The 142,807-nt window shown below is 45.9% G+C and overlaps 3 protein-coding genes across 5 annotated transcripts; 2 read left to right on the plus strand and 1 right to left on the minus strand.

The window, feature by feature from the left end:
• The first annotated feature begins 13,973 nt into the window (after positions 1 to 13,973).
• DNAJC28 (DnaJ heat shock protein family (Hsp40) member C28) lies at positions 13,974 to 17,110 on the plus strand. The gene is made up of 2 exons (XM_044250997.1): positions 13,974 to 14,152; positions 15,261 to 17,110. Exon 2 carries the CDS (start codon positions 15,279 to 15,281, stop codon positions 16,437 to 16,439), a length of 1,161 nt encoding a protein of 386 aa, XP_044106932.1. The 5' UTR covers positions 13,974 to 14,152; positions 15,261 to 15,278; the 3' UTR covers positions 16,440 to 17,110.
• A 16,835-nt stretch (positions 17,111 to 33,945) lies between these two features.
• TMEM50B (transmembrane protein 50B) lies at positions 33,946 to 72,682 on the plus strand. Of its 2 annotated transcripts, none has more exons than XM_044250999.1 (7): positions 33,946 to 34,072; positions 57,598 to 57,743; positions 60,005 to 60,117; positions 61,680 to 61,747; positions 62,337 to 62,429; positions 67,420 to 67,477; positions 71,178 to 72,682. In XM_044250999.1, the coding sequence occupies exons 2-7, from the start codon at positions 57,645 to 57,647 to the stop codon at positions 71,221 to 71,223; spliced, it is 477 nt and encodes a 158-aa protein (XP_044106934.1). In that variant the 5' UTR covers positions 33,946 to 34,072; positions 57,598 to 57,644; the 3' UTR covers positions 71,224 to 72,682. The 2 variants fall into 2 exon arrangements, with proteins under 2 accessions (XP_044106934.1, XP_044106935.1); XM_044251000.1 differs by lacking the exon at positions 33,946 to 34,072 and adding an exon at positions 34,565 to 34,656.
• An 8,123-nt stretch (positions 72,683 to 80,805) lies between these two features.
• On the minus strand, positions 80,806 to 109,296 carry IFNGR2 (interferon gamma receptor 2). 2 transcript variants are annotated; one of them, XM_044251001.1, is made up of 7 exons: positions 109,185 to 109,296; positions 98,425 to 98,557; positions 92,765 to 92,967; positions 89,020 to 89,165; positions 84,692 to 84,851; positions 84,152 to 84,309; positions 80,806 to 81,486 (listed from the first exon to the last, which is right to left on the minus strand). In XM_044251001.1, the coding sequence occupies exons 1-7, from the start codon at positions 109,279 to 109,281 to the stop codon at positions 81,325 to 81,327; spliced, it is 1,059 nt and encodes a 352-aa protein (XP_044106936.1). In that variant the 5' UTR covers positions 109,282 to 109,296; the 3' UTR covers positions 80,806 to 81,324. The 2 variants fall into 2 exon arrangements, with proteins under 2 accessions (XP_044106936.1, XP_044106937.1); XM_044251002.1 differs by lacking the exon at positions 109,185 to 109,296 and having other exon boundaries at positions 98,439 to 98,551.
• Positions 109,297 to 142,807: the final 33,511 nt, after the last annotated feature.

Below are 142,807 nucleotides of genomic sequence, written 5' to 3' on the forward strand. Positions count from 1 at the left end.
GTTTCTGGCTCCTTTCTCCTCTTCGAGGCCAAGGTAGAAATAGCTCCCGCCAGCCCATCACGCACCTTTCAGCAAGCCAGAAAAGCCCACATCTGACATCCCATCCCCTTGCGCGGGAGGCTCCGGGGCCCCAGGCAGGCTCGCCGGAACGCCAGCATCCGTGATAGCCCTGGAGGAGGGGAGGAGGAGGCAGCGTCCGCCAGAAGCCAGATCTACACGACAGGCGGTGCGTCCAGCCAGAGGAAACTGAGGACAGTAAAGCCTCCCCTTCCTTTTCAAGTTTTCCATCTGGCCGGCCACAGTTTGGAGAACACAAATTCCTCGAGTCCACTGAACAAACGTGTGAGGATCACACAACCCGGATATTTGTCTGCTCGGACTCCTGAACAGAAGACCACAGACAGGGGCTTACCCAGAAATTCTTCTCTCACCGTTCTGGAGGTTGGACGTTCAAGATCAAGGTTTCTGAGGTCACCTCCTCACTGCGTTCTCACCTAGCCTTTCCGTTGCGCACAGGCATTCCCCGGTGCCCCTGTGTGTGTCCAGACTTCCTCCTCTCCTAAGGACACCAGTTAGATTGGATTAGGGGGCACCCCAATAGCCTTATGCTAACTTAATTGCTCCTTTAATTATTTCCTACATACTGAGGTACTGGGGGGTTAGAAGTTCAACATTCAAATTTGGGGAGGGGAAAAACAATGCAGCCCTTGACATCTATTACCTCCTCCCCAAACTAGTGCCAGTTTTCAGGTGGCCCTTCTGGGACAGAGAGCCACGACTGCAGCGGCATCTTCTGGCCACTAGAAGAGCCAGCCTGACTGCCATCCAGGCTTGACTGTTGCCAGAGATCATGCTGAATAAGGGAGCGTAAACCCTGTGGGAGTCCTCTAAATACTATTTTCTTCAAAAGAATGTTGGGATTTTTCTAGATCAATATATACTGTTAAGTGAGAAGGGTAAAGGAAGGTATGTAGGTATACTATGCTTCCATTTGTATATTAAAGGGAAATGGGAGTAAAATGCACTCTTTTTGTTTTTGAGTTGTTTTTGTTGTTGTTGTTGGTTTTGTTTTTTGTTTTTTGAAAGAGAAGCAGGGAGAGTTAGAGAGAGGGAGGGAGGGGATGAGACAGGGGCAGAGGTAGACTCTCGGGCAGTGTCTCCACTGAGCACAGAGTCCCACGTGGGGCTTGATATCACAACCCCGAGATCTCGACCTGAGCCCAAATCAAGAGTCAGATGCTTGGGGCGCCTGGGTGGCTCAGTGGATTAAAGGCTCTGCCTTCGGCTCGGGTCATGAGCTCGGGGTCATGAGCTCGGGGTCCTGGGATGGAGCCCCACATGGGGCTCTCTGCTCAGCGGGGAGCCTGCTTCCCTTCCTCTCTCCCTCTTCCTGCCTCTCTGCCTTCTTGTGATCTCTGTCAAATAAATAAAATCTTTAAAAAAAAAAAATCAGATGCTTAACCAAATGCACCACCCAGGCGTCCCAAGGGCATTCCCTTTTTTTCTTTTTTTAAAGATTTTATTCATTTATTTGACAGCGTGAGTGAGCACGAGTTAGCGAAGGGGGCATAGGGAGAGGGAGAAGCAGACTCTGCACTGAGCAAGAACCCTAACATGGGGCTCGATCCCAGGACCCTGGGATCATGACCCGAGCCCCGAAGACAGACCCCTAACCGACTGAGGTGCCCTCCGAAGGGCATTCTCCTGCGTTATCTCCACAAGGGTGCACAGCAGCTGCTACCCCTGCCTTAGCAAAGGAGGGGGGCAGGGATGAGAGGAGAGAATTTTCAGGCATTTTTGCTTTTTAAAACTACTATTCAGTTTGTTAAAGTTACACATTCAAAACTCAGCTTACAGATCTTGTTTTTTTCAAAGACTTTATTTATTTATTTATTTGACAGAGAGACATAGCGAGAGAGGGAACAGAGTGGGGGAGTAGGAGAGGGAGAAGCAGGCTTCCCGCCAAGCAGGGAGCCTGATGCAGGGCTTGATCCCAGGACCCTGGTATCATAACCTGAGCCGAAGACAGACGCTTAATGACTGACTGAGCCACCCAGGCACCCCTATTTTTTATTTATTTATTTATTTATTTATTTAAAAGTAATCTCTGGGGGCCCCTGGGTGGCTCAGTGGGTTAAGCCGCTGCCTTCGGCTCAGGTCATGATCTCAGAGTCCTGGGATCGAGTCCCACATCGGGCTCTCTGCTCAGCAGGGAGCCTGCTTCCCTCTCTCTCTCTCTGCCTGCCTCTCTGCCTACTTGTGATTTCTCTCTGTCAAATAAATAAATAAAATCTTTAAAAAAAAAAAAAAGTAATCTCTGAGCCCAACATGGGGCTCGAACTCACGACCCCAAGAGCAAGAGCCGCCTGCTCCACCCCACTGACTGAGCCCGCCAGGCAACCCTATTTCTTAGTAAACATTAACCATTGCTGTTAAGGGGACTTTGGTTAATAGTTGACTCCACTGACACATGAACACACTTGAGGCTGAATTTTAAGTTTGCAATGCTTGCTTTGCCTTCGCAATACTTTTATTATCTGACTGAAGAATTCTGAGAATTTTTTTCAAATAATTTTTTTTAAGATTTAATTTATTTATTTGACAGACGGAGATCAAAAGTAGGCAGAGAGGCAGGCGGAGAGAGAGGTGGGGAAAGCAGGCTCCCCGCTGAGCAGGGAGCCTGATGCAGGACTTGATCCCAGGACCCTGAGATCAGGACCTGAGTCGAAAGCAGAGGCTTAACCCACTGAGCCACCCAGGCGCCCCCAAGAATTACTTTTATACCTTCAAATCTTTTAAGTTGATGGCTAAAATTCTATCAGATGTGTTGATAATGTATATAAATTGAGGAAGATTTCAATTTTTAAAAATATTTTATTTATTTTTTTGAGAGAGAGTGCGCATTCGCGTGAGAGAAAGGGAGCACGAGTCGGGTGAGGGGCAGAGAGAGAAGCAGGCCCTCCGCTGGGCAGGGAGCCCATGGGGGAGCTCCATCCCCCAACTCAGGACCTGAGCCGAAGGTAAATGCTTAACCCACTGGGCCACCCAGTCACCCCAGGAAGATTTCAATTTTAAATCAAAGTCTAAATCACTCGGGTACACATTTTCAATGATAACTTATGACTGCCATAAGATTTTATTAGGTATGAATTTCTAAACATTAAACTTTATTAAATATTAAATATAAACAAAATGCCAACTGTACTGCCACTTCCTGAAGGCGCCCAGGAGAATGAGGCACAAACAAGTCACCTGCAAGAGAGTGGAAGCAGGGGACAACAGTAGAAAAGATTGTCGCAGGGCGCCTGGGTGGCTCAGAGGGTTAAAGCCTCTGCCCTCGGCTCAGGTCATGATCTCAGGGTCCTGGGATTGAGCCCCACATCGGGCTCCCTGCTCAGTGGGGAGCCTGCTTCCCCTCTCTCCCTCTGCTTGCCTCTCTACCTACTTGTGATCTCTGTCAAATAAATAAATAAAAATCTTAAAAAAAAAAAAAAGGAAAAAGTAAAGACTGTCACCCCAAACAACTCCTCAGTCCCGTATTTATTAGATATAGACAGTAACCAACAAGTATAGCCGAAGAAGGCTATACATTAATCATGTCTTGTAGATAAGCAAGAAGGAAAGCAAAATATATCTGGTCAAGCAGCATCAAGTTTATAGTTAATCAAACACATTCAAAGGGCTCGTCTAATTAGCCACGGGTGCTCTCCAGGGAAGGCGAGATAACGGGAAAAAGCAGCAGGCGGCGTTCCGTCCTGAGCGAGCCCGGCATCCCCAGCTACAAGGACGCATATCGTCCTCTCCCCCAGAGGCCTGTTGCCAGTGTATGTTTTTCTTCTGGCTGTATCTAAACATGCTTGGTAACTAGTAGAATTTCTCATGGGTTATATTTTAAGTAATACATTGTTCTGGGCGCCTGGGTGGCTCAGTGGGTTAAGCCGCTGCCTTCGGCTCAGGTCATGATCTCAGGGTCCTGGGATCGAGGCCCACATCGGGCTCTCTGCTCAGCGGGGAGCCTGCTTCCTCCTCTCTCTCTCTGCCTGCCTCTCTGCCTGCTTGTGATCTCTCTCTGTCAAATACATAAATAAAATCTTTAAAAAAAAAAAAAGTAATACATTGTTCTGAGAGACAGTTACATTGTACTCCCAATTTCTTAACATAAAAATACAAACACTTTGATTTTCCATTGAGATAGAATTCATACTATAAAATTCAACTGTTGAAATACAATTCAGTGATTTCTACAATAGTGACAAGGTTGTGCAACAATAACCACTACCTACTTCCAGAACATTTTCATTACTCCCAAAGGAGACCCTGGTCTACTAGCACTCACTCATCGTTACCATCTGGCTTCTTCACGTAGCATGTTTCCAGGGTCAGTACTGTGTTGTAATGTGTCTCAGCACTTTATACTTTTTCATGATGTTGTAATAATCTGTTGTGTGCATATGGCAGAAATCACAACATTCTTCAGTTGATGGGCACATGGGTTGTATCTGCTTTTTGGCCATCATAAATAATGCTGCTATGAATAGTTCAATACATGTGGAAATAGATTTCCAGTTCCTTTCAGCAGACACCAAGGAGGGGGAACTGCTGAGTCACGTGACAACTCCATGTTTTAACTTTTGGGCACTCGCAAACTGTTTTTTTCTTTCCTTTCATATTTTATTCATTTATTTATTTGACAGAGAGAGATCACAAGTAGGCAGAGAGGCAGGCAGAGAGAGAGGGGGGAGCAGCCTCCCCGCTGAGCAGAGAGCCCCATGCGGGGCTTGATCCCAGGAACCTGAGATCTTGACCTGAGCCCGAGGCAGAGGCTTAACCCACTGAGCCACCCAGGCACCCCTCGCAAGCTGTTTTCTAAAGGAGTTATTCCATTTTACCTTCTCACCAGCAGTATGTGAGGGTTTGGGATTTCTCCCAACACTCGCCATCATCTGTTGTTCTGATTACTAAGCCACTGTGTCATCAAGGATGTAGAGTAACAGGTATTCCTGGATAGGATGGAGTGCAAACTGACTCATCCTTTTCCAAATATAATTTAGCAAAATTTATTTATTCAGAAAATACACTGGCCACCTTTCCACAACTATACCTAGAGATCGGGTTCATTCTTTTTACAGGCTGCAGAGCGAGGGATGTTTCATAATTTACATTTCCAATCTCCTGTAGTTATTTGCTCCCTCCCCCTTTATTTATTTATTTATTTATTTTAAGATTTTATTTATTTATTTGACAGAGAGAGACACAAGCAGGCAGAGGCAGGCAGAGAGAGAGAGAGGAGGAAGCAGGCTCCCTGCTGAGCAGAGAGCCCGATGCGGGGCTCAATCCCAGGACCCTGAGATCATGACCTGAGCCGAAGGCAGCGGCTTAACCCACTGAGCCACCCAGGCGTCCCTATTTTTATTTTTTTAATTGTGTTTGCTATTATAGTGATTCAAGTGAAAATCTTGGACTCCTTCTAAGATTTTCAGAGGTAATCAAGATCCTAAAGTTTGTGTGACGCGTTCTTATGCTGGGCATGGCCTTTTATTTTATTTATTTATTTATTTGACAGAGAGAAATCACAAGTAGACAGAGAGCAGGCAGAGAGAGAGAGGGAAGCAGGCTCCCTGCTGAGCAGAGAGCCTGATGCAGGACTCGATCCCAGGACCCTGAGATCACGACCTGAGCCGAAGGCAGCGGCTTAACCCACTGAGCCACCCACGCGCCCCTGAGCATGGCCTTTTAAACGGCCAATTTATTAAGAACATTCTGTCATTGCTACTTTATGTATTTTTATTATGTTAATGGTTTGGAGAAAAAGATTTTTTTTTGTAAGATTTTATTTATTTATTTGACAGAGAGAGAGAGATCATAAGTAGGCAGAGAGGCAGACAGAGAGAGGGGGAAGCAGGCTCACCGCTGAGCAGAGAGCCCAATGCTGGGCTCGATCCCAGGACCCTGAGATATGACCTGAGCCGAAGGCAGAGGTTTAACCCACTGAGCCGCCCAGGCGCCCCAAGATCTTGTTCAGAATTTTACTTCTGGGCCTAGAGAAGAGAAAGGAATTGATTTATATTTTTCTTTGATAAACCACTTGGCATCAGGAATGAACAGATATGAACACATGCTTGCAAGGTACCCATTTGAAGATAAATGATCCTTGAAAGGCTGAGTGAAGTGGCAAACTTCCGTGCTTCTGTTTTCTGCATGAAGTGCTGAAACTCGAGTGCGTTTTTCAGAAGACAAGGCAGGGAGAAGGAAGGAGATCAGAGGTACAAGGCACCTACCTGACTGGGCCTGGGACAGGACAGATGGCTCCTTGCAACTTTTAGGAAGTTCTGCTTGGTGGCTTTGAATGGAACCCTCCCTTCTGTGTCCTCTAAAACATCTTTTTTTTTTTTTTTTAACGATTTTACTTATTTATTTGACAGACAGAAATCACAAGTAGGCAGGCAGAGAGAGAGAGGAGGAAGCAGGCTCCCCACCGAGGAGAGAGCCCGATGCGGGGCTCGATCCCAGAACCCCGGGATCATGACCCGAGCCGAAGGCAGAGGCTTTAACCCACTGAGCCACCCAGGCGCCCCCCTCTAAAACATCTTTAATGAAATAACCATTTTTAAGAAAGATTTTATTTATTTATCTGAGAGCAAGAGAGCCAGCATAAGCAAGGGGGGAGGGGCAGAGGGACGGGGAGAAGCAGAGACCCGCCCAGCAGGGCCTAATCCCAGGACCCTGGGATCCTGACCTGAGCCAAAGGCAGCCGCTTAATTGACTGAGCCACCCAGGTGCCCCTGAAATGTCCATTTTTTTCACTGATTACTTTACGAAATGAAGAGGAGGGCTCAGGCCTGCCAGGGGGCCAGACGACACAGGAACAGAGCTCCCAAGAGTGTTGCTGGGAAATGATTTCTTATTCTTGGCACTTTTGTCAGCTCATTTGGACACAAATAATACATTTCAAAATCTAGTAAATGACTTAACAAAGATCTGGTGCTACTAACTCCATTCTGAAATAAATTCCTTCCGGAACTGAGGGTGTTATTTTAGAAAGCTATATGCCAAACCAATATGCAAATACTCTTGAACACCTTCTTTCTCTTTTGCAGCGTGTCTGCCCTCTGGGTAGGGAGGGATATAGGAAAAGTCTTGCAGATTTAGACCGGCAGAAAAATCTGCCACTGGGGCACCTGGGTGACTCAGTCAATTGAGTTTCTGCCTTTGGCTCAGGTCATGATCACAGGGTCTTGGGATCGAGTTTCACATCAGGGTCTTAGGATCCACCAGTCCTGCATCAGGACTGCTTCTCCCTCTACCTGCTGCTCCTCCTGCCTGTGCTCCCTCTCTGACAAATGAATAAATAAAATCTGAAAGAAAGAGAGGGGGGGGGAGGGAGGAAGGAAGGAAGGTTTGCCACAAGCTGTGTAGCTTTGGGCAATTGTGACCATCAAAAATGTTTCCCCCATTTTGTTTTCTCTTAAGGGTTCCAGCTTCTCCACATCCTGGCATCACTTGTTACTTTGTTTTGTTTTGTCTGATAGCCACCGTCCTAATGCGTGTGAGGTGCTAACTCACTGTGGGTTTGATTTCCTTTCACCAGGATCAGTGGTGCTGAGCTTCTCTGCGATTACTTGTGGCCCTTTGTATACCTTCTTTGGAAAGATGTCTAGTCAAGTCCTTTTTGCCTATCTTTAATCTACTGATTTCTTAAAACGATTTTTATAGTTTTATATAGTTAGAATCATATATAGAGCCTTTTCAGATCAGTTTCTCTCACTCAGCAATATGCATTTAAAGTTCTTCCTTGTCTTTTTTTTTTTTTTTAAGGTTTTGTTTATTTATTTGACACAGACAGAGATCACAAGTAGGCAGAGAGGCAGGCAGAGAGAGAGGGGGAAGCAGGCTCCCTGCTGAGCAGAGCGCCCCAAGTAGGGCTCAATCCCAGAACCCTGAGACCATGACCTGAGTCGAAGGCAGAGGCTTTAACCCACTGAGCCACCCAGGCGCCCCTCTTCCTTGTCTTTTCAAGGCCTTACTTTTTTTTTTTTTTTAAAGATTTTATTTATTTAACAGAGAGAAATCACAAGTAGATGGAGAGGCAGGCAGAGAGAGAGGGAAGCAGGCTCTCCGCTGAGCAGAGAGCCCGATGCGGGACTCGATCCCAGGACCCTGAGATCATGACCTGAGCCGAAGGCAGCGGCTTAACCCACTGAGCCACCGAGGCGCCCAAGGCCTTACTTTTTATCACTGAATGATATATTACTGTATGTACAAACCACAGTTTCATTTGCTGAAAGACATCTTGGTTCCTTCCAATTTCTGGCAATTATGAATAAATTCTTTTTAAAAAGTTAAAAAGTGTCTAAGCAGAATAGTTGCAATACAAAAACCTCCCAAATCATCTTTCCCCAGATTTTCCGATTAACACTTCACTCCATCTGGTTTATTGTTTGTTCTCTCTCCCTTGCCCTGTACATGCATTTATTTCTAAGTCACTGGAGAGTAATTTGCAGACATCATATCCCTTTCTCCATAAATATTTCAACATGTATTTCCTAAGAACAAAGACAGAAACACTCACTCACTGTGGATATCTCCCAGAGTAGATAATTAAACCGCGCTGTCAAGGAAAGAACAGAAATTATGTGATTCATTTCATTTCATTTAATGTAAGAAATGCTATTTAATCAGGAAGGGCACCTTCAAAAGAAGTTTGGGTAACAAACTAGATTTACATACTCCTTTCCTGCGCTCTTCCATGGAGAACAGCATGGACCAAATGATCCAGTATGACCTCACCAGAGACCGAGGTGTCTCTGGACGAACCCTAAGATGAAAAGGGCGTTCAGGGCGCATTCCTAGAGAGTGGGCTTTTTGAGCAGCAGCAGCCTCACATCTCAAAGCTGTTTTGGAATTAGATTTGCCTTTAAACCTATTCTCGCTATAACGCATCTTAGATTCTTTTCTTTTTTTTTTTTTTAAAGATTTTATTTATTTGACAGAGATCACAAGCAGGCAGAGAGGCAGGCAGAGAGGGGGAGGGGGGAAGCAGGCTTCCTGCTAAGCAGAGAGCCCGATGCGGGGCTTGATCCCAGGACCCTGGGATCATGACCTGAGCCGATGGCAGAGGCTTTAACCCGCTGAGACACTCAAGTGCCCCCCTTAGATTATTTTCAAGCAGATAGTGTTAATGTGACAGTTTTAAGAGTTCTGTTGCTCAAATCTTTGACAACTGGGACAGCTGGTAAGCAGTGAAAGGAGGGAGACACACAATCCAAATACTGGTCTTTTTAAATTATTTTTTAATTTTTTTAATTTTTAATTTTTTATTTTTTTTTAAAGATTTTATTTATTTATTTGACAGAGAGAGATCACAAGCAGGCAGAGAGGCAGGCAGAGAGAGGAGGAAGCAGGCTCCCTGCTGAGCAGAGAACCTGATGCGGGACTCGATCCCAGGACCCTGAGATCATGACCTGAGCCAAAGGCAAAGGCTCAACCCACTGAGCCACCCAGGCATCCTGGTCTTTTTTTTTTTTTTAAAGAAAAGATTCTATTTATTTGAGAAAAAGAGAAAGACAGCATGAGCAGGGTGAGAGGCAGAAGGGGAAGCAGGCTTTCTGCTCAGCAACGTGGGGCTTGATCCTGGGTCCCTGGGATCATGACCTGAGCTGACAGCAAATGCCCAACTGACTGAGCCACCCAGGCGCCCCCATATACTGTTTTTTTAACTTATCATAACATCTAGACTGACTATAGTTAATAATTCTGTGTTGTTTACTTGAATTTTGCTAGGGGAGGAATAGATCTTATGTGTTTAAAAAAAATAAAATAAAATAAAGGGGCGCCTGAGTGGCTCAGTGGGTTAAGCCTCTGCCTTCAGCTCAGGTCATGATCCCAGGGTCCTGGGATCAAGACCCGCATCGGGCTCTCTGCTCAGAGATCTTTAAAAAAAAAAAAAAAAAGGAAGGGTAACCATGTGAGGTGATGGATACTTTAAGTAGCTTGATATTTCCCTTGATTGTGGTGATTATTTCACAATACATACACATATCAAATTATCAAACTGTATACCTTAAATATATTGTACACCTTAAATATACACAATTTTTGTCAATTAGACCTCAATAAAGCTGGAAACAAATTCTGCAGGGTGAGAAAAGCAGACAGCAGCTGTGCTGTAAAGCAGTTTGAAATGAACGTGGTGAGTAAATGCAATCTGGGTTAGAAACAATTCAGATCTCGGCTCCCAGACTGATAGTGTGCATTTGTTGACCCCCGCCTAGTGGCCTGCAATTAGAGGGGGGTATATACATTATTCACCAATTTCAAGGAACAGAAAGTGCTGTAGGTCAGCAGCAGCAGTCAAATGCAAAACAATTCCGGCTCAAGTGACAATTCTAAATCACCACATTAATTCCATGCTAAAAATGAAAATCAAACGTCTGGGGCAGGGGGGAGGGCAGTGCACCACTGGTAAAGTCCCACAGACCCTATGTGTGGCCCATACAGGAGGGTCTGATAACTGGTTTACCTAGCTGAGAGGAGGGGAAAAGGAGAATATATACAAATGAATGTGAATCTTCTCTTTTCCACGCCACCTTTCCCTACCACCCCCCTAGAGTTTAGAGTATTGTCGTGCAGATTAGCCACTGCTGCCCTTTTTTTTTTTTTTAAAGATTTTATTTATTTGACAGACAGAGATCACAAGTAGGCAGAGAGGCAGGCACAGAGAGAGGGGGAAGCAGGCTCCCCACTGTGCAGAGCGCTTGATGGGGGGCCTGATCCCAGGACCCTGAGATCATGACCTGAGCCAAAGGCAGAGGCTTAACCCACTGAGCCACCCAGGCGCCCAACCACTGACTTCTTTCTTTGAAAGCTGATACTGTAGGGACACCGGGGTGGCTCAGTCCTCAAGTGTCTGCCTTCCACTAGGGTCTTGATCCCAGGGTCCTGGGATTGAGCCCCGAACTGAGCAGGGAACCTGCTGCTCTCCCTGCTCGTACTCTCTCTCAGACAAATAAATTAGAGCCTTAAAAAAAGAAAAAAGCTGACACTCTACATCAAACTTTTTTTTTTTTAAGATTTTACTTATTTACTTGGGAGAGAGAGCATGGGCGGGGCAGAGGGCAGGCAGAAGCACAGGGAGGCAGGCAGGGAACCTGACGTGGGGATCCACCCTGGATGGCAGGATCATGACCTGAGCTGAAGGCAGACTCTTAACTGACAGAGCCACCAAGACACCCCAGCATCAAACTCCTTCTTCAGCAAACAGAAATGAATGAAGACGGGACCCAGAGGGGTGCCTGGCTGGCTGTCAGTAGAGCATGCAACTCTTCATCTCAGGGTCTTGAGTTCAAGCCCCACCCTGGGTGTGGAGCCTACTTAAAAATAGAAAAATGAAAAATAATTTTTAAAAAGATGGCACCCAGAAAGGAAAGCATGTTCATGGTGGTTCTAGGAACTGTAGCTCTAGAAGTTACCATTTGCAAGCATCATAGGACAATATGTGGTTTTAAGATGCAGACCGAACCACAAGTCAAGCTTCAGGAAGTGTAATTTTTTTGGTTACTATGGTAACTTATGGGCAATAAATCAGTTTCTTTGCAATTATCACAGAAGAAGCAAATAAAAGAGAAGGAAAAAAGACATGGATTAAAAGAGAGCCTTTGGGGGACCTGGCTGGCTCAGTCGGTGGAGTCCGAGATTCTTGACATCAGGGTTGTGAGTTCAAGCCCTACCCTGGATGTAGTGATTATCTAAAAATAAAATCTTGGGACGCCTGGGTGGCTCAGTTGGTTGAGCAGCTGCCTTCGGCTCAGGTCATGATCTCAGCGTCCTGGGATCGAGTCCCACATCGGGCTCCTTATTCAGCAGGGAGCCTGCTTCTCCCTCTGCCTCTGTCTGCCATTCTGTCTGCCTCTGCTCGCTCTCTCCCTCTCTCTCACTCTGATAAATAAATAAAAAATCTTTAAAAAAAAAAATAAAAATAAAATCTTAAAAAGAAAAAAAAAAATGGGGGCACCTGGGTGTCTCAGTCGGTTAAGCACTGGCCTTCTGCTAAGGTTATGATCCCACAGTCCCAGGAGATCAGGATCTGTATCGGGCCCTTTGCTCAGTGGAGAGCCTGCTTCTCCGTCTCCTTCGACCTGCTGCTCTGCCTACTTGTGCTGTCAAATAAATCTTAAAAAAAAAAAAAAAAAACACATATATAGAGGGAAAAGAATGGTAAAGCAAATGTGGCAACTCTTGGCAGGTGAACCAATATAATACCCAGAAGCTGGCTACCTTCACATTTCTTATACATGAGAAAAGTAATTCCCCCAATCAGTTAGCTAGTTCGCATTTTGCAGCTGCAAGTGTTCCTACTGGATTAAGCAGCCAACTCCAATTCGCTTTCTACAAGTACACAATCATGCTATAAAACTGACACTCTGAGAGAAACTGACTTACAGTTCTAGTAACTTACCAAAGGCACTTAACTACATAGTGCTAAAGTGCAAACATCAAAATGAGATTTGTGATGAGTGCTTTCAAAACGCAAAGTGCTATAAATATATGAGTAGTTTTTAAAGCTGTGTTTATGCATTCTTTTCCACTTTAATGCTGTGTTTAAGATGCTGGCCAGAAGAGTTAGCTCTGTAGAAACACTACTTTGTTTCACACAGAACTCTATGTTGTTTGCTTGTAAGGAAATCCCTCTGCATCCATATTTAAGTCTTTCTCTGTGCAACTACATAGGAGGCAGCAACTTCTTGTTACACTGTCTCATTCAGAAGCTTAGAAAGGTCAGTACCTATTTCTAGCTCCTTTTAGGAGATACAGTCAGAATACATTGCTTAATGCACCAGGCATTTTGCAAAGTGGCTTAGATATCTTGTGCAACTCTCACAAAAATTCAGTGCGTTTTATGCAATTATTATTTCATCATACGTAAAATGAGGAAAATACACTTACAGGGCTGTTGTAAGGATTAAAAGAGACTATACATGAAGCACTTAGCACAGCAGCTATCAAAAAGTGCTAAATATACACTTACCATTTATTGGTACCCTTATTTTACTGGTAAACAGACACAGAGAGAAAAGCAGTTTTCTGCCTTTCTCTATTTTTTCTTTTTTAAAAAATCACCTCCCCGTTCAGGAGGGGGAAACAGGAAATCCCCTTGACAGTGGCTGAGCTCAAAAGCCAGGAGACCCCTGTTTTGATCTGGATCTCGACTGTCCTCACCCCCTACCTAGCAATGCCTGGCTAGGCGAGCTGCCCAGTAACTACTTGCTGAATTAACGAAAACCAGGTTTCTCGCCCGGGTCAGATAGACGCTTCTGGGTGGGGTAGAACGTTCAGGTCTGTGCTCGCGCCCCACCTGCAGACCCGGAAGAGGCTGTTTAGACCTGTTCGGGCAAACGACCTTGTCGACCCTTCCCAAAAGCACGTAACCGAGGGCCGTCGCCCCCCGACACACAGCGACTTCAAGGTTGCCAACCTACATTCACCACACCCTGCAATGGAGGATGCCCACCCCGGTTCCGGCCCCCCACCCCCCGCCTCCTCCCGGGAAGGCGTAGGCACCTGGCGAAGGCCCCGCGTGCCTCGCTTCCCCCCAAACTACATCTCCCACAATCCCCAGCGGCCGGACCCCCGCCCCCGCTGCTGGTGGGAGGGGGCGGGGCGGAGCCTTCCGAGCCGTCCTGTGTCCCCCAGGGTAGAGTTCATTTAAGAGAGATTCCTGGATGGGCGCCTGGGTGGCTCAGTGGGTTAAAGCCTCTGCCTTCGGCTCGGGTCATGATCTCAGCATCCTGGGGTCGAGTCCCGCATCGGGCTCTCTGCTCAGCAGGGAGCCTGCTTCCTCCTCTCTCTCTGCCTGCCTGTCTGCCTACTTGTGACCGCTCTCTGTCAAATAAATAAAATCTTTAAAAAAAAAAAAAAAGAGAGAGAGATTCCTGGGTTCCCTGTTAAAGTAGGACCTCTGTCCCGATTAGGTCCGACCCTGTCCTCTGTACCCACTGTGGTCCCCTCATGGTAAGACGACAGATGGTCTAGTCCAGCGGAGACACTCCCCCTGCGCAGGGAGACCGGCGGAGAGCGAAGGGCAAGACTGCGCACGCATGCGCAGAGGCGGAGTTTGGGGGCGGGAGCCGCTAAGCCCCTTCCCAAGGCTGTGAAGGTGAGTAGGGGGCGGAGCGGGGCGTGTCCCTCGGGACTGAGCACGGCCTGGCCCGGGCCACCGGGGGCTCAGCCTCCACCATCCAAGCTATAAAGCCTTTGACCCCAACTGTCCAGAAACTTGGGGTCCCCAGGAGCTCGGTTCTAGCGTTTGTACGTCAAAATCCCACTTCTGATTAAACCATTTAATTGCCATTATCTAGTTGTAAGTTGTTCTCTTCTGCTAGACCATAAGTTTTAAGAGATAACAGCTAACGTGTCGGGAGGGCCCAGATTTCATCTCGGTTTTCTAGCATGTAGCAAACATCTCCTTGGTAAGGTAGGGAGCTTTGGGACACTTGATTTCTATTCAATTTAGTGTCACACTACGTACATACTTGCTCCTGTTCTCTGTTTCATGTGTGTAAGTTTCATGAGAAGACCCCTCGAGATGATGAAGACAGTTTTACACTACAGATGCAGTGGCCGTGATGAAGTTGATAATTTGCTGGGGATACAGAGAATTAAGCAAAACCTTATTGTGCCCTAACCCTAACCATTTTCCGTACACTTTGCTCTGTGACTGGGTTATGTTGCTTTATCTTGGGGGCCGACATTCTCTCTTAAACTTTTTTTTTTTAGGATTTTTTTTTTTTTTAATTTATTTGACAGAGAGAGAGATCACAAGTAGGCAGAGAGGCAGGCAGAGAGAGAGAGAGAGAGGAGGAAGCAGGCTCCCTGAGCAGGGAGCCTGATGCGGGACTCGATCCTAGGACCCTGGGATCATGACCCAAGCCAAAGGCAGCGGCTTAACCCACTGAGCCACCCAGGCACCCCAACATTTTCTCTTAAAATGGTAAGACTGGATGAGATCTCTAAAAACCTGCCAGCTCTGAAATTCTGTGGTTGCTTAGTGAGGAGTAGAATCCAGATTATATCACAATATGTTAATACTAAGCATCATCAACTTCATTTTCTCTGCTAACATATGTGAAATATAGCTATAAACATTTGGCAGCAGCATTAGAAAAATACCGCCCCTTATCGTATCTGTAATTTCCTTATTGCTGAAAATATGAGATTGCTCATAGTACAACTTACTTCACTCTTTATTTGTTGTCCGTTTGTAGACCATCACTGGGAAGATTATGAACATGACGTATGTGACAATGGCTCAAATCTTAAGGTCTCATCTGATAAATGTTCCAGTGATATCTAATAGACAGAAAATGCTCCCATATCTTGGTATCATTAGACACAGAGCAGTGTCAACTCATATATCCAAAAAGAAGATGCGAGAATATTATAGGCTGCTAAATCTGGTTGAAGGCTGCTCTGCGGATGATGTCAGGGAATCTTTTCATAAGCTTGCCAAGCAATACCATCCGGACAGTGGCTCTGATACTGCGGATTCGGCAACATTTGTAAGGATCGAAGAAGCTTATCGGAAGGTGCTTTCCCACGTGCTAGAACAAACAAATGCCCGACAGAATAAAGTTGAAGAAGCAGAGGAAGAAGAAGACAAATTCAAATACAAAACACCCCAACACCGGCATTATTTAAGTTTTGAAGGTATTGGTTTTGGAACTCCAAGTCAACGAGAGAAGCAGTATAGGCAGTTTCGAGCTGACCGTGCAACTGAGCAAGTCATGGAGTATCAGAAGCAGAAGCTACAAAGCCAGTATTTCGTGGACAGTTTAATTGTTAAAGATGTGAGACAGAGTAAAGAACAAAAGATAACTCAGGCTATAGAGCGTTTAGTAGAGGATCTCATTCAGGAGTCAATGGCCAAAGGAGACTTTGATAACCTCAGTGGGAAGGGAAAACCTCTAAAAAAATTTTCTGGCTGTTCATATATTGATCCCATGACTCACAACCTGAACAGAATACTGATAGATAATGGATATCAACCAGAATGGATCCTAATGCAAAAGGAAATAAAGGATACCATTGATCAACTCAGAGAGGCGATCTTAGCATCCAGGAAAAAACTTGGGAATCCCATGACACCAACTGAACAGAAACAGTGGACCCAAGTTTGTGAGCAGTTTCAAGAAAACATCAAAAAGCTAAACAAGCGAATTAATGATTTTAATTTGATTGTTCCCCTCCTGACCTGGCAAAAAGTTCATTTTGATGCACAGAAAGAAATTGCCAGAGCCCAGGAAGTATATGAGACCCTTGTAAGAGCAGAAGAAGTCACAGATAAAAACCCAAACAACATTGATCAGGGAGAAAGGGAGAAAACATCTGAAGTCAAGACAGGTTTTTTTAACTGGATGAATGTGTGGAAATTTATTAAAACATGACCACTTAAATATTCACAGTACTGCCTCAAACCATTTTCGGTTGTACTGATGTCACACTTAGAAGCTGACATTTATTGTGGTAACACAAGTGATGAGAACTGTGAATCTCTGTACTTTTTTCAAAACTAATCACATCTCCAGGGAGGGTGAGGGAGAAAGCTGTAAGAAACCGAGCCTGAGACATGTTTGACCAGCTTTGCTCTGAGGACGTTGCAAGAAAAGAAGGGAACTTCTAGGAAAACAAACCCATTCTGGAGTATAGATGTCAGTCATGGGTGAAATGAATTAGGACAAGGACTCAGAAGGGGAGTTATATAAAGGGCATTCCAGAAAGTCTTGGTGCAGTTTTCAGCTCTAATAACTCAAAAGACAGTTGGCTGTTGCCATCTTCAAACATAGTTACTGCAGCAAACAACGATAACAAGCAAACCTTAAAAAGTATTATCAGAAGTCACAAAACTAAGGAATGGACTGTAGGCAAGCAAACTTTCAAATGATGAATGTTTTTTGCAAGCTTGCTACAGACATACCCCTGAGTTATTAAAGCTTACAATTGTTCTAAGACTTTCAGGACATTCTTTATGCGGGTGGAAATGTTATGATCAGGAAATTAGCCTAATGGATTTATTGCACTCTTCTTTTTTTTATAAACCGTCTTTGTGGATACTGAATCAAAACAAAACAAAACAAAAAAAACCACGAAATACCTGAGTTGTACTTTTTCTTGCCTAACTTCATTATGTTAGCTGTACAAATCCATCAGCCAAGCTTGTTGATATAGCTGTTCTAGAAGTAGATTCTAGTGGCCACTTTTAAAGAGTTTGGGTATATTTTCTGCATCTTTGGAGGTAAAAGACAAAAAAAAACCCTCCTTGGGCTCAGTGGAAACTTGAGGTTTCATTTCTGGCTTCATCACTAAGTCTACCTGAAGCCTTTTGGTGTCATGTTACAGATTCCCCAGGGGCTTTTTCCGTATGAAAATCTCGGTGTAGGGACCCAATTTCTGGTCTAAGGAACTCTTTCATGAATGAAAAGGTGTCTGAATTTTGCTCCAGTTTGCACTTTTGGCAAATGACTAGAGATTGACATTCGTGAGATTGTTGTGTTCCATCCACTTTCAAAAAAATCTGACTTTTTTAAGTTTGTGTAATTGCGTTAGCCACAGAGTTGGGTTACTAGAAGAACACCGAGTGTTCAAAGGGAGGAGATCTGTTTCCTTATTGAACTCCAAGTGTGGGCTTATGGATGTGGTTCAAAAGAGGGGTACTTGCCACTCTGATTTTGAAAGAACAAATTATTTTGTAAAGTGCGTGATGGTTCAGTAAAACTGCATCTTCCGAGGAAATGTCAGGGCCTTCTGCTTAGGTGATGGGGTAATTAATTGGTATTATATGTGATTATTTTACTGAATGAGTTATGTGCCTTCTCCAATGATGTTATTACGCTAAACAGAATTGTGACCAGTAGGAAATGTAACTACATAGTAAGAAGTATAGTTATAAAACATTTTAAAAGACTAGGATTCTGTGAATCTTGTTAAGAATGGGAATTAGAGGGCGCCTGAGTGGCTCAGTGGGTTAAAGCCTCTGCCTTCGGCTCAGGTCATGATCCCAGAGTCCTGGGATCAAGCCCCGTATCGGGCTCTCTGCTCAGCAGGGAGCCTGCTTCCTCCTCTCTCTCTGCCTGCCTCTCTGCCTGCTTATGTCTGTCTGTCAAATAAATAAATGAAATCTTAAAAAAAAAAAAAAAAGAATGGGAATTAAATGCATGACGTCAAGTTGCATTGCAGCAACATAATACAAAGGAGACCATTTTGGGGCACCTGAGTGGCTCAGTCGGTTGGGCATTCGCTTTTGGCACAGGTCATGATCCCAAGTTCCTGGGATCGGGCCCTGCGTCGGGCTCTCTGCTTGGCGGGGAGCCCGCTTCTCCCTCTCCCTCTGCCTGCCGCTCCCCCTGCTTGTGCTCTCTCTCCCCCAGTAAAATAAATAAATAAGTCTATAAAAAACAAACAAAGGAAACCATTTTCAATATTGGATGACAGAAAGGTAAAGTTATCAGAAAGCACTAGTAAATCCTGAATTTCAGCACACCACGCCTTATGTTTGTAAATGTTGTCTGTATTAATAAGGTTAATAAAGTTCATTTTAATGATTAGTCAATGGTCTCTTGTTATATAAACAACCACTAAGAATAATAACTGTATTTTTGACTGATCACCTGAATAAATGCCTTTTATCTTTTTGATTGATGATATAAAAGCTGTAAACAGATTGTTCTTGTGAAGAAGGCAAATTCACTCAGGGAAAAAACAGATTCACTAATTTAAGGAACTAAGTTTCAGGCCAGAGAAAAGATTTTGGCCGGTTGGTCAGTGTTTCTTGAATTGTGATCTGATGCTTCTCTTTCCTCTGAGGCAGACTTGACCTTTTTCTGTCAGTGTTTCACCTTCTAACTTGGCCACTTTTTCAGGTGTAGTGGTAATGTCTGAACAACTCCTGAACAGCCTCGCATCAAATACTGCCTGATTCCTAACCTTGAATTTCAGGGCTCCTTTCTTCAGACTCTAGGGCCAGGACCCTGGCCCAACATCCTGAACATACAGCCTCAAATCCCAGTGACTTTTGGCTCCCAGCCGTGTGAAATGGTTTATGCCCTTGTTCTGTGTTCCTGATGCCGGTTTGGTACCTGAGGGCTCTTAATTTTCTAGAACAGTTGCAGTACTATTCCTTTTCTTCATGGAGCCACCTGGACAGAGCTCTGCACTTGGCGTTGGGGTGCCTCCCAGAAATGGGAGTCCTCTGTGACCGCGGCTGTACAATCAGGGCCTGCTGCTTCCTGATGTCCTTCCCTGCTGCTAGCTGCCTGGGACCGCCATCACTGGGACCCAGCGACCATTTGGGACCTTCTCGGTACCTCTCGGGCACCCCTCACGCTGGTTTGCTGTTCCTAGAAGGGTTGCCTTTCCTCTTCAACAATGTTCTGTTCATTCAGCGTATATTTGTCGAAGTCCTGAAAGGGAAGCCACCAATCCACCATCTGGACGGTCAGAAATCACTGAGGGGGAACATATGGACCCCTCAGCCCCAAATGTAACCCCCAGTTACTCATTTTTCTCGCTCTTTTTTTTTTTTTTTTTAAAGATTTTATTTGTCAGAGAGAGAGAGGGAGAGAGAGCGAGCACAGGCAGACAGAGAGGCAGGCAGAGGCAGAGGGAGAAGCAGACTCCCTGCCGAGCAAGGAGCCCGATGTGGGACTCTATCCCAGGACGCTGGGATCATGACCTGAGCCGAAGGCAGCTGCTTAACCAACTGAGCCACCCAGGTGTCCCCATTTTCCTTGCTCTTACTGCTGCCACCACCACCCTGGTTCCAGGCAGGGGACACTGACCTCCCTCTCCTCCCCTGGCCTACAGGCAGACCCACAAATGTGGCATAATACTTCTTGCCCAGCTGAGACCAGACTGCACCATCAAACTACAGCTTCCTTCAAGGCTTGGGATGACATAGGCAAGGGGAAAGCAGTCCTGGGGACAGAAGAGCCTGGCCTGTGGCCCTCTCCTGTTCATCTCTGAGCCCAGTCCTCAGCCTGCTGTAGGGGCAGAACCCACCGTTCTCCCACCTCTGAGAGAACCCTCAGGTGCCCTCAGCATGCCTCCGCTCCCCCAAGTCTAGATTTAGGAAACTAAGAACTACGGAATTTTCTTTCCTGCCGAGACCAGTTTCAGAGGTCTGGCTTCCTCTTTGAGGACCCACAGCTTCCCTAGATGACTAATGTATGTCACTGTCCCCCAGCCCCGCTATCTCTGGTCCTACCTGAGAATCTCAACAGGACAGATTTATCAAATAAGTTTAACATTGTTATAAGAGAGACCTACTCCAAATAAAATCTTTTAAGCAAAAGGGGGCGCCTGGATGGTTTAGGTCATGATCTCGGGGTCCTGGGATCCAACCCGTGTTGGGTTCTGGGTTCAGAGGGGAGTCTGCTTGTCCCTCTCCTTCTGCTGCTCATGCTGTCTTTCTCTCTCTCAAGTAAATAAAAACCTAAAAAAAAAAAAAAAAGAGAGAGAGAGAGAGACATACTCAACAGTTGTGGCATGGGTCCTTCCTGGTGTACTCTGAGAACCTTCTAGCAAGGAGTGTATGGTCCAGTGTTGACTCAGCTTTATAATTTACAGCTGGACCTCTCTGCTTTCACCTCTGTGGGTGAACCTGGGTCCATAGCCTTGTCCCCTCCACCTAGCTACAGTTTACACCCTGAACTGCCCAGCTGAGCCCCAAAGCTTCTCAGTGAGATTTGCTTCAAGATGAACTTGACGGCTGCTCTACTTTTGGCTGCCTCTCCTCTTCCGAGGGACCTGTACTGATGGTGGTAGATGTCATTCGTCTAGTGGGGATGTGGTTCCTAACACAGGAAGCCAGACCTTCGAAGCTGCTCTTCACAGGAAAGAAGAGCCCTCGTTTCCTTAAACATGCCCCCAAATGGTCCCGTGACCCAGGCTCTGGCAAGACCTGTCCTTGGGGGACAGGGATCAGAATGAAGCATGGGAAGAACGAGGCTGGGTCTCTGGAGAAGCCCCACTCAGCTGCGGCAGGAAGGCGGTGGCTCCCAGGTGCATAAAGTGGCATTAATGTCACCTGCAGGGGTGGCCAAGTCCCCGGCTTACCAGCAGCTTCGGCCTTCTCCTCCCTGGGTCAGTTCTTCTGTGTCGTTTCAGGCACTGCTCCTAACAGCCTCGAGCCACTTTCTTCGGTCCTCCTGCAAGGTCCCCCGTCCTTTAATAAATCCCTTTTCTGCTTAATACTGCTGGGAGAGAAGGGGCTGCCATTTGCAGCTAAGCACTGTGACATCCAGATGGCAACAATACTCCGGGGTGTGGAGTGGGGGAGTGGGGGACTGGGGCGGGGGCGGACTCTCAGCTCTGCCACTTGGTAGGTGTGTGATCAGGGCAAAATGCCAAACCTCGATGACTTATGGATTACTTGGGGGTAAATGCTCAAAATGGTGACTTAGTGTGAGGATTCATTGAGATATTCTATGTGAAGAACCCAGCTGGTGACTGCCATGGGTGGGCACTGCACTCTAAGAATTTTTTTTTTTTTAAGATTTTATTTATTTATTTGACAGAGAGAGATCACAAGTAGGCAGAGAGGCCGGCAGAGAGAGAGAGAGGAGGAAGCAGGCTCCCTGCTGAGCAGAGAGCCCGATGCGGGACTCGATCCCGGGAAGCGAGATCATGACCTGAGCCGAAGGCAGCGGCTTAACCCACTGAGCCACCCAGGTGCCCCTGCACTCTAAGAATTAAATGACGCATGTTGTTGTGCTAATAAAATAATAAAGAGAAGGTTTTTAAAAATTTTTTTTTTATTTTTATGGTTTGTTTAAAAATTGTCCCATAGGGGCACCTGGATGGCTCAGTGGGTTGAACGTCTAACTCTTGATTTCTGCTCAGGTCATGATCTCATGGGTTATGGGATCGAGTCCTGCAACAGGGCTCTAAGAGAATTTGAGAATTTCTCTCTCTCCTTCTCCTTCTGCCCCTACCCCTGTGTTCTTCCTCCTCTCCTCTCTCTCTCAAATAAATTAATAAAATCTCTTAAAAAGTGTCCCATAGCTCTTCTCGAGGGAATAGTGATTTCAAAGCTGATCTTCCTAGTCAATTTCCTGAACTCACTGAAATTGTTCTCTGACATGCGTTCAGCTAGCAGGAGGCATTAAGTGAAAGGTAGAAGCCAGTCAAAAAAGACCACATATAGTACTTTTCCATTTATATGAAAGGTCCAGGATAAGCAAATCTCTAGAGACAGAAAGTAGAGCAGTGGTTGGCTAGGGCTGTGGTGTTTGAGAGGAAATGGGGAGCGACTGCTAATGTTTATGGGTTTCTTTTGGATGTGATAAAAGTGTTCTAAAATTGATGGTGGTGGGGCTCCTGGATGGCTCAGTGGGTTGGGCCTCAGCTTTGGCTCAGGTCGTGATCCTGGGATCGAGCCCCACATTGGGTTTTCTGCTCAGTGGGGAGCCTGCTTCTCCCTCTCTCTCTGCCTGTCTCTCTGCCTACTTGTGATCTCTGTCTGTCAAATAAATTAAAAAAAAAAAAAAGAAATCTTTAAACTTGATGGTGGTAATGGTGGCACAACTCTGTGAACGTACTAAGAACCCCCAGACTGTGCATTTTATTTTAATTTTTTTAAAAAGATTTTATTTATTTGACAGAGAGAAATTACAAGTAGGCAGAGAGGCAGGCAGAGAGAGAGAAGAGGAAGCAGGCTCCCTGCCAAACAGAGAGCCCAATGCGGGACTCGATCCCAAGACCCTGAGATCATGACCTGAGCCGAAGGCAGATGCTTAACCAACTGAGCCACCCAGGTGCCCCATAATCTCCCTGTTTTAAGGTCAGTCGAATAGAAACCTTAATTAATTTCCTTTTGTTACATAACACGTTCAGAGTTTTTGCGAATTTAGGACATATTGGGGGGAACCATGATCACACCACCACAATAGCCTTCCAAAAGTTTAGGTATATAATTTACATGCACACACTGTCTCTCCATATCTCTCTCAAAAACACACAAATGTGAACACGCTCTGTGTTCTTATCTTTTGCTTCACTAGTCTATAAATAGATCTTCAAGGTCTTTCCAAATGAACACATCCAGCTCTATTATCTGTTAAGACTGCCTGAGATGGTTGTATGCTCTCATGGAAATAAGAACTAATTGATACCGAGCAGATGAAATAAGTCGTAGTGCAAGGTTATGCAGAGAGAGACACTGAGGCATAGAGAAAGCAGACGCGAGCTGAAGCGATCATGAGTCCGGAGTGAGATAGGGCGTGATAGTGCATCACAAGGTATGAGGTACAGAGAAGCTGACAATAGCTTACTCTTGTTGGATGCTTTCCTTGTACTAATGAATCTTCACAAAAATCCTATGACATTGGTACTATTTTTAACTCTTTTTAAGAGCTGAGGAAACGAATGAGGCACAGAGAGGTTTAGCAACTTGCCTTGGGTCACACAGCTAGAAATTGTCAAGGGTTGGGATTTGAACTTGGATTATCTGTGGTTTCTCTGCTTCCAGATAACTCTTTCTTAAAAGGATTTATTTATTTGTTTATCTATTTGTCAGAGAGAGAGTGCACATACACAAGCAGGAGGAGGGGCCAGGCAGAGGGAGAAGCAGGCTGAGCAAGGAGCCCGACTTGGGACTCAATCCCAGGACCTCAATGCGGGACTTGATCCCAGGATCTCGATCATGACCTCAGCCAGAGGCAAATGCTTAACTGACTGAGCACCCAGGTGTACAGCGCTCAGATCTCTATTCATACCCACACACTGTGCTCTGCTGTTGGCAGAGAGGTTGCTGGAGCAGATCACATTAGCGACAGCTTCAGCAATGAAGACTCAAGACACTGAGTTCCTGGGGCTGTCTTGAATTCAGGGTGTTTTACCATTGGACTGTCACTCTTGTCCTTTACCTCCCTCAAGGATCCTGCCTCCCTGACTGCCCCCATACCTTTAGCAAGAGGCAGTGGGACACAGTGGTAAGGGACTGGGGCTTGGGAGCTCGGGAGACCGGAAGTCAGATCCACATTTTGCCACTCACTAGCTCCGTGACCTCAAGTTTCTTGAGTTTCTGTCTCCTCATCAGTCCAACCAATATACAGTTGACCCTTGAACAGCAGGGTTTAAACTTTGTGAGACCACTTACATGCAGTACTCTAAGTGTATTTTCTCTTCCTTACAATATTTTATTTAATTATTTGACGGAGAGAGAGAGGGCGCAAGCAGGGGGGCAGGGGAGAAAGAAGAAGGCTCTCCCTTGTCTGCCGCAAGGCTCCATCCCAGGACCCTGGGATCATGACCCAAGCCCAAGGCAGAAGCTTAACCGAATGAGCCACCGAGGCGCCCCTTCCTTATGATTTTCTTTATAACACTTGTTTTTCTCTAACGTACTTTATTGTGAGAATACAGTCTATAATACGTATAACACACGATGTATGTGTTAATTGATTATGTTACCGGTAAGACTTCGGATCAACAGTAGGCTATGAGCAGTGAGGTTTTTGGGGAGTCAAAAGTTTTGCAGGGGGGCTCCTGGGTGGCTCAGTGGGTTAAAGCTCTGCCTTCGGCTCAGGTCATGATCCCAGGGTCCTGGGATCAAGCCCCGCATCGGGCTCTCTGCTCAGCAGGGAGCCTACTTCCTTCTCTCTCTCTGCCTGCCTCTCTGCCTACTTGTGATCTCTGTCTGTCAAATAAATGAATAAAAATCTTAAAAAAAAAAAAAAAGTTTTGCAGGAATGTTTGACGGGTGAGGGGTTGGCGCTCCTATCCTCCGCTTTGTCCAAGGGTCAACTGTAATCAGACCTAACTTGTGGGGATGGCTGTAATCCTTGGAGATGATGAAGATGAAATGCTGAGTGCAAGGTGAAGTCCTTACTGGGAACTCGGTGGTTTTCAGGGGAGGCATTACTGCCCCCAGAGGCATTACTGCCCCCAGAGGACATTTTGGAAATTTGCGGAGGGTTCGTCAGACAAGAAAACTGTTGGAGGGACACTACTGAAGAAATACCATTTTGCCCGTTTGGACCAGTACGTTTTGCTGGCTGGCATAAGTCCATGCAATCCTAATCGTGAAATATTTCAGGGGCCCCTGTCAGTTAAGTGTCTGCCTTCGGCTCAGCTCATGATCCCGGGGTCCCAGGATTGAGCCCCACGTCCGGCTCCCTGCTCAGCGGGGAGCCTGCTTCCCCCTCCCTCTTCCTCTCCCCCTGCTTGTGCTCTCTCTCGTTATCTCTGTCACTATCTCTCTCTCTCTCTTTCAAGTAAGTAAATAAAATCTTTAAAAATAAAAAAATTTTTTGGGGGGGATGCCTGGGTGGCTCAGTTGGTTAAGCGGCTGCCTTCGGCTCAGGTCATGATCCCAGTGTCTTGGGATCCTCTCAGTCTCTCTATCTCTGACAAATAAATAAATAAAATCTTTAAAAAAAAAATAAAAATAAAAAAAATTTTTAAATGAAAAAAAAAAAAAATCCAAACATCATGTCGAGCCACATTTAGGAGGGCGGAGCCAGGGACACTGAGTGTCTGCAGGGCAGGTAACCAGAAAGACACATTGTTCTGTGTCTTGGTCACCATCCATATATCTCACCGCATATTCATGTGGATGAAAAAAAATCTCTTTATAGTAATCAAACTTGGAACAGCATATTTTACATAGAGACACAACACACATCAGGGGCATGATGTAAAATACACTATTTTTTTTCACAAATGCAAATACTGTAAAAATTGTACTTATTTTGGGGGGAATTTTACCAAGAGTTGGACCCCATTTCAGAAAATCATTAGTGATGGAACTGTGGCTGATGGCATTGAATTGGCAGTACTATATGCCTATTGCCATTTGCTTTTAGTGTTGAATGCAAATACATCCCAGAGGAGATTGGATTTTAATTAAGTGCCGATTATTACCACATTAGTGGGTCTTCTAGTCAGGATCCAAGATGACCCTCAAAGATCCCCACTTTCTTTTCTTTCCTTTTGTTTTTTAAGATTTATTTATTTATCAGAGAGCGAGAGCACAAGCCGGAAGGGTAGAAGGAGAGGGAGAGAGCATCCCAAGCAGACTCTGTTTTGAGCCTAGAGCCCAAGGTGTGGCTTGATCTCACAATTCTGAGATCTGAGCTGAAACCAAGAGTCAGACACTCAATTGACTGTGCCATCTCCTCCCCTTTTTTTAAGATTTCGTTTTTAAATAATCTCTGCACCCAACTTGGGGCTTGAACTCACAATCCTGAGATCAAGAGTTGCATGTTCCCTGGACTAAGCCTGCCGGGCATGCCAAAGGTCGCCACTTTCTGATGTTTACATTTTTGTGTAGTGCCCTCCGGTAACATATCAGACTCCGTCTATGTGACCAATAGAGTCTAAGAGAAGGGACAGCATGTCACTTCTGAGGCTGGAAGCTTCCTGGCTCTCACTTTCTGCTAGATTGCTCACTCTGGGTGAAGCCAGTTGCCATGACTTGATGCAGCCTCGTGGAGAGGCACGTATGTCCAGGAACTGAGGTCCCCGGCCAGCAGCCAGATGAACAAGAGTTACCGGAAGCAGAGTAGATCCTCCATCAAGACTTCAGGGATCTGGAGCCCCCACTGACGGCTGAACTCTAAGCTCAGAGGACTCCTGAGCCGGAACAACTTGGCTAAGCTACTTCCAGATTCCCGATCCTTAGACATTATGTAAAATAATAAATAAATGTTTGATTTAAGTCACTAAGTTTGAGAATAATTTGCCACGTAGCAATAGATAATAGCGTAGACATACACGAAACCCTGTAGTCTCACTAATTTCATTAATAAGCATTGTTTCAAAAATAATTTCATGTATGCTACTCTTCTTGTACAAAGGAAGTCAATCTATATTGCCAAAAATTACGGGTTGAAATGACCATATGAATCTGGGGGTCACCTCCTGTTCTGCCTCTGTCTTATCGTATTCTGTCTCTAGCAGTCTTTTTTTCCCCTTATTTTTGAAGATTTTATTTATTTAGGACAGAGAGAGACACAGCAAGAAAGGGAACACAAGCAGGGGGAGTGGGAGAGGGAGAAGCAGGCTTCCCACTGAGCGCAGAGCCCAATACGGGGCTCCATCCCAGGACTCTGGGATCATGACCTGAGCCAAACACAGGCACTTAACGACCGAGCCACCCAGGTGTCCCAGCAGTGTCTGAGGCTTTGTGCACAACTTCTCTATGGCTTCGTGTACAACGTATCTTCTTCCTTTTTTTTTTTTTTTTAAATTATGTTCTGTTACATCATTCATTTTTGATGTTGTGTTCCATGAGTCATTGTCTGTGTATAATACCCAGCGCTCCATGCAACTCGTGCCCTCCTTAATACCCACCACCGGGCTCACCCATCCCCTCTGCCCAAAACCCTCAGTTTGTTTCCTGGAGTCCAGTGGTTCATCTCCCCCTCCGAACTCCCCCCTTTCATTTTTCCCTTCCTTTTCCTAATGTCCTCCATGCTATTCTTTATGTTCCACAAATAAGTGAAACCATATGATAATTGACTTTCTCTGCTTGACTTATTGCACTCAGCATAATCTCCTCCTGTTCCATCCACGTTTTTGCAAAATTTGGGTATTCACCCTTCCTGGTGGCTGTGTAATATTTCATTGTATATATGGACCACATCTTCTTTATCCATTTGTACATTGAAGGGCATCTCAGCTCTTTCCACGGCTTGGTGACTGTGACCATTGCTGCTATGAACACTGGGGTGCATATGGCCCTTCTTTTCCCTACATCTGTATCTTTAGGGTAAATACCCAGTAGTGCAATTGCTGGGTCATAGGGTAGCTCTATTTTTAACTTTTTTTTTTTTAATATTTTATTTATTTATTTGACAGAGAGAGATCACAGGTAAGCAGAGAGGCTGGCAGAGAGAGAGAGAGAGAGAGAGAAGCAGGCTCCCTGCTGAGCAGAGAGCCCGATGCGGGACTCGATCCCAGGACCCTGAGATCATGACCTGAGCCGAAGGCAGCAGCTTAACCCACTGAGCCACCCAGGCGCCCCTATTTTTAACTTTTTGAGGAACCTCCACACTATTTTCCAAACGGGTTGTAGCAACTTGCGTTTCTAGCAACCAGCGTAAGAGGGTTCCCCTTTCTCTACAACTTCCAAAATTTGTTGTTTCTTGCATTGTCTAACTGGTGTAAGGTGGCATCTCAATGTGTGTGTGTTTTTTTTTAAGATTTTATTTATTTATTTTAATGAGAGAGAGAGAGAGATCACAAGTAGGCAGAGAGGCAGGCAGAGAGAGAGGAGGAAGCAGGCTCCCCACTGAGCAGAGAGCCCGATGCGGGGCTCGATCCCGGGACCCTGAGATCATGACCGGAGCCGAAGGCAGAGGCCCAACCCACTGAGTCACCCAGGCGCCCCTCAATGTGGTTTTGATTTTAATTTCTCTGAGGGGAACATTTTTTCATGAGTCTGTTTGCCGTTTGTATGTCTTCTTTGGAGAAGTGTCTCTTCCTGTCTTCTGCCCATTTTTTGACTGGATTATTTGTTTTTTGGGTATTGAGTTTGAGAAGTTCTTTATAGATCTTGGATATCAGCCCTTTGTCTATAGTCTGACCCATCTTCTGTTCCCTGTTTCCCATTTAGGAACTTATCTTCGGGAATGCCTGGGTGGCTCTGTCATTAAGCATCTGCCTCGGGCTCAGGTCATGATCCCAGGGTCATGGAATGGAGCCTCGTGTTGGGTCCCCTGCTTGGTGAGTCTGCTTCTCCCTCTTCCTCTGCCTGCTGCTTTCCCTGCTATGCTCTCTTTCTCTCTGTCAAATAAATAAATAAAATCTTAAAAAAAAGAATTTATCTTCATTATCAATTTTTTAAACATCGGTGTCTGAAGAAATCCTTGACGTGGAGTACTTGCTGTATTTCACTGTCACTTTTTTCTGGATCACAACATGGGTGATTACCTTATTTTTATTTTTTCTATTCACCTTTTTTTTTTTTTTTTTTAAAGCTCCATGCTAGCAGTGGAGCTCAGGGCAGGCTTGAACTCACATCCCTGAGATCAAAACCTGAGCTAAGATCCAGAGTCAGACACTTAACTAGCTGCCACCCAGGCACTCCACAGGTGATTATTTTAACATGTCACTTATAAAACAGCCGGACTTGTTTGTGAGAGTATCAGACTTCTCATTTTTTCCATATGTGTTTCTATTTCTACTCAGGTATGTCTCCAATTTTTTCTGTGTGTGTGTTTTAAAACTAGGGTTTTGGGGCACCTGGGTGGCTCAGTGGCTCAAGCGTCCAACTCTTGATTTTGGCTCAGATCATGATCTTAGGGTCGTGGGATGGAGCCCTGTGTGGGGCTCCGTACCTCAGCAGGGGTCTACTGGATTCCCTCTCTCCCCCTCCCTTTCCTTCTCCCCACCAGGCGCTCTCTCTCTCTTTCTCTCAGATAAATAAATCTTTTTTTTTTAAAAGATTTTAATTTGTTTATTTGACAGAGAGATCAAGAGAGAGCACAAGAAGACAGAGAGGATGGGGCGCCTGGGTGGCTCAGTGGGTTAAGCCGCTGCCTTCGGCTCAGGTCGTGATCTCAGGGTCCTGGGATCGAGTCCCGCATCGGGCTCTCTGCTCAGCAGGGAGCCTGCTTCCTCCTCTCTCTCTGCCTGCCTCTCTGTCTACTTGTGATCTCTCTCTGTCAAATAAATAAAAAAAAAAAAAAAAGAAGACAGAGAGGAAGGTAGAAGGAGAGGGAGAAGCAGGCTTTCAGCCAAGCTGGGGGTCCCTTGCGGGGCTGGATCCCAGAGCCCTGGGATCATGACCTGAGCCAAAGGCAGCCGCTTAACTAAGTGAGCCACCCAGGCGCCCCTCAAATAAATAAATCTTAAAAAGAAAAAAAAAAAAAAAAACCAAACCCTAGAGTTTATTGGGTGACTGGGTAGCTCAGTTGGTTAAGTGTCTGACTCCTGATTTCTGCTCAGGTCATAATCTTAGGGAGCTCCGTGTGGGGGTCCCAGCTCAGTGAGAGATTCTATTTCCTCTGCCCCTTCCCCTGCTGGTGCTCACGCTCTCTCTCTTTCCCCCTCTCAAGTAAATAAATAAAATCTTAAGAAAAAAAAAACTCACACCCCAGATTTTTTTTTTTTTAAGATTTTATTTATTTATCAGAGAGAAAGAGGAGGAGAGAGCAAGCACAGGCAGACAGAATGGCAGGCAGAGTCAGAAGCAGGTTCCCCGCGGAGCAAGGAGCCCAATGTGGGACTCGATCCCAGGACGCTGGGATCATGACCTGAGCCGAAGGCAGCTGCTTAACCAACTGAGCCACCCAGGCGTCCCACACCCCAGATTTTTTAAATTAAATTACATTTTTAATTATTCTAAAGGGGTTTTAAAAAAAATTATTTGATATAGAGAGAGATCACAAGTAGGCAGAGAAGCAGGCAGAAAGAGAGGGGAAGCAGGCTCCCTGCTGAGCAGAGAGCCCGATGCTGGGCTCTATCCCAGGACTCGAGATCATGACCTGAGCTGAAGGCAGAGGCTTAACCCACTGAGCCACCCAAGCAGCCCGATTTTTTTATTATTCTAAAAAGCCAATTCGAATTTTTTTCCTGTTACTTGCTACTGAAGTTGCCCCTTGATAAATCTATTCGCTGTGACTTTCTGCTATCTAGACTGCAGAAAGAGATGTCTCCTCCTTCTCCTGTGTCATACGATCCTCCAAGCTTCGGTATCATTTCTCATCTAAAGACCCAGTTTTTTTCCCAAATGAATGACACTGAATATCCATCCTTTTGGGGGATCATTTCAGATCCATGGGAATGTGATCTTAGTCTCAAGATTCCTTTATCCAAATATAACAGTTCTACTGACTTCTGTGAAATCTTCTGTTACAAAACCCCCTAAGTTTATGGAGGAAGAGACTTTTTTTAAAGATTTTATTTATTCATTTGACAGGCAGAGATCACAAGTAGGCAGAGAGGCAGGCAGAGAGAGAGGGGAAAGCAGGCTCCCTGCTGAGCAGAGAGCCTGGTGCGGGGCTCGATCCCAGGACCCTAAGATCACGACCTGAGGCTTAACCCACTGAGCCACACAGGTCCCCCTAGGAGTACATGTTTACACCTTATGCTTTAGTCTTTCATTTCTGCATTGCACACTGGGTGGGAAGTGAATACCACTGCCTTAGAGTACGTTCACTCCAAGCAGCCTTGAGAAAATAAGAACAAACCAGAACCCATGGGACCTTGGGTGAAGGACAGCTTGGATTCTTCCTCTCTCTTACTAGATTTGAACCGGCAGTATTGGATCCTACCTGTCTAGTTTTCGGTGAAGCAAGTCTTTTAGAACTGTTCTGGCCCAAGCCTGAAAAGGTCCTGAAGCCACAAAGACTCCAGATTCTAGAAGGGCCTCTCTGAGGTTCTCAGGAAATAGGAATTTAAGAAAACATACGCTTAGGTAACTACATGACAAAATACCAATTGAATCAGGGCAGGTGTGAAGTTTTGTTTAAACTGATTTGTAATTTTACTAAAGACTCAAATCAGTACATTTGAAATCCCAGTACATTTCAAATGCCCATATTTTTGAAAAAAAATATATATGACTCTCTGTAGGGTAGAGACTTAAAGCATCAGGGAGATCTTAAGATACTTAATACTTTAAAAAGTGATGAGTTTGAGACTATGATAGAAACTCCTACCTGTCCCCCATATCCATTCTTTCTCAGTAGTGAAGCCTTGTTTTCCAGGCTTCCTTGACATTTAGTGTAGCTAAGTGACTGAGGTTTTTTTTTTTTTTTTTTTGCCAGTAGGATAAAAGCAGAAATGATATGTATATGTAGCTTTTGGGAAAGGTTTTTAAAGAGAGGGGGTGTTCCCTTCTTCTCTTCTGCCAGCTGTCTTCTCTTCTGATGGTTGGAATGTAAGCATCATGGCCGGAGCTATGGCAGCTCTCTTAAATCATGAGGTGATACTGGGAAAGGAACTGGGTATCTTCCAAATGCCTGTATATTTGAAAGCATAAATAAATACATGTAGGACTCTCTTGGTGGAATAATGAAGGTGAATCTGTCTCCATGGAGTGTCAGACCATTTCTACACTAACTCTAGGCTTTTTAAATGTAAGAGGGAAATATTGATTTTTGTCTAAGCCATTATTATTTTGTGTTTTTTCCCCCCATGCTATTTGCAGGCAAACCTACTCCTAACACAATAATGAAAAAACAAGCAAGATCTAAAATCTTTTTTTTTTTAAAAGATTTTATTTGTTTATTTGACAGACAGAGATTACAAGTAGACAGAGAGGCAGGCAGAGAGAGAGAGAGAGGGAAGCAGGCTCCCTGCTGAGCAGAGCCTGATGCAGGGCTTGATCCCAGGACCCTGGGATGATGACCTGAGCTGAAGGCAGCGGCTTAACCCACTGAGCCACCCAGGCGCCCAGATCTAAAATCTTATTTAAAAAAAAATCAACTTTCGTAAGTTAGTAAGTTTTATATGATTTGACTAGTTTTAAGGTTGCACATATTTCAAAAGTAAATTATTCAACAAATATTTATTGAGCACTAGATCCTAGCACAAATATCTGAATAATGGATAATGTAACTGTAAATGCATTACTTGCCAAGTGACAAATATACAAGATAGAAAAATAGTATCCATGAATATGTGAAGTGAGGGTTAGTGGGGAAAAAAACCACAAAGCATGGATTACTCCTCTCACATGCATAAAATCTATAGGAGTAATAGGAATAGAAGAGGATGGCATTTTGTTCTAAGTTGGGACACAAAACCTTTTTTATCATCCTACCACAAGTAAAAAACTTTTTAAGATTCCCATTCTTTTTTCTTTCTTTTTTTGAAGATTTTATTTATTTATTTGTCAGAGAAATAGAGAGCACACAGAAGCAGGCAGAGGCAGAGAGAGAAGCAGGCTCCCTGCCGAGCAAGGAGCCCCATGCAGGACTTGATCCCAGGACCCTGGGATCATCACCCCAGCCGAAGGCAACAGGCAGCAGCTTAACGGACTGAGCCACCCAGGCATCGCAAGGTTCCCTTTGTTAATATCTGTATTCATAGTGTCGTTTCCTCCACACAATTAAATGGCGTTTTAGATTCTGTAGGAAATTTAGATGGGCCTTTCAAAAGCTGGTGAAGGTATGCTGAAAATTGAAGATGCAGTGTGTTTATTTTTATTTATTTATTTGCTTATTAAGTTCTACACCCAAGGTGGGGTTTGAACTCGCGACTCCAATAGCGCATGCTCTACCTAAAGAACTAGCCAGGCCCCACAAGATGTAGTGTCTTCAGAGGAGGCAGTTGGCGTTGGCTAATTGAATTTAAATTAAAAAAACAAAAGAAGAAGGAGGAGGAGGAGGAGGAGGAGGAATAAGAAAGGAGACAGTTGCAAGAGACCTAACTATAAGGAAGCCAAAAGTCTGGGTAGATCCCTGGAAAAGCATCAGGCAGAATTAGACGACTAGTTGTACTGTGCTGGTTACCTCGGGTAACAGTACTAGTTGGCAGCCTTGGGTGAAAAACTTCACTTTTCCAGGCTTCCATTTCTGAGTGGTGGGGATTAGGAAAGGGCATCCCTACAGACCTTCAGTTCCTGGGACGCCCTTTTCGGGAGCACGTGCAGCACCAAGGGGCCTATGGCAGAGTCCGTGCCCTGTGGGTCTTGAGCTCCCCGCGCTCGTGATCTCACGGATGCTGCACTCGAAGTCCGCTAGCAGAAACGCAGCGGTGGGAACCGGGCCCCCACGCCGTCTGGAAGACAGCTCTAAGGGCTCAGGTCTACGCGGCCGCGAACCCTAAAGCGCAGAATCAGCCCACAGCTCCCGGAGCCGCAGAGTCGCGGTACCCTCGCCTCGCCCCGCCCCCTGGCGCCCTGCCCCGCCCCTGGCGCCCTGCCCCGCCCCCTAGGCCACTTGCTGCGTGCCGATTGGTCGCTGCGGTGCGCACGGCGCCGCGCCCCGCCGGCGCCCCCAGCCTAGCGCCCGCCGTCCGCTCCCGGCTCCCCGGGACTGAGGCGGAGCCGAGGACGCCGGCCGGGACGCGGCGCAGCGGCCACCTCCTCTGCGCGCGCGCTCGGGGTCGGCGTGGGTGTCGGGGAGGTCAGGTGAGTGCGGTCGGTCGATCTCGCGGCGCGCGGGGGGCTCGCGCCCGCCGTCCGCGCGTGGAGAGGCGCCCCCGGCCGGCCCGGCCTGCGCGGTGCGGCGGCGCCCAGCCCGGCCTCTCCCGCGCCCGGCGCCGCCCGCCGGAACGGGCCCGCGGAGCGCCGGAGCAGCCTGCGGACCCGAGACCTCCGCCTCTCACCCCGGCCCAGCCCGCGTCCCCTCGAGCCGACGGGGGCCGTGACTCCCGGGGATCCGCTCTCGACCCGGGCGGGCCGCACCGCCGCGGTACCTGGCCGTCCTTTGCGGGTCTGGGAGTTCCGGAAGGTTCCCATCTCGAGCCTCTCAGCCGCCCAGGGCGGCGGGCAGGGGACAGAGGCGGTGGACGGCTCGCACGGGGAGTCTGGGGACGACTTGTCCTTCGTCGCCCCTCTCGTTTGCGCCGAACCATGGCTGGGAATATTGTCCGGGTCCGTGGACTTTCCCGACTCTGGCCTTGGGAGAGGCAGGTACAGAGGTGGGAGGAGGAAATGCTGGCGGCTCGGCATTCTTTCGGCAATTCATCATGAAGTGTGGAGTGCCCTTTTAGGTAAGCGGCAGCAGAGAATTGCCACTGTGGCAGGGGTAGTTGAGCTGGGGGAAACCATTCCGGGTTCTAACCAATGAACTGGGTGCCGAGTTAATCACTGGAAGGTGCTTCATCACAGATAGGACCTTTTTAAAGCCATAGCAGTGATGAGATCGACTGTGCTCCATCCCTTTGCTGTTAGTGCCCGGTGAACGTGTGCGTGTGTGTGTGTGTGTGTCTGTGTGTGTGTGTTTGTGGGGGGGCGGGAGTCAAGCCTCTGATTGGAGTAAATGTGTAATCGCCGTGATGCCACTCGAGGACAATTTCTCTTCTCGGAGTGTCCCACCTCTTCCCTCAAACTCTTCGTCTACCTGTACCGTGAATCCCTTTTCTTAATTCCCGGGACTCTTACTCCTGGGCTTGTCACACTTCTTTTCTTTTCTTTTTTTAATATTTATTTATTTGACAGGCAGAGATCACAAGTAGGCAGAGGGGCAACCAGAGGCGGGGGCGGGGGGAAGCAGGCTCCCCGCTGAGCAAAGAGCCCGATCCGGGGCTCGATCCCAGGACCCCGGGATCATGATCTGAGCCGAAGGCAGAGGCTTTAACCCACTGAGCTACACAGGTGCCCCTCACACTTCTTTTCCCCATCATCTTTAGTCCCTTATCTGGCCCCTCGTGTCTCAAATCCGCTGAGGTTTCAAACGTAGAGCACACGTTACATTTTTTTTTTTTTAAACCGATAATAGTGTTGCCAGACTCTTCGCTCTTAAAATGAAAATCAAAAGTTATCTTGAGTACTGATGCTGCAGGAAAAGCAGGTTTACTGAGAGCCGCGGTAGGATGTCTTTTTCCTCTTCCGGAGACACGCCCCCACCCCCATCCTCTGCCCACTAACCTTACCGCAGCCTTAACTGGCCGGTCTTTAATGAATTCACATATGGAGTCCAAGGTAGAGCATTTCTCTGATTAGTTTATCCATATTGCTACTTTTAAGTGATAACAATGACATATCTAGGTTGTAAAAAAAAAAAAAATTTTTTTAACATTACAGAAGAATATCAAGTGAAAAGTTCAAACAGCACAGAAGTGTATCAAGGAAAAAATGGTAATTGTTGTTCACTTTTCAATCCTTATATATTCAGTTCCATTCCCTAGGAAGAGATCATCCTGTAACTGTAGGGCAAGTGACTTATAGTAATACCAGGACACATATCCGTATATGTATGTGTGGACCTACCTCATTTTTAAAATGCTTTGTACTATGCCATTGCTCAGATGTACTCTAACATATTTTATTGGCCTTGTACTGATGGACATTTTGGATGTTTCTGGATTTTAGCTGTTAAAAGCCCTCTTGCAAGAAATTCCTTTTGCCATTGTAGGACAAGTTCCAGGTAGATAATTTAAACAGATTATTGTACTTCAGTATAATGTGAGTGCCCTTTCCACAAGGAATCGTTTTTATTTTATTTTATTTTTTAAAAAAGATTTTATTTATTTATTTGTCAGAGACAGAGGGAGAGAGAGCGAGTGAGCACAGGCAGACAGAGAGGCAGGCAGAGTCAGAGGGAGAAGCAGGCTCCCTTCCGAGCAAGGAGCCTGATGTGGGACTCGATCCCAGGACCCTGAGATCATGACCTGAGCCGAAGGCAGCTGCTTAACCAACTGAGCCACCCAGGCGTCCCCAGGAATCGTTTTTATAATTTAAAAGATTTTATGATTTAAAGGTGGTAGCTAAATTTGTTGGTTTTAAGTGCATTTCTTAGAATCTGAGTGTCCTTTTATATTTAGAGACTGGATCAAGAAAATTTTGAGGACCTGGTTAAAAAATTGCAAATTTTTATTTTATTAAAGATTTTATTTATTTATTTGACAGACAAAGATCACAAGTAGAGAGGCAGACAGAGAGAGGAAGAAGCAGGCTCACTGCTGAGCAGAGAGCCCGATGCAGGGCTTGATCCCGCATGACCTGAGCCGAAGGCAGAGGCTTAACCCATGAGCCACCCAGGTGCCCCCAAAATGGCGAATTTTTAAACCTTGTTTCCACTTAGTGGTGTTGACTTTAAGGTTATATTCATTCCTTTGATTGGCTTGGCAGGAATAAATAGAGAAGGCCTTCAGGAAGAGATTTGTGAACAGACATATTTTGCGTACTTTGTCCTGTGGTAAGCACCTGAAATATCCAGTCATAACAAATTCTTGTTCTCTTTTTTTAAAAAAATGTTTCTTTTATTGTGAAATGTATCCCAGGGCAAAAAAAAAGTGTGTAGAACATACAAACGTGTGTGTGTGTGTGTATGTGTATGCATACATACACACACATATATGCGTATATATATGATAATATGTGATTTTTATATATACACATGTGATATATATGTGTTTAAAGAATGTGATTGCTGAGATCATTGTATCTATCATCAGATTAAGAAATAAAACATGTGCATCTTTCTTCCAGAGGTAGCCTCTATTCTGATCTGTTAGTCTTTTTCTTGCTTTTTAAAATAAACTTTTCACATATATACACAAACACACACATATACATATATATTGACACTTACAGTACACACAGCAGACACATACACACATACCCGTCCTAAACAATATATTTGGTTTTGAATGAATAGTGTTAAAATGTCACGCAAATCGATAATGAGCATGTTTCAAAGTTTTATTTAACTGTTAACAGAGAGTTCCACGACAAGCTGGTTTTCAGAGAATTTAAGGAATATATGTAGTCCACAGGAAAGGAATGTCTGAATAAAATTGCCGAGATATAATTGGTTAATGTTCCACACAGCCACAAAATCATCATGTCTTTGGGATTACTCTTTTCTACCAGGCTGGAAAAATTGTAACGTTTTGTTAATTTCTCCAGTTAAACTCAAACCTTACAGGACTATAAACTAAACCTTACAGGATTATAAAACAGTGGGTTTTTCATTAAATTAATAATTAGTTATAAATTATCATTAGTATAATTAATTAATTATTAATTATTTTCCCCAGAGTGCAGATGAATTCTAACCAGGCTTGTTAGAAAATACTGGAGCTTTCTAAATTTGAGGTTCAAATTTTGGTTTCATAATTGTAAGCCCAGACCTGACCGTGTAAGGAGAGCCCGTTATTGTCACTATTAGATGAAGAGTTCCAGGAAAAGAGAAACAGAATAGAATGGCTTCAGCTTCCCTGTCTGTCTACAGGAGGCCTTTCTGAGGAAGCTAGTGGGTAGTGTTATGACTGAGTCTTAGGAAGTGGGGTTCACCACAGTGAGGGCTTCTGGAAGGCTCTAGTATGGATCACATACAGGCACACCTTATTTTATTGTGCCTCGCAGATACCGCCTTATTTTTTTACTTATTTTTTAGTGAAGTGAAGGTTTGTGGCAGCCCTGCGTGGACAAGCCTGTTGGCACCATTTCCAACAGTATTTGCTCACTTCATGTCTCTGTATCACATTTTGCTAATTCGTGCGGTATTTCAGACTTGTTTATTGCTGTATTTGTTATTGTGATCTGTATGACTTGCTGAAAACTCAGATGACGCTTCCCACTTTTAGCAATGAAGTAGTTTTAAATGAAAGTATGTACAATATTTTCTTAGATGTAGTGTTATTGCACCCTTAACCCATCATAGTACTGTGTAAGCACGGCTTTCATAAGCACTTGGGAAACACAAAAATTCATTTGACTCATTTTGCGAGGATATTCACCTTATTGCTACGGTCTGTAACTGAATCAATAATATCTCCTAGGTCTGTCCATACTGGAAGGACAGCAGAAATACAGAAATATCTGTATTTTCTGCTTTTTGAGCTCACGTGGCCTGCCCGCAGTTACCAGGGTAGGTCAAAGCAGAACCTTTCTGTGAAGGAAGTGAGTGTCCTCTGCTGGTGCAGCTGCCGGGCTTGGAAGGAGAGCAGGAACAGTAGCACCATATGATCAAGATCAAGCCAAGCCCGGCTGAGCACAGATAGGAATCTGGGCCAGGTTTCGGGGCATTCAGTCTTCGGGTTCAAGAGCTGGTACAGCAGCTGGGACATGTCTGTCTCGAGTTACACTACTTCAATCTGGCCTGGTTATCCTTCTCGTCTGGGGCACAGCTGGATTCTCTTTAGTCCTCCTGTGTCAGATCTTTCCTGTATCCCTGATTCTCTCCCTTTTAAAAATATTTTTATTAGGGGCGCCTGGGTGGCTCAGTGGGTTAAAGCCTCTGCCTTCGGCTCAGGTCATGATCCCAGGGTCCTGGGATCGAGCCCCGCATCGGGCTCTCTGCTCAGCAGGGAGCCTGCTTCCTCCTCTCCCTCTGCCTACTTCTGATCTGTCTCTCAAATAAATAAATAAAATCTTAAAAAAAAATATTTTTATTATTGGAGTGTGACATACAAGGTTACATTAGTTTCAGGTGCACGACACAGTGGTCTGACAATTCTGTGTGTGACTCCGCGCTCGCCGCAGTTAGTGAAGCTACCGTCTGTCACCATCCAATATATCCTCAACTCCATTGCCTAGGCTGTACTTGTCGTTTCCCAGCTTATTTTATAATTGGAAGTTCGTGTCCTGTATTCTCTTTTATTGATTTATTCTCTCTAGTGGTGCTCAAACTCTAGTAGCTTCTTGACATGAAGGGTTATATTTTTGGAGCTCTTGCCTTCCTGAATATGTTTTGATCCTGTCCTCATGCTTCACGGATACTTTTTCTGGTAATAGAATTTCAGTTGAAACTAATTTGCCTTCAGAATTTTGAAGCTGTTGCTCCATTGTTATCTCCTTCCAGTATTTTTTTTTTTTTTTTTTTTTTTGAGAGTGGAGGGGAGGGGCAGAGAGAGAATGTTAAGCAGGCTCCACGCCCAGCATGGAGCCCAACTTCTTGCTCGGTTTCACAATCCCGTGATCATGACCTTGAGTGGAAATCAAAAGGCAGAGGTTTAATCGCTTCACCGACTGAGTCACCCAGTCACCCCGGGATCTCACTTTCTACTGTTTCCCCCAGGTTTTTGAGCTCTCCCTCCTGCTGGCTTTCTTGGCTGTGCTTAGTCACCACTGCCCATCTGCCCTCCAGCTTTCAGAATTTCATTGCTATTGTCTCCTCTTTTATTCTCCATATCATTAGGAGTCTACGACTTAAAAAAAACAACAAAAACTCCCTTTATTGTAGGGGCACCTGGGTGGCTCAGTGGGTTAAAGCCTCTGCCTTCAGCTCAGGTCATGGTCCTGGGGTCCTGGGGTCCTGGGATTGAGCCCTGCATTGGGCTCTCTGCTCAGCGGGGAGCCTGCTTCCTCCTGTCCCTGTCCCTGCCTCTCTGCCTACTTGTGATCTCTGTCTGTCAAATAAATAAATAATATCTTTAAAAAAAAAAACACAAAACCCTCCCTTTATTGTAGCTTTAGTGAAGTGTCAGGAGGGAGAAAAGTGAGATGCTGATGTGCAATCTGCTGTCCCTGCCTAAAGCAGTGGTAGGTTTTCTGGACTGAAGAGTCGTAGCGGTGTTGCCAGGAGCAGAGTATTTGCGACAAAGTGATCATATGTATGTGAACTTTCTTTTTGGTGCGGAGTGATCACACATGCTGAACAGAGCTATTATTAATTCTCACTTTCTGGGGCACCTGGGTGGCTCAGTTGGTTAAGTGTCTGCCTTCAGCTCAGCTCAGGATCTCAGAGTCCTGGAATCAAGCTCTGAGTCGGGCTCCCTGCTGGGTGGGGAGCCTGCTTCTCCCTCTCCCTCTGCTACTCCCCCTACTTGTGCTTGCACACACGTGCTCTCTCTCTCTGTCAAATAACTGGAGTCTTTAAAAAATTTTTTTCCTCTTTGGGAGGGGTGCTGTCATCACCCCAGTTTACATACCAGAAAACCATACCCTAGGGAGATTTAAAACTCAAACGGTGCTGGTACATAGCAACTCTTCCCTGAAGAGTACAATGTATACGTGGACCTGGCCAGGTAGACACAGCTGGGAAGAGGCTGGTTGTGGGAATGGGCCCACCAGTGCTCACTTCCAAAGCCTGTACATCCCTCCCTCCCTCCCTTCCTTCCTTTCCTTCTTTTTCTTTTTATTAATTAATGGATTAATTAATTTAATGTAAGCTCTATGCGCAGTATGAGGCTTGAACTCACAACCCTGAGATCAAGTGTCACGTGCTTTACCAGCTGAGTTTACTAGGTGCCCTCAAATCGCGTTCTTGTTGCTGCCTCTGTGTGATTAAAACTGGAAGACGGTAAGGGTGTCCACGTCCTTTGGGCCTTTTAGGAATATTCTTTTTTTTTTTTTTTTTTTTAAGATTTTATTTATTTATTGGATAGAGAGGAGACACAGCGAGAGAGGGAACACAAGCAGGGGGAGTGGGAGAGGGAGAAGCAGGCTTCCCCCTGAGCAGGGAGCACGATGCAGGACTTGATCCCAGGACCTTGAGGTCATGTCCCAAGCCAGAGGCAGATGCTCAATGACTGAGCCACCCAAACGCCCTAAGAATATTCTTCTCTAGATCTTTTCTGAACTCATTTCAATGCCTTTGCTTTCCCAGCAGTGCTTGCGAGGAGGGTTCGCTTTCATCCGTGTGGGTTGGGAGCTGTGACCCTGGAGCCAGTTACTCTGAACTGGGGAGGAGGGCATTTCTGAGCAATCCCGGAGGATGTAAAGATGCCTCAGTAGCGCTCTGCTGGAGAGCCTGGGCAAACGTGGCCTCAGGGAGGGAGTGGAATAGTGCCATGGGGGGAGCAGCTTGTGGATTACGTAGCTGTCATCTGAGTTTGGGTGACAGTTCATGAAACAGGCAATTCTTATTTCTTTTTCAACTTTTTTATTACAGAAAATGTTAAGTGTATAGAAAAGTTGAACAGTGGATTCAACATTTTACCATTTTGCCCTATTTGCTTTAGTTTTTTTCTTTGCTTAACCAGGTGATAGTATGTTGTTGACATTGACACTTAACCCCGAAATATGTAAGCATTTGTCTTCTAAAAACAAGATCATTCTCTTACATAACCATAATTCTACCATTATCACACCTAAGAAAATAATTCTGTAATGTCTTTAATATCTGCCCTGTATTCAGACTTCCCCATGTAGCCCAGACTGCCTTAAAATTTTTTTTGAGGGTACCTGGGTGGCTCAGTGAGTTAAGGCCTCTTCCTTCGGCTCGGGTCATGATCCTAGGGTTGTGGGATCGAGACCCACATTGGGCTCTCTGCTCTGCAGGGAGCCTGCTTCCTCCTCTCTCTCTGCCTGCCTCTCTGCTTACTTGTGATCTCTCTCTGTCAAATAACTAAATAAAATCTTTAAAAAAAGATTTTTTTTTTGAAACTAGAATCAGTGAAGGTTTGTACATTTCACTTGGTTTGTTAATTGTATGTTTTGATATAGTTGAAATTAATGATTAATGGATTTGATATAGATGAAATCCTTTGAAGTTTCTGGCTCTTGGAGACTGCTTCATTACAGTCTAGATGGTGATGCTTAGAATCTTAGCAAAGGAAGGGACCCTTGAGGGAATTTGGTTTAGTGATTCCTGTGGTATATGGGAAGTTTGGTGTTTTGTTGCTGTTGTTTTTTTTAACCTGGGAAGTTTTAAAAAATAGATAACTTGGCATTTTTCTTTACTTTTATGATCTTTGTGGGAGGGGTGTCACAATTACCTTTTTATTTTTTGACTCTCCAAGTTACTGTGAGGTTAGCTTGGCACTGCTTCCCAGACCTGTGTTGGGGAACCACTGATTTAGTCCACCTGTATCATGGGCCAGTGTCACAACTTAAAGAATGTCAGAGCTAGTACTAGAAGCAGTGCTCTTCATGTTCTTTTTTTTTTTTTTTTTTTAAGATTTTATTTATTTATTTGATAGAGATTACAAGTTGGCAGAGAGGCAGGCAGAGAGAGAGGAGGAAGCAAGCTCCCTGCTAAGCAGAGAGCCCGTCTCTGGGCTCGATCCCAGGACTCTGGGATCATGACCTGAGCTGAAGGCAGAGGCTTTAACCCACTGAACCACCCAGGCCCCCCCCTCCGCCCCTTATAAGACATTATTTGAATACCATTTGTTTTTTTCTTTTTAACATATATATTTTTTAAATATTTCATTTTTTAAATTTATGCATTTATTTGTCAGAGAGAGAGAGAGAGAGAGAGCACAAGCAGGCGGAGTGGCAGGCAGAGGCAGAGAGAGAAGCAGGCTCCCCGCTGAACAAGGAGCCCAATGTGGGATTCGATGCCAGGGCCCCAGGATCATGACCTGAGCCGAAGGCAGTGGCTCAACCCACTGAGCATTTGAGGCATCCCTCGAAAACCATTTGTTAAGCATACATACAAAATAATTGCTCTGCAATGTGGTATACTATTTTTTTTTTAAGATTTTATTTATTTATTTGGTGGAGAGATCACAAGTAGGCAGAGAGGCAGGCAGAGAGAGAGAGAGAGAGAGAGAGAAGGAAGCAGGCTCCCTGCTGAGCAGAGAGCCCGATGCAGGGCTCGATCCCACAACCCTAAAATCATGACCCGAACTGAAGGCAGAGGCTTAACCCACTGAGCCACCCAGTTGCCCCGTGGTGTACTATTTTTAAAGCAAAACAAAGACTCATGAAAGCATTTATGCTAATTCCGCCTAGAGAGGGAAATATTTGCTGTGTGTCCTGAAGGTTGAATTGGAAGTTTGCCTATATACAGTAGATGGAAGGGGCATTCCAAGGGTATGTGTGTGTATATGTTTAATATTATTGGTATATGTTAAATTCATATATCTAGTATAGAAATGTATCATTATATCAGATATTTAGTATATAGTGCCATATATTATATATAATATATAGTAATACATATCTGTATTAGGTCTGTGAGTATATTTATGTCTAAATTACATATGATTTATAAATATAGGAAGTATAAATATAGCTATATACAATTTAGCAGCTTGCCCCACAGTAGGTATTCAGCAAGTGTTGGCTGCCTTCCGCCTTCTGTTTCTTTGTGGCTTTCTGTATAGTGTCGAGATGGCTGACTGTGTAGTGTCAAGATAGCAGGAGATAAGAAGGCTGTGTCAGGGAAAGATTTCAAGTACCCTGTATTTTCAGAATTTATCTCAGTAGCTGTTGGAATTTTATGAAAGAATGTCATGATCCAGTCTGAGTTTTAGAAAATTCTGGCAGAATACTGGACTTGGGAAGGCAAGGAAGATGATTTTAAGAAATAATATGTTTGAATATACAGTCACGGTAGAACTTATTTCCCTCACCCAAATGATGTGTGTAATTACTAGCTTTTACAGATTATCAGTTTCTTTTTTTTTTTTTTTTAATTTATTTGACAGAGAGAGATGACAAGTAGGCAGAGAGGCAGGCACAGAGAGAGAGAGAAGAGGAAACAGGCTCTCTGCTCAGCAGAGAGCCCGATGCGGGACTCGATCCCAGGACCCTGAGATCATGACCTGAGCCGAAGGCAGCAGCTTAACCCACTGAGCCACCCAGGCGCCCCCCACCCCTTTTTTTAAGTATTTATTTACTTGACAGGGAGAGAGAGACAGTGGGAAAGAGAGGGCACAAGCAGGGGGAGTGGCAGGCAGAGGGAGAAGCTGGCTTTCCACTGAGCAGAGACCCCAGTGCAGGGCTTAATCCCAGGAGCCTGGGCTCATGACATGAGCCGAAGGTGGGCACTTCACTGACTGAGCTACCCAGGCGCCCCAGATTATCAGTTTCAGTAAACCTAAGTACAAAGTTGACTCTCTCATTTTATGACAGGATAATGAGACATGTATGCATTTCCCATTTTGAAATCTGTAATAGAGTCAGTCATTCAGCAAGTATTTGAGCGCCTAGCCTAGTGTGCATCAGGCACTGTGCTAGGCTCTGGGGGAACCCCACAGTGAGTGAAAGGGACTTCAGACTGTCCTTTTTGGAGCTTACCTTCTACAGGGGAGGTAAATATTCATCAAATAATGATTAATAATGCAATACAGGGGGCTTAGAAAGTCATGAAAGTATCATCTCTCACTTGGATATTTCAGAAGCCTATGAACTGGTCTCTCTCTTTCCACTCTTAGCCCTTACGGGGTGTTCTTCCACTGAAGACCAAGGGATCCTTTTAAGTGTATGTCACTCTGCACAGTACTCTCTTAGGGCTCTCTTTCAATCAGTGAAAACCCAAGTTCTCACTGTGGCCGCCAGGGCTCTGTGAGTATCCTTCCCTGCCTCTGTTACCTCCCGGATCTTGTTTGCTCCTACTTTTCTGTCTCATTCACTCTGCCTTGACCACACTGGGTAATACCCAGACACCACCTTCGGGCCTTTGCCCTGCTGTTGTTCCCTCCGACACATATCCAGAGGGCCACCTCTCTCCCTACCTTCGAGTCTTTGATCAGCTGGTACCTTCTCAGTGGAGCCTCCCTTGACCACCAGTATGACATTTCAGCCAGCCCCACTATGGCCTGTACTCCCTGTGTTCCTCACCAGCTTGTTCTTTCCCCCCCATGACACTTACTACTTTCTAATGTGGTATGTGATTCTTTAAATAATTATGTTTAGGGGTGCCTGGGGGCTTAGTTGGTGACTTTGAGACAGCCAAGGGTTGTCTTGAGGGATTGGATGTATGGCTCTGGGATTGGCTATTTCAGTCTGCATAGCAACGGCACAGAGAAGTAGCGGAGGGGAGGATTTGCCAAATAACCCACATTTTGAATGCTGTTAGCAAGGATATTACTGGGGGAGATTATATAGTTTATAAAATTAAGGTCTCTTGAGTAATCTATGCTCCATGTCCTTTACTTTGCTTTTAGATTTAAGTCTTTTACCAAAGTTGGTGGTACTAACTACCTTTTATTCTCGTTATATGTGATTTACAGGTCAGAAGGCAAATAAGCCTTCCCTGAGACAAAGTACGTAAAACGTCTTTTCCAGAAGTACTTAGATCTCTGAATAATTCATGCTGTTGGATTTTAAGGCTTATAAAATATTCACACTGTGAGTGGCTAGAAACCGGGTTTATAGCAAACCAAGAAGAAAAGCTCTTCCCGGACTCCTTCGGCAAGATCCGAATGAGCGGCAGTCACCACGATCATTGCAGACCTCGTCCGACTGCTTGCTTCGGTCTCCGGAGGATCGGAGGTTCCTCCCAGTTCAGTGTCGCCCTCGTCCATCTCGTTCTTCTTGGTCTCCTCCCGGCCGGTAGCGGAACAGTAACCTTCTCTTTATGAAATCCGAGATGGGGGAAATCCGGTGAAACTCTGATGCTGGGCGGCAGCGTAGTGTTGTCATGGTCAGAAGCACAGGCTTCAGGAATAGCTGTGAAGGAACTTCAGAGGCAGTCCTGACTTTCCTCCTTGCTAGCGGCGTTAACCACTCTCTAAACCTTCTCAGTAGTAGGAGATCATAGGAGGGACTGCCGTAGAGGGTTGTGAGGATTGAAGGGAGGAGTCCCGCAAGTGGGGTCTTCCCGAGGCTGGAATGGAGTGGTCTGGAAAGAGCCTGCACCTGCCCGCGCCCTGGAACTCTGGGCTGGTAGTGCTAGTAAGAGTGGGGAACACCGAGGTTCTAGTTCTTGTTCCATTTTAGTCAACTTGTTCTGCTCTGGCTATGTAGACCTAGCATCTTTTTTTTTTTTTTTTTTTTTTAAAGATTATTTATTTATTTATTTGACAGAGATCACAAGTAGGCAGAGAGGCAGGCAGAGAGAGAGAGAGGCGGAAGCAGGCTTCCTGCTGAGCAGAGAGCCTGACGTGGGGTTCGATCCCAGGACCCTGGGATCATGACCTGAGCCAAAGGCAGAGGCTCTAACCCACTGAGCCACCCAGGCGCCCCTAGACCTAGCATCTTGAATGATATTTTATGTTTTGTTTTTTTATTTTGCTAATCTGATTTTTTTCTAATGGATTTTTTAATGATACAAATTGTAATTTTTTTTTTTTAAAGATTTTATTTATTTATTTGACAGACAGAGATCACAAGTAGGCAGAGAGAGAGAGGGAAGCAGGCTCCCTGCTGAGCAGAGAGCCCGATGTGGGACTCGATCCCAGGACCCTGAGATCATGACCTGAGCTGAAGGCAGTGGCTTAACCCACTGAGCCACCCAGGCACCCACAAATTGTAATTTAATGTAACAAATGTTAGCTGATTGCTTTGCGAGCTTATAAATCTGATGATGAGGGCTGTTTTCTTCATCTTTATTTTCCCCACCATGCCTTGCTCGTAGGAGGTGTTCTGTAAATATTCAGTACATGTTCTAGAGGAGTTTTGCGCTGATTAAATGCCATCGCATCTACAGGTCTGCCATAGTGCCTGCGTACAGTAACTCAAGGAGGAAAGGACGGGAGTCAGAGATGAACACTGAATCAGTCCTCAGTCCTCTTTCACATGTCCTGGGGATACCTTAACTGCCCTGTGTCTGTCTTAGGTAATTTCTACCTGGATGTCCTTTTTTTTTTTGTTTTTTAAAGATTTTATTTATTTTTTTGACAGAGAGGGAGAGAGAGAGATCACAAGTAGGCAGAGAGGCAGGCAGAGAGAGGGGGAAGCAGGCTTCCTGCCAACCAGAGAGCCTGGGATCATGACCCAAGCTGAAAGCAGAGGCTTTAACCCACTGAGCCATCCAGGTGCCCCACCTGAATGTCCTTTAGTCCTTCCAAATACGCTATGCTCCGATTCTCCCTTCCCTGTTTTGACTAATGGTCTCACCATCCACCAGGCATCCAGCCATTGTCATTCTTAGCTTCCCCCTGCCTATTGATAATGCCGCCTTAGGACTCCTCAAATAAAAACCCTTTCTTTGGGCGCCTGGGTGGCTCAGTCGGTTGGGTGTCTGCCTTTGGCTTAGGTCATGATCCCAGAGTCCTTGGATCGAGTCCCGCCTTGGGCTCCCTGCGAGTTTGCTTCTCCTTCTGCCCTTTACCTCACTCGTGCTCTCTCGCTCTCTCAAATAAATAAAAGTCTAAAGAAGTCACAAAACAAAACCCTTTCTTTGGCTTTACTGATGTGGCTTCCGTGTACATCCTTATTCTCCTCGGGTCTAGAATGAGGGCAGGTTGGGGTGCCTGCATGGCTCAGACAGTTAAACGTCTGCCTTTGGCTCAGGTCATGATCTCTGAGTCCTGGGATCGGACCCTGCATCGTGCTCCCTGCTGAGCAGGGAGCCTGCTTCTCCCTCTCCCACTCCCCCTGCTTGTGCCTGTTCTCTCTCTGTCACAGAAGTAAATAAAATCTTAAAAAAAAAAAAAAGGCATGAGGGCAGGTGCCTAACATTTCTCTTCAGTCCCTCTTCCTCACCGTTGCTGCCAGCATCGTCTTCCTAAATCACAGAGATGACCTTGTCACTTCCCTACTGACAAGCCCAGAATTTTATTCCTTCTTTTTCATCTTCCAAACTCTCGAGCTTCAAAACCCAGGTGAGTTTGCTCTTCCTCTGTCAAACTTTCCTCTGCTCTTCCTGGCAAGTACTGTGCTTTAACAGTTTCATATTTCTGCTGTAGTACTTTTACACTGCAGCTCATAATGTATGTGTATTACAGCCCAGATTGTAATACAGTATTTGTTGTTCTGACAGTGTTCCTAACCAGACTGTTCTCTACGTTGATTGCCTTAATCATTTTTATATACTCACTGCAGAACAGTAATAGCATTTATTTATTTAAAAAAGATTTTATTTATTTATTTGACAGAGATCACAAGTAGGCAGAGAGGCAGGCAGAGAAAGTGAGAGGGAAGCAGGCTCCCTGCTGAGCAGAGAGCCCGATGTGGGACTCGATCCCAGGACCCTGAGATCATGACCTGAGCCGAAGGCAGCGGCTTAACCCACTGAGCCACCCAGGTGCCCCCACTAATAGCATTTAATAACCAGTGGAGAGACGGCAGAACAGACAGATGGTAGTGTAGAAATCTGATTAATGGGAACATTTCTGAATTAGATGTTCTTTGGGACTTTGGGACTTTGGGACTTTGATGCGTACGGAAATTTCTCAGACTGTGTTTGTACGTTGAAGCGTATCGTTTTCTTCTCTCGCTTTTGCATTTGTCCTTGGGTCTTCTAAACTGAATTTTTGGAAATGAAATTTTGATGGTTGAATCACTTAAAATGACCTCTAAAAAGGATTCCTATTTCCTTTTATAAAGAAATTGCCTCTCTTAGTGCCCTGGGTGGCTCAGTGGGTTAAAGCCTCTGCCTTCAGCTCAAGTCACGATCCCAGGGTCGTGGGATCAAGCCCCACATCAGGCTCTCCGCTCAGCAGGAAGCCTGTTTCCTCCTCTCTCTCTGCCTGCCTCTCTGCCTACTTGTGACCTCTGTCTGTCAAATAAATAAATAAAAATCTTAAAAAAAAAGAAAGAATAATTGCTATCTAATATATTACAAGACTTGTGGGTCATACCGGTAATCCGTTAGTTAGTTCACTAATTTTGTTTTTGTTTTTTTTTTTCACTTGGTAGCTAGGGTCAGTTTTGTGGGAGACCCTACCAATAATTTTCTTGACCTCAAAAAAGTCAGAAGTTTATTAAAAGCAGTTACAAACATATTACATTATACAAAGAGGTTTTTCGACAGGCAAGAAAAATCACCATTTCATTGTGTTAATTATAATAACTTTGGAAATTTTTGTATTTTGCAGCTAAGAGCTGCAAACTTTGAAATCAGACAAAAAGCAAAACAAACACGTGATCCTGTCACCCATATATATAATAATATAAAAGTATTGGGTGTTTGTTTTTCTGGTATTTCTACTTATGTGTGTGTTTTTATATGCATATTGGTAGTTCTTTTTTTGAAAAAGGAAATAATGCTATCCATACAGTTTTTTTTTTTTAATATTTTTTTTTAAAGATTTTACTTATTTATTTGACAGAGAGAGATGACAAGCAGGCAGAGAGGCAGGCAGAGAGAGAGGAGGAAGCAGGTTCCCTGCTGAGCAGAGAGCCCGATGTGGGGCTCGATCCCAGGACCCTGAGATCATGACCCGAGCCGAAGGCAGCAGCTTAACCCACTGAGCCACCCAGGCGCCCCTATCCATACAGTTTTAATAACCTACTTTTTTCACTTAACATTAACCATCACCATTGACTCGTGCCGTTAAATGTTTTTCATGCCGTTAAATGTTTTTCAAAAATAGAGTTTTTAAATGTTTGCATTAACTAAACCATTTTACTGAACTATTTATTCTATCATTGAACATTTAATTTTTCTCTAAGTAGTCTTTGCCTTCACTGAGTCTCCCAAGGCTTGTTATCTTATATTAAGTATTGTGTGCTTGTTTCCACTTCAAGCCAGGGAGCCGGTGTTAGGGGTATTGCCAGTTTATGTTAGATCAGCACTGTGTCATGATAAAATATGCTTATCTTTTAGTGACTGTCAACAGTAGAACTCACATGAAAGTCATTCCTCCTAGGTGAGAGGGTTCATTCTTAATAGACTAGCCCTTTCCCCTCACTTTCCTCTCCTAAGTGTTGTGTAGTGACTGGGCTCTTTGTAGCCTTGACTCCTTTTCTTCTTCAAGCTCTTCATCTGGTTTCCGGTTATGACTCTGTGAAACCCAAGTCCTTCATGAGGTCAAGGTTAATTTGCAGTGTGATCTGGCCTTACCTGTGACTCTTGAAACTTACTCTAAGCCAGCCTGTTCCACTAACTATGTCCTGAATCTCTTTGGTATCAGCTAATTCTTCTTGCTGGTACCATAGGGACCTAGTGACTTTGTGTGTAATTTTCCCTCTCCCTCCTCTATCCCTTTTGTTTCTTCTTAATCTAATCGACTGTACTTAGCTCTAAAATTTTAGTTTATTTTAATATTTTATCAAGTGTTACCTCTTGATAGAGGCTTTCCCTGATCACCCTTTAAAATAGTTCTGCCCTTTATTCCCTGTTAGGATCCTGCATATTTCCTCCATAGGAATTATTTGCGTTACTCCAGTGTTTCTCTGCCTCACTCCATCCCTGACCCTCCAATCTGAGCCCCAGAAGGGAGGAGGTCATGACATTTCAGAAATCATTGTATGCAAATAGCTATATACTTTCTGCTTCTAGAACTATTTATAATTAGGTTAATATATGGGAAATAATTGGAAATAAGACTTTTAACTTCAGATATTGTCTTAAATTCATGGTGACCTTCTCTATTAACCAGTTAATATTTAATCTTTGATGATATAAAATGTGCAGGACTTAGGTGTAGTTAAAGCATATCTGGATGATAAACTTCTAGAAACATTTTGTGGGTAAAATTTACATACTGTAAAATACACATGTCTTAAGTGTACACTTCAGTGACTTTTTTTTTTTTAAAGATTTTATTTATTTATTTGATATAGAGAGATCACAAGTAGGCAGAGAGGAAGGCAGAGAGAGAGAGGAAGAAGCAGGCTCCCCGCCGAGCAGAGAGCCCGATGCGGGACTCGATCCCAGGACCCTGAGATCATGACCTGAGCCGAAGGCAGCGGCTCAACCCACTGAGCCCCCCAGGCGCCCAACTTTTGATAAATATATGAACCTGTATAACCATTATCCCAGTTAAGATATAGAGATTTCCATCACCGTCCCTCTCCCCCCAAGAGTCCTTATCCCCTGTAGGGGAAGCACTATTCTGATTTCTGGGGCTGTCAACTAATTTTGCCTCTTCTTAAGCAAACTGCATTTAAATGGAATTATACAGTATATACTCTCTTGTGTCTGCCTTCTTTCTTTCTTTCTTCCCTTTTTAAAAGATTTTATTATTTGACAGAGAGAGAGATCACAAGTAGGCAGAGGCAGGCAGAGAGAGAGAGGAGAAAGCAGGCTCCCTGCTGAGCAGAAAGCCCGATGTGGGGCTCGATCCCAGGACCCCCGGATCATGACCTGAGCCGAAGGCAGAGGCTTTAACCCACTGAGCCACCCAGGCACCCCTGCCTTCTTTCACTTAAATCATCTTTGAGGGTTTACTTTTTTTTTCTGTGTGGTTGTATCAATTTATCCTTTTTCATTGTGGAAGAGTATTCCATTGTATGAATCAATCATAACTTTTTTGTTTATTTTATTTTTTTAAAGATTTATTTATTTATTTATTTGACAGAGATCACAAGTAGGCAGAAAGGCAGGCAGAGAAAGAGGAGGTGTGGGGAAGCAGGCTCCCTGCTGAGCAGAGAGCCTGATGCGGAGCTCCATCCCAGGACCCTGAAATCATGACCTGAGCCGAAGGCAGAGGCTTTAACCCACTGAGCCACCCACATGCCCCACTTTTTTGTTTTTTGTTTTTTTTTTAAAGCTTTTACTTATTTATTTGAGAGAGAGCAGAGATAGCACAAGCGGGTGGGCGGGGTGGAGCAGAGGGAGGGGGCGAAACAGTCTCCCGCTGAGCTTGATCCCAGGGCCGCAGGATCCTGACCTCAGCTGAAGGCAGACGCCTAACCAGCTAAGCCACCCCGGTGCTCCCTCGATCATAACTTGTTTATCCATCCATCTGTTGAACATTTAGATCGTTTATTTTGGGGGCTTTTATGAGTAAAACTGCTAAAAACTTTGTTCTCTAAGTCTTTTTTTTTAATGTGTGGATACGTATTTTTACTTCCCTTGGGAAATACCTAGGAATGGAATTGCTGGGTTATAGGGAGGTTTATTTTTAACTTTATAAGAAACTGTCGCCAGAAATTTATGAGATTTCCACTTGCTCTACAACCTCATCCTGATTTAGAGTTGTTGGTTGAGTTGCGGTTCTAGTGGATGTGAGGTGTTACTTCATTGTTTGCGCTTCTCTGTTGACTGATCATGTTGAATACCTTTTTATGTGCTTCTTGGTCATAAATTGTCTTTTTAAGTCTTTTGCCTATTTCAGGTCTGCTTAAGTCTTTTGCACATTTTTTTTTTTTAAAGATTTTATTTATTTATTTGACAGAGAGAGATCACAAGTAGGCAGAGAGGCAGGCAGAGAGAGAGAAGGGGAAGCAGGCTCCCCACTGAGCAGAGAGCTCGATGTGGCGCTTAATCCCAGGACCCTGGGATCATGACCTGAGTTGGAGGCAGAGGCCTCAACCCACTGAGCCACCCAGGTGCCCCATCTTTTGCACTTTTTATTGCCTATATTTTATCTTATTACTAATGCTTAGTTCTTTCTATATTATAGATCCAAGCCCTTTGTCAGATACTTGTTTTTTTTTTTTTTAATTTTATTTATTTTTAATTTTTTAAAAATTTTTTTTTTTTTTTTAGATCTTTTATTTATTTGATAGAGAGAGATCACAAGCAGGCAGAGAGAGAGAGAGAAGGAAGCAGGCTCCCGGCTGAGCAGAGAGCCCGATGCGGGGCTCGATCCCAGGACCCTGGGATCATGACCTGAGCCGAAGGCAGCGGCTTAACCCACTGAGCCACCCAGGCGCCCCTGTCAGATACTTGTTTTGCAAATACCATCTCCCAGCCTGTGTTTCCAATATTTGGACCTTCTATGAAGAATATGTTAATTGTACTTATTTCAGAATATATTAAATATAATATATTAGTTAGTACTTATTAAGTGATACATTACTTTAAATTTAGAGGTATTTCACCTGAATCCATATTTAAGCATATTATTTGAAAACATAACTAACATACTCTTTAGAAATAAATTCGTCTTTGTGGACATGTTATACAGTGTTACAATTTTTGCTTTACATAGTTGTCTTTTAAGTAAAAGAAGAAAAGATTGTCTTTTATGTTTACCCACATAGTGATTATTTCTGGTTTTCTTCGTTTCTCCCTGCAGATCTTAGACTCATCTGGTGTCATTTCCCTTCAGTCTGAAGAATTTCCTTTAGCATTATTTTTAGTGCAGATCTAGTAATGGATTATCTCAGATTTTGTTAACCTGAAAGTATTTTTATTTTATCCTCATTTTTACAAAAAAGCTTTATTGAGATATGCATAAGATAACATTCACCAATTTTAAGTGTACAATTCAGTGATTTTTTAGTTTATTTACAGAGTCGTGTAGTCATCACCACAATCTTATTTTTTAAAGTTTTTATTTATATTCATTAGTTACCATACAGTGTATTATTAGTTTCAGGTGTACAGTTTTGTGATTCAGCACTTCCGTACAATACCAGCGCTCATTAGGACAAGTGCCCTTCTTTTTTTTTTTTTTTTTTTTTTTAATTTTATTTATTTGACAGAGAGAGATCACAAGTAGGCAGAGAGGTAGGCAGAGAGAGAGAGGAGGAGGAAGCAGGCTCCCTGCCGAGCAGAGAGCCCGATGCGGGACTCGATCCCAGGACCCTGAGATCATGACCTGAGCCGAAGGCAGCGGCTTAACCCACTGAGCCACCCAGGCGCCCCAGGACAAGTGCCCTTCTTAACCCCATCACTTAGTTCACCCTTTCCCCCACCCACCTCCCCTCTGGTGACCATCAATCAGTCTGTTCTCTGTAGTTAAGAGTCTATTTCTTGGTCTCTCTCTTCCCTTCCCCTGTGATGTCTGACCACAGTCTAATTTTAGAATCTTGTATCCATTAACAGTGACTCCCTATTCCACTTTCCCCCACTGTCACTAGGCAACCACAAATTTACTTTCTGTCTCCAGATTTGCCTCATCTGGACATTTCATATAAATGGAATCACACAAGATGTGGCCTCATGTCTTTCACTTAGCATAATGTTTTTGAGGTTCCTCTGTGTTGTAGAATATATCAGTACTTCGTTCCCTTTTATCACTGAATTTGTATTCTGTTGTATGATATGCCACATTTTATGTGTCCGTTCATCAGTTGATGTAGGTTGGATTGCTACACTTCTTGGCTGTTATGATTAATGCTACTATGAACATTTGTGTTCAAGTTTTTGTGTACATGTATCTTTTTATTTCTCTTGGGTAGATCGATAGTAGAATGGTTGTCATGCTCCCTTTTTGAAAATATTTTGTTTTGAGAGAGAGAGAGAATGCATCAGGTGTGGGAAGAGAGAGGAGCAGAGGGAGTTAGAGAATCTTAAGCAGGTTCCATGCTCAGCTCGGAGCCCAAGTCAGAGCTTGATCTCATGACCCTGAGATCATGACCTGAGTGAAAGTAAGAGTTGGATGTTTAGCTGACTGAGCCACTCAGGTGCCCCATCATGCTGTCTTCTGAAGAATATTTTCACTGGATACTGGGATTGATTACTTAAAAAACAAACAAACAAACAAACAAACAAACAAACTAAAAAACACTTAAATTCTCTTCACTGTCCTGGTCTCTGTTGAGAAGTCAGTCATTATCATAAGTTGATATTTTTCCCCCTAAAACTACTGCAGGTGTTTCTTTTATTTCTGATTTTCAGCAATTTGATTATGACGTTTCTTCTATTTAACCTGAGGTTAAAGGCTGAGCTTCCTGGATTTATAAATTAATATTTATCACCAGACTTGGGTAATTATCAGCCTTTATTTCTTCAAATATTTTTTCCCTCATTCTGTCTTTTTCTGGGAACCAGTTAAACATATATTGGATCAGTTACTAGTGATCCTTAGTTTGCAGGAGCTCTGTACATTTTTTTTCTCAGAAAAAAATATCCCTAGGGGCACCTGGGTGGCTCGGTTGGTTGAGCGTCTGCCTTGGGCTTTGGTCATGATCCCCGGGTTCTGGGACCGAGCCCCACATGGGGCTCCTTGCTCAGTATGAGTCTGTTCTCCCTCTCCCTCTGCCTGCCACTCCCCCCGCTGTGCTCTTTCTCTCTCTCTCTCTTTTTCAAATAAATAAATAAAATAAAATAAAATAAAAAGAAAGAGGGGCACCTGGGTGGCTCAGTGGGCTAATCCTCTGCCTTCAGCTCAGGTCATGATCTCAGGGTCCTGGGATCAAGCCCCTCTGTTGAGCTCTCTGCTCAACAGGGAGCCTGCTTCCTTCTCTCTCTTTGCCTGCTGCTCTGCCTACTTGTGATCTCTCTCTCTCTTTCTGTCAAATAAATAAAATCTTTAAAAAGGAAGAAAGAAAGAAAGAAGAATCCCTTAAAAAAAAAAATCCTGTTCTTTAGACTGGATAATTTCTTTTGGTCTTCAAGTTTACTATCCTTTTCTTCTGCTGTCTCTAATCTCCTAGTAAGCCTGTTGAGTTAATTTAAAATTTCAAAGATGATAATTTTCTGTTCTAAAATTTACATTAAAAATTGTGCATTGAGGGGGCGCCTGGGTAGCTCAGTGGGTTAAGCCTCTGCCTTCAGCTCAGGTCATGGTCTCAGGGTCCTGGGATGGAGCCTTGCATCGGGCTCCCTGCTCAGCGGGGAGCCTGCTTCCCCCACCCCCCTGCCTGCCTCTCTGCCTACTTGTGATCTCTCTCTGTCTGTCAAATAAATAAATTAAATCTTTAAAAAAATTGTCCACTGAGATCCTCCATCAGTTTAGTTATTTGGACCATGTTCCTTTAAGTCTTTGAATGTGTTTATATTGGTAGCTTTAAAGTCCTTGTTGGCTAATTTCAACATCTGTGTCATTTTGTGGTCTGTTTCTATTGACTTTTTTTTCTTTACTTTTTTGAAAATAGATCACATTGTTCCTGTTTCTGTGAATGTCTAATAATTTTTTACTACATGTTAGACATTGTGGGTGATACATTATAGACACTCAATTCCGTTATCATCTTCTGAGGGGTGTCAGTTCTTGTTCTAACAGGTGGATAAAATGCTGGCTGACCACCTTGAACTTGTAGACCCTTCATGTTACACCTTGTTAGAGTAATGCCAAGGTGTTTACTGATCTCTGACTTGGTGGAACTCAAGCTCTAAAATATCTTGTAGTAAGTGCAGGGGAACTAGTTCATTTAGCCTTCCTGCTATTTTTTTTTTTTTTTTTTTTCTGCTGAGTTTCTTGCAGTTTCCTCCATGGGTGTCCTGTTTGGGGGCATTAGGTATTTAAAGAGAGTTTATATTAAAGCGTTTGGGGCTCCTTCCTGTAACTCACCCCTTTCCAAAATTTCCTCTCTCAGTTCCCAATTTCTCCAATAATCCTGAACTCTTATACCTCAAACCAAAAAGACTGTGGCATTTTTGGTCAAATTTTAGCCACAGTGTACCACAGAGACTCACCTGGGCTTGGAGTGGGAGACTAGGGGTTCTTCAGAGGAAAAAGCTGTATAAAAGTGGGTCTTACTCATTGTGTTTTCTTTCAAGGGTAAATCCCCTCCAGTTTCTGCCTGCTTTTCAGCACTCTTCAATGCTTTCAAATATTTTCCCCCCCTTCCTTTTTGGAATTTAAGGTGTTCCTGGATCACCTCATCTGAATGTATTTTTTCTGAAAATTCCCTCGACATGTTGCACCCTTATAGTTCTTTATGCACATGATTTTTCTCCTTCTAGTTATCGATTGCCGCATTCCTGATAACTCCAAAGCCTAGTACTTTAAAACAGCCATTTAATTATGCTTATGGTTTACTGTGGGTCAGGAGTTGGTAAAGGGCACAGCCAGGATGGTGTCTGTGCTCCATATATCTGGGGCTTCACTGGGTGAAGCAGGAAGTCTGGGTTACCAGATGGGGCACAGTAGCTGGAACAGCAGTCTCCTAGAAGTGGCTACTCAAGCTTCTGGCAGGGGAGGCCAGCTCTTGGCTGGGAACTGTGGGCCAGAATGCCTGTACACGGTCTCCTCACAGCATTGTGACCTTGGATATTTACATGGCAACTCGGAACTCTGGTACCCGTGTTCCAGAGAACCAGCTACGAGCTGCATTGCCTTTTTCCATCTAGTCCTAGAAGTTGTATGGCAAAAATTACGTAGCATCTCGTCTGCTGTGCTGTGCTCAGCCGGGTTTTACAGTTGGCCTGAATTCAAGGGGAGGGCCAGAGCTCGTTTCTCAGTCAAGTGGAAGGGTCAAAGAATTGGCAAACCAGCTGGCTCATTTAGTAAATAGCAAGCTCCCCCTTGTGTCCCAGCACAGTCCTACCTACATGTCAGTAGGTAGTCATCGAAGTACTGAATTTCTCTTCTTAAGTCTAGGTTTGGACTGAAAGCAGATTTCTGTTTAAGAAAGGAAAAGATATTTCACTTCTTAAAAACATTTCCTCAGAGGGATTTTTTTTTTTTTTTTTTTGGTCTTTTTAGTGGTAGAGTACAAAGTTTAATGAAAAATCCATGCCTACGGGGTGAAAATGGCAGGCTTCCTTGATAATTTCCGCTGGCCAGAATGCGAATGCATTGACTGGAGCGAGAGGCGAAACGCCGTGGCTTCTGTGGTGGCGGGCATATTGGTAAGTGGAAAAGCCAGCTCGTTGGCAGGGCTGCCTCATGCTTTGCCCTGAAAATTAATGTCGATTCCTTTGGAGCATGAATACCCTTTCAGAACTGTTTATTTCACTGTTACTTTGTATGAATGATTAGAGTTCCAGATACGACTGAACAAAACATGGTTTTGACTTTGTACTTTTTTTATTTTTTAAATTTTTAGGGTTTTTATTTATTTGACAGAGAGAGGGAGTACAAGTTGGCAGAGTGATAGGCAGAGGGAGAGGGCAAGCGGATTCCCCACTGAGCAGGGAGCCTGAGTAGGACTCGATCCTAGGACCCTAGGATCACAACCCACGCTGAAGGCAGTTGCTTAACCGACTGGGCCACCCAGGCGCCCCTGACTTTGTAAATTTGTTAAGCTTAGTATCTTTTCTTCAGCTTAAGTGATAATACAGTTATCATAAGCGGTAGCATTTTTAAGTCAGTGATACAATTTTTTTTTTTGTTTTAAAGATTTTATTTATTTATTTGAGAGAGAATGAGTGATAGAGAGCACGAGATGGGGGAGGGTCGGAGGGAGAAGCAGACTCCCTTCCGAGCAGGGAGCCCGATGCAGGGACTTGATCCCAGGACCCTAGAATCATGACCTGAGCCAAAGGCGGTCGCCCAACCAACTGAGCCACCCAGGCGCCCAATGATACAATATGTTTTAGTCCTGTAAGCTCCTCAGAGGCTCAGAATTTGGTAACCAATAGTGTGGTGTGACTCAGCAAGATTCAGGACGTGTAGACAGCAGCATGGATGAGGCCCCGAGGTGCTCCAGGGAAGGATCGCCAGCGCCCCCTGGGCCCAGTGGCAGCTCTGATGGGGAGTGAGACGAAGTCTGTGGAGGAAACTCTTGCTTCATTTTCTTCCTTTTTTTTCTTTTTCGACTTTTTATTACAAAACATGTTGAGCATATATAGTCAACAAAAAGAGAATGGTGTAGGGAACCCTGCTCACCCCATGTTCCTGCAGCCCAGCTTCGAAACGACTCAAGACCAGTCTTGCTTTAGCGGTCCATCGCCCGCTCCCCGCCCTCACTGCATTTCCGAAGCAAATTGCAGGATCGATCACAGTTAAAAAAAAGTGTCTCTTTCAGTATATAGTGCTATACCTGAAGTCCAGGAGGGGAAAATAATAACCCAGAGCAGGAATTAAAGATAATTGTGATGCTTCCTTTTTTTTTTTTTTTTTTTTTTGCTTTTTGTGATCATCTCACCTGCACTTGATTTTTCCATGAAATTGTTTGGCAGCTTCTCTCAGTCTTTGCAGTTTAGTTTACATAGAAACGTGACATTTGGGGCTCCTGGGTGGCTCAGTCGGTTAAGCGTCTGCCTTCAGCTCAGATCACGATCCCAGGGTCTGGGGATGGAGCCCCACATTGGGCTCCCCGCTCAGGGGGAAGCCTGCTTCTCCCTCTCCCACTCCCCCTGCTTGTGCTCCCTCTCTCGCTATGTCTCTTTCTGTCAACAAAATAATAAAATCTTTTAAAAAAAGTCATTTTACAAACTCATGTTCAGTCATTTATACCGTATTTAATCAAACTGCATAATCAATTAAAACTATGGAAGGCTTAAATAGCTTTGGAGACCTGACAGCTGACCCTTGGTAAGCACGCAGCTCATTTGTGGACGCAGAAGAGCTTAGGCCTATCAGAAAGGAATGTTCTCTAGAGAGAAGGAACCACGTCAGGTAATTGGGAGCTGGTTAGCTGGAGGTTAGTTAAGAAGAGCTTCAGGGGCACCTGGGTGGCTCAGTCAATTAAGAATCCGACTTTTGATTTTGGTTCAGGTCATGATCTCAATGCTGGGCTCTGTGCTCAGCCAGAGTCTGCTTGAGTCTCTCTCTCCCTCTGTCCCTCCCCTGCTCTTGCGCACGTGCCCTCTCTGTCTCTCTCAAATAAATAATTCTTTTTAAAAAGAGAGAACTTAAGTGCCTGTAATTTATGGTGGGCCAAAGAAGCAGATAATTCATTTTAGAAAACAATTTTTTTTATCCTGCATGGAGAGCAGAACTTCAGAATCTTACACAGATTTGACTAGGTTAAGTTCATCTCAAATGCTATCAATGGTAGGTAAACTGAAGATTCTTATTTTTTGTATTTCCACATCCAGAACTCAAACTAGAAATACCTTATGTTTCATTTACATGGTCTGGAGAAACACAGGAATATTGCACAGCAGGTAACGTTATGCTGAACCAAGTGTTTGTGTTATTTTAGTGACTTGGGCTCTTGCACAAGTTTTTTACAGGTTGGTGGATAATGATCGACGCGGCCGTGGTGTACCCTAAGCCAGAGCAGCTGAACCATGCCTTTCACACGTGTGGCGTGTTCTCCACCTTGGCTTTCTTCATGTAAGTATGAAAGCGATTCTTAATTCAAGATCAAGATTTATCTCCAAAAGACACGTTTGCCGTATAGTTTAATGCTATCTGGAATAACTTTTTAATTTACCAGTGGATTCTTTAACATGATAAATATATATATTTTTTCCCATTTTGTGAAAAATTTTTTTTTTATCAAGAATGAGTATTGAATTTAGTTACATATCTTTTTAGCATCTGTAAAGATGATCACATGATTTTTCTTCTTATACTCTTGTTAAACTGGTTACTGTATTTTATTTGTCCCAAGCACAGGCTTTTTGTATTTGAATATTTCTGAATATGAGGGTGCTGCTTTTTTTTGGTAAGATTTTATTTGACAAAGAGAGCACAAGCAGGGGGAGCAGCAGAGGGAGAAGGAGAAGCAGGCTCCCTACTGAGCAGAGAGCCCGACACCCAGGTACCCCATAATTGATATATTTTTTTTCTGGGTAAAAATATCATGCATCTTAAAAAACCATTGGCATCTTGGATTTAATGAAATATGTTACATTTCTAGATTTCTTTGTAGTGGTGAATCATTCCTTGAGTATTGTAACACATGGAACTTTTAGCATAGAGTATAATTTTTTTTTTTAATGTGTTGTTTGACTCTGTTTGCCAGTAGCTAGGGGAAGGGCAGAATTGACCTCTAATCAGATTGGTCTGTGACTTTTCTTTTTTATTAAGTCATTTTTGGGTTTATTTGTTAAATCATTTCATAAAAGATTTTGGAAACTTTCTGTGGGTATTTTTTATTAATATTAAAGACTATGTTAAACCATTAAGATTATATAATTTTCTTATACTGTGGAGAGTCATAAAAGTTAAATTGTGCAGGTACCTGGGTGGCTCAGTCTGTTAAGTGTCTGACTCTTTATTTTTGGCTCAGGTCATGATCTCAGGGTCTTGAAATTGAGCCCCCTTTTGGAGCCCATTGTGGAGCCTGCTTAAGATTCTCTCCCCTCCCTTCCCATCCTGCTCATGCCCTCTCTCTCTAAAAATAAAATATTTCAAAATTGTAGAGCATGGAACTACTTACCTCCATTAAAGATGCTGACAAGAGGCTACATTTCTACTATGAATGCATCTTGCTCTAATAAAAATGGCAAGAGAGGCTGAGTAAAGTGTGCCTGCTTATTATACAGAGATCAAATATGTGACTTTGAGAAATGGATCAGGGAAAATCACTTGACTTTTAACCAGAGGGGAACTTAAGTCTTGATTGTAACGAGAACCTTAAAATACGATGACTCACACTGAGTCACTCGCGTATGAATGTAAAATAGGCAAGGAAATCAGAAAATCGGCCCCTCTTTTGTAACCTTTGGAGACAAGTGAATAGTAATTTCTTCAAATTAAGGATGTTTTCTGGGTGTAGTTTAGGTACAGAGTCCTGTAACATTTCTGTCCACTAGGATACCTGTTAAAAGATATATCCAGTTATTTAGATACTGACTCTAATTAGGGAATGTTTCTCTTTAAATATATGTAAATATCTGCGACTGGTTTAGTAGCACTCAAACTCATGAGATGATTTTGTGTTGTTCCAGGATAAATGCTGTGTCCAATGCTCAGGTGCGGGGGGACAGCTATGAAAGCGGCTGCTTGGGAAGAACAGGTAAAGGCACTTTGAGTTTTAATGTGTGCTGGCAGAGGGAGATTTGTTAGCAGGAGAAGAAAGTCTCTTTATAGGACTAGTTAGGATTAGATAGATTTTTTTTTTATTAACTTGAAAAAATGTTTGGTGTTACTTAAATCCTTAACAAAGTTAAAGTTACTGCCAGAAGTACTATTTTAGTCAGGTTTTGCTGCTCATAGTCTATAAATAAAATGTTACTATTTAAAATCAGTGGCTCTTGGATTCCAGGTTACTCCCCCGCAGAGCTTTAGGATTTAATTAATCAATTACTCAATTTAGTCATGGAATTACTCAGAAGCTCCCCTAGTGCAGTTTGCTAGGATATTGATTTCTCTAGCCAGCAGAAAGGTGATTCTCCTTTTTTCTCCCCCCAAGTGGGGCTAAACCCCTTTTAGTCCTTTGTTCGTTTTTTAAATCTTCATCCAGTTCATTGTTACAGCAGGTGTATGCAAATACGGGGCTGCCTTTGGTATGCGCGCCAGGTATCAGGGTCGCAGTGTTTCCGGCGTTCCGCGTTCTTGAGTCACTGCAGCAATGAACGGAATGATAAAGCCTTTTCTTCGTGCAGGTGCTCGAGTTTGGCTCTTCATTGGTTTCATGTTGATGTTCGGGTCACTTATTGCTTCCATGTGGATTCTTTTTGGTGCATATGTCACCCAAAGTAAGTATTTTTTTCCTCCTTTATTTCACAGAGACTCAGGTATGTCTTTTACCTTTAGCTTACTCCATCAACTCCACCGGGAGTAAAATTTAGTGTAACTGTTCACTTAGCTTGAAGATATGTGAGTTGGGGTCCTTGAGTGCAGTGGGATAGCTGGTTGCAGAATTTAAGCCACAACAAGACCAGGTCACTCTCGGCCATCTCTAGAGTGTCTGATTTCCTTCCTAACCCTGGGGAAGGCCCGTTTACTGAGGGTTGTAAGTGGTGAAGTGGGAAACCTGTACAGATCTCCGTCCCTTATACATAATTCTAAAATCCACAAAGTGCTGAAAGTCAGGTGTTTCACAATCGGCTTGGCAGCGACATCTGACCCGAGTTGACAAAGGGGCTCCTCGTGGTCTTTATTCCGTTGAGTAAGTGTTCACACGTTTTCCTGCTGAATGTGGTTGTATTAGACTGTGGGTGCTGGTCCAAACAGAGCTGGGGGCCTCTCTCATATTTATGGCCTTGTGTCAACCATTCTTAAATGTGAAAATTTTTGAATTCCAAAACATACTTTCAAGGATTTCTGCTCAGGGGTGTGTACCCTGATACCATTCCGCGGATGCCTCCTTTCTCCAGCTTAGTCTGGAATTTTTCAGGGATAGACACAGGGCAGGTTTTTAGGAGTAAGACTGTGTGTGTGTGTGTGTGTAGCCTTCGTGCGGAAACTTCATGCTCACTCCGCTCAGTGGCCTGAGCTCGCAGGGCGCTGTTCCGCGTGGCTGCTCCAGGCACTGTAGCTTTCCTCCAGGCCAGGGTCGAAAGGCAGGACCCAGGCCCAGAAGAACCCGATTCTCTCCCTTCACTCCAAAGACAGGAGTCTGTTTCAGATAACACGTAACACCACTTACTCACCTTCTGTCCCCTCTCCCCCCAGAATCTCTTTGTCACTCTGCTTAAATGTCACCACTCCTTGTCCTTACCCACAGCTGACTTTTAATACTCCTGGTAGGACCCTTTCAGGTCCTAGTTCGATCTTTGGAAACTTTTGTCTTTCACTTGGTGCCAAGTAAGTCAGTATAAGTGGTTGACTACTGTTTAAATAACGCTGCTCATCAAGTGTATCTAAAATATGTTATTTTAGGGGCGCCTGGCTCAGTTGGGAGGTTGTACAGCTCTCGATCTCAGGGTTGTGAGTGTGAAGCCCCACACTGGGTGCAAAGATTATTTAAAAATAAAGTGTTACTTTAGTTAATTAAAAATACTAATGGAGTACACAGTTCTAGTATGAAGCTCATATGAAGGAAAGTACTTTTTTTTTTTTTTTAAGATTTTATTTATTTATTTGAAATAGAGAGAGAGATCACAAGTAGGCAGAGAGGCAGGCAGAGAGAGGGAGAAGCGGACTCCCCGCTGAGCAGAGAGCCCGATGCGGGCCTCGATCCCAGGACTCTGAGATCATGACCTGAGCCGAAGGCAGAGGCTTAACTCACTGAGCCACCCAGGCGCCCTTTTTTTTTTTTTTTTTAAAGATTTTATTTATTTATTTGACAGAGAGCACAAGCAGGGGAAGTGGCAGGCAGAGGGAGGGGGAGAACCAAGCTCCCCGCTGAGCAGAGAGCCTGATATGGGGCTTGATTTGAGAACCCTGGGATCATGACCTGAGCTGAAGGCAGACACTTAACCGACTGAGTCACCCAGGTGCATCACACAATCTAATTTTAGAGCATTTTATCACCCCCAAAAGAAACTCCTTACCATTAGCAGTCCCTTCCCATTACCTTTCTCCACCAGCCCTTGGCAACCACTAATCTATTTCCCGTCTTTGTAGATTGGCTTATTTTGTATAAATGGAATCATATAGGGAAGTGTGTTTTAAGTTCACTCTATCCCTGACTCTGAGTGCTCTTACTGGAAGTTTGCTCAGTTACTTAAAGCAACAGGTGAAACTTTCTTGTTTCTGTTGGGAAAATGGGCATAAATTACCATTTCTGGAAGGCGTATGGGGAAGTATCACGTTTGTAAAGGTTGTGTACTCATTGGTTGTATTTTAATTTTTAGAGAACTAGTACACATTGAGAAATTTCTCAATTATGGATTTCATCTTTATATTTCTACAGCAATGCTCAGTATTTTAGACTTTTCTGTTTATAAACTCTGAATACGCTTTTACTTCAGAGGGCATTTCTAACACATACTTCAGATCTTTGCTGTACAGATCTTCTTGACCTACTACTAATCATAACAGCAGCTAACATTTATATAGCACTTTATGGGCCAAGTACTGTTCTAAGCATGTACATGGTCTACATTCCCCACACTCTGTGGGGTCGGTGCTGTTATAATGCCCACTTTACAGATGAGGAAACTAAGGGCACACTGAGGTTAAACAATTTGCCCATGGTCACACCTTTAGTCACTCGGTGGAGGTGGGATTCACATCTATGGATCTGGGCTTAGACTTGGAGCTCTTGACCATGCTGTTGTACTGTTTGCTATGATATCGAAAGCTAAAAATTGAAGGTTTTTTTTTTCCATCAAGTCTAGTATTTTTTTTTTAAGATTTTTTTTATGTATTCATTTGACAGATCACAAGTAGCAGAGAGGCAAGCGGCGGGGCGGCGGGGGGAAAGCAGGCTCCCTGCTGAGCAGAGAACCCGATGTGGGGCTTGACCCGAGCTGAAGGCAGAGGCTTTAACCCACTGAGACACCCAGGCACCCAAGTCTAGTATTTTTTTTTTTTTTAAAGATTTTATTTATTTGTCAGAGAGAGCGAGCACAGGCAGACAGAGTGGCAGAGGGAGAAGCAGGCTCCCTGCAGAGCAAGGAGCCCGATGCGGGACTCGATCCCAGGACGCTGGGATCATGACCTGAGCTGAAGGCAGCCGGTTAACCAATTGAGCCACCCAGGCATCCCCAAGTCTAGTATTTTTTTTTTTTTTTTTTTAAGAAAATGAATGAATTTAATTCCAGTGTAGTTAACAGTGTTGTAATAGTTTCAGGTATACAATATAGTGATTCAAAAGTTCTATATACGACTCAGTGAACATCAAGATAAGGGTGCCTTTAATCTCCTTTACCTATTTCACCCATCCACCACCCATCTCCACTCTGGTGACCATCAGCATGTTCTCTATAGTTAAAGAGTCTGGTTTTTGTTTTTTTTCAATTTATTTATTTTCAGAAAAACAGTATTCATTATTTTTTCACCACACCCAGTGCTCCATGCAATCCGTGCCCTCTATAATACCCACCACCTGGTACCTCAACCTCCCACCCCCCCGTCACTTCAAACCCCTCAGATTGTTTTTCAGAGTCCATAGTCTCTCGTGATTCACCTCCCCTTCCAGTTTATCCCAGCTCCCTTCTCCTCTCTAACACTTGTCCTCCATGCTATTTGTTATGCTCCACAAATAAGTGAAACCATATGATAATTGACTCTCTCTGCTTGACTTATTTCACTCAGCATAATCTCTTCCAGTCCCGTCCATGTTGCTACAAAAGTTGGGTATTCATCCTTTCTGATGGAGGCATAATACTCCATAGTGTATATGGACCACATCTTCCTTATCCGTTCGTCCGTTGAAGGGCATCTTGGTTCTTTCCATAGTTTGGAGACCGTGGCCATTGCTGCTATAAACATTGGGGTACAGATGGCCCTTCTTTTCACGACATCTGTATCCTTGGGGTAAATACCTAGGAGTGCAATTGCAGGGTCATAGGGAAGCTCTATTTTTAATTTCTTGAGGAATCTCCACACTGTTCTCCAAAGAAGCTGCACCAAGTCTAGATTTTATTTATTTATTTGACAGAGAGACTACAAGTAGGCAGAGAGGCAGGCAGAGAGAGAGAGGAGGAAGCAGGCTTCCTGCGGAGCAGAGAGCCCGATGCAGGACTCCATCCCAAGCCCCTGAGATAATGACCTGAGCCGAAGGCAGCGGCCCAACCCACTGAGCCACCCAGGCATCCCCCAAGTCTAGTATTTTTAATGGACAGTCAAAACTCCATAAAAATTTAAATAGTTTCCAATTTTTTTTTCTTTTCCTTTGAAGATAGTAACTGTTTCTTCCAGGGGAGATTCAGTGAAAGAACATGATGATGAATTAAAATGATCCTTTGTGTATCTGTTATAATTACACAATAAGATTCCTGAATTCATCAAAGAAAATAAGTTTACAGACTATTAAATCATCCAGAATTTAATGTGTACCTTTCTAACATTTTATATTTCTATATAGTAGGTTCCCCCCCTTATCTGCAAGGGTTACGTACCAAGAACCCCCCCCACGAATGCCTGAAACTGTGGATAGTATTGAATTTACTATGATTTCCCCATACATAAGGACCTATGATAAAGTTTGTTATAAATTATGCACAATAAGAGATTAACCACAGTGACTATTATAATACAGTGGAACAATTATAATAGTATACGGTAATAGATTATGTGACTGTGGTCTCCCTCTCAAAATACCTTGTTATCATACCCACCCTTCTTGTCCTGGTGATGATGTGAGATGGTAACATGTCCGTGTGACGAGGGGAAGGGAGGTGAGTGCCTCAGGCACGTGGCACACCGTAGGCTACTGCTGACCTTCCGATGATACATCAGGAGGATCGTCTGCTTCTGCAGGCGGTGGACCATGGATAAGCGAAGCCTCGGGAGGTGAAACCATGGATGAAGGGGAGGGCGCTGTATTGACTGTGGAAAGGGAAGGGAGAAGCGGCTGCTGTTTCCTCAGAGTTCTGGCTCAGCTACAAGCGTAACAGTTACTTTAGACGAAAAAAACTATGAATTTCACTGTCTTTTATCCAGAGTGAGAACCGTCCTCTGTGTTGGGAGAACGAGACTGACATTTTCGTCCTTCAGTTTCATGACAGATTTCTTAGCATTCATGAGTAATAGCCGTAGTTTCTAACCTGCAGAGCATGTCATTATGAGGGGCACGAATGCTTTGTCACCGCCGTTTGCCTTGTGTAATCTTCTAATGCGTTTTCCTTTGTGCAGATACCGATGTTTATCCAGGACTAGCTGTGTTTTTTCAAAATGCACTTATATTTTTTAGGTAAGTTGCCTAATCTTTCTTTCTTCCCTCCTTCCTTCCTTCCTCCCTTCCTTTCGCAGGGGGAGCAAAATGATGGTTTTGTTAAAGTGTGGGGACAGGACCCATGAGCAGAAAGAGTTCCTGCCCGTTGCTTAGTTCTTCACCACACCTGAAACATTTACAGAAGTGTCACTTCCTTCAAAGAGCAGCATATAGAATGTATAAATCCTTTGAATTAATTACAGTATAACTTCTTTGAAGAGGTGAAAAATTCCACTATTATTATAAGGACAGACAAAAACCATTTAATTGGGGCCCTGCTATGAGCCAAGAGCTCAGCTGGATGCTTTATGTATGTTCCCTTTTCAATTCTTGTATAATTGTCTTAAGTACTTACTACTTACGAGGTTGGTGGTGTTCCTGTTTTATAGATGAAGAAATAAGGGTCAGAGCCTACTTAAGGGCAAGTAATTGCAGAGCTGGGGCTTGAACTCAGACTACTTCCATTGTCTGTTAAAAGAACGTATCACGTACCTTTATTAAGAAAAAAACAAAAATCAGGATTAGTACATATTATGCATGTCATGTACAAAACTTGGTTGGGAAATTGGGTTTTTTATTATGTTTTTAAAGATTTATTTATTTATTTGACAGAGAGAGAGATCACAAGTAGGCAGAGAGGCAGGCAGAGAGAGAGAGAGGAGGAAGCAGGCTCCCTGCCTAGCAGAGAAGCCCGATGCGGGGCTCGATCCCAGGACCCTGAGATCATGACCTGAGCTGAAGGCAGAGGCTTAACCCACTGAGCCACCCAGGCACCCTGATTATGTTTTTAAGAAAACTAAAAAAGTAAATATAAAACTAAAACAATGTTAGAAGTATTTCTTAGGGGCAGTCTTCTGAAAAAGAAGAAAAAGAAAAACCCTAAAATGAAGCCCGTGGGGTGCCTGGGTAGCTCAGTTGGGTAAGCATTCGGCTCTTGATCTCAGCTCTGGTCATGATCTCAGGGTCATGAGTTTGTGCCCTACATTGGAGCCTCCTAATAAAAAAAATACGAAGCTCATATCCTACGCTTTTCAGAATGAATGTCTTTTAATGTAGAGAAGTATTTTAGCCATCTACTTGTAAATGTACACCCCCCTCAACCTCAGAAAATTATTAAGATCTAAGCCTTGAAGAACTTGGTTTCAGTCACTGTTTTTAAGCAGTCTGATTATGGTGCTTGCTCATGTACTGTGATGCAGTTTTCTGCGTGTTCATTGTCTTCGGGGTTCATTGAGTTTCTTGGATCTTTGTGTTTAGTTTTCATCAAATTTGGAATCTTTTTGCCATTATTTCTTCAATTTCTTTCTCTTCTCTGTTCATCCCACTGTCCTTGGAGTCTAAGCACATCTATACGGGGCCGCTTGAGTCATCCCATACCCCTAAGTGCTTCGTTCTTTTTTGTTTTTGTTTTCTCTCTCTGTTTCATTTGGGATACTTGCTTTGTTATATTTAAAGTCACTCGTCTCTTCCGCAATGTCCATTCTCCCGTCCAGCATACCTGTCGTCTCAGACATGCGCGTTTATCTCCGTTTGCGGGATTTTCCATATTTCTCCTTAGCATGGTCATGCCCTCCTCTGCCTTCTTGAACATATGCTGTATGTTTATAGCCATTTCATTGTCCCTCAAATTATGTCAGTTTTGAGTCTCTTCCTGTTGTTTCTATTTTGTCTTCATTTTGTTTTTTTCCCCTCCCATTGTTTCTCTGCATGCAGTGGCCGGGGGGAGGGTGGTTGAATTTCTTGGCATTCCTTTAAACATTTTTGAGCTTTGTTCTGGGTGCACTTAGGTCGCTTGGAAACAGTCTGATCCTTCTGAATCTTGCCTGGAAGGCTTGGAGGGCAGAGGCCAAAGAAGCCCTAGTTTAGGACCAGTGCGCCCCCTTACTAAGGTTGTGCCCTTCCCACGCTGTGGGTCCTGAGGCGTCTTCCCACTCTGCTAGGGAGACTGTGAAGTCTTCCCAGCCCTGTGGCAGCTCTGGGAGTTGTTCTTCCTTTTCCTTGGGTCGTCTTTCAGCATTCATCTGCTGATCAGTACTCAGCAGAAGACTCACGGGGAGCTCCTGGGTGTCTCCTATGCCCCCTCTCCAGCTGTCTGTTTTCTTCCCCACAAACTCCAGCCCCTTCCCTGAACCCTCAGCTCTGTTCCTTCCATTTAGGGGGACTGCTGGGCTCTGCCCTCTTTCTGCACCATGGCCTGGACGTGCGTGGCTTTGAAGCTGTGTGACAGTGTCTGCTGTCTTGTGATCATGTTTCTTGGGATGTGACCAATAGCCTTCTAGGGATACAATGAAGTTTTCCTGAAGGCGTCTTAGGCACTGTTTCTGTTTTTGTTTTTTTTGAAGATTTTTATTTATTTATTTATTTAATGGGGAGGGGTGGAGAGAGAGAGAGAGTACAAGTAGGGGGAGTGGCAGGCAGAGGGAAAGGGAGAAGCAGACTCCCCACTGAGCAGGGAGCCCAGTGTGGGGCTTGATCCCAGGTCTCGGCGATCATAACCAGAGCCAAAGGCAGACGCTCAACCTACTGAGCTACGCAGGTGCCCCAGGCACTGTTTAGAGATTAAATTGAAACTGAGATTCATGAGACTGTGCAACTGACGGCTGGGCAAACAGAAAGCTCCCGCGTAGGAAGGCCTGTGCTCCTGTGGACTGGGCTGCGTCAGCCTCGTGCTCTGCTCCGAGCCCGGCAGGTTCGTCGGCCCGCGGTGGGCCTCCTCTCCGTACCAGAGTGCGGCTCCCGCATCTCTGGCCACTGTGCCTCTGCTGCTTTGCAGCTGGCCCTCCCACCCACTGGCCACTCACTTTTGAAGTTTCTCAAGGCTCCAGTCCCGGCCTCCTCTTCCTTCCAAGTGAGCTCCTTTACGCTCAGGCCTTGGATTACCGCATCTGGGCCGATGAGTCACAGAGGTCTGGCCGCATCTGAATCGTGTGTCCGCTTGCCTACTTATCTTGGGTGGCTGACATTTCAAATCCAGCACATCCATCATGCCCACAGCCCAATTTCTGGTCCCAGCATGCGCCACCTCTCTGCTCCCCGCCCCCCGCCCCCTACTTTGCTGAGATCATCCCCACTAGATCATCCCCGCTCTTACGGCTCAGCTTAGCCACCACTGTCTCGGGAGGACCTTCCTGACCCCTCTCACTCGGCGGAGCATTCTGTTTCATTCTCTTGGCACCACGTGCATTGCCTTGACCACGTTTTTTTGCATTGGAATTTGATTGTCTCCCTCAGGCTCTCAGCTGTGTTCGTGAGCACCTCTGGCCTTGTTTTGACTCCTACATTCCTAGCACTTAGCTAGGAGCCTGCGGCCTGGCCAGGCCCCCGGGTCCAGTAATTATATGGAAAATGTCTGTTTTCGAATTCTTCAGTTATTGTAGAAACCCAGAGTTAAAAGGGGCTCTGATGCTGTTACTAGGAGAAATCCCCCTTTCCTTACAGGTTTCCTATCCAATAACTCTCCAGGCTTTAAGAAAGCACATGTAATCAAACTTAGCTGTCAAGGTCAACAAACTGCTGTAGGAAACCAGCACATTCAGACCAGCACCACTGCGGTCTTTATGTTTAGAAATTGACACAAAGGAATCAGGGAGCCACCTGTCAAGGCATAGTCAGAAAATGAATTCTTTGTTGCTCATTCCCAGGCATTGTTTCCTCATGATTTCTTTTCATATCTTTCTAGTACTCTGATCTACAAATTTGGAAGAACTGAAGAGCTGTGGACCTGAGAACACATCTTAGATCACATTTCCTTCTGTTTTGTTATATTTGTAGATAAGTTTTTCTCTCTCAACATAATTTACACATTGCCAAATGGGATAGTTTGTACATTAAATGTTTCGTTTCTTTACACTTTTATGCTCTGAGTTTGGAGATAGTTTTATGAGGTTTCTGTCCTTTTTTAAAATCATTGAATAGATTGTTAATATGTACATAATGCAAAACCATATAGATGGCATGATGAGTGTCAGTTTTTTATTCCTGAAGACTTAAAGCTTCATCTGTTCCCTGAGCCAGGGTTGTATCTTCATGTCATTTTAGAGTTAACTGTTTTGTTTTAGTATCTTTAATTTCTGAAGATGTACAAAACACACACACACACACAACCACAGCTCCATGTATCTGAAACAAGCACTGAGCCAGGAACAAGGGTATTTCAGCAAGTTGTAATTTATTTTGGCTTAAAAATGAGATTTTTTTTTAAAGGAAAAATGTTTGTTATGTATTAAAGAAGTGGACTTTTATATGAAGATTTTTTAAATGCCTGAAGGACTAGTTTGAAAGCCTCTTTTAAAAACGATTTCTCTAACATGACTTTATGCGGAAGGAGAGAATTCACGATCAGATACGCTCGGTTTTACATGGCCAATGTGAAAAGGCTGTAGGGCAGCTCAGCAACGGGCTTTCTTATGAAAGCCACGCCGCGGTCTGTCCCATGGGGTTCTCTTGGCGGGCTGCCATTAGCTGACCTTACAAAATTCAGCATCAAGCAAGTTTGAGACAACTGCAGTTTAGAAGCAAGAACCATATAACAAAAACTGGAATAATTTGTTTTGAGATAAAGCACTTCTACCCGAAGGGAATTATTAGGACCTAGTGAAAAATGAGGCATTTCCTCCTCTTCATTCCCAACTGCAGGTGTCTCTTTGTGCTAGCTCTTAGACTTTGGGTGAATTCTGCCTGCAAAATATACCTTTAACCCGAAAGTCCGTAATTCCAGTCCAAACCTCCTTTTGCTGAGTTGGAACCACTGTTTGTGCACCATGTGTATGCCTACAAGAGACAAGGCGGCAAAGGGATGGTTGGGTCCTTGTTGCTACTTTTGCTTTCCTTGGTTACACAGGCTTTGTGTTGTACTTTCTTCCTCCAGAGGGATCTTATAGCACCTTTTGTTGTAAGACCGACTACTAGCTGTGCTATTAACATGCAGCTCCTAACGCAAGCCTTGTCTTGCTCGGTCCTCTCTGCTCTCTGAGAGGATCTCCCGCGCACAGAGTATGAAGCGACGGTGGAACGCTGTGCCTTTGCCCAGACACCTTCTTGTTTCATGACGTTTTCCTTTGTTGTTGTTTTTCCCTGCAAATGTCAGTAAACTTTGTCTTGCCTCCCAACAACTTGTAAGACTGATTACTGGTGGCTGTTCCTTTGTAACGTGTTGCAATAAATATTACTTACCACACATCCCAATATGGTGGAATCAGTTGGAGAAAATGAGCCATAAAAAATCGGCTTATTCATTTTCAGGTATTCAAGTGGACCCGGTCATAGAAGCGGTTTATCTTGGTGACATAAAGAGAAATACATTCTACTCAGACTTGTAAAATGCTGGTATGAAGGCTAGTGAAGGGTGTGCCAGAAGATCGATTGAAATATTAGTTGTTTTATCTATTTTTTAAAAAGATTTTATTTATTTATTTGACAAGGGGAGAGAGATCACATGATGTACACAGAGAGCCAGGCAGAGAGAGAGAGGAAGGGAAGCAGGCTCCCTGCTGAGCAGAGAGCCCGACGTGGGGCCCGATCTCAGGATCCTGAGAGAATGACCTGAGCAGAAAGCAGAGGCTTTAACCCACTCAGCCACCCAGGTGCCCCTATTTTCTCTAATTTTGATTCTGACATGATTTTTTTTTTTAAAGATTTTATTTATTTATTTGACAGAGATCACAAGTAGGCAGAGAGGCAGGCAGAGAGAGAAAGAAGGAAGCAGGCTCCCTGCTGAGCAGAGAGTCCGATGTGGGACTCGATCCCAGGACCCTGAGATCATGACCTGAGCCGAAGGCATCAGCCTAACCCACTGAGCCACCCAGGCGCCCTTGACATGAATTTTTAAACTGTGAGCAAATCAATTTTCCTCTGTTTACTCACTTAAAAGGAGGGGGGGATAATGTTTGTATCCACCCTGACAGATATTGTGAATAAGAAAAGATGGAACCCATCATAACATTTAAAAATACGTGGGGGTAGAGCTGGGGGGGTGCCTGGGTGGCTCAGGCAAGCATCTGACTCTTGCTTTCGGCTCAGGCCATGATCTCAAGGTCACGATATCGAGCCTTGCATTGGGCTCCACGCTCTGTAGGGACGGCTTTAGATTTTCCCTCTCCTTCCCTCTCTGCTCCTCCCTGCTTGTATGTTCTCTCTCTCTCTCAAATAAAATCTAAAAAAAAAAAAAAAAGTGGGATTCCATTAATAGAAAGCTCTCCCTGTTGCGCAGGTTCAGTAGCTGTAGAATCGGAGTGTCTTTTTTTTTTTTTTAATTTTTTAATTTTTTTTTTTTTTTAAAGATTTTATTTATTTATTTGACAGAGAGAAATCACAAGTAGATGGAGAGGCAGGCAGAGAGAGAGAGGGAAGCAGGCTCCCCGCTGAGCAGAGAGCCCGATGCGGGACTCGATCCCAGAACCCTGAGATCATGGCCTGAGCCGAAGGCAGCGGCTTAACCCACTGAGCCACCCAGGCGCCCTGTCTTTTGTTTTTGTATGTGGATCAGTATTACCAGAACTTTCTATGTCATTACACTGTTTCTGAGGTCCTTGTATTCCTTGTGGTGTCGCCACTATGAGAAAACAGAGGCTAAATTTTCCCATTATGTAAATTTTGATGTGTATCAGCACAATACAGTAGCAAAGTTAGAGAGGGAAAGATTGATGTTATCACGCCATGTAACATTCGCTACTTGGGCAGGAACCCCACTCAAGTGTTTGACATTGAACTCAGGTTCTCAACATTTTTCCACAGCAGAAGGCTTTTCAATCATAACGTCAACTTCACTGTTCCATTTTAGATGTAATGACTTCATATCATATGAAATAACCTCTGCCAGTCTTACGAATTAACCCCAGTTTTTCCTGCACGCTCTTGTCCTCATGCTCTCCGTTGGATTCTGTTTCATGTTCATAAGGGTTTCGGCTACTTTTAAATAATCTTGAGGAACAGCCTATTAAATCCTGAGGGAGAAACATCTGATGCTAATTTTATTCTCTAAACAGTTAGTCACATTTTGTGGTTAACTGTGTGTGCACTTAGGTTAGAACAGTCTCATGACTGTATCTGTTCAGACAGGAAAATTTGAAGTAGAAACTACTTGAAGTAGAAATTATGGTTTGAGTTACTCTGTTGATTGCTTTTATTTCTTTGATGAAAGACAAAGGAATAGCCTGGAGTAACAGAGGTTCAGTGCTTTTCTGAAGAGTTATGGAGGACAATCAGGCTTGATTTAATCCTGGAGTAGGTCTTCACCTTGATGGAACTGTGGCAGTTTTTGCTTTCCTAACCCATTCCTTTCTTTTTTTAATTTAAGATTTTATTTATTTGACAGAGATCACAAGCAGGCAGAGAGGCAGGCAGAGAGAGAGGAGGAAGCAGGCTTCCCACTGAGCAGAGAGCCTGATGCGGGGCTCGATCCCAGCACCCTGGGATCATCACCTGAGCCGAAGGCAGACACTTCACTGACTGAGCCAAGCACCCCAAGAAAGGGGGTTCTGTGAAGTCTTCCCAACACTGAATTAGCAGGTGATGGCTGCTGGAGAAGATAAGGGTTAGGTTAGCCTCTGCCGAGTTTTCCTCAAACCATCAATATGTAACCTTGCTTCATACATGTCTCTGTTGAAAACCACCTTATTTAATATCCCCCATTCGTTAACGTTGAGCTCAGAAGGCACTATCACTCATGCCTCAAGGAAGCTTCTGTGTCCCTGGTGGTCTTTCCAGGAGGCCCAGCCAGCCTGCTCGAGCTCCCCGGGGGACACAGGGCAGCCCTTCCGCCCAGCTCCGGCGCTGGTTCCTGCAGCGACATCAGCAGGACCCCGCAACGGGAGGAACGTGGAGGCAAATCGAGTGCGGACAGGGCCTTGGTCCCAGCACGAGCGTCGAAGCAACAAAAGGGCAGAGCTCCTGGGGCTCCGTCTCAGCTGGGGTCAGTCTCAGCAGGGATCACACCGGGCAGGGGACTCCACTGTGGGCCAGTGGCCTGACAGTGTCCCGAGGATGATGGGAGAGCGACACATCCCTTCTCCAAATCACGAACATCCGCTGTAGCGACAGAGCGCCCGCTGCCCTCGTGTTCCTCCCGCACCGTGTCCGCTTCCTACCCTCATTCCTCTCAAGGCCCATGTCCTTCCTCGCTCTGGGCCCTGCCGCTGGCCTCCCGAGTCCAGGCCCTGCTTCTTCAGGATGTGTCCGTGCTCCACGCTGAGAGCTGACACGCACCGAGAAGGTCGTCTGCAGGTAGCATCTGAAACCCGCCTCGCCCACCCTGGCCCTGGACTCAGACGGCCAGGGCACACCGAAGAAGAGGCTACTCCAGGCTGCTAGGTGGCAAGGGTTTGTTAAAATTATTTTAGCGAGAGGGCGCCTGGGTGGCTCAGTGGGTTAAAGCCTCTGCCTTTGGCTCAGGTCGTGATCTCAGGGTCTTGGGATCGGGCCCTGCGTCGGGCTCTCTGCTCGGTGGGGAGCCTGCTTCCTCCTGTCTCTCTGCCTGCCTCTCTGCCTACCTATCAAATAATAAAATTTTAAAAATCTTTAAAAATTATTTTAGAGCAGGAGAGCTGGAGCACACGAGCACGGTGAGGGGCAGAGGGAGAGAGAGAAGCTCCGGCAGGCTCCCCTCTCAGTGCAGAGCCTGCCTGGGGGCTCGATCCCACCACCCTGACATCATGCCCTGATCTGAAACCCAGAGTTGGCTGCCTAGCCCGCTAAATCCCCCAGGCGCCCCAGATGGCAGGTTTAATGAGCAAAGGAACTTGCCTACGAGGCCTGAGGCTCCTCGGGGGCATCAGCGCGATGAGTGGATCCCCGCACCGCCCTAATGCCGAAACTTGAGAGGGGGTCAAGGGGCCCTACACAGGTGCAGTCACAGATGCGCACACATGTTCTCAACGCCGCATCCCCATCTCCAGGCCGTGTCCTTGGAGCAGCCTCTGGGGGAACCCACCTTCCAAGGACCGGCGAGGGGGTGAGGAGCTAGGGGCCAGCTCCCGAGTCAACAGGCCGCCCCATCAGTGACCTTCCCCAACAAACACTGACCTACATGTGTTCTCATTTCGCGCTCGGTTTGGAGGTAGGCCCTTCTAGCTGGGGAGGTTAGGTAACCTGCCCTCGGACTGGGGTCAGGATTGGGGTCACGGTCATGGCTCAGGCAGTTTGCTCCCAAGGGCGGGGCCCTGCTCTTCCTCAGCCCGCATTCCCCAAGCCGCCCCACAGCACCCGTGTTCTTGAGAAAAACAGGCGTCGTGGCCAAAGAAGGCTTGGGAACCCTCAGGCTGAACCAGGCTAGAACATTTTTCTTCTGTGAAGTTTTTTCTTTTATTTATTTGAGAGAGAGAGCATGAGCCCGTGCAGGTGAAGAGGGGGGAGGGGCAGAGAGGGAGGGACAAGCAGACTCCACCTCGAGCCGGGAGCCTGAGGTGGGGCTCGATCCCACGACCCCCAGATCACAACCTGAGAGGAAACCAAGAGTTGAGGACAGAGAAAGGAGGAGTATTTCCAGTGACACTGTCCCTAGAGATTACTGGTTTGGAAGTTGGGGTTCCTAGGGAACCATTTATATTTAGTTGGTTTACTCCTCCCTAAATCTGGCCCCGCCCCGCCCCGTATTAGCTCTGTGACCCCAAAGCTGTTTGCAGGCCTTGGAAGTGCTCTTTGCCAGAAAGAATGCTAACAGGTGCCTAACTTCGTGCCTGGAAACAGTTAAGTGCTCACCAAAAGTGGGTCCTTAACCTCTCCAGCAGAGCCTTGCCTGAAGGGAGGGACGTTTCCTTCCTCTTTCGATGGCTTTTTAGTTTCTTGGCACAAGGTGGCGTGCCACCTTCAAGAAAAACCGCCTGGACTCCTGGTTTTTGTTTCTTTTCGAGCCTGCCTGTGCTTAAGTCTTTGCAGCGGTTCAGACACAGTTTCTGTCGTTTTACATAGGGTTTCAGATAATAATTGGTGCCTCTTCAAGGTATTTTCAGTTTCTACAAGACGGTGTGGCGGGCACCTTCCAGATGCTCAGGGATGGTGCAGAGAGCACCAGGCTTTGATTTGGAAGCACCTGTTCCAAGGGCCAAAAAGCGTTCAGGATGATGGTAAGTGTATTTCCCTCCATTCTGAAAGTTGTGAATTTATTTTTGTTTAATTTTTTTTAAAAGATGTGATTTATTATTTATTTATTTTAGAAGATTTTATTTATTAGAGAGAGAGAGTGCACACAAGCAGGGGGAGCAGCAGACTGAGGGAGAATCAGACTCCCCGCTGAGCAAGGAGCCCAATGTGGGACTCGATCCCAGGACCCTGGGATCATGACCTGAGCCTAAGGCAGATGCTTCACCAACTGAGCCACCCAGGCGCCCCAACTTAGAGAATTCCTATACAACCTTCAGATTCTCCAAATATAAACATTTTACTGCATTTACTTTAGTCTATATTTTTTTCTGAGATGTTTGAGAATATGCTGCAGGTGTGATGCCTTTTCGTCTTTGAATATTTCTGTGTACATTTCCCCAAGTCCTAACCACAGTACACACAACACCAAGGTCAGGACAAGCACTGTATCCAAATGCTGCTGGTTGCCCTGTTTATGTGCTTCACAGTAAAGGAAGAGGAGAGTTTTCCGGTTCCAGAACCCAATCCCTGAGGACGCGGTGCTCCTGCTCGTGTGTCCCCTTATGGGCCCTCAGCTCGAACAATTCTTCGGGTTGTCTTTTGTGACTGAGCATTTTTGAAGACTTCAGACCAGTGCCTCGTTTTGTAGGATGCCCGTCAGTTTAAGTTGGCGGGGTGTTCCTCACGAATCTAGGTTATGCGTTTGGGGCAGGAATAGGACAGAAACCACATTTGTTATGAGTCATTACCCCTATCAGCAGTCATTGAAACTGCTCGAGATGGTGTCTAGCTGCTCTTTTTCTCCTTTGTAATTAACTTAGGTAGCCTGCGGGGACAGATTAACTTAATAAATCAAGTAGAACGAACTGATTTGTTTCCCAACAGCATTATGTGGAGTCGAATGAAAGTAGGTGGCCCTGGGACAGGGCGGACGGATATACATTTGTCTGTACATTTGTATGTAGCAAATGATAAGCCTTCCCTCTCCTTACATATATACATGCTTCTCATCACGGCCAGGCACTGTGGGGCCCCCAGGGGGCGCTATCCACAGCGCAGGAACACCAGACACTGGGGTTTACTGGAAAATCCCTGGTGCAAAATGTCTTGAAAGTCGGATGTCTAATTCACACAAATACAGGCCACAGGGGATCTGGTTCCAACGAACCCATCATCTCTGGGTGCCCTATTTTTGGCAGAGGGCCCACTGGCCTCCACTGAGCTGCAGGCTCCCCTGAACTCGGCCTCCAGCCCGCTCTAGGACAGGGTCGGTTACAGGCTTTATGGGATACAGACAAGAATTCAGTCCCTCTTCTCCCGGATACCGTGGGAGCGTCAGACGGCTCCTTGCAGGGACTTTGTATACACTTAAGTAATGGAATGGTTCTGCTTTCTCCTGTCCAGTGAACAGTTCACTGTGGAGATCAAGGGGGATCAAATACTCTTGGGGAAGGGCCACACAGTAAATATTTTAGGCTCCGTAGCCCTCCTCACTTCTGCTGAGCTGTGCAAAATCAGCCGGCAGTGGTCCAGCCATGATGAGCATCACCGGGCTCCAGTAAAAGTTTATTTACAGACACGGAAATTTAATTTTTTTTTTAATTTAAAAAATTTTAAATAAACATATAATGTATTATTAGCCCCAGGGGTACAGGTCTGTGAATCACCAGGTTTACACACTTCACAGCACTCACCATAGCACATACCCTCCCCAATGTCCATAACCCCACCCCCCTCCCTACCCCTCTCCCTGACCCCCTTCCCCCGGCAACCCTCAGTTTGTTTTGTGACAGTAAGAGTCTCTTATGGTTTGTCTCCTTCCCAATCCCATCTTGTTTCATTTATTCTTCTCCTACCCTCCCCAAACCCATGTTGCATCTCCACTTCCTCATATCAGGGAGATCATATGATAATTGTCTTTCTCTGATTGATTTATTTCGCTAAGCATAATGCCCTCTAGTTCCATCCACGTTGTTGCAAATGGCAAGATTTCTTTTGATGGCTGCATGATATTCCACTGTATATATATACACCACATCATCTTTATCCATTCATCTGTTGATGGACATCTAGGTTCTTTCCATAGTTTGGCTATTGTGGACACTGAAATTTAAATTCCATGTACTTTTCATGTGTGATGGAATACTATTCTTTTGATCCCCCCCAAACTGTTTAAAGGTGTAAAAACTATTTTTAACTACAAATGAGGGGAGCAGCCTGGCTTTGCCGAATGGCTTGCAGTTTGCCTTGTTGTAGCTGACGGACAAGATTGCTTCTGACTCATTTTATGGTTAGGTACTTTGCTTGAAGAGAAACTGAATCCCAAGTGAGTATAAGTATGAATCCCACTGACTAGCTTTTCATGTGACAAAGTAGAACCAGGTGTTTCTTGGGGGAAGATACATAGAAAAGGAGGCTCTCCCTCTACTAATTCCTGTCCTTCCCCTCTGGATTATAGGCCCGGCCCAGGCCTCCTCGGGGTGTTTACCGAGTTAGGATGCTGAAGCGGGTGTGGGGTCAGGGCACACTCTCCCCTCCGACACAGTAACATCGGAGAGCCCGGTCCCAGCCAGCCTCTGGGAGCAGCGTTTGCTTAGAAGCTCAACCCCAGGGCCCATTCCTCACCAGTGGCACAGGCCCCGAATGAGAGAGAGAAGTGACCCCATCAATGAGTGCTAGAAGCTTCTTCTTCTTGTAGTCACTCCTTCCCTCCCCTCCCCAGTGAGGTTTGGCTGCTGGGAGGGGATTCTTTGGAAAGCAGACCTTACAGCAAGTGTATCACTTGGGGGGGGGTGTACGTGTGTGCCGGTGGGGGTGGGGGGACAAGCAACTACACGTCCGCTTCCTAAATGCTAAGAGTCACAGAAATGGATTTTTAATCCAGAACCTGTTGATACTTACACGATCAGAAGACGCACATGCCCGGTGGGTGTCACCGTTGACCGGTAGCAAATTCTCTTTACTGCCTACAAGTCCCTGTCTTGGTCAATGCATGAGTCATCCTGGGTGACGCGCTCATGCAGCTTCTGAAAGTGCCCTTTATACCCTCCGAGGGCCTCAGGGGACACATGGAAACCGTTCTCGCTGAGTGACCATGAGGCCTTGGGACCTCTACCGGGTGTTACTTAAGAAAACAGAAATTTAGAGAGAGGAATTTTAAATGGTTGAAACTTTGCAGAATATGAAGACCAAAATCAAGAAAGTGAAGTGGAAAGCAGAAACTTCACACTGACTTTTAAAAAGTTAATTATAGTCTTTTATTCCTAACTTGGGGGAAAAAAAGGCTTAATCTCTGTGAAACTATTTACAGGGCTAATCACATTTCAAGCCAGGTGTTTGGATATGAAGAAGGGCCACTTAATGTCCCTTCTTGGGGCAGGCTGGGACAGGTGACATGGTCTGCCCGAGGGGCTTCATCAAGGAGGGGACCTCGTGTCCTGGCTGCTGACGAGAAAGTGTCAGAGGCGTGCCAGACGCCCATTTGCTAACAAATAATTACATGTCTTTTTAGTGTTTAAGAGAAATCTTAATCTTTCGGGGACATATCTGTAGAATTATTCTAAAAACGCGTATGATTAGAAAACTCTTAGTTTGAAGAAAAAAATCAATAAGCTTGTCGCCCCCATGAGACCCGTTACATCTTCACAGGCACTGACGAGCCTTTTGGGGACAGGAAAATGGAGGACCGGATTCCATAAAGTGCTGACATGGACATCAGCAGCTTCCTCGGCTCAGAGCCCTTACCCCACAGGCTAGCAGACTGCACCAGAGTTTTGGGTCAAAGTGCTTTGGGGAACATCTTCTTGCTCCTTTGCTGGAAATGCAACAACAGACACCAAGTCCCAGGCATCATCTGTTGGTGACGTGTCCTTGTCCAGGGCCTCTAGGATAGGCTGGCTCGGGTCCTTCAGATACTTGAAAAGGTTGAAAATCAACAGCGTCATTAGCTTCTCAGTTCAAATGGCGGACCTTCTACCTGATTGAGTTGGTACCTTCCCATTCTGACCACCACCGAAGCCACTTCTCAAACAAGAAGGCCCCTCACATCAACAGTCACCTCAACAGGAATCCCAGGGCCAACCAAGCTCACACGGTGCCTTGGGAAAAGCACATTGTGACTTCCTGCCCCTGGTGCAGGCTTGGGGCCTGTTCTCCCCGGAAGTGGCTCTAGGATTCTCACTTTCCGGTGGGGGAGGACGAGGGGCCTCTAGTTCAACCCTCATGGGGGAAAAGAGGGAAAGTTGGCCCGTGTCTAACTCAGCCCCTCTACCCACCGGTCACTTCCACCTCACATGACACACACCAAGCAGAGAAGCAAGGAGAGACGGAGGGGGCCTCATGGCGCCCCACCTGCCCCTTCCCTCAGGCCTCAGCACCAGGCTGAGCCATCATGTCACCGCTGCGTGACCGAGAAACTCCCGTCTCGCTGCCAGACGGGCCGACAGACATCGAAACACAGCGAGCCCAGAGCTGATGAGCGACAAAGAGGAGCATAAACCAATCCTGAGCGCTTCTGAAACCTCAAAAATATAAGTGAAACCTGATTCGTTATTCTCGTGTAACCTCAGTGCCCTTTGATATCTATTTTTCACACTTTCCCAGGGAAGTGAACCGAAAGTCTGTTTTACACCCATGACCCAAAGAAACAGCTAGTAGTAAATTCACCTCACAGGGACCTGCTGGTGGTTTTACCGTGAGAGAGATCCGAGCAGGTAAGATGCCAACGCCCACTGAGGGCTGTTACTGTGTGGAAATATTAACCAGGGAAGGTCTTTTGTTTTTGTTTTTGTTTTCTTTCTTTTTTTTTTTTTTGTGGTAACACTTAACGTGAGTTCTAGCCTCTTAAAAAATTTCTAAACGCACAATGCACTACTGACTCTAGGCACGATGACACAGAGCAGCTCTCTAGAACTTACTCATCCCGCATAACTGGAACTTCATGGTCACTGAACGGCATCCCCCTGCGTCCCTCTCCCCCACCCCCGGCAACCACATTCTACTCCTGCTTCTATGAGGCAGACTATTCTAGAGGCCTCACGTGAGTGGAATCGGCCTGGAGTTTTCTAGTGGGAGACTTCACGTGTAATTTGAGTTCTGTCTGGGTACTTTAAATACCTCATGACGGAGGAAGGAAGATAAGGACTCCAGCTTTTTCTAGAAGCACTACTCTTTCTCTACAGACTTGGACCTTATCTAACACCTATTCCTTCTAGGTGTAACAGACAAAGAGTCTGTTTCCAGTACCTTTACTCTGATTTTACTGCTAATAAACCTCCAGAGACAAATGCTTTTAAATTTCCATCAGCTTCTAGAAGGCTGGGCCACCTCACAGAGCCTGGGCGGCGGTGGTGGTGGGGATGCTGAGCAGGAAAGCGACTTCCCACGAGACCCTGTCCACCTGTCTCCCTCAGGTCTTTCAGAATATTAGTGACATCCAGGGAGCTCTCGGTGTGGACGGCTCTGTACCCACAGCCCTGGGTGCGTTTCCTCTAGAATCCTTCTGAGTGCACAGCTCCCGCCCTACAGCCCTGTCTCCACTGCCTTCTCACCCTCTGCCAGACATCCTGGAGGCTTTCTCCACAGGCGATCTCTTGGCCATGCCAGGCCACCTTTTCCACCAACTTCGTGCCATTAAAAAAATTGTTTTAGCGCACCTGGGTGGCTCAGATGGTTAAATGTCTGCCTTCGGCTCAGGTCATGATCCCAGGGCCCTGGGTTCGAGTCCCGCATTGGGCTCCCTGCTCCATGGGGAGCCTGCTTCTCCCTCTGCCTCTCTCTCTCTGTCTCTCATGAATAAATAAATAAAATCTTCTAAAAAATTGTTTTAAGTTGTGGTAAAATACATTATTAGAATTCAGAACTATCATTTTTAAGTGGTATAAAATACATTCACACGGTTGGACAAGCCCCACCACCATCTCTGGAACTGTTTTAATTTTGCAAAACTAGAACTCTGTCCCCATTAAACGCTAACGCCCCATTTCCCCCTCCCCACCCACACCCCAGCGCCCACCCCTCTACTCTGTGAGCCTCAGTCTCTGTGAGCCTGACTCTTCTGAGGACGTCACGGAAGTGGAATCACACAGAAGTTGTCGTTTTGTGACTGGCCTTTTCCCCTAGCGTCGTATCTTCAGGGTTCACCCGTGTTGTTGCGTGAGTCAGAATCCCCTTCCCCTAAATGGCTGAATAACATTCCATTGTGTGGCTAGACCACACTGTGTTTATCCGTTCATCCACTGACAGAAGCTTAGGTTGCTTCCAGCATTTAGGGGTTGTGCACATTGCTGCTATGAACACGGGTGTACAAATAACCCTGTACCACTTTTTTTTCCCCTCCAAGTAGGCTCCACACTCAGCGCGGAGCCCAGCGTGGGGCTCGAACTCACAGCCGTGAGATCAAGACCTGAGCCGAGATGAGGAGTCGGACGCTCAACCGACGGAGTCCCCCAGCGCCCCTGCCCTGAACCACTTCTAACTCCACACTCTGTGTCCGTGGCTTTGTCCACTGCCGGCCTCCTGGGCGTTCCCACGGGGCCGCAGAGGGCTGACATGTCACCCCCTGGATGTGTGCACACGTACCTCTTCGATTTGTGATGGGATGCTTGGCGGAGAGTGAAACCAGTATTTCACCAGGCCTTTGTATCTCAGCACCAGGAAGAAACAGCCCCCCGCCAGCGCCGCCAGCGACAGAAAGACTCCCACGGCGATGAGGATGACTTGTTGAAGCTTCGTAGTGGCTTAAAAAAGACGACACAAGAGTGAACGAGAGGCCCATCCCGCACACGATACAAACACCGGGTCAGCCTTCACTGCCAACTGCTTTGATAGTGTCCACGTCCTCCTGAGATGGACACACACTGTCCCTCCCCTGCCCAGCCTTGCGCACTCAGTGCATAACTGGTAAAAGCAACCCTAAAACCGGGCGGTGTTAGCCGTCTGTGTGGTCTCGCTGTCGCAGATCTCAGCACGAGCTGGTTCCATCTACTTAGGCGCTGGCTTCTCGCCCCTTCTCTCTGGGTCTCCCCACGGCCACCGCCCTCCACCTCGTAAGCCAGCCCCGGTTACACTACTCAGGGATTCTGGTCCCAGCTCAGAAAGGACGAAGGAAGCAGGTGTTACCATCCATCATTGTTTCGTAGCAAGTTATGTTGCTTAAGCGGCCGGGCCTAGAGGTGTTGCAGGATGTGCGAAAGAGATGCGCCTTCACTTGTAAACAGTATTCTCTTAAGGGTCTCAAGCCATCCAACACGATGGAGTTGCTCTTGAAAGGACCTTTAACCTACGTAAAAAACGCCAACAGGAACATATGAAAATGACCCAGAGAGATGTGGTCGAGCCACTTGTAGCTTTGCCAGTGTTTCCTCAAATTCCCAGGGAACACCGTCACCAAAGAAAAAGATTCTTTCGTTTTTTAAAAAATTTAAATATTTTATTTATTTATTTGACAGAGAGAGAGAGAGGGATCACAAGGAGGCAGAGAGGCAGGCAGAGGCAGAGGGAGAAATAGGCTCCCCGCTGAGCAAGGAGCCCGATGTGGGACTCGATCCCAGGGCGCTGGGATCATGACCTGAGCTGAAGCCAGCTGTTTTACCAAATGAACCACCCAGATTCTGTTTTGAAAGAGTCACTGGTTTGCAGTGGACATATTTTACGTGTGAAAGTGGTGAACGGTGTGGAGAAAGATGCTGAGGACTTCAGAGCTGTCTTTCTGGCTGTGAGGTCTCGGGGGCCTGCCGTGGCCACGGAGGGTCCGCCCCTGGAATTTAGCAGGCTCCCATGTCTGGGATGAAATTTTCTCCTTAAATGGGGCGCCTGGGTGGCTCAGTCAATTAAACATCCGGCTCTTGGTTTCAACTCAGGTCATAAGCTCAGAGTGGTGAGTTCGAGCCCCAAGTCATGCTCAGCGGGGGGAGTCAGCTCATCCCTCACCCCCTTCCTGCACTCTCTCTCTCTCTCTAAAATACATAAATAAAATCTTAAAAAAATAATAAAATTGCCTCAACGCCCAGCGCATCTACTTTTTCTTACTAGCGCATCACTATTTCTTACTTCACGGTTAATGTATTCTAGATTCTTCAAGCTAGCCAACGGACAGAGGAAAAAAAAAATCACGGTGGGAAATAACATTCTTTTCGTTCCGAGTCTGGTTTTAGTTTTAACTGAAATGTGCTGATGCCTCTTACAGAGTTTTGGTCCACAAGATCTTGGCGAGTTACGTAATCGGGACACAGCTGGATCCCAGATTCTGGAGGATTCTGTCTCCTCCCCTCAGCCTATCCCTGCTGCTGCCACCCTCCCTCTGGAACCCTCTAGTCAATGGCTTCTTGCTCTCCTGCACAAAGTGGCCATTGTCCCACAGGGAAAAGAGGGAAAGATATATTATGGCCATATAGGATTTCTTATAAGGGGATTGCTTTCCTATTTTTTAAAAAAGATTTTATTTATTTATTTGACAGACAGATCACAAGTAGACAGAGAGTCAGGCAGAGAGAGAGGAAGGGAAGCAGGCTCCCTGCTGAGCAGAGAGCCCGATGCGGGGCTCGATCCCAGGACCCTGAGACCATGACCTGAGCTGAAGGCAGAGGCTTTAACCCACTGAGCCACCCAGGCACCCCTGGTTTCCTATTTTGAGATGTAGCAGAAAAAACGCCACAGCCGTTTGAAACGGTGGTATAACATATGCTCAGCGACATGGAGAGGAAGCTGCTGTAGTGTTGGCTGAAAACCGGCAGATTACTCATGAGTATGTAGAGAGCATCTTATTTTTAAAAATATAAAATAGTCGCATTACTTAGGAATCATAGGACCATAGATGATTTTTCTTCCTTCTGTTTAATGCTGAGGGCCTGCCAGGGCAGAGGAGAAAAATTTTTGCTTATGATGCCCCATAAAGCAATTTTTAAAAAGATTTTATTTATTTATTTGAGAAAGAGAGAGAGCACGCAAGTGTGGAGGGGGAGGGGCAGAGGCAGATGGAGAGAATCGCAAGCAGTTTCCCCACTGAGCGTGGAGCCCTACTAGGGCTCAATCTTACAACCCAGAGATCCTGACCTGAGCCCAAACTAAGAGCCTGGCACCTAACCGACTGCGCCATCCAGGCGCCCCACCCACGAAGCCATCTTAAGTATAAACTTCCTCTGGGGTTTATTTCAGCTGCAAGTTGACAATTCTAGAATTCAGAATCAAAGACTGCAGAGACCTGAGACCACTGTCCTTGGAGGGCCTGTTTGCCAGGCTAACCAAAGCCGGCACCTGGGAACTTGGAATCCAGAAATGCCCCACCATTCCCTAAGTAATATCGGAGGCTAATGGTGAAAACAATGTTTTCTGTGCTGAACACCTGCTCTCCTTCTAGGAGTCTGGAATTTTGATTTGTGCTAAGGAGAAGGGGCCTGCATTTCCAGTAAAAGCCCTGGGCACTGCATCTCCGATAAGTTTCCCTGGAAGACAACATTTCACACGTTGTCACGGTTTGTTGTTGGAGGAATTAAGTGTGTCCTGTCTGAGTCATTCCGGAGAAGGTTCTTGGAAGCGTGTGCCTGCCTTCCTCTGGAGTTTGGCCCGTGTTCCTCTTCCCTTTGCTGATTTTGCTTTGTGTCCTTCTTCTGTAATGAATCATAGCCGTGAATACAACCATATGCCAAGTCCGTGGGTCCTTCCAGCAAATCCAGGGCTGGTTTTGGGGACACAGACTCACAGCTGGGACGCAGATATTTTGGTGGCTCTCACACTCATTTGAGCCCTAGAATCTTTGATCCACAAGTCCAAGGTGTAGCTGCTCTGGTAGGAAGAGGGAAAGGGGAATCCCTTCTGGAATCTTCTAGGCCTTCTCCATCCCACTTGACCAGACCTTGACCTTTTGATTCAGGCATATGGTGAGTTCCTTCTTCCTCATATGATAAGTGTCTACTCTTCAGGGAGTTTTGCCTTCCTCAGTGTTTTAAGATTCACCATGAAGAAATGGGGAGGAAGGACAAGTGTGAACTACGGCGGGGAAGATCTGCAGAGCATGAGGGCGCCTGGGGGGCTCAGCTGGTTAGACGTCTGCCTTTGCCTCAGTCACAATCTCGGGGTCCTGGGATCGAGCCCCAAATCGGGCTCCCTGCTCAGTGGGGAGCCTGCTTCTCCCTCTCCCTCTGCTTGTGCTCTCTCTCTGCCAAATAAATAAATAAAATCTTTTTTTTTTCAAGATTTTATTCATTTATTTGACAGACAGAGATCACAAGTAGGCAGAGAAGCAGGCAGAGAGAGAGAGGAGGAAGCAGGCTCCCTGCTGAGCAGAGAGCCCGATGCGGGGCTGGATCCCAGAACCCTGGGATCATGACCTGAGCTGAAGGCAGAGGCCTTAACCCACTGAGCCACCCAGGCGCCCCTAAATAAATAAAATCTTAAAAAAACAAAAGACAAAGTGCAGAGCACGGACCCTGGGCTCAGATGTCCCTGTGCTGATGTGCTAGCTGTCAGCCGCTGACCCTGGGCCACTTACTCAACCAGCTGGTTTCCTTCTCTGTGACACGGCTCGGGACAAATACTAAATGTGTATCTAAAATGCCTGGTGCAGGGCCCCACGCAAAGAAAGCTCTCGATTAACATAAGCTTTTACCATTATGAAAAACTATAATCATTTCATAATACACTAAGTCCAAACCATTATGCCGTACCCCTTAAACTTGTGCAGAGATGAATGTCAGTTATATCACAATAAAACTGACAAACAATAAACCAAAAACAATTATATACTGTTGAGTTTAGGAAACCCGGAAGCTCACAGAGAATAATGAAACCTCTTGACACGCAGCTTGGACCATCAGGCACGCGGGCGACCGAAGGCCAGCACCGTCCCTCATCTTACTAGGGCTGACCAGGCCCTGCTGGTCTGATGCCAGCTCTGCCAGCCTCGCGGCCCGCCGCAGCCCCTCCTGCATTCCTGTGAAGACCCCGCACCTGCAGATCCCCAGACATCCGGAACCTTCCCACACCCTGTCCTCTTCCCTAGAAGGCGCTGTCTCCTCCCAGCAAACTTTTCACCTGTTCATATGCGCTCTCTTTGCAAATCATTCAAACCACAGCAATTTACATAAATTCTGCAGACTGCAGGGGGGGGATTCCTTGTTGTAGAAACAGGCTTTCTAGAACCTTCTCCACACTTTAGAGTGTCCCAGGGGCTCTGTGCGCACCCCAAACAACGGGACTAGTGTGCTGTCAGGCAGAGAGGGGCCTTTGGAGCCACTTGGCAGAAGGGAAGGCTCAGCATAGGGAGCAGAAGCTCGGTTCTTGAGCAGAAGGATTAAACCCGGTTCAGGGCTCAGACCCTAAGGCAACACCGGGACGCTCTGTCCTCCTTGTCTAGTTGCAAGTTGATTTTTTTTTGCTGTATCAGAAAGTCCGAAGGAAAGAAAATCAAAACAAAGTAGAAAAAATGTAGAAAAGGAGAAAAATGCTCTTGCCTTTTGGATTCCCGCCTTTTCCCAGTAATGGACATAGTACTGGAAATAGCCCAGGTTGGGAGGGACGTCGAAGGGAGAGGAGAACCTGATGATGAGGGAGGCTTCTCCCGGCGTCACCCAGATGCTCTCAGGAGGCCCAATGGTAACTGAAACAGAGTAACGACACAAACACAATATATACACCCACATATATATGTATACACACACATACATTTTATATATAATATAACATATAATAATATTTTTAATTTTATTTTTAAATTTGAACCCAGTTAATTAACACACAGGGCATTGCTAGTTTCAGAGGTGGAGGTCAGCGACGCATCGGTGCCTACAACACCGGGTGCCATTACGTCACGTGTCCTCCTTCACGCCCACCCCCCAGTTACCCCATCTCCCGCCCGCCCGCCCGGCCCCAGCAACCCTCAGTTTATTTCCTATGATTAAGAGGTTCTTATGGTTTGTCTCCCTCTGTGATTTCATCTTGGTTTATTTTCTCCTCTCACACGATTATATATGTCTATGGCGTGTTCACACACCCACCCCCACCCACACACACACATTTTTAAATCCAGTGAGATCGTGTTCTGGCACAGCGGACTCCCAGAGACTGGTCTGGGCACAAGCTTCACGTGGCAGGCCACAGGGCAGGAAGGCCACAGTGTGGCACCAGGGCTTCTGGTCGGTGGCAGGAGGGCCCTTGCAGCTGTCCATGTGTTGGCCCAGAGCCAGTCTCTTCACCCCACCCCCACCCCCGCCCAGTCCCCACCCCAGCACACGGCTTCCCTGTAGACTGAGACCCACAAGAGGCTGGTAAGCCCCAAGAGCCAATATCTCTTACGACAGCACCGCAGAAGTTTCCAGAGTCCCCGTGAGGGCCACACGCAGTTACAAGAATTGCTGCACTCAGCCGAAGACACGGGTCCCTTGGAGGCACTGGAGGGGCCCCAGGGAGGTGCAGCTTATCAGTCAGGAGTCATTTTGCCACAAGTGATGCTGCTTAGGAACGTGGCGAACAGCCACCATGACTGGGTTTCCAGAGAAACAGCCGGAAGGTTAACCACAGATCAGATTTCCAGGCAGAGGGGGAGAGGGGGACAGGCTCCTGGCTCCTTTGCAGATCTATGTTTAATACACATTCGTACTTCCTTACAAATGAACAGAAGTGGTATTTATAAACAGACCGTGTTTAAATATAGTACCGGAGAGATGTTGCCAGTGGAAGTCTGTTTCTTGAAGCTTTTCACAGAGTTCCCGGGACCCTGAAGCACGTTGAAGGAAGGGTTCCCTCTTGTACGAAACAGTCACTCAGACGGAGAGTGTAGCTCGGGCCCCACGGGTTCCGAGAGGCCCATCCATGCGCCGTCTACACGTGCGGCCGATCGGATCACTGTGGCCAGTCGTGTGTTTGAGACCCTTCGTGCTTTCCGCGCTCCCACCTGGGCTCTCCCGGCTGGGCAAGGCCCTGGCACCTGTTGGGCAAGGGGCTGGTCCCTGCAGGGTTTGCAGCCATACCATCGTGGGCTGTGGGGGAGAGACTAGGTCTAGACAGAGACCTGGCCAGCCTGGTCCCCTCTACCGCCCCACCCCCCACCACCGGCTCAAGCCACGTTATCCTCAGGCCTTTCTCCTCCGTAGGACATGTTCTCTAGACTTTTCTGTGACTTCCACGCAGGGCTGGGCCTAGAAGGTAGGGTGCCAGCCTGAGCTGTCATTTCGTCCCCTGGAAGGTCAGGGTGGAGAGAGCTGCCCTTCGAGAATTCTGGATCCGGGATCTGGTACCAAGCAACAGGTGCCAAGAGGTAACGATACGGGTTTCCTGGGTCTGTTGTAGAGTGTGAATAAATGCCTGCCGCTCTTAGCCCTCTTCCATCAACGAAGCACTTTTTGTGGGGAAATGAGCCTGTCTTTTGAGGGGGAGACGATCCGCCTTCTCTCAACACACGGAAGGGAGTCTCGATTATCCGCGGGTGAGTCTCCATTATCCGCGGGTGACTGCTGACGGCAGCTTCCACGGACCAGCTCTCATTGTTAACGAGGCAACGTGGATTTTCACGTGTCCACACAGCTCTGTGTACCCGCCACAGAAGGTCATCTTCGTTCCCACAGGGAGAAACAGAAGCCAGGAGGTCATCGCAGTTGCCCAGAGTCCTAGCCAGTAAGGGGCAGAGGCGGGATTTGAAGCGAGGCTGATGTGACCCCCACCAGCTGCCGCCGCCAGCCATCTCCTCCTCCCTGCACACACGCTCATCCTCGTGTTGGTTGTGTCCCCCAAGTGCACAAGTGCTGGACCCAGCGATGGGCTCTGAGGACACGTCTGCCTCCGACTTCGCAAGTGAGGGCAGGGGATGACTGCCCAGCCGGGAACCACCTGGGAACACTGCTGCCCAGCTCAGGCCGGGAGGACGGGGAGCCGCTGATGGCTGGCACCGGACCAGCGACTTTCCCGACAGGCCCTGCTTCCAACCCCGTTCCTCTTCTTCAGCACCAGGGCCAGGGCTCACCATTACTTTTTCTTTTTCTCTTAACTAATTCCCAGCTAGGTGACATTTCGTAGCTCAGGTATGTGCTGGTTCTCTACGCAAGGACAGACGACTTGTCCGCGGTAACTGTCTGGCCCGCGGGGACTGCGCTGCCTTCTCTTCCCGTCCCCACACCATCTGGCGCAAGCTGTGGGTTGCTCTTCCAGCTTCCCAAGGCAGACACGCTCAGACACGTAGGAAAGAGAGGGACGGTCGTGATAACAACTCCTGTCCTCATCACCCGACTTCCACCCACCTCGAGGTCATGGTCAGTTTTGTTCCTCTCATCCCCCTTGCCCTCCGCCCTCCCACTCTCTGGATTATTTTGAAAAATCCCAAACACCACATCATTTCATGTGTAACTACTCCAGCATGTGTCTCTAAAGCCTAGGACCTCCCGCCCCGCCCTCAAAAACATAAAATACCATGATAGGACCTAAGATAAACGAACAGTAACTGCTTACTAGCCCGTCAAATAGCTAGACCGTGACCACACTCCCTCAGCTGTCTTCTCCCTCTGCTTAGTTTCCCTAAACCATGAGCACTGGGGCTCTGGGACACAGCTGACCCTGTGGGAAATGAATCACGGAAGGAGCGAAGCACAAACTAGAATCTGTCCGTTCTTACACCCACCCCCTTCCGATTTCTGGGAGCACATCTGCTCATTCAACCAAGCTCCACGGCATATCCACCATGAGCCAGGCACTGTTCGAGGCCGAATGAAAGTCTTTCTTAAACATAAAGGAAGCTGTGCCGGAAGAAAGGAGGGTGATCAGTGAAGCCAACATGTCCCATCCAGCCCAGAGGCCAACGAGCTTTTTTTGGAAAAGCGCCCTAGTAAATTGGGCTTTGAGGGCCAGACAATCCCTGTTGCAATTGTAGCTTGAAAGCTTGAACTGCTGTAGCTTGAAAGCATCCACACACCATACATTATTAACAGATGGTGAAACTGTGTTCTAATAAAACTTTATTTACAACAATAGGTTGGCGGGCCGGATGTGGCCGACAGGCTGTGGCTTCCCAGCCCCTGGTCTTAGCAACTCACAGTCCTCTAGCTCGAGCCTCCATGCTCAGTACGCGGGTTGGACCACCATACCCACCTGTTCACAGACTGTGCGGGGCGAGACACAAGACAGGGGAGCGTGGAGTCTGCACGGCTCAGCGAGGAGGAAAGTGAAGAAAGCCTGAATGATAGAGGAAGCTTTAGAGCCAAGTTCTCTTACCATTCCAACAGGACAGGAACCAAGGCACTGTCAGCCAGGGGGAAACCAGGTCCTCCAGCTTAGCTCGCACGCGTAAAGAGATGTTGAAATGTGGTGGGAAACCCGTTGAGAGGCTGCTCGGGGTGAAGTTACACTCCGGCTTGGTGAGGTTCATACAGTTCACACCTAAGTCGTTGGTGTCGTACCACCTGCTGCCAGAGAAGCTGCAAAGGAAAACAGGCTTTCACTTCGTGGATTTCACTCTTCTGCCACATCCAACAGTTTCCCCAGAGCAGATTTATTTATTTATTTATTTATTTATTTATTAAGCAGCTTTCCTGAGATCCAAGTTGCAGATCAAAGAATCCACCCCAGTGAAAGTGCACAACCAATGACTTTCAGGAGATTCGCGGGGTTGTGCAAACATCATCACGACCAATTTTAGGACATTTTTTTATCATCCCCGAAGAAACCCCATATCTATTAGCACTCACTCCCCACTGGGCCCCAACCCCCCAAGCCCTAGGTGACCATTAATCGTCTCATTTCAGTTTCTCAGGGTTTGCCTCCTCTGGACACTTCCTACAAATGGGCTCATGAACCGCATGGTCTTCTCTGATTGACTCTTCCCACGGAGCGTGTTTTCAGACATGATGTGTGATGCTTATAGGATATTTGTTTCTCCATTGGCCTGTTTATGGTCATGTTGGTTGCTTCCACTTTTTGGCTGTTGTGGGTAACACTAAGAAATATTCACATGCAAGTTTCTTTGCAGACATAACTTTTCAATTTGCTGGGGGAAATACCTAGGAGGGGAACTGATGGGTGATACCGTAGCTCTTATTTTTAACTGCCTTCCCAAGTGGCTGCACCGTTTTACATTCCCACCTGCAACGTATGAGGGTTCCGATTTCTCCGCATCCTCACCAATACTTGTCATTATGCCTTTTTTAATTATAGCATCCTAGCGACTATGCTGTGGTATGTCCCTGTGATTTCAAATTTGCATTTCTCTGATGAATATTGGTGTTGGGCATCTTTTCATGTATTTATTGGCTATTTGTATATCTTTGGAGAACTGTCTACTCAAACCCTTTCTCTGTATTTTTCAAAAAGATTTTATTTATTTATTTATTTGACAGAGATCACAAGCAGCAGAGAGGCAGGCAGAGAGAGAGGGGGAAGAAGACTCCCCGCTGAGCAGAGATGCGGGGCTCGACCCCAGGACCCTGAGATCATGACCTGAGCCAAAGGGGCTTTAACCCACTGAGCCACCCAGGCAACCCCGCACTCGGTATTTTAACAGAGTTGTCTTTAATTGTAGAGTTGTAAGAGTTCTTTATATATTCTGGATGCAAGTCTCTTCTCAGATTTTTCCCATTCAGTTCTGCAACTGATTTTAATTCTCCAAGCTCAGCCCCTGCAGCTGACATCTTTAGGAAAGCTACGGTGTTCCTACAAACCCCACTCATGCTTCCTTTTAGTGTGGAGTTCTGTTTATCCCATAGCTGCACATTTAAAGTCTGCGTCACCCGTATGAAAACCCTGCTAAATACAAGGGCACATATTCTTGTAAATGACAGCTCTGACCTCTGTTCTCAGGTGACAGACTTGAGGAAAACCAGGGAGGTGGCTGCTAGAGACCCCACTGGGGGGCAGTAGGCAGTGTGCTCTGTAGAGACACGCTGTGCCCCCAACAGCGGCTCTGGCCTAGAAAGCGAGGCGGGGAGAGACAGAAGAGAGGAGAGAGGAGGCTGGGGGTCATTGCCACTGTCTTCCACACACCAAACGTGCTTCTAGGTGTACCTCTGACCTGGACCGGGAACTCTTCTGTCGAAGTGGCAAGTGGCAAGATGAAGTCCACTTCCAGATGTGTGGCCACGGCTTCTGTGGCTTACCACCAAGACCCGGGGCCAGACCCTGCTGGGGAGAGGGGTCCCCCAGCAAAGGCACCCCCCGGTCTTAGATTGGGAGTGCGCTTCAGAAGGGGTAAGTGATCTTTAAACAGGTAACACAGATACTTAGAGACACTCTCACCTTCTCCCCGCAGATCCCAGCTGCTGAACTTGGGCGAAAGGCTCCCCACATTTCAAAGGTCACTTCCCCATGCAGCAGGGAATGGACCACTCCTGCTCCCCGTCCTCCCCTCTCCTCCACACTTGGCCCTGCCTCAGAACTGCTGTTGAAAAACGGTTCTCCACAAAGGGGTCTGAAGAGGGACAAACCATCCGAATTGAAATGACAGCTGACACAAGGCAGCAATTTCAGGGGGAAAAGAGGAAAAGGAAGCTGCATTGGGAGGCCACATTGCTTTGTCTTCACAAACCGGAGAAATGAGGGGATGTTGGCAGCACTTCAATGAGCGCAGCCTGGAGAGCGTGGCCCCCTCTGCCCCCCTGCCAGACTCTGGCCTCCTGGGGCCTGGGTGCTGGGGTGTAGGGTGGGGGTGGGGTGTGTGTCGTTTGAGTCTCACCCCAAGAGTCCCCACTGGCTCCCCCCTCACCATGTGTCCAGCATGGACTGCCTCTGTCCCTGAGTTTTCTCACCATGAGAGGGAGCACGGCACAGCGGCTGCACACACGGATTCTGGAGCCAGATCACCTGGGTTCAAATCCCAGTTACTTCGCTTTTCTGTTCCTTAGTCCCCTTATCTATAAAATGGGGATAAATGATGGTATTTGCCTCCGAGGGGCCATGAAGGTCGAACCAGCTGACATTAGGAAAGTGCCTGAGCCGGCACTGGGGGCCCCGAAAGCACCATGTAAATCACTTGTTCCACACCTGGGCAGCTGTGGGCTTCACTGTTCAGTCTCTGTTGCATCACCTCCAAAAGTGGCAAGTGTCCCCTCGCACCCAGCAATTCCTCCGCTCCAAATATACGAAAACAACCCGACAATTTATGTACGAGGACGCAGGCTGGTGACCATCTACACCCGCCAGTGGGGAAGCGTTGACTGTATCACGTGTGATGCATCCTCTAATAAAACAAGCGGTAAAAATGTTCACACAGAGATCGCTAGGAGGATCACTAGGCTCACACACTTAACTACATTTGGTTGAAAAAAAAAAAGAAAAAAAAGGAAGCAGTACCCAAAGACATAACCCCAGTTTTGTTTCATTTTTACGCACACCCGGGCACATTTTCAAACCAAGTGCACGCATTTAGGAAAAAAGTCTAGAGAGAAATACGCCAGAAGGAGAATAGGGATTATTCTTGGGCTATAGAGCACTAGGTTGTTTTAACTTTATTCTTTCTACTTTTCTGGGTGTTGTAGCCTTTTTGTAAAGAACACGTGTTGTTGTTAGAATCAGAAAAAAAAAAAGGAAATAAAAAATGTTTTAGAAGACTGGCTGGTCAGGTTAAGTTTTTTAAAAGTGAAATCTCTCGAGTTTTTAATGTCGGGACTAAATGAAAAAACAAAAAAATGAAACACTGTGGGTCCAACCCAGCATGAAGGTCACACTCACTACAACCCCTGATTTAAACTTGAAAATTTCCCACAGTTCTCAATGCAATTTGGCTTTGGCTACTGCACTACCAGAAAACAGGCAGCTTCATTTCTAATTACGGTAATGCTTTGTTATAGAGAAATAGGATGGAAAAGTTTTAAGTCCCACAAGACTCAAAATGATTATTTCATGTCACTAAACCGTCCCAAACATGTAAAAGTCTCTGAAAACAAAACAAGAGCAAAGGCGGTCCTCTCATCAGATTTGTGACTGGAAAAGAAAACAAGACCAGCCTGGGTTTCAGTTTCTCGTTACCCCTCAACTTTTCCAAAGAAGGACGTTCACATTCAACCCATCCTTTGTTTCTTTTACTAGAACCATCTTCTATCCTGAAAAAACCATCTCCAAAGTGCTTTCCAAAAAGGAAACGAAGTCTAATAAACATGTGAGTCTGGGAAAGGAAACCGTCAAAGGTTTTAAGGAATATTTCCACTATCTCCTGGCGCTCTGTCGGCCCACAGATGTACTTCCCCCGTCAAGGCTAAGGAATGCTAGTCAGAGTATGAGCTGTGACTTCCTGTCACCAAAAGCTTGTTTAGTTCTACGATACCATGTTTACTGAGTGCCGAGTAGGGCAAGCTTTGTGGTCACAGGACCCGTGCAGGGGCCCAAGCCCCACTCTGAGGAGCCTCTCAATTTGATGCGTGGCTGCCGCCATCTTGAGATTCTCAGTAATTCTGAGCAAGGGGCCTCGCACCATTTTCATTTTGTGCTAGACCCACAGATTATGTACCTGGTCCTGTGGATCTGTCCGCTTACTGTAGATTGCTTTGTACTTACTTGAGGAACAGCTAAATGTAATTCAGACATAACCCTTAAACCCTGGTTTAGAATCTATTCTTATTTACCAAATGTTGTTACAATGGACATTTGAAGGTGAAAACAAAGTCATCTGGAAACACGCTCCTCTTACAAACTAAGTGCCCGTAATTTTTCCAGGTTCCTTCCCTGTTCTTGACCACAGATACGGTCCAGATTTTACACAGTTGCAACCGCTACCAGATTATCCTTTTTAATAGTTCCCGAATGTTCAACCATTAGTTAACATGACACAATTTGGCATTTTTCTGCTGACGGACACGAATGTCTACTTCAATGTCTATCTATCTTCATGAATATGAGTGGTTTTTTTCTTCCTTTTTCTTTTCTTTCTTTCTTTCTTTTTTTTTTTTTTAAAGATCTTCTTTATTTATTTGAGAGAGGGAGAGAGAATCTGAAGAAGATTCTACTCTGAGAGCCTGACGCGGGGCTTGATCCCACAACCGGGAGATCATGACCTGAGTGGAAACCAGGAGTCTGATGCTTAAACGACTGAACCACCTGGGCACCCCATTTCTTTATCTTTTTCTGATGGGAGCTTGTATCAGCTGTGTAGGGGGAAAGTAACGTGGGCATTTCTGTGACTTGAGCTGTCCAGTGGCTAACGCTGCGTGCAGGAGGAGGGCTGGGCGAACGCACCCTCTCGTCCAGCACGATCTCCACCCACCACACTCTCCCGAGCACGGAGCATTACCATTTCCTTACACTTGGTGTGACTGGTAACACAAAACGACTTGGCCAATAATTTTAACTTCGTCTTCTCCTAGCCTCTGTAACATAGTAAACATGTAACCACCGAGGACTTCGATTTTGTCTTACTTCTTCCCCTGTGTGTTTCTGTTGTACACCAAGGGATGAGAAAGTGTGAAAGCCGGTGAGAGAGAGATGAGGACCTAGAAGAATGTGTGAAATGGAAAACCCCTTTGAGAGATCAAGAATTAGTAGCGACTAAGTGAACACTTTCCATAGTAGGCCAAATCTGGTCTGTAAAGTTCGATAAACCAGATATTTCAAACTTGAGGAAGATGAAAGCTACAAGGTGCCTCCTGCCCTTTCAAGACAGGAAACCGTCTTCTACAAACCTCTCCTGAACCCAAAGAGAGGACAGTCGCCCCCCAACTAAGAAGCCCCGTAGGTAGGCAGCCCAGTCTCTGCGACACCAGTGCCGTTTAAGCCTTTGCATGAGTGGGAGGTTGTGAAATCTCTGTCCTTGGAGATTTTAAAAGTACAAGAGGAATATCTTTTTCGAGCGGATTTGCCGGCAATCCTGCCAAGAGGCAAGCCGCAGCCGCTGGCCCTGGGGCTCCCCGCACCCCTTCCCGCAAGGACGTCAACAGAAGGATCTGGCTTACTATTTGTACTGCACCTGGTAGACCACCGGCCTGCTGTCATTGCTCAGGGACCCCGGCTCCCAAGTCAGAACCTGCTCGGCGTTGTACAGGTGAACCTTCGGGTTTCGAGGAGCTGGCAGCTGGGAGAGAGAGTCTTGAAAGGGGCAGGGAGTAAGAGAAGGGGGCAGAGGGGAGAGAGAAAGCAGGGGAGGGTTGAGAGAGAAAAATCGGATTACAACAATATTTAAATGCACAACTCCGTTTTTGTCCAAGTGCAGAAATGGTTATTGCCTAATGCATGTCCCCTCACCCTGGCCTTGGACTAAGTATGGCACCAGTGACACAGCCGGTGGGAAAGAGAGGCCTGGGGCCCGCAGGTTGCAGTTCTTAGCAACGGGGCCCGGGTGCCGGAGTCTGGCTCCACTGGAATGCATGCTTTATCCCAAATAAGCACGTGTGGCTGGGCAGGTGAACTTGACAGTCTGGGCTCATGGTCTTCTTCAGGAGTGAGGGGTAAACAGCTGTACTGTCTGTAAGTGAACGCTGAGTCGGTGGCCACGTGACACACATTGGCCCCAGACTAGCCTTAGTTGCAGATGTGCATTCGCATCAACGGAGCGTGTTAAACTCCATGCACACGCACACACACTCACACATGCAAGCCCCAAACCAGGTGTGCAAACCCCAAAGGCACGTGGAGGGTAAGACATGTCCTTTGGGCTTTGTAAGGGTCGCGCTGTTCCTCAAGAACCCCCAGTATCACAGTTGCCAAGGTCCTGCTTAAAGCACAGACCCCCAGCACCCCCCCCCCCCAAGAAATCCACATCTCCAACAAGCTTCCCAGCTGATTTTCAGGCACGGTGAAGGCTGAGGGCTACAAACAGCGAATAACACCCACCCTGGGGAGCCACCGCCAAGGTCAGAGCCGCCCTCCTGGGGTGACCTGGACTGGGCTGGGGACCGCAACTGCCGCAGGCTCTTCTCTTGCAAGAAAACATGACCCCGACGGGCTGTTCTCCGAGATGGAAACATGAGCGACCAACGCCCAGGAGGTGGAAAGAAGGGTTTTGAGAAATGTGCTGCTCCAGAATTCGGAGCAGGAAGTTCAAACCATGTGTTTTCGGGAAACACATCCCATCTCAAGAGTGGTGTCTGTCTGGCTCTTCCTTTGAAAGACGTGTTACTAAGAGTCATGGCCACTTGTTTACCTCCAGAATGCCTGCTGTCTCCACAGCCCCGAGCTCAGGCGGGCCTCAGTTCCAGAAGAATCCTTATTCAACCAGCGGACCAGCACTTCTACCAATTTGCATGAGGGCCAAAGGCAGGCTGGGGTTGCCCAGAAGGAGGCTCTGCTGGGCAGGCCCTGCTCGCTCCCGGTGGCTGCTGTGCGGGGCCGCAGACCCCAGAGCGCAGTGAGCACTGGACAGCGCCCCCGGGGGGAGGACTTCCTTAGGGCCCGGCGCCCAGCAGCGTCAGAGACCCGCAGTTTCCCATGGATGCTGAGACGAGGTGGCACGGATTCAGCGTCTTAAAACAACCCAGCTCGATCGCTTACGGTTCTGGAGATGAGAAGTTTGGAACTGCTCTCCCTCGGGTAGCGTCTGGGTGTTGGCAGGGCTGGGATCCTTCTGGAAGCTCTGGGGCAGAAATGGCTCCTTGCCCCCCTGCAGCTTCTAGAAGCAGCCCACATTCTTTGGCTCTGACTCTTTCCCCCAGCAACAGTGGGCTGATTCCTTTTCTCTCTCTCTCTCTCTCTTTCTTTTTAAGTGACTACCCATTTATTTATTTATTTTTCAAAAAAAAAAACCTTTTTTTTTTTTGAAGATTTAGTCATTTATTTTAGAGAGCAAGGGAGAGAGCACGAGCAGGTGGGGCAGGAGGAGAGGAGAAACCCAAGCAGACTCCGCCTTGAGCCCAGAGCCTGGCATGGCTTTGATCCCAAGCACCCTGAGATCACAACCTGAGCCGAAATCAAGAATCAGACACTTAACCACCCAGGTACCCCTTTTTAAATATTTAAGTTCTAGGGGCACCTGGGTGGCTCAGTGGTTTAAGCGTCTGCTTTCAGCTCAGGTCATGATCCCAGGGTCCTGGGATCGAGCCCCGCCTCTGGCTCTCTGCTCAGCAGGAAGCCGGTTTCCCTTCCTCTCTCTCTGCCTGCCTGTGATCTCTGTCAAATAAATAAATAAAATCTTAAAAAATAAATATTTAAGTTCTAGTTAGTGAACATACAGTGTTTACTGTATTGGTTTCAGCAGTAGAATCCAGTGATTCATCACTTACATAATTTTTTTTTAAAAGATTTTATTTATTTATTTGACAGAGAGATCACAAGTAGATGGAGAGGCAGGCAGAGAGAGAGAGAGGGAAGCAGGCTCCCTGCGGAGCAGAGAGCCTGATGCGGGACTCGATCCCAGGACCCCGAGATCATGACCTGAGCCGAAGGCAGCGGCTTAACCCACTGAGCCACCCAGGCGCCCCCATCACTTACGTAATTAAAACACTCAGTGCTCATCACAACACAGGCTCTCCTGAAGGCCCATCCCCCACTGAGCCCACCCCCCACCCACCTCCCTCCACCGACCCTCAATTTGTTCTCCATTGTTAAGAGTCTCCAATGCTTTGGGTTTTTTTCTCTCTCTCTTTTTCTTCCCCTGTGTTCATCTGTTTTGTCTCTTAAATGCCACATGAGTGACATCACACGGTATTTGTCTTTCTCTGACTTCTTTCCCTTAGCATCGCGCACTCCAGCTAGATCCACATTGCTGCAAAGGGCAAGATTTCATTCTTCTGGATGGTGGAGTGACATTCCAGCGCATACACAGACCCCGTCTTCTCCATCCATTCCTCAGTCGGTGGACATTTGGGCTCTCTGTACAGTCTGGTTATTGCTGCTGCTGCCGCTAGGAACACTGTGCCCGTAAAAATCTGTATTTTTGTACCCTTTGGCTAAATAGTGGTGCAATTGCTGGACCAAAGGGTAGTTCTATTTTTCACTTAAAAAATTTATTTATGGGGCGCCTGGGTGGCTCAGTGGTTAAGCTGCTGCCTTCGGCTCGGGTCATGATCTCGGGACCCTGGGATCGAGCCCCACATCGGGCTCTCTGCTCAGCGGGAAGCCTGCTTCCTCCTCTCTCTCTCTGCCTGCCTCTCTGCCTGCTTGTGATCTCTCTCTGTCAAATAAATAAATAAAATCTTTAAAAAAAATTATTTATTTATTGGGGCGCCTGGGTGGCTCAGAGTGTTAAGCCGTTGCCTTCGGCTCAGGTCATGATCTCGGGGTCCTGGGATCGAGTCCCGCATCAGGCTCTCTGCTCAGCAGGGAGCCTGCTTCCTCCTCTCTCTCTCTGCCTGCCTCTCTGCCTACTTGTGATCTCTCTCTGTCAAATAAATAAATAAAAATCTTTTTAAAAAAATTATTTATTTATTTATTTATTGGCGAGAGAGAGCAGAGAGGGTCAGGGAGAGAGAGAATCCCAAGCAGACTGTGCAGCTCAGAGTCCAACTTGGGGCTCGATCTCACAACCCTGAAGTCATGACCTGAGCCAAAATCAAGAGCTGGTGCTCAACCGACTGAGTCACTCAGGTGCCTCTCTATTTTTAACTTTCTGAGGAAACTCCATACTGTTTTCTACCATGGCTGTACCAGCTGGCCTTCCTACCAACAGTGTAGGAGGGCTCCCCTTTCTCCGCATCCTTGCCAGCATCTGTCATCTCCTGTGTTGTTAATTTTAGCCATTCTGACCGTGTGAGGGGGTAAGTCACTGTGGTTTTGATTTGTATTTCCCTCTTGCCAGGTGACGTGGAGTGTTTTTCATGTGTCTGTTGGCCGTTTGGATGTCTTCTTTGCAGAGATGTCTGTTCATGTCTTCTGCCCATTTCTTAACTGGATTATTTGCTTTTTGGGCATTCAGTTTGGTAAGTTCTTCATAGATTTTAGATACTAACCTTTTATCAGCTATGTCGTTTGCAAATACCTTTTCCCATTCTGGAGGCTGCCTTTTGGTTTTGTTGTGTGTTTCCTTTGCTGTGCAGTTTTTTTATCTTGATGAAGTCCCAATAGTTCACTTTTGCTTTTGTTTCCCTCGCCTTTGAAGACATGTCTAGCAAGAAGGTGCTGCGCTGAGGTCGAAGAGGGTGCTGTCTGTGTTCTCCTCTAGGATTCTGATGGATTCCTGTTTCACATTTAGGTCTCTAATCCATTTTGAGCTTATCTTTGCATACGGTGTGAGAAAGCTTCTGGTCCGGTTTCATTCTTCTGCATGTGGCTGTCCAGTTTCCCCAGGACCCTGTGTTGAGGAGACCAGGCCGATTCCCTTCCATGCTGTCACCACACTGGTCTGACTCTCTTGCCTCCCTCTTCCATCTTTTGAGGACCCTTGTGATGACACTGGAACCATGGAGCCCTACCATCTGGGATCATCTTGCCATCTCAGAATCCCTGGTCACACCTGCAAGGTCCCATTTCCCACATGAGGTCATGCAGCCACAAGCTCTGGGGCTTAGGACGTGGACATCTTTGGGGACCATTATCTTGCCTGCCACGGTGCCCTTCACCATGCCCCCGTCTCTGGGGAGGACTGTCTCCTGGTGCCCGGATCTCCAAGATCCAGACATCAGCTAAGGAAGGAAGCACCAAGGGCCCGAGCAGGAAGGGCGGGTCCACCCCAAGTGACAGGTGGACCAGAAGAAAGGCTTCCCTGTAAACGTGGAGTCTCCAGGTGGGCCTTCTACGTTCTTCAGCTTTCATTTTCCTGACGTGTGGGGAGCTGCCCTGCAGTTTTACTCTGACATTTGACTTTCCTGGAATCCCCTGTCCTACCACATTCAGAGATGATAACAAGTCTTAAAACCGAGGGTTTCACAATGAAGCACCGGAGACTGCCCACTCAGTAGCAACTGCCTTATCACCCTGCCCTCTGCACCTCTCGGAAGGCCCGTCCTTGAACTGCTTCGCCCCTGCTTCGCCTCACGGGGCCCTCCTTGTTCCTGGGAAACTCAGAGCCTACCTCTGTGGCTCCTTCTCTGGAACCTTTTTTCCCCTTATGCCACAGCTCTCTCCCCTACTCCCTTCCGGTCTCTGCTCTCACTAGAGTGGTTTCCTGTGTAAAAGGCCCAGGGCGCGGGGGTCCCTGTCTCTGCTTGACTCACCCGCGTGGTGCTAGGTCACCACCTGGGTCCTCTGTTTACACCACGGTGCTTAGGAGCATGGATTCCAGAACTAGACAGCCTGAGTTCAAAGCCGCACGCTCCTTAGGACCTTGGGCAAGTTGTTTAACTTCTTTGTGCCTCAGCTGTATCATCTGTAAAACGGGTACAGTACAGACTTTGCAGTGTCATTATGAGGAGAGAACGACCTAGTTTTATGCGTGGGGCTGAGGACAGGGTGAGCACCTTGTGGCCCGTGCCTCTCCACATTGCTAACGGTTTATCGACGGTACCTCTGAACACGGGAGTGGGGAGCTCTGGGAAGTCTGGGTGTTGTTGAATTGGGGACTGTTTTATCCCCCCTGCCTGGAAGAGCAGGCACTCCAGATCTGGGGAGTGACTGGCCTGCAGCCCAGTGGTGGGCTTGCCTTCAGAGAGTACATAACCGATTTCTGGTCCACAGCGGTTCATTCTTCCACTCAGAGCTTAGGTTCCCTTTTGCCTTCCTTGCTTTATGCTCAAGTTCCTCCCTTTTGTTTGGTCTCTGCTGCAGCAGGGCATGGGTGGACAGCTCCGGGCTGTGACCTATCTGCTCGGCTCCAAAGAGTCAGCGTATCTAGGGTCATGGTGCCTGCTGTCCAATGTGTCCGCAAGGGCTCAGCGAAAGGAGAACAGAACTTATGGACAAAGGGCTTAGGCTGAAATCCTGATCCTGTGACCTACAGCCACAGGTTCTGCTGACACCCCAGCTGAGCCTCGGTTTTCTCCTGAATTGTGGAACGATGCCCTCTCTCCTGGAGCCGGAGCGAGGGGCACGCGCAAGATAGCAGATGAAAGGCAAATCAGACACTGCTGTTTGAGTAAATGTCTAAGATGTGACTATTTCAGGGTGTCCCGATTCCTCATGGCACGGCTGCCTGTGCAGGTGGCGGGCAGCACCCGGTCACCCAGACCCTGTCTTCAGGGACCCACGACGGGGCGCTGAGCCCTGCGCTGAGCACGTAATTGATGGTCTGTCCTTGAAGTAGGCAGAATAGTGTCCCTCCCCCAAAGATATCTGTGTTCAGTGAATATATTAGGTTTCATGGCAAAGGGGAACAGAGGGTGTAGATGGAATTTAGGTTCCTCATCAGACCTTAAAATAGGGAGCTAATCCAGAAATAGCTGGGTGGACCCAATGTCATCACAGCGGTATTTCTCCGGAAGCTGGAGGAGGTAAGGCAATGATTCTCCCCCTAGAACCTCCAGAAAAGAATGCATCCCTATGGACACCTTCAGTTTAGCCCAGTGGAACCAGCATCTGACTTCTGACCTCCGGAGCTGTAAGACAATACATTCTCTCGTTGTGTAAAGGCACCGCTTACGTGTAGTTTGAAGGCGCTCAACTGGGGGTGATTTGTTACAACACCAGGAAGTAAGACGATCCCTGGAGGTGGACACCAGGGCTTTAATGACACTCCAGCTCTTATGAGACAGAAGCTCATTGTAATGGTAGGGTGGACACAGTTCCAGTCCCTTCCCTCTCCGCGGTCTATGCGGGCAGTCACCCACAAGCTACTCATGGTAAGAGATGACGTAGGGATCACCCGTGTGAAGAGTATTTTCTGCCACTCACAGCTGGAGCTCCTCCTGCGCCCCCTTCCTGCCCTGCCCTTGACCTCGGATCCAGCCTGGACTCAGGCATTTGAGACTTTATGCGTATTTAAGAAAAGGCTAGCCTGGGTCTCAGAAAGACAGTTTGGTTAACATACATCACACATAGAGGGGCGCCTGGGCGGCTCAGTTGGTTAACTGTCTGCCTTCGGCTCGGGTCATGAACTCAGGGTCCTGGGATCGAGTCCCACACGGAGCTCCCCACTCAGCGGGGAGTCTGCTTCTCCCTCTTCCTCTGTCCCTCGCCCACCCCCACTCATGATCTCTCCCTCTGTCTCAAATACAATAAATAAAATATTCCAAAAAACTTCCACACATCACACACAGAGAATAAAATAAAGCACATTAAAATAAATTCACACTAAAATTAATCATTTAATCTTGACATCCAAAGACCCTTTAGGATCCTCCCACGGATGGGGTGTTATGATGAATGTCCATGACTTTGCAGGTGAGGAGATGTCAAGAGGCATTCCCTGAACGCTCAGCTGTAACCAGCAAGTTGCTCTGGTCAGTAATTCCTAGACATCAGCTTACTTGCCCAGACCTTTTGTCCCCTCCTATAAAGGTCAGTTTTGTCTCCTTGAGAGTAGATGGGACTATTTCCTACTTGAAGAGAATGGTGGGGAAAAGAAAGACAGGGCATGTTTACAAAACCTTGTCTGACCTAGAAAAGTAGCCTAATAAATGCTATTACTATCATTTTCAGTTTGCCCCAAAACATGACAGCTGCTTAGTAGTTTCAACTGCTGAGGGGATGGGCAGACAAGAGTTACTTGCTGCAGGACCATCTGGGTGGCTCAATCAGTTAAGCACCCAACTTTTGATCTGGGCTCAGGTCACCATCTCAGGGTTGTGAGACCGAGTCCTGTGTTGGGTTCTGTGCTCAGCGGGGAGTCTGCTTTTCTCTTTCTCTCTTTCCCTCTGCCCCTCCCCCTGCATGCTCTCTCTCAAATAAATAAATCTTAAAAGAAAAGAGTTGCTTAATGCACCTTCATTTACAATGGTTCCTGTTTTGGGGCATTTACTGTCTTTCTCAGCGGTCTCTCCGTGCATCAGAAGCTTTGGATGGTCAAGCCAGCAAATCATGGTAACCAAATTCTATGGCACAAGTGCCTTTCCAACCAACTACTAAACTAAGAAGCAGGTGCGAATACAAAGAAAAGCCTCAATTCTTCAACGTTCAGGTCGACGGTCAGAGAGACGGTTGATTTACTGCACTGTAGTGGGGTTGATTAAGTTTTGATCTAAAGCAAACGGCCACTGCTTAAAGCATTACTACTGAAGGGACCAAAATATGCCACCCCAAAATATGTCACTTCGGCATGTTGGTTTTTGTTTTTGTTTTTTTACATGTTCATTATTTGGAATTAAAGTTACTCAAAAAAGAGTCAGTGCAAGAAGGACATTCTGACTTTTCTTTTTCACCCTGAAAGCAGGAACTGAATCTCTCTTGTGATGGCATCCTCGCTATACCAGGAGGACAAAGTGCGTCTTGACTCAGAGATGGAACTGGAGGCTGAGAAGGTTGCATAAACAAACTTGGTTACTTCCTCATTAATTTGCGACCCCAAACTCAAACCCCCTTGTTTGGTTAAATCTCTGCAAATCACTATTTCTATATCTAAAAGGTAGGAAAGGTGCAAACTTTGGTCGCCTCTTCGACCCTCATATTTTTATAAGCTCCCATAGGTACAAAATTAAATCTGTTTTTCTCCTGTCACTCTGTCTCATGTCAACTTAATTATTAGATTAGTCAAAGAACCCAAAAGGCAAGAAAGGAAAAGTTTTCCTCCCCTACGCTACAATTTAGATCAGGTCCAATATTTTACATATGTTATCCCTGAAACACCTCTAAGGGGTAGATATTATAAGTTTTCCTTTTTAAAAATTTGTTTCCAATACTTTTTTTTTTTTTCTGACAGTAAAAGCCATTTCATGATTACTGCAGGACACTTGTGAATTATGAAAAAGCATGGAAATTTTTCTATTGTTAGTCATTAATAGTTCCACTCTGCGCTTTGATTAACATAGTTTCTCCTTAAAATATCCCAGTTAGTTTTTCTAACAGTTTATTATGAAAAAAATTTCAGGTAGTCACAAAACAGATTAGTATAGCATAGTGCTATTTTTCAAAGGATCTATGATGAAGGATATTTTATTTCCTTTGTGGGGGGAGCAACAGAGGGAGAGTAGAATCTTTTTTTTTTTTTTTCCCCTAAAGATTTTATTTATTTATTTGACAGAGAGACAGCGAGAGAGGGAACACAAGCTGGGGAAGTGGGAGAGGGAGAAGCAGGCCTCCTGCCAAGCAGGGAGGCCCATGCAGAGCTCCATACCAGGACCCTGGGATCACTACCTGAGCCAAAGGCAGATGCTTAAGGACTGAGCCACCCAGGCACTAGGGGAGGGAGGGAGGGAAGGAGAGAGAGAGAGAGAAAATGAATCTTAAGCTGGCTCCATGCCCAGGGGAGCTGACGTGGGGCTTGATCTCATGACTTGAGCTGAAATCAGGAGTCTGATGCTTAACCAAATGAGCCACCCAGGTGCCCCCACACCAGTTTATTTCTCATGCATCACACAAACCCAAACTTTGGTAGAAGACTAAAAGATAAATTACTAGAAAGAGGGGCAAGGCCTTAAGTGTTGGGCAATGTCAAACAGCAAAGTTTCTAAATATTTCTCTCCCAGTCGTACTCACAGCGGAGAGGTCATGTATGCTGCATAGACCCCCACTAGTGAGCCGTAGCACTAGTCGAAAGTAACCAGCACTAAGCCCATCACTCGGCTCAGGCAGTTACCAACATTTTGCCAAAGCCCAGATTCCAACTGAAGGAGGCCGGGGGAGGGCAGAACAGAGATTGCTCAAGACCTGAAGCTGGGGAGGGGTGAAGTCAGGATTCAAATCCATCTGTCTCAACAGAAAACCACCATTTGGCCTAGAGCACACAGCCTCACATGCAAGGCTCCCCTTATCAAGGAGCTGTGGAATGTAAGAGCCTTTCTAAGTGATGCTGGCAGAAGAAAGAGACCTAACCCACACCCCGAGTTTCACATGGGCAAAAACTTCTACCTTCTTGAGACTATTTAAGAGCTCCCCAACCTGGGACAGTCTGTCCTGGGGAAAGAACCAGCAAAACACCTTCCTCACCGCGGTCTTGTCTTTTCTCGGAGTTTTTAGATTCGGCTGTTAAGTACTAAATACGGGCAGTTAGTGTCAGAGGGACGAGGCTGACCTAGGAAGGGGCTGTCTGGACGGGAGCTGAGCCGGGATTCAAAGTCTGGTTCCCTGGACCCCCCCGCCGCCAACACCAACACGACAGGGGTTCGGGGCACTTCTGAGTGCTGGCCACCCCCTCACCTGTCCGATCCTGGGAAAAGAAGCATCTGGACTCTCAAACACATCCCCAGCCCCAGTCGGACTGAGTCACATTTCCAGCCTGCGGCTGACTTGGGCGGCACGCAGCTGCGAGGAAGGAAGCGAGCCTGGGCCCCGCTTCTAACCCAGGCCCCCGGGGAAGCAGGGGCCGCGGTCAGGCTGGCGGGGATGCGGAGCCTGCGGCCCGCACAGGCGGCCTCGCCCGAGCCCCGCGCTCTCTTTTCCTTTGTTCACGCCGAGCGGCGCGCGGACCTCGGCCGCACTCCGCGGCGGGGAGCGGCGGCGCGGGGGCGGGAGAAGAGGGGCCGCCGTGGGGCCCGAGCCCCGCAGGAGCAGGGGCAGCGTCTCCGGCGTCGGAGGGTGACCCGCGGCCGGGTGGCCTGGAGGGGCGGCGGCGGTCCCGGGGCCGCTCCGGTGCCCGCGGGCTCCCCGCCGGGGGACTGCGCGCGATTCCCGGGGGTCCAGCCCACGCCCCGCACCCGCGGCGGGCCTCGCGCCAGCTCGCCCTCCACTCGGGGCTCCCCGCGGACCCCTGCCCCGCGCGCGGCACCCCTCGGGTCGCCCCCCCGCTGCGGACGACGCCTCCCCGGGCCCGGCTTACCTGCCGGGGGCGCGGCGGTGCCGTGGCCGCCGAGCAGCAACAGCGGCGGCAGCAGCAGCGACAGGAGCGACAGCGGCGGCGGCGGCGGGGGCCGCATGGCCCGGGGCTCCGGCGCCGCAGGCTCCGCGGCGGCTCTCAGGGCGGCCCGGCCCCGGCGCGGGGTCGGCCGAGCGGCTCACGTAGCCGCCCCGGCGGCCATGGCGAGCGCAGGGCGCGCGGGGCCCGCCCCTTCCCGAGCTGCGGCGACGCGGTCCCGGGGCGGCGGGACAGCCCAGCCCGGCCGCCGCGCCCCGCCCCGCCCCGCCGGCCGCGGGACTTTCCCGGCGCCCAGACCCGCGCGGGCCCCCACCCAGCTCCCCGCGGCCTGCGGCGCCCGGCTCGGCCCAGGGCCCGGGGCTCTGCCGCTGGCCTCCCCGAGCGCGGAGCCGGCTGCCCGGGCCCCCGAGCGGGAACCCCGCCGTCCACCTTCTGGGGCTTGCGGCCCTTCCGGGAAGACCCCCGACGCCCCCGGCCCCGGGGTGCCCCATGCCGAGCCCCCCTGGCCCGCGCCCTCCCGACCCGCGCCCCATCGTCCGCTCTTCTGCTGCTGCTCCCAGATGCGTGGGGGTCCCCGATTCCTCCCTCCGTTTAAACTTAGCTTCCTTAGCCTCTAACGTACCCGTGACGCTTTTAATCCATTTTTGAAAACAGGTTTAAGGGCACAGTGGTTAGGGCCTGGGCGAAGGAAGGTGTGGGGCTTTGGGGAACAGAGCGCACAGGGTACCGAGGAGGGCGAGAGAAATGCCCCACATTTCAGGACGGAGTGTGGGTGTGTGGGTTCGGCCCTTCTCGGCGCTGGGAAGTGAATGAGGAAGTAACCGCGGAGCTGGGGTGCGGCGCAGTGGGGGGCGGGAGGCCTACTCGCCCAGCTTGAGCCGCTCTCGGGTTTGAGGCCAGGATCTGGGTCTTCTGGCTTCTCCCAAGATGAGCCGTAAACTCAGCTGACATGGAAGAAAACGGGCAAAGAACGGAATGAATGGGGGACATCCAGAATTAAAGAATAGGTCACCGAGGTCCGGTGAAGACCTTGGCAGCATAGCGTCTGGCAACATAGGGCTTTACTTTTGGACTTCCTACATTTTATTTACTTATTTATTTATTTATTTATTTATTTGGTTTAATTTTGAAGTACACCCAATGTGGGACTAGAACTTAACCCAGAGCTCAAGAGTGTCCTCCCACTGTACTGACTGAGCTGGATCGGAGTCCCCAACTTCTTTTTATTATTATTATTATTAGTAGTAGTATAATATTTTGTAGAACTCTTGAAATTGGCCACTGTTGTAAAAAATGTGATGAAACAAACAAAAAATGTGATGAAACACCTAGTGATGATCTGAATGATGCTTCGAGTTTTTCCAGATAAAGAGACATGTTTATACGTTAAGTGAAAAAAGGCAGTATGTGAGTCATCTCCTTGCACATTGAAAATGTTTGGAGGGAACACACCAAAACACACGCAGTAGGTAATGGGATTATGAATGGTAACGGTCTTCTTTTTTTATTACTGCCACCACCACCAAGGGCATATTTTAGTTTCATAATCAAGGAAAAAAAAATCATCTTAAAGGAAAGGACAGACATGCATCCATCTAAGCCAAGGTCAGGGAGCACTTGGGATCTCCCCCATGTAGAGTTCTCAGAGGAAAAGACGACCGTTTTCTTGGAAGGGGAGATGGTAACCACTCCCACTCCCGCCCTACCGGGGAGGAGAGTACTTGTTCTTTTCCCAGCCGAACCAACTCCCTCCAGAGATCTTCCCTACTAAAACTGACAGGAATTGCCAAGCATGCTTGATCACCGCAGAAAGGTAAATTCTCAGGGCTTGGCTTTTGCCTTTTCCTGCTCCTCCTGGCTGAAGACTGGCTTTTGAGCTAAGAGCTAGATGGCTCTGACTCCCAGCGGGCTCCTCCACCTAAAGAGAGCAAGAAGGCGGTCCTGGTGCATTTCTGGGAAAGATGTCTAAGCATCCACTGCCCTTTGTCTGGTTCCACATATGGCCCCCCCGGCTGTCATGCAACTCCTGGGTTATTGCATATAACACGCGCACGGGTTCCCTTCTGTAGCTTCTCCCTTTAGGAGGCAGATTTACTGTGAAACTACGGAAAGCTTAAGCCCAGCTCCCCCCACCCCCACCACCTTGCACAACCTCTTCCTCTGTCCTGGCAGGGGCTGCGCACACTGTGTTCACATGGTCATTCGCTTCTCCGAAATCTGCAAAGTAAGAGATTTTAGCCACAACTGTTAGGACCTCTGTCTCTTCTCTTTCTGACTTCTCCTTTAACATACTTCTCTTACAGGGTGGTGGTTTTTGTTTGTTTTGAGAAGTGTCTTGATACCATGTATCTCCAACAAACCCCTCAGGTCAAAAGAAACTTCTACACTGTCAGTAACAAACACTTTAATAAACCATTCTAGAAGAAAGACTGAATTAACTGAATACGGAACATATTACCGAAGGTTTTCATGGGTAGAGGCAAAGATTACACAAAGACGTGCATTAAAGGGTATTAAAGAGTCAGACAGTTAATCAATACAGGTATTTTATTTTTCTGAATTTTACAATGTTAGTGGTATTTGGTAGCTTTAAAAAAATTGTAACTTGTGATTTATTTTCTCATAGTAAGTCAATACTTTTGTACCTAATTTTATATTCTTAGTTGTGTCTTTTCTTTTTTTTTTTTTTTAAAGATTTTATTTATTTATTTATTTGACAGGCAGAGATCACAAGGAGGCAGAGAAGCAGGCAGAGAGAGGGAGAGAGAGGGAAGCAGGCTCCCTGCTGAGCAGAGAACCCGATGCGGGACTCGATCCCAGGACCCTGAGATCATGACCCGAGCCGAAGGCAGCGGCTTAACCCACTGAGCCACCCAGGCACCCCAGTTGTGTCTTTTCTTTTAAGATTTTTATTTATTTATTTGAGAGAGAGAGCGAGAATATGGGGGATGGGTAGAGGGAGGGGAGAAGCAGGCTCTGCGCTGAGCAGGGAGCATGATGCGGGGCTCAATCCCAGGTCCCTGAGATCAGGACCTGAGCCGAAGGCAGAAGCTTAACCCACTGAGCCACCCAGGCACTCCAGTTGTGTATTCTTTAATAATATTATGTAATGAACACAATAATTAATAGAAATAATATATAATAATATATTATGTACATAATATATAGAAATAATATAATAGAAATAGTTACACAAATAAATTATAAATATGTAAATATAAATAATATAATAATTAATGAACTTATATAAACCTCAGCCTTACAAAACCCAAATTCTTCCTTCTTTCTCCATTTATTTGCTACCTTTTAACCAGTTCGTCTTCCCGGAATATTTTCTTTATGCTAATAACCCTAAATTTCACAGCCAACAAGCGGTGGGGGAAGCTCTTGGCCAGTCCTATTAGCTACAGAATCGCTTGCCTCTCACCCCAAACTTCTCACCCCCCCTGCTTCTCTCCTTCTCGAGACCTGGCTTTGCCGGCCACATCATCCTTTCTGCGACTCCCTGACAAGACCTGCTAGTCCATCCGTCTGTCCTCTGGTGACGACCTTCCTGAGGGAAGATAGCGCTCCCCTCTTCGTGCTCTCTGCCCTGCTTCCTTCACTTCTCACCTCTTCCCTGGCACACCTGAAATTCTAAAACTCCATCTCTTGCTGGAGCTTCCATTCCCTCAGAACTTGGTTGCCCTCCCTGACCACTATCTTCTTCTATTCTATACCAGCCTGGGTTGCTGCCACGGTGCAGGTGGGTGAATGTCTGAGCACTCAGGCCCCCAAAGCAGGCCCTAAGCACGGCTAAGTGGAGCCTTGATTGGTCACTTGAGTCCTCTGTTTTGACAAAAGCCAACAGCAAGGGCAGAGCGCTTGGCATATAAGTACAAGGACAAATTCACCTCAGGGCTCCAGGGCCTGGGGCTTGTCTTCTCATGGGTCTGTCATGGGACTCCCTGGCATCTTCCGGCAAATTTGCATTTCCAGTTTCCCCCTTCCGGTGGGACTCCATAAAACCTCATTACAGAAATACAGACTCTCTTGTCCTTCACCCCCTTATTTGAGGGACCTTTGCAAGACTAACTATCACGGAAGGCGATGTTATGCATGCCATACTTCTGTAAAGCAGGGGATGGGTAGTATCTAGAGATTTGGCAGAGACAAGAGGAAATTTTATGAGTCCTTTTAACTTTTTTATTATTTATTTAAAGATTTCACTTATTCATGTGACAGAGAGAGAGAGAGAGATCACAAGTAGGCAGAGAGGCAGACAGAGAGAGAGAAGCAGGCTCCCTGCTAAGCAGAGAACCCAATGCGGGGCTCGATTCCAGGACCCTGAGATCGTGATCTGAGCCAAAGGCAGAGGCTGAACCCACTGAGTCACCCAGGCACCCCCCTTTTAACCTTTTTAAAAAGTGAAGACACACCTGTATTTAGGTGCATGCCAACGCTTTCTTATTCCTGATCCTGGTGAGTCTCTTGGGAAAGCCTCAGCAACTCGAGGGGCAGGGCCCAGGGCTTCGGGAAGTTGCCAGTGTAGACTGGAAGAGGTGGGGTTCAGATTTCTTCATGGGTTCTCAGGGCAGGTTTGTGTAATGAGGCCTCTCTTGTTTCGTAATTTAGAGAAACTCAATCTGATCCCTGTTTCCTGGAAGGATTAAGATTATATCGCTGTCTTGGGGCACCTGGGTGGCTCAGTGGGTTAAGCCTCTGCCTTCCGCTCAGGTCATGATCCCAGGGTCCTGGGATCAAGCCCCACATCAGGCTCTCTGCTCAACGGGGAGCCTGCTTCCTCCTCTCTCTCTGCCTGCCTGTCTGCCCACTTGTGATCTCTGTCTGTCAAATAAATAAATAAAATCTTAAAAAAAAAAAGATTGTATCACCATCCTTTGGTGTTTACATTTGCCATTGAGGAAAACATGGCAGGTGGGACTTAAGAGCCAAAAAAGGTTCAGGCGGGAGGCAGTTGCTATAAATAAGGTGGGTGCCGCCGGGAGGTGTTGGGGGAGGCATCAGATGAATCACCAGCAGTAAACTGGGAGTGTTGCCCACACCCTCCGAGAAGACTAGCCACCATTTATTGAGACCTTACCCTATGTTGTCCCTCCATTCTCATAGCCAGCATATGCTTATCCTGTTTTCTGAATGTACCTTTTGAACACCCTTGGTATAGCTGGGTCATTTTCAGCTTTATGAATATGCCTCCTTCCAGAAGATGCAAATTCCCAGCCTCCCTTAGAGCCATGTTACTTAGGCCAAGCCAAGCCTCCTTCCACTATCCACCTTCTCTGGGTCAGAAACCACGGAAGTGTTCATTCATAAGAACCACCGGGAGCATCCCTCAGACCCCAATTCTTCAATTTTTCATGAGGGAAATCATATAATCAAGATCATTTTATGTTACATATCCTGAAAGTTAAAAAGCATTTATTCTCTTCTCCTGGGCAAACACATCTATATGTCTATCCTTTCAGATATATTCTTTACTTTATGCATTATTATTCCCCTTGTTTTCAAAACCTATATTTGAAGCTTCATGAAGTCCTGAAGAAATCACTCATTTGCCCCCAGGAAGGCTTCTCAAGTGAATTAGAACATCCAGTTTCTTTTGCTGTGGCTGGAACCGTACCCTGCAGTAGAGCATTGTGGTTCAGCCATCAGAAATGTGGACGGGGGACTTCTGAGTGATGGGAAGCAGGAACTGCACTACCCGGGATTTCATTCATGCAGGGGGATTCGGTTGCCGTAATCTAAGCACAGACTTTTTGAAATGTAATGACTGCTCTTTCCTAAACAATCTCCATGAAATGAGAGGAGTGTCCATCAGACAGAAGCTCTGGGACTCTTCACTTCCATTTTTAAAACCTTTGTTTTATGAGCTCTGTTTTACACATGGACGTAGCCAGAGATCAGGACCCCTGAGAACAGTATTTATGTTCTCACGGTTCTGGGGCTGGAAGTCCGAGATCAGGGTGCTGGCATGGTCCAGGTCTGGTGCAAGTCCTCTTCCTGGCTTGTAGGAAGGCCACCAATGCTATCATAAAGGACCCATCCCTATGACCAAATTTCCAAATCTGACCTAATCACCTTCCAAAGAACCTACCTCCAAACACTGTCACAATGGAGGTTAGGGCTTTGACAAATGAATTATAACACCCCCTCCAAAACACACACACACACACACACACACACACACACACAGATAAAAGGAAAGCCATTAATTTCCCAGGTAAATGAACCTAGGGTATACATTTGACAAGAGGTTCAAACACATGTTTTGCAAACACAAAGAATAACAATAATCAAATGAAAATACATGTTCGAAAAAAAAGATTCAGGGGCACCTGGGTGGCTTGGTGGGTTAAAGCCTCTGCCTTCAGCTCACGTCGTGATCCCAGGGTCCTGGGATGGAGCCCCGCATCGGGCTCTCTGCTCGGCAGGGAGCCTGCTTCACCCCCACCTCTGCCTGCCTCTCTGCCTACTTGTGATCTCTGTTTGTCACATAAATAAATAAAATCTTTTTTTTTTCTTTTAAAGATTTTATTTATTTGACACAGAGAGAGAGATCACAAGTAGGCAGAGAGGCAGGCAGAGAGAGAGAGGGGAGGAAGCAGGCTCCCTGCAGAGCAGAGAGCCCGATGTGGGGCTCGATCCCAGGACCCCGGGATCATGACCTGAGCTGAAGGCAGAGGCTTTAACCCACTGAGCGACCCAGGCGCCCCAATAAATAAAATCTTTTTAAAAAAAGATTCAAACATAGGTTTTGAAAACAAATTCTCGCTTTCTCTCCCCAATCTCTGCTTCCACATCTCCTTTTCTTCATTTTTTAAAACATTGAGATTTAATTAACATGTAACATACATTAGTTTCAGGTGTAAAACATGATGATTCGATGTCTCTATATAAAGAGAAATGACTGGAGCACCTGGGTGGCTCAGTTGGTTAAGCATCTGCCTTCAGCTCAGGTCCTGGGATCTTGGGCTCCCTGCTCAGTGGGGAGTCTGCTTGTCCCTCTTCCTCTCCCTTCACCTTGCCTGTGCTCTTTCTTGCTCTCTCTCGAATAAATAAATAAAATCCTCAAAAAAAAAAAAAAGAGAAATCATCTCCACAATTAATTTAATAACATGTCACCATGCAAAGTTATACATTTATTTTTCTTGTGATGAGAACATTTAAGATCTACTCTCTTAGCAACTTGCAAGCAAATATACAGTACTGTATTGTTAATTATAGTCAGCACACTGTGCATTACATTCAGAAAGGCTTATTTACTTTATAACTGGTAGTTTGACCCTTTATCACCTTCACCTCTCTTGACCCACACCCACACCTCTGGCAACCACCAATCTGTCGTCTGTATCTATGAATCTAGTTTTCATGTCTTAGATCCCACATATAAATGAGATCATACAGTATTCATCCTTCCCTCTGATTTATTTCACTTGGCATAAGGCTCTCAAGGTCCATCCATGGTTTATGGAGGCTTCCTCACGTAGGTGTGATCAATCATTAACTTCCTTTTCAACCCTTCACCCTTCTTAAGAGAAAATTATGAGCTTCTAATCATGGCTTATTCTATCTGGTGGTCAGCTCTCATCCAGGAGCTACCCAAGAACCCACACAGAGCTACTTCATCAGAACAAAAAGACACTCCCATCACCCGGGAAATTTCAAGGGCTTCAGGAACTGCATGCCAGGAACCAGGGGCAGAGACCAACAGAGACCAGCAGAGACTCACAACAGTGAAGAGAGGAATGATCAGCAATCGGCAGCTTCCTTCATTTAATTCCTTCCTCTCCACAGGCAATTCTTTCTGGCTACACATTCCCTTTGAAAAGACTTCTGCCAAATTCAGACTTCCAGAAGAAGCTGGCATGTGGTGTCATTTATGCCAATTACCTGGGTCAACACACCCGCTTAGCAGGAGAAGTACCTATGAAACGGCAGCTGAATCCTACTTCTCAATAATAATAAAAAATTAAGGCTTCACCTCATTCTCTAGAATCCTGACGCAGCTTAGAATCACAAATATACTGTATGGCTGTTTGTTCCATATGTGTTGTTTTTTTTAATGGAAAGGTTCATAAATAAGAAAGAATACATGGTCCAAAATTTTAGCTGCAGAATTACAGGCTAGGGCAAAAATACGAGTCTAGGAAATTAAGACAGAGTGTGTTGTGGTAAGAGTCCGTCTGTCCACATGTAGTCCAAAAAGTCCTACTCAGGTTCTAAAATCAACTTTCTCACAACCAAAATACAAACCAGGCTACTTTATGTCCATAGGTGCACTAGTATCTGAGGGAAGAGAGAGGCAGTTAAAAGCACATGTTCTTTGGGGCGCCTGGGTAGCTTGGTCGGTTAAGCATCTGCCTTTAGCTCAGGTCATAAGCCTGGGGTCCTGGGAGCGAGCCCTGCATTGGACTCCCTTCTCAGCCGGGAGTCTGCTTCTCCCTGTCCCTCTGTCCTTCTCCCCCTCTTGTGCGTGTGCGCTCTCTCTCAAATAACTAAATAAAATCTTAAAAAGAAAAAAAAAACCCACATGAGTTTTGCTTCCAATCTGACTTCTGCTCTAGACAATGGCTACTTTTGCCTTGCTTGGCCCTTAGCATGTGGGCTAAATTACCGTGGAACTGAAATTCTTGCAAGCCTTCATTTCTGTGTTTGTTTTTGCTGTAACAGCAGTATCTGCTCATTGTGGTGAATCTAGAATACAGGAAAATAATAAAGAAGAGACAAGGGCGCCTGGGTGGCTCAGTTGGTTGGGCAACAGCCTCCGGCTTAGGTCATGATCCCAGAGTCCCGGGATTGAGTTCCTGCATCGGGCTCCCTGCTCAGTGGGCAGTCTTCCTCTCCCTCTGACCCTCCTCCCTCATGCTTTCTCTCTCTCTAAAATAAATAAAATACTAAAAAAAAAAAAAATAAAGAAGAGAAAAAATGCCCCCGTAATCTTATAACCCCCAGACAACCAAAGCTTGCATCCTGAACCGCCTAAATTCTTGAGCAGCAGTAAATTGGCAAGGGGGCCACGTGACTCACTCCCCCCTTTGTGGAAAGGTTGTAGAAACCACGTTGAGGACGAGCTAGAAGGGAATCCTGCTTTTCACATGCTGGTGTTTCATGACGATATAAAAATCAGGCTGTCAATAGTTCCAGGCCTTTCTACAGACACAGTCTTGACTTTGCAAAGCTCCATGACTTGGACCTGGGAAAGAAGATGCCAGATGCCTCAGGTTCACTGTTGAGCAGCACTCCAGCTGAAGCCTTGGGTCAGCCAGTCCTTTCTGTTTATGGTCACGCAAAGTCACGGGCATCTTGCAGCAGACCATTACATGGAGCTCCTCCTCTGTTTCGTGGGTGTTCAATGCCTTGTGAAGGCACTTCTTTCCTTCTCTTGCCATCTTAAACTATTGTCAACATGAACTTCCATTTTTTTCTTTGAAACCTCAAACATCATCATTATGTGACTTACTGGGGAGCCATAGAAAACAAAACAAAACGAAACGAAACAACAACCAAATTCATTTATGTACATTTGTTGGTGAAGGCAAGAACAGAAAGAGTCCAGGGAGAGTAAAGCATGTTCAGAAAGCGCAAAGTTGGTATTATGTCCATCCTTCTTCCCCTTCCCTCCATCCCTCCCTCTCTTTCTTCCTCCTTCTCTCCCTTTCCTCCGTCCCTCCTTCCTTGTTTCTTCCTTTCCTTCCTTCTTCCTTCCTTCCCTCCTTCCTTCCTCCCTCCCTTCCTTCCTTTCTTCCATCTCTGGCTCATTTAACATCCACAATAGCATCACACACTGGGCCCTGTTCTGAACACAGAAAACAGAAACTCTGAGCTTATGGAGCTGATGTTTTTAGTGACAGTGACAGAGGACACCCAGGCCAATCAGCAAACACAGCCACGCTTGACATGCTATTGAGACGGACTGGCTTCTGTCCCAGGAGGTTCTCCTTGTGTGTGTAGTTGGAGATTCTGTAGGAACCCTTATCTCTCTTCTGTCCCAGGGTTAGTGGTCGGTCCTGAGGTGACTGGACCCTCCGTGTGGAGAGCAGGGAAGCCCTGGCAGGAGCTGAGGTGGCCTTTAGCGGTCCCCGAGAGGTACTGATCCACAGAGCTTTTCAAAGTTCCCAACTATAGCTCGTGGGGGACCCTTGTTGGAGGAACTTGGGGGGTGTTCATGAAGTGGCAGTTTCTTCTCACCTACCTAAGGATCTCACCCCCAGTTCACAATCCCACCACCCTCTCTGACTTGGGGGAGACTCCTGACCTGCCTTGACCTTCCCCAGATATGCAGTTGCGGGCTGGTATTGTCCCAAATACCTGGGAACCCGGGGAAAAGAGCGAATACCCCCTCACTCTCTCCCCAAAATGTACGGAGGTGTCTATTCAAATGAAGGCCCAGAACCTACCTGGTCGATCTCAGACCCAGAAACACCATTTGCTTCCCAAACAAACGGACATCACTCATCGCTTCAGGAAGTGAATTAGTCCTTACGCACTTCCATTTGAATGAAGGCAATTCTAGGAAATCTATTACGCTCACACCAAAGTCTGGCCTTATCCCAGTATTCAAAGAGGTGGATCTGTTCACTTTTTCAATTCTTGGACAAAATTTTTTCGAACGAATATTAATTGACTCTTCACTCAACATGCCAGACATCGTCTTAGACACTTCAGCTACAGCCTGGACCAAAGCATTATAACTACATGTAAACGTCAACATACCCTCAGCCTTTAGAAATTTAATGATTATTTACCAAAATAAATAAATAAATAAATAAATGCCATTTAAACAGGAAGCCAGACAGCCTAAGAGACAAAAATTACTGAAAAGATTCTGCACTTCCTGACCTAGATAGAGTTTTTCATCAAAGTGTGTCTTTTAAAAATATGGGCACCGCTGTGTGTTGGCTTTGCAACCCTCAGAAACAAGAACTGTCGAATCACTTTTGCTGGTCAAGGAGATCAGATCCGGCTCCCTGCTCAACTCTCCAGGGCTCTCCAGCATTGGGACAAAACCCAGGAAATGGAGGAAGGACTCGCAGGTGCTGAACCTGCAGTGAGCACAGCGGAGACACTCAACAGTCCAGTCAAAGGCGATAGATCAACCTGGGCTCCAAGTCCCTAGTCCACCGGCAACCCGGCAACCCGAGTCCACCTCCTGCCCCTCAAGGATCTGGATCTCCACCTGCAGCTTCCTGGGGCAGGGCGGCAGAGGGGAGGGGCAGGCCGCTTGTTTTCCCCCAGGCTCTTCTTCTGCAAAGGCTCCGCCTCCCACTCCTCCCCCAAATACCACAATGTTAACTTGGCAAAACAGAAGGGACTGTCTTCTATTCCGTGAATTAAATTCCTGTTTGGTGCCTTCACTTGAAAGCAGATTAATCTCATTTCCAAGAACCAAAATACCAATCTTCAGCTCAAGCCAGCTTTTGGAAATGGTTTGTCACTGGTAGGTAAAGGACCCCGCAGGTGACAATGGAAAAGAATAAGGAAAGAGGGTAAAACCAATTAGGAGGGGAAAGTAGGACTAGTAAGTGAAATGTGTTTTGCTGTTACTTAAAAAAAACAAATGGTGACATAAGAGCTTTTGCAGGGCGCCTGGGTGGCTCAGTGGGCTGGGCAACAAACTCTTGATATCCATTCCGATCAGGATCTCAGGATCTGGGGATCGAGCCCCACCTTGGCTCTGTGTTCATCGGTCGTCACCTCGGGGATTTTCCTCTCCCTCTGCCCCTCCCCCTCTCTAAAATAAACTAATACTTTTTTTTTGAGATTTTATTTATTTGACACAGAGAGAGAGAGAGAGCGCGCGAGAGAGCAAGTGCACAAGCAAGGGGAGCTTCAGACAGAGGGAGATGGAGAAGCAGGCTCCCCGCTGAGCAGGGAGTCCGATGTGGGACTTGGTCCCAGGAGCCTGGGATCATGACCTGAGCAGAAGACAGATGCTTAACCGACTGAGCCACTTAGGCGCCCCAAGGAATACAACTTAAAAAAAGGAAAAGAGCTATTGTTTGTGCAGTATTTAGGGGTATAATAAAATCTTTTGTTTAAAACCTAGCACCTGTGATAAAACATGTTCTCCTTCAGTAACTAATTGCCATTGGAATCTTTTTTTTCTGTAAAGTTCATATTTTGGATCATTTTTGATTGACAGAAAAGGCACAAAGATGGTACAGAAGGTTCAGTGCCCGCCCCCCCACCGCCGCTTCAGTTTCCCCGATGCTCTTGCATTACTAAGGGACACTTGTCAAAATCCAGAAACCAACACTGGTCCCTTGATATTAACTAAACCCGAAATGTTGTTTGGATTTGGGTTTCTCCAGTTTCCATATTAGCGCCCTTTCCCTGTTCCAGGATCCAATCCAGGATACCACATTACCTTGCACTGGATTATTTTTAAAGTAGCAGATCCAAGATTCCCAAAAAGGGTAGAATTAATTGTGTGTTATCCCGTTGGTACTATTGAAATCTAGACCTTCTTTTGATGTTTTTGGCTTTTTTTTTAAAAAAAGATTTTATTTATTTATTTGATAGAAGACACAGTGAGAGAGGGAACACAGCAGGGGGAGTGGGAGAGGGAGAAGCAGGCTTCCTGCTGAGCAGGGAGCCTGATGCAGGGGTTGATCCCAGGACTCTGGGATCATGACCTGAGCTGAAGGCAGGCGCTTAATGACTGAGCCAGCCAGGCGCCCCTGGCTTTTTAAAAAGAAATAAAATCAAAAGGACAAACCACTGAATCTGTCTGTTACAAGCAAGAGCTTGCAAGGGGAGGACTCAGATATGCATAGCACGAATGTATGCCAGCTACGCCTCAGTCAAGCCACACACACACAAATTGTATGTCACCTCTAAACGTAGGGTTGCAAAATGCTTTGTCAATGATTGTCAAGACAGCAGATCCGGGGCGCCTGGGTGGCTCAGTGGGTTAAAGTCTCTGCCTTCAGCTCAGGTCATGATCTCAGGGTCCTGGGATCGAGCCCCACATCGGGCTCTCTGCTCAGCAGGGATCCTGCTTCCTCCTCTCTCTCTGCCTGCCTCTCTGCCTACTTGTGATCTCTGTCTGTCAAATAAATAAATCTTTAAAGAAAAAAAAAAAGACAGCAGATCCATCTATATATTCGTGAGACAGAGGGCACCTTTTCAAGAACCTCAATGGTGGGGAATTTTAACTCTACAGCTATTTTACCCTTAATCTGAATCGGAAATCAGACAAGGACCCACCCGCAGATAAAATGATTCCAAATTAGCGCTGGAAGGTCTGACCCTCTCAGGTAGCCCCAAGGCCTGGAGGAAACTCCCGTGTCACTGCCAACACCCCAGTGATGATGTCATGAACAAACTGGAGCTTGGCCTGCTTGTGTGTCAGATGTCCCTGGAGCTGATAAGGAAAGCCACCAAGAGGCCAGACCTGTCTCTACTGAGGAACGAGTACGCCCATACTTCAGGCTGCCTTTGAAGAAGCTGGTATCACAGAATGAAATAACTAGGGCATGTAATCCGTATAATACAGGTGCACAATTCTTTTTTTAAAAGATTTTATTTATTTGCTTTTTAAAAGATTTTATTTATTTGCTTGAGAGGGTGAGCATGAGCAGAGGCAGAGGGAGAAGCAGGCTCCCCGCTGAGCAGGGACCCTAGCGTGGGACCCAACCCCAGGACCTGGCCTGGGATCACGACCTGAGCCAAAGGCAGGTGTTAACTGACTGAGCCAATCAGGCACCCCTTGTATTAAATTAAATTAAATTAATTAATTAAAAAAATTTAAAAAAAGATTTTATTTATTTTTTGACAGACAGAGATCACAAGTAGGCAGAGAGGCAGGCAGAGAGAGAGAGGTGGGGAAGCAGGCTCCCTGCCGAGCAGAGAGCCCGATGCGGGACTTGATTCCAGGACTCTGAGATCATGACCTGAGCTGAAGGCAGAGGCTTAACCCACTGAGCCACCCAGGCACCCTAGATTTTATTTTTAAGTAATCTTTATACCCAACATGGGGCTCGAACTCATGACCCTGAGATCAAGAGTCCGGAGCTTTACGGACTGAGCCAGCTAGGCGCCCCCAGGTCCACAATTCTGACAGTTCCAAAATCCGAAGAGCTCTGGAAATCACAAATTCTTTTATAACTCAAGATCTGGATTAACATGAAGCTCTATAGAGTCTTCATTTATCCCATTAAATGTGAAATAGTTAGAGTGTCCCCTGGGAACAGTAGATGGTTTGGTTAACAGGCTACTGGCCCGAGGCATGCTGGACATGCTACCTTATCACCTGTCTAGACCCTGAATGGCTAAAACATTCCTGGTCTAAGGTTTCCAGGTAAGGTGCTGCATTGCCTGGGCTGATAACCGCTTCCATCTATTGAACCATAATCCTGGGTACGCAGCTCACCTCCCCTTCGCTCCCTAGTGGCAACTCCAGAGTGTGGTGGACCCTGAGAAAGTGCCCAGGAGGTTTAGGGCTAGCATGGGGGGCTTCATGGGACAGATGTCACCATGTAACTCTGAGGTTAGCTTATCCATCAACATCAGAGAAAGGCCTGGAAATCCTATCGAGGATTTCAACAATTCCCCCATAAGGGAAGCAAAGTCAAATGAGAGGTATTCCAAAAGAGAGACTCGTGTATCTCAGCTGGTGGCTGAGAACACGGGGGTTCCTTTAGGGGAGTCATGCCCATTTGGGCCAGGAAAAGAGGGAAGCAAATTCCCAGCTGCTAAGGACACCCTCGGGCCCAGAATCAGCTTAGTGGGGTGGTGAAGTCGCCTGGGCTGATGGGTCATTTTGGGGGAAAGTAGATGCTTAAGATCGGGAGGGTCTGGGTCCCTCTTTGGAGTGGAAATCGAGAGCCAAGGCCTTGATGAGTCCCAGGACACTTAATTTGGGTGATCTGTCCTTGTCCTAGGTACCTCCTGAACAGGACCAGCCCTCCTGGGCCACATGGCAGAGGAAGGCATGACGCAGCCTGGGATGACCCGAGGGATGCTTAGGTTAACACAGCGTGGGCTTCCTGACCCTGTCAGACAGACCTTGGAAGCTGCAGTCAGTCACAAGGTTGGCTTAGAAGTCACAGGAAAGGGGGCGATAGAATGGAATTCGCTTCTCAGAATAACGTCTTTCGCTAATTTATCCTCCGCTGAGCTCAGGCAACTTTGTAATCCGCTTGTAATTTGTACTCAACCCGTTTAGTAAAATAGCCATCTGGTTCGCATAACATTTGATGCTATGTGGTTGATGTGAGAAGACACTTTTACCAGTGGTTAAAGCCCTTCGAATTCTTCACCCCTGACAGAGAAGACAAAGAGACATGTGGTTATTATGTTATAACCACACAGTATCAAAGGTTACTTAGCTAAGTGTGAAAGTAACAGTAAGCACTGCGAACATCAAGAAACTCAGGAAACTATTCCTCGAAACCCTCTGATCACATCCCGTACTGCTTAAAAATCAGTTAGGTCAAGGTCCCATGCTCTTTCACATGCTTAAAAAACCCTCTGGGGAGGCACCTGGGTGGCTCAGTGGGTTAAGCCTCTGCCTTCGGCTCAGGTCATGGTCTCGGGGTCCTGGGATCGAGCCCCGCATCGGGCTCTCTGCTCAGCGGGGAGCCTGCCTCCCCCCCACCCCTGCCTGCCTCTCTACCTACTTGTGATCTCTCTGTGTGTCAAATAAATACATAAAATCTTAAATCAAAACAAAACAAAACAAAACAAAAAACGCTCTGAGGGCGGCAAGAAATCAGTCCCGGTCTCATTCTGGAAACAAACACACAGACAGCTCCAATAACTTCACATCAACAAATATTTACTGAGAAACAATAAGGCATGTGACATTCTAAAGGGTCTAAAATGATAACCCACAGTCTGCCTGTGGGGTCTTGAGGCCACAGGAGGGTAAGACAGGAAGACCCGTGACGCCAAGACAAGGCAGAGGAGGAGGGAGGCAAAAACAGTTCTTAGAAGGAGGTGGCGGGTCAGCAGGGTCAGTGGCTGTGGGGGAAAGGTCGGGAGAGGTTGGATCAAAGTGCCGGGGGTCTGGTGGCTGGGGACAGCAGTGGCTTTGAGAGAGCCCGCTTGGTGAAGCCAAATCAACAGGGATTAACCAGTGAGTGGGTGTGAGGAAGCCGAGAGCAGTGTGGTATGAAGACGGCGGTGCACTGAGGAAGTGGTAGGGCCCAAGGAAATTTCCTGTTGATCGTTTTCAGTTAGGGAGCCGGTAGCATGTGTACAGGTGCGGGGAAGGTGTCGGCAGAGGAGGGAGGAAATGCCGGAGGAGGAGAGAGGTGATTGCCTCCATCGCTCTGCACCTGTGTGCAGGGCGAGCCCAGCGCAACTCTCCTGTCTTGATGACTACTGTTTGACTTTGGTTTGTTCTATAACGAGAATTTTTCTTTTTCTCTTCCTCTTCCTCGTTCTCCTCCTTCCCTTCCTCCTTCTTCTCCTCTTCCTACTTCTTCTCCTTGTTTTTCTCCTCCCCCTCCTCCTCCTCCTCCTCCTCCTCTTCCTTCTTCCCCTTCCCCTTCTCCTCCTCCTTCTCCTTCTTCCTTTTCTCTTCTTCCTCTTCCTCTTCCAATTAGGGAAACTCTATGCCCAGTGTTGGGCTCAAACTCACAACCCCAAGACCAAGAGTCTCAAGCTCTACTGCCTGAGCCAGCCCCCCCCCCCCCATAATGAAAACAATTTGATATTTTACTCATGAAGTTAAAAACAACAGCCAGGGGATCCAGAGTGGCTCAGTCGGTTGAGCCCCCAACTTTTGGTTTCGGCTCAGGTTGGGATCTCGGGGTCGTAAGATCAAGCCCCAAGTCGGGTTCTGTGCTCTGCAGGGAGTCTCTGGAAATCCCCTCATCCCCTCTTCCCTCTTGTCCTTTCTCTCTCTCTGGAATAAAAAATAAAGTTAAACTCTTAAGAAATTAAACAACAACAACAACAACAACAAAACAACTGCCAGAACAAGCATTTGCTGAGGTCTATCTGGTTTCCTGGATGGGTTTGGGGCAAGTCTGAGCTCTGCTCAAACCTTCAGTGAAGGGGCGCCTGGGTGGCTCAGGGGGTTAAAGCCTCTGCCTTTGGCTCAGGTCATGATCTCAGGGTCCTGGGATCGAGCCCCACATCGGGCTCTCTGCTCAGCAGGGAGCCTGCTTCCCTTCCTCTCTCTGCCTACCCCTCTGCCTACTTGTGATCTCTCTCTCTCTGTCAAATAAATAAATAAAATATTAAAAAAAAAACAACAACAAACCTCAGTGAACATAACAACTGTGCTGTGGATTATTATTATTCCGCCACAGAAAGAATGAAGCCATGACCCAGGCTACGACATGAATGAACCTTGAAAACATGCTGAGTGAAAGCAGCCAGGCACAAGCAGTCGCATATTGTGTGATACCATTTACATGGAATGTCCAGAACAAGCTGGACATACGGAGACAGAAAGCAGGCTGGCTGGTGGCTGCCGGAGCCTAGGAGGAGGGCTGTGGGGAGTGACTTACTTCATGAGTGCAGGGTCTCCATGTGGGAGTGCTAAAAATATTTTGGAACTAGATGCAGAGATATTAGGTGCTGTTAGTGTAGTAAATGCCACCGAACTATATGCTTCAGCATGGCTAGCTTTTTCTCAAACATAATAATGAAGCCGAAAATGATGCCAGGAGCTGTCCCTTGTTGAATTCTGTTCCTCTCTGCAGGGATTTTTTACTCCATATCCTTGCACCTGTGGCTGAGTCCTTAAAACTTACTGGACGGGTCCCCCACCTGGGACAACTCCAAGACTGACTTTCTGTGGCCCTCCTCCGTCATTAGCTAATGTTGTGGCTCAAATATACCTTGCTCTGGGTGTTATGTAAGACTGATGAATCACTACTCTTCCTCTGAAACTCATAATACACTGAATATTAATTCACGAGATTTAAATTTAACAAATAAAATAAGACATTAAATAAAATACATTGTACCCTCAGGGTCTGGGTATGCCAGGGACCAAAGGTATTTCCTCAGAAAGGGGACTTTCCTTGCTGGAACTGGGGGACTCCCTGATAAACTGGGATGGGTTGGTTGCCCTCTCTTGTGCTCTGGTTAAAGAAGGCACGCGGAGGTCAAGGCCTGCCCAGTCCTGGGGGAAAATCTCAGGCTCTCTCAGACATGCAGCACATTACAGAGACGTGTGACAAGGCTCCTGGGTGACAGGGATGGAGGCTGGATCTTAAGACTAGTGAAGCTGGCACACCCCTAGATCAGGGTCTGTCAGCAGCTTCTCCTTTTGAAGTATAAATTGGAGTTTCCTTTGAGGTCCATTGACATTTTAGGTATAAGCGAGCTCCCGAAGGATTATGCCAGTGGTGGTGGGGGAAGCTTGGCAAGACCTTTTAGTCTGGTGCAGTCAGTGAATGAAATTCAGAGATGCCTCCAGCTGGTCGTGCAGACTGATTAATTTAGAGAGATGCCAAGGAGGCTTCTAGAAAGAGTGACTGGGACTCTCTACTCCTTTGCTTTGAAGTTCAGTGTCACCGGATGAGGGATGGATGGGGGCAGGGGGAGCTCCACTGAGGCTGGTGGAAGAAGGAACATCGGGGTTCTGATTCACCCTTAGGTCTCAGCCTAAGTCATTTGGGAGGAGTATTAGCCTGTGAGGGACCCGGCCATCAGTGAATTATGGGTCACCTTCACAAGTGAGCTTCCAAAACACTCTTCATAACAACCCAACGTGGAGATAAGCCAACGTCCAACAACTTAGGAATGGGTCAACAAGCCATAGTACATCCACTTCACAGAAATCATTCAGCAGTAAAAAATTAAAAAGAAAGAAGTGCTAATATGTCTACCACAGGGATGAGCCTCGAAAACTCTGTGCTAGGTGAAAGAAATCAGTCCCAGAAGGTCAACGCGTTGTATGATTCTCTTTCTGCGAAACATCCAGAACAGGGAAATCCATAGACAGAAAATAGATGAATAGATACCCGGGACCAGAAGGCAGGAAGTGGGGAGTGACTACAGATGGGTACATAAGATCACTTTTGGGATCCCACCAGGGTATCCCCGAGGGTTGTGCTGCTTAATCCCTGTGCGCCCCCCATCCAATGGCTTCGTGGATGCTTCCAGACCAGCAATTTGGGAAGCAGTCTCTGAGGCCCGAGCGGGGATCAAGGCAGAAGCAACCAGAGGAGGATCACGTGGTGTAGGTGTTCTCAGAGCTTTTAGTCCCCTTTGCCCAAATGTGGGTATTTCGGGTCATGGGGCTGGTTGTTGCCCCGGGGTTTTGGTTTCCTGTCTCTTGGCAAGCTTCTGTTTGCCATCCTGTTGTGTGAGGTGGAGAGAGTCATAGCTGGGTGCGTAGGAAGCCTAGACCTGGCCTAGCCCAGTGCCTGTGGTTCTCACTGCACTTTGGAAACAACCTGCGTGTGTGTAAAGGCTAGCAATGCTCAGGGCTTGTCCCCTGAGCCTCTGGGTCCGCTGGGGAGGAAGGTGTGGTAGGATGCCCCCTCCTTGACCATGCAGCCAGAGTAAGAGCCCCTCTTTTGCAGAAAATGTTATTACATAATTGATCAAAGAGCATCCAGACACAAATGGAGGGCAAGAGTGTTAGAGAGACGGGGTAGGCAGTAATTGGTGTCACCATTATGTTAATTTCCCAGATTTTATGATATCCAGGATTTTAAAAAAAGATTTTATTTATTTATTTGACAGCAGCAGAGGGAGAGGGACGAGCAGACTCCCTGCTGAACAGGGAGCCTTACATGGGGCTCAATCCCAGGACCCTGGGATATTTGACCCTTTTTGAGATTTGTGGCTTGTGATTTTATTTTCTCATGTCACATACTCATTTTCATACCTAATTTTGTATTCTTTTTCTTAAAGAGGGACTCCCAGCGTTGTTTACGGTTTATGCCCTGTAAGATTTGGATCTGCCTCTTGGCTAAAGGCTCACTTAGGTTCAGGTAAGCATTTTGGTTAAGAGTCCTTCTAGTTTTACATCACACCCCTGCTTCTACAATGCTGGGTGTCTCACATTTAGTGACAAATCATATAGGGTGGTGATGGCAGGAGCTGTCCAGTGTAAAGATCTATTTTCCCCATTGCCGTTAGTAAGTAAGTATGTTGTCTCCATGCAATTATTTTGTCCCCCGGCTTTTCAGGGAATGGCTTCATCACCCACTGATGAACGTTTCCTGAATCAGTTCTTCCACTGAGAATTGCCATAAAATGCGAATCTTATGATTGTCTCATGAATTTTGCTTTTTTTAAAAAAATCAGTACTTAAAAAAATTAACATGCAAAGTATTATTTGCTTCAGGGGTACAGGTCTGTGATTCATCAGTCTTACGCAACTCACAGCACTCACCATAGCACATGCCCTCCCAAGGTCCATCACCCAGCCACCTGAATTTTGCTTTTATTGGCTGGAATTCTTCTACGAAGAAAGGTTTCCCTCATCAATTTCACAGGTAATTTTAATGTCAACCCACCAGTTTAGAAGCATTGACCCAGTCCAACAGACCCATTTATAGGTGAGAAATACTGAGGTTCAGGGAGGTAAAAAGATTTGCTTAAAATCACAGAGTCACTAGCAGTAAAAGGCTACTTTTTTTTTAAGTACCAAAAAAGAAAAAAAAAATTCTTTACTTTGCAACACCTCTGCAACAACAGAGCAGGGCATCACAAAACTCTCACTGTTTTAGAACACCTGTCAACATTTCCTAGAACAAGATGCAGCATGAGAAAATAGGACCAGGCTCTGGGAAACATTTGAAGGCTTTCCATTTCAGCCAGGAACTAAATTAGTCTCCTGTTCTCTCACTGGAATTATTTAGCATGGCTCTGGAAGTTCTGGCTAATAAAGAAGAAAAGTGAGAAAGAGATGTTATCAAAAATAAGAATACAAAATCTCCACCATTTGTATACAGCATATTTGTTTTTCTAGAATAGCTGTTCTCAAACCTTTTGGTGCCAGGACTCTTTATCTAACTCTTAAAATTTGCTGAGGACCCCAAACAACTTTTGTCTATGTGGGTTATATATATAAATTAAGACTGAGAAAAAATTTTTAAAAATGTTTACTTATTAATTAATTCAAAAGTAACAAGTTATAAAAAAATGAAAACTACTACATTTTTCTCAAACAAAAGAACATTTGGTGAGAAAGGTGTTTTTCTTTTGCAGCTTTATAAATCTCTTTAACCTCTGGTCTACTGGCAGGCTCTGCACTCAGCAGATGCAGTGTCACACAATGCAGTTGCTAGAAAATTCCACTGTACACTTACTTGTGAGTGAATGAGAGTGAAAAAAGCAAATAACTTTTTGGTATTACTGTGAAAATAAATAATTTCAATCTTGTAGACTCTCGCACCTCTTACACTTTGAGAACTGCTGTTTCTGGAACACTCCAGAGACTCAGCTGAAAAGTTTTACCAAGTTACCTTGGTAAAGTGGCTGGATAAATGATAAATATAGGAAATAAGTCATTTTCCCATATACCAGCCTCTCTGCAGTGTCCTACTTCCTGTGTGTGTGTGTGTATGTGTCCATTGTGTGTGTGTCCTACTTCCTGTGTGTGTATGTGTGTGTGTGTATGCATGTCCATTGTGTTACCGTTACAACAAATCTGAAATCTCAACAATCCAGGTGTTCTTTGGCTTACGTTGTAAGCCATGGGAGGCCTCATGGGAGGCCAGGCTTTTCAAGGGTTTCTTTCTCCTTGGCATTCCTTCAAGAGCTTCTGGATGGGGAAAGAAGGGCAGACAGGATGGGAAAAACAGAAAAAAGGGTCTACACATATCATCAGAACTATGCCTGCCATGTGCAGCCCTACTATGTGATGGTCCCTCTTCCTTCAAGTTGTCCCCCAACTGAGCTGCTTGCACGGCTGCTGACATCCCAGACCTCCTGGCCAGACCTTTCAGAGAGTATCCCCACAGCCGCTCTGTGCTGCTTGACCCTCCCATGCTCCCTGGCCACTGAGTGAAGCGGGTTGGGCCAACAGAGGTTGGCCCAGCTGAAGTTCAGGAGGGACATATCCTCAGTTTTCAAAATCTGTCACCCTGGCCCATGGTCAGACCTCTGTGTTCGTGGAGAGCTTCATGGAGAAAGTGGTACCTTCTCTTCTTCCAGTTTGACTCCCTTCTAGGAGCTGCCATCTGAGGGGATAATTTACACAGTTGGGTTTCTGGGCCTCAAGTGAATTGGTTGTTATGGCTACTTATCCTGAAAACAATAAGAAACATTGACAAGGGGCGCCTGGGTGGCTCAGTGGGTTAAGCCACTGCCTTCGGCTCAGGTCATGATCTCAGGGTCCTGGGATCAAGTCCCCCATCAGGCTCTCTGCTCAGTGGGGAACCTGCTTCCTCCTCTCTCTCTCTCTCTGCCTGCTTGTGATCTCTCTCTGTCAAATAAATAAATAAATTCTTAAAAAAAAAAAACATTGACAAGATTGGAGAAGTAGAGAAGTCAGCAGTGCCAGGAAGACAGGAGGAGAACAAGTAAGGAGAGGGCAGGTCGATGCGAGGCTGTTCTTCAGAGCATGAAGGGAGGCCCTGTCCCCTTCCAGGGGACTTGTGACGTTGTGGCTAGATCTAAAAAGAGTGTCTTTTTAGCCCCTTCCTCCCCAAAGCTGTCAGCATTTTCAGGGTCATCCACATTTATAGGAAAAGTCTTGTGGGCTGCCTGGCTGGCTCAGTCAGAAGAGTGTGCTGCCCTTGATCTCGGGGTTGTCAGTTTGAGCCCCACATTGGGTGGAGAGACGACTAAAAATAAACAAATAAATAAACTTCAAACAAAAGTAAGAAAAAACTTGTCACCTTTGTAAGCAGAAACAAAGCTGTTTTTTTTTTTTTTTTTTTAAGATTGTCTTCCATGCCTGTCAAGATCTTGTCTGCGGTCCTCTTTCCCAGCTGTCTCCAGTTGTCCTACTTATGTTGAGATACTGTGGAGTCTGGTTTTTGTCTCTGCACTGTAATTCTCTCTAGTTTGGTTGTATTTCATGAAATGGAAATGTTTGTACATATTAACAAGCAGGGGTTGCGGCAGGCAGAGGGAGAAACAGGCTCTCTGCTGAGCAAGGAACCCAAGTGGGACTCGATCCCAGGACTCTGGGATCATTACCTGAGCTGAAGGCAGACGCTTAACCCACTGAGCCACCCAGGTGTCCCTCCCCAATTTATTTTTTAAAACATAACCACATTAGGTATAATTTATATACCACAAAACATCCATCTTAAAAGTACAAATCAATAATTCTTAGTAATTTTATAGAGTTGTGCAGCCATTATAACAATCCAGAACATCTGCCAGTTTTTGTTTAACTCTTAAAAGCACCTTAATGATAATTAACATTAGAGAAAATATGGATATCTATTTTTTTTTAAACCTGAAATTGGAAAGTATTTTTGTAGTGTGTTCTTTTTCTTTCAGTGGCAATAGGTCAATGTAGGCAACTGAACTCTTATTTTAATGAATCAATCAATTGTTCATTAATTTATCAATCACAAGATGGTTAATTTTATGTACCAGCTTGGTGAGAGAGGTTACATTGTTTGCCCAAGTTCACTCAGCCAGTAGGTGGTAGCGTTGGGATTTGAAGCCGCTGTCCCTTTGAGACACTATTTAGTGCCTAACTGTAAAACTCAGCATTGTACCACTTGATGATAATGCTAAATTATTTCCTCCCATGCTTTAAGACGATTAACTCAATAATTTCATTTTTCTTATGGTAGTTAAATTTTTGCTTTTCAAGTTCCACACTTGAAAAAAATAAGCATCCCAGCATTAGAGGAAGCGTAACTAGATACTGCATGCTTAGTCAAGGGGAAATTTTTGAAATAACAGACATACATTTGAGGAAGTAGGTTAACAGGCTTAAGGGCCAGCTATCAACCAATGAAATTACAGAGAAATTTGCATCTCTCCATAGTAGTTGTTTAAAGCCAAAGGAACAACGTGACAGTGTTACACAACGTACATTTGCAGTTAGTCTCTGTCAGTGATGCTTGAACTTGGAAATGAAGGGATCTGTACAGCATGGGACACAATACACACGTCAGGGGTTGGTAGGATGAATGAATGCACTCAGCCTTCTTTTTTTTTCAACTTCCTTTCCCTGAAATGACAAACCGCAACAGAACTGGGAAGACCCAGGCTTCAGTTCACGTATTTATTCTTGATGAGTATCATCATTAAAGAGTATGTTACAGGAAGTGGATATCAGTCACAGCTGGTGCAGGGCCAGTTACAGAAGGAAGGTTTAGGGCACAACCCCAGTCTAGTTTTAGAAGAAAACAAATACGCAAGACACTTCATTTCCAATTCTTCTCTTGAAAACAAAACCAAACAAAACAAAACAAACTTCTTTTATGGTTTTCCATCCAGTTATAATTTTAATGAAATCGAATGAACCCTTCCTGGTTAGGATAAACATGTACTTGAACCATATAAGTAATTGGTCATTTAAGACGAATTCTCCCAACTTCTAAACCTATAGAGTTGTTGACCACACCTTGTAGACATGGCTAGGTTCTCTGCTCAGCATATGATGACATTGAAATCAAAGGGTTAGGGGCACTTGGGTGGCTCAGATGGTTAAGCACCTGCCTTCCATTTGGGTCATGATCTCAGAGTCCTGGGACTGAGCCCAGTGTTGGGCTCTCTGCTTGCCAGGGAGCCTGGTTCTCCGTCTCCTTCTACTGCTCCCCCTGCTTGTGCTCTCTCGCTCTCTCTGTCAAATAAATAAATAAAATCTAAAAAACAATAATAAAAAAATCAAAGGGTTGGCTGGACTGAGTTCTCTTCTGTAGGCTCTTGGGGAGGAAGATCCTCTTAGCGTCAGGCATCAGGGTATTGGACACCATCTCCGAGTTCTGCCAGCCACACCTGGCTTCAAGAATGATTAGCCCATGGCCAGTCTTGTTTCATCTTGCTGCAGAATGGGTTCCCTGGGAAGCAGGCTTGGAGACAAGGTTAGCTTGCAGGAGGCTTAGTGGGAGTGCTGCCAGGATCAGCTCTGTGCAAGGGAGGGGAAGGAAGAGAGGGCTCTGAAGCGAGGCTGGTCCTTCAGAGGTATTCCGAGGTGGGGCAACCCCCGGGGCATGGCCAAGACCGTGGAGGGGATTGCCCCAGACAGGGGTTCACTGGGGGATGTCCCTGAAGATACAGTAGGGGCAACACTTGAGCAGGTGAGGGAAGGGACTCTTCATTTCCAATCGGCACATCACTCTGACTGCGTTGCACTATGGTTCTGAGCGTCTCTGGTGCATCCAGTATTATTTTGAAATAGAGCCCAGATGTCCTGTTATTTCATCTACAAAGAGTTCCGTATTGCTTCCTCTGTAGACACTTCCCTACGCGTCATTGTAAGCCAACAGTGAGGGGCCCCCAGAGAAAAGATGAGATACAGCGTTAGTCACAACAGAGAAGCCATTTTAGGGCCCCACCTGTTCCCCTTCCTTTCTTCCTCCCCACGTGATCTGTGCCCCACTGGTCCCAGCCCCTCCCTGCAGAACTTCCTAGGACGTGTCAGAATTCTAGTGAAATGCACACATCTCAGTAGTTAAGGATATCCACCCCGGAGGGAAGGGAGCATAAAACCGACCAGCTCTACCAGGTCAGGAAACAGCCTAACCAGATGGGAGATGAGAGAGCAGTGATAAGAACTCCCAGGATTATAGCAAAAGTGAGCAAACCCTGTGATCGTTGCCCAGGATAACGAGCCCAAGACCCGGTCCCGGATCCTGTTCAGACGGCTCTCGGAGAGGCCCAGAGACCCTTCTGCTTGTCCCATTGTTACTGCTGCTTCATTACCATGTTAAAATCTCCACTCGAGGAGGACCACAGACCTTACTATCAGAATGTAATGTTCCCTTAAGATGCATGCGTGACCGTACGCCCCCCTCTATACAGGGTGACAAAACTCCCCTAACCCTAAATAAAAGGAACTCACTCACCTCTGTTCCATGAGTCTCGGCTTTGGAAGTTATTCCCCGTGAGCCCAGATAAAGTGCCTGTGAGGCAGATAAAGTGTCCTTTGTGTGATGATGCCACCCGACGTGGTCTCTGCCTGTGACTCACCAAGGAGTGAACTCAACGTGAGTTCCGTCAAGTCTTCAACATCCAAGGAACCCTGATAGCATGATCTCGCCTGAAAAGAAATTAGTATTTCATATGATAAAAATGCAGTTAGTGCTAAAACTTCTTATTGTCTCATAACTGTCCCAACTGTCCCTCCAACTCTGCATTTCTTCTTCTCTGAAGTTTGCATGTTTAAATCAAAATGGAAAATCAACGGACTCTCTCTTTCTCCTTGCACTTGACTTGTTAATGGGAGCAGATCCTTTGCTCACCGGCTAGAGTTTGCTAGTTGTACCCATATGCTGTCCTATTGCGTGTTTCTTTGCTCCTCGTGTTTCCTGTAAATTGGTCATTGGATCTAAGGTTTGATCAGTTCAGGACTGATTTTTTTTGGCAAGATTTCTCCAAAGATGGTGATGTGTTCCTATTGTGAGGTGCAGAAGGTTGGGGAGTGAGGTTCTGGAACGTTGGTGAGGTCCGGAGCCAACGGCCAAGAAAGAATTCGTGAGACATCTTTGGTGCAAAGAAGGTGATTTTATTAAAGCACGGGGACGGGACCCGTGGGCAGAAAGAGCTTCTGTGTGGGGGTTGACTGTGAGGGGTGACTGATTATGTACATGGGAGGTGAGGTAGGTAAGGAAAAAAGGAGGTGTCCAAAAGGACTTTCATCAGCTAAAGAAGACCTTCAGGGTATGGGAGCCCTGGCTTTTGTCACCTTAAGGTTGTTTTGTCTTTAGTAAGGCCCCAACATTGAGACATTGAAATCTGGGAGCTTTCTGGAGGCACGTCACACTCTGCCTATCTCAGGTCCTTGTCAATGGGCTGAAGGTCATAAAAAAACTAATTTTGTTTCCTTTCCCTTCTGCCTCTGTTTCCCACATCATCATGGAGGGGAGGGTGATGTGGGGGCTCCAGAAAATTGAGTTATGTGTCTCTGGAAGCCAGGCTATTGATAAGAATGCTTTTTCCTTGTCAATCACTAAGACATTGGTAATGGAATGGAGACTCACTTCTTGCAGGACCGTGTTCTAAACAGAAATAAGTTTTGATGAAGATTCACTCGGTAGCTTCTGACCTGTAACTCAGAATTCACTGAAGTGCCAGTGACTCAGCAAAGCGTCACCCCATCGTATGGAAAGCAAGATCAGCAACTGTGTTGGACTCTGTCTGCATCAGGCAAGAAGTACCTGCACTAATGGAAGGAAGAAGCTCCAACCATTTCCTCAAGAGATGCATTTTTAAAATGATTTAAAAAAATTTTTGGACACAGAGAGAGACAGCGAGAGAGGGAACATAAGTAGGAGAAGCAGGTTCGCCACTGAGCAGGACCCTGGGATCATGACCTGAGCTAAAACAGACGCTTAATGACTAAGCCACCAAGGCGCCCCAAGAGATGTGTTTCTAATGAAATTTTACTTCTTCTTTTTTTAAAAAAATGTTTTCCTGGGTCTTTAATAGGGCTTACTAATGTTATGAGTGAATCCTATCCCTCAATTGGTGCATGTTTTATCCACTTATTTTTAGAGTAATCTCCATATCCAATGGGGGTCTTGAACCCATGACCCCTGACATCAAGCACCACAAGCTCCAGCAAGCCAGGTGCCCCTGAAACTTTGCTTCTTACACTTAAAAATGATGCATCAAATGTTGTGAGCTAGTTATGTTTTGAGCAAGTGTATGTTACCGATCATGTTCATGACAATTCACTCCAGAAGAAAGGTGTGTTGTTAATTTGTAAAATTTATTTATTTATTTCCAGAGTGGTTGCACCAGCTTGCATTCCCACCAACAGTGTAGGAGGGTTCCCCTTTCTCCGCATCCTCGCCAGCATCTGTCTGAAAAACAATCTGAGGGGTTTGAAGCGGCGGGGGGGTGGGAGGTTGGGGTACCAGGTGGTGGGTATTATAGAGGGCACAGCTTGCATGGAGCACTGGGTGTGGTGAAAAAATAATGAATACTGCTTTTCTGAAAATAAATAAATTGGAAAAAAAATTTAAAAAAATTATTTATTTATTTATTTGTTTATGAATTATTAACTTATTTGAAAGAGAGAGAGAGAGCATGCCCTTCCCCTCACTGTCTTTCTCTCTCTCTCTCTCTCTTAAATAAATAAATAAATAAATAAATAACATCTTTTTAAAAAAATGTGTAAGGGAGTATATGGACTTAAAAAATTCTTTTAGGGGACACATACACAAAATGTTTAAAACACCACTGTCTTCCTACATCCAACTTACCCATCCTTTTTCTCAGCCTAAACATTGGCATTTCTGTTTCTTCACTGTTTAAGAAATATGGGGAAGTACTTGCTTTGCTTTTGTATCAGCAAAAGCCTGTGTGACTAACTGCATGCTTGCTTTCAAAAAAGATTTGTATGTAATGAATCTTAAAATATGTCTATACTTGTATTCTGGACAGCTCAAATAATGGCAGAGAAGAAAACAGATCCCCTTTAGAGAAAGGAGGAAAGAATGTATAGGAACAGATGGAACGGACAGTGACTGTAAGCCTGCCCTAAATTTCTTTTTTATTAAAGTCATGACAAGTCACCTGGGTGGCTCAGTCGGTTAAGCCTCTGCCTTCCGTTCAGGTCATGATCTCAGGGTCCTGGCATCAAGCTGTGTGTTGGGCCCCCTGCTCTGCAGGGGGCCTGCTTCTCCCTCTCCCTCTGCTCCTCCCCTTGCTCATTCTCTCTCTCTCTCAAAGGAACAAAATTAAAAAAAAATCGTGACACTTTTTTTTCATTGATTAGCCTTTAATCTTGAGATAGCTTAGGTTTGTTTCTTCTCAATCTATTTCAACGCACTCTGTGTACAATTCAGATGATTTTTTCTCCCAAACTTGACTCTTTAAACTCACTGTCAGAAAGAAATAAAATACATAGCATCTCACATTAAAAAAACAAACAAACATAGAATAATGTGGAGGTTTGCTCTTCAATAAAAGCCAAAATGTGGACATCCTGACTTGCAAATTTGCTCCACTGTGACTAAAATCTTCTAAATAAAAAATATACACACAAAAATTCTAAATCCTCATTTCTAAAACACAGATAATTCTTTTTTTTTTTGAACTGTGGTAAAAACACATAGCATAACATGTACCGTCTTTTTTTTTTCATTTATTTATTTTCAGCACAACAGTATCATTATTTTTTCACCACACCCAGTGCTCCATGCAATGTGGGCCCTCTGTAATACCCACCACCTGGTATTACGCCTCCATCAGAAAGGACGAATACCCAACTTTTGGAGCAACATGGACGGGACTGGAAGAGATTATGCTGAGTGAAATAAGTCAAGCAGAGAGAGTCAATTATCACATGTACCGTCTTTATCTTTAAATGTACAACTCAGGGGTGTTAACTATGTTCACATTGTTCTACCACAGAGCCCCAGAACTTCTTCATCTTGCAAAACTGAAACTCTGTACCTACTGAAGAACAACTCCTCATTTTCCCCTCCCCATGGTCTCTGGCAACCACGATTCTTTGTTTCTTTCTTTCTTTTTCAGTAATCTCTATACCCAGTGTGGAGCTCGAAATCACAGCCCTGAGATCAAGAGTCAGACCATCTAGGGACTGAGCCAACCAGGCCCTCCTTCCATTCTTTGTTTCTATTATTTTGCCACTTTTAGAGATGTCATATGAAGGGAATCCTAGAGTATTTTGTCTTTTTGTCACTGGCCTATTTCACTTAGTGTAATGTCCTCAAGACGCATGCATGCTGTAGTATGTGAGGGGATTTCCTTTTTAAAGGCTGAATAATATTCCGTTGCATGTATATATGTTTTCTCCAGCTGTTCACCCATCAATGGACATTTCGATTGCTTTTATCTCTTGGCTATTGTGAATAATGCTGCAATGAACATGGGTGTCTTCTCTGTCTTCAAGATCCTGTTTTCAATTCTATGAATATAGACATGGAAGTGAGATGACTAGATTGGACAGTAGTTCTCTTTTTAGTTTTTTGAGGCATCGCCATACTACTTTCCATAGCAGCTGCACCATTTTATATCCTACTTAGAATAAAACCACAGGCCCCAGTGATGTCACTTGGGTTAAGTCCCCAAGTCAGTAAAACCAAGACTTAATACCTAACCAGACTGCAAGTTGCAACCCCCTAGAGATGTAACATTTAGCTTGTCAACATGGGAATTTTCTGGTCAGTGCTAGGAAATTTATTGATAGACCCATTCTAGTCCCCATTGGTGGGTGACCTTGCCTAAAGCCACAGATTCTTTGCTAATCATTTCCTTATCTCCACTCCTTCTCTGCCTTTAAAAACTTTTCCTTTTCTGTAGCCCTTTGGAGATCCCCTCTACTTGCTAGATGGGATGCTGCCCAATCCATGAATCAATTAAGAAAGCCAACTAGATCTTTAAAGTGTACTTGATTGAGTTTTTGCTATTTAACAATCCCCACCAAGAGTGCACACGGTTCCAATTTCCTGTATACCCATCAGCACTTGCTATCTTCTGTGGTTTTTATCATGGCTATCCCAATGCATGTTAGGTGATATGTCTTCGAGGTTTTGATTTATGTTTATCTAATGGTTAGTGATATCATGCATCTTCTGTTATGCTTCTTCATTATTTGTACATCTTCGGAGAAATGTCAATCCAAGTCCTTTGTCCATTTTTTAATCAGATTACTTTTGTTGTTGTTGAGTTGTAGGAGTTCTTTTTTTTTTTTTTTTAAGATTTTTTTGTATTTATTCATCAGAGACAGAAAGAGGGAGAGAGTGAGCATTAGCAAGGGGAGTGGCAGGCAGAGGGAGAAGCAGACTCCCTGCTGAGTTGGGAGCCTGATGTGGGACTCGATCCCAGGACCCTGGGAATCATGACCTGAGCTGAAGGCAGACGCTTAACTGACTGAGCCACCCAGGTGTCCTGAGTTGTAGGAGTTCTTTATATATTCTGGATATTAACCTCTTAACAGATACACGATTTGAAAATGTTTTCTTCCTTCTGTTGGTTGCCTTTTCATTTTGTTGATGGTTTCCTTTGATGTGCAGACATTTTTTAAGTTTGATGTAGTTCAAGGAGTCAATTTTTGTTTTTGTTACCTGTGCTTTTGGTGTCATATACCAAAAAACCACTGCCAAATCCAATGTTACGAAGCTTTTCTCCTACGTTTTCTTCTAAAATTTATATAGTTTTAGATTTTGTGTTTAGGTCTTTAATCCATCATGAGTTGGCATATGGTGTAAGGTAAGGGTCCAACTTCATTTCCTTGTGTGTGGATATCCAATTTTTCCAGTACAATTTATTGAAGACTGTATTCTTTCACTCTTTTGTGGTCTTGGCAGCTTTGCTGAAGATCATCTGATGACGGAAGGGATTATTTCTGGGATCTCTATTCTGTTCCATTGGTCTCTGTGTCTGTTTTTAAGCCCAAATGCATTTTTTTATTAACATAGTTTTATAACGTGTTTTGAAGTTAGGCTCTAACTTTATTCTTTTTTGAGGATTATTTTGCTGTTTGGGTCCCTTGAGATTCTGAATAGATTTTTGGATTTTTTTTCTATTTCTACAAAAAGAACCTTGGGATTTGATAGGGACTGCATCAGTTTCGTAGATCACTTTAGGTGGTATGGGACGTATTAACCACATATGAAGTCTTCCAGGATGTCTTTCTGTTTATTTATGTCTTCTTTAATTTCTTTCAGTAATGTTTTAGAATTTTTGGTATATAAATCTTTCACTTCCTTGGTTAAGTTTATTCCTATATTTTATTCTTTTTGATACTATCATAAATGGAATTGTTTTCTTGAATTCTTTTCAGATCATTCATTGTTCATGTATAGAAATGTGACTAATTTTTGTGTATTGATTTTGTATCCTACAGCTTTGCTGAATTTGTTAGTCTGCCTTAAATTCCACACTCTGGAAATATAAACAATTTTACAGGGAATTTTATTTCATTTAATCTTTGCTGGACCATTATTTGGAAATATAATAGATGACATCCTCAGCCATTACTCTATAGAAAATAAAGATACTTTTTTGTAGTCCTGTCTTTTTTTATTCTTTCATTGCAGATAGGAATTGAGTGTTTACATATTCCAGGCACCATGCTAGGATCTGGGTATATATTGAACTCTCTGGGGAGCTCTTAACTATAGATGGGCTGTGTGATTGAGCAGAAAGAGATGCCAGGTGGTGGAAATGAAGGACCCAACTCATGTTCCTCCTCTATTAGAAAGCTCTCCCATGTGCCATGCAGTTGGAAAGTACAGTGAACATTGCGAAAGTCTTAACATAGACTGAACAGATTGTCAGTGAAAGGCAAGTAGAATACTTTTCAGTAACATAAAAATCGGGCCTAAAATGGATCTTCCAAGGAAAATACATGAAGATACCAGTTTCTTGGTTTGTTGAGAAGAAATTTAGAAGAGAGTTTGAGTATATCTAACAAGCTAGTTTGCCTACTGTCTGGGAAAAGTCATTTTTGTTCTCTTTCATTTTCTAAAAGGAGCTAAGCATTGCTCCATATGGCCCCTGAGTTAACTAGCTGAATTAAGATAAAAGGAAACCATCATACTCAAGTTCTTTCAAAACTTTCTTACATGAGCCAATTGAACTAAATACGTTAAACATGTTCTGTAGGAAGAGAACTCACAGGTCATTTATGGAGGCTACTTATTGGGTTCAGTGGCCAAGAAGGAAGAGGTGTACCAAACATTGTCCCCATACTGCACTCTGTCCATAACTGCAAGGTGCTACCTTGTATGGCATCTCCCTGTGGGGTGGATGGGCCCGGAGATACTACTAGTTACTTTCCCTGGGTCATGATATTTGATTGTTCTGTACCCTCATCTTCAGGTGCTTGCTCAACAGGTGAGTGTAGGGGCCTGAGTCACATCTTAATGAGTCATCTCAATTAACAGGGTGTGCACTGGGGTGATCATACCCTGGGACTAGTGCTATTTCCTTTATGGTCCAACTCAGTTCCTAAGCAGGGCTTCCTTCCCGTCTTCTCCAAATCTGTTACTACAGATATGGGGCATCCTTCTCAATGACTCATTTACTACAAAGTTCTGCTCATTAAGAGGCAAAGGTGCTTCTAGTTAGAGGAGATGGTGACAAAGCATTTGCTCAACTGCTTTATCTTGCTTTCTTTTGCTTAGTGAACCCAATAACCAAACAATTTCTGGGTCAGATCATGGTGACCAGCATGAGATTCTTTTGCTTTCTTTTTCTCATTGTTCGAGATGATATAGTCACAAATAGAACTTTAAGAAACTCCTTGTGTAACCACACTTTGAAAAGTATCCTCTGGGGCCCCCGGGTGGCTCAGTGGGTTAAACCTCTGCCTTCAGCTCAGGTCATGATCCCAGGGTCCTGGGATTGAGCCCCACATTCGGTTCTTTGCTCAGTAGGGAATCTGCTTCTCCCTCTCTCTCTCTCTGCCCGCCTCTCTGCCTACTTGTGCTCTGTGTCAAATAAATAAATAAAACCTTTAAAAAAAAAAAGAAAAGGTATCCTCTGAGGGATTCATGTGAAGCCCTCTGGAAAGGATTGAGGTGCACAATTGAAGACAAGTTTCGAGGTGCCTGGGT

Source organism: Neovison vison, chromosome 6 (assembly GCF_020171115.1).
Source record: "Neovison vison isolate M4711 chromosome 6, ASM_NN_V1, whole genome shotgun sequence".
Lineage (NCBI taxonomy): Eukaryota > Metazoa > Chordata > Mammalia > Carnivora > Mustelidae > Neogale > Neogale vison.

Bases quoted from the DNA above. Each gene is read 5' to 3' on its own strand.
- DNAJC28 (XM_044250997.1), top strand. From the start codon at position 15,279: ATGAACATGACGTATGTGACAATGGCTCAAATCTTAAGGTCTCATCTG.
- TMEM50B (XM_044250999.1), top strand. From the start codon at position 57,645: ATGGCAGGCTTCCTTGATAATTTCCGCTGGCCAGAATGCGAATGCATT. The intron at 60,118-61,679 runs GTAAGTATGAAA...GTGTTGTTCCAG, and splicing joins TCCACCTTGGCTTTCTTCAT to GATAAATGCTGTGTCCAATG. The intron at 62,430-67,419 runs GTAAGTATTTTT...TCCTTTGTGCAG, and splicing joins TGGTGCATATGTCACCCAAA to ATACCGATGTTTATCCAGGA.
- IFNGR2 (XM_044251001.1), bottom strand. From the start codon at position 109,281: ATGCGGCCCCCGCCGCCGCCGCCGCTGTCGCTCCTGTCGCTGCTGCTG. The intron at 92,968-98,424 runs GTAAGCCAGATC...TTTCCTTTGCAG, and splicing joins TACCAGGTGCAGTACAAATA to CTTCTCTGGCAGCAGGTGGT. The intron at 84,852-89,019 runs GCAAGAGCATTT...TTTTTTACGTAG, and splicing joins AAAAGGCGGGAATCCAAAAG to GTTAAAGGTCCTTTCAAGAG.